This window comes from Azolla caroliniana, unplaced genomic scaffold (assembly GCF_043228905.1).
Source record: "Azolla caroliniana isolate FFs.n. ecotype wild unplaced genomic scaffold, voAzoCaro1.0.p SCAF_13, whole genome shotgun sequence".
Classification (NCBI taxonomy): Eukaryota; Viridiplantae; Streptophyta; class Polypodiopsida; order Salviniales; family Salviniaceae; genus Azolla; species Azolla caroliniana.
In genome coordinates this window covers 15,791,425-15,935,603 of record NW_028230448.1, presented here as the reverse complement: position 1 = coordinate 15,935,603, position 144,179 = coordinate 15,791,425, and the positions used below count along the sequence as shown (strand labels likewise).

The window sequence follows — 144,179 nt, the reverse complement described above, 5'->3', positions numbered from 1 at the left end:
GCCTTGTCTCTTCCCAACATTTGGTATCAGAGCAGAGGTTCCTCAACCCGCTGTCGGCCGTCGTCTCAGCCTGCACAGCATTCGGTTTCCTGCGTCATTCGAAGAAGAGAGAAGAAGAAGAAAAAACGAGGCTCGCACCTCATCGCGTTAGATCATCTTCGCCTGGAGTAAGCCAGCCGGTTGTACTCTGTTTCTTGTGATCGTAACCGCTCGAGGTGAAATCCCCTTGTGCAACATTGACACGATCGTGCTCCACTCGGTTAAACGGCATCCGAAGAGGTCATCAAACGCTGCTCGCAGCTCATTGTAACCACTCGGTGCAGATCGGTCTCAAGACAACAACCCCAATTCGTGCTTCATCCGGCTGATCGACATTCGGGAGGATCAGTTGAATCCGTCTCTCTCGTCGCTGCAGTCACCCGAAGCAGAATCGGTCCTGACAATCGGTTTCAATAATCGGTATTTGGCATATATATTCGGAAGCGAACCGGGCTCACTCCGACTCGACAACATTCGGGAAGACCAGTCGGTTCTGTCCCTCAAGTTACCGGAGTCAATTCGAGCAAGTTCAACAATACATATATCCGAAGCCGAACCGACTCGGGTTCAAATCCGACTAGAACGATATCGGGTGAGCCAACCGGCTGCACTCCAACAAGGTTCGTAGTCAACTCCGAACCGAGCTTCGTCAACCGAAACCAAACTTGATGGCATCAACATCCGGCTCGTCAGAAATGAGTCTACGAAAGTTCGATGGATCGAACTTCAACTTCTGGAAGGAGCAGATGCAGGACTATCTCATAGTCAAGGGGCAAATCGATCCCATCGAAAATGAAGAACCTCCAGAAGGATACAAACCAATTGAGTGGCAGAAGCTGGACAGAATCGTCCGCGCCACGATTCGGATGCACCTATCGGAATCGGTATACTTTACGGTGCAATCGTGTACGACAGCATTCGAACTGTGGAAAACACTGTCGGGCACCTACGAGAAGAAGGTCGCCGCAACGAAGATGTTTCTGATCCGGCGCCTCTACAACTTGCGGATGAAAGAATCCGATTCGGTTCAAGCACATCTCAATGAGTACGAAAGCATAAGCTCCCAAATCTCATCTCAGGGGACGGCAATCGAGGATGAACTCAGAGCAATGATACTCATGAGCAGCCTTCCCTCATCATGGGAAACTTTCGTCACAACCATGTGCAACGCGTCAACCACGGCTGTTAAATACTCCGAAGTCACGAGCGCAATCCTAACCAAAGCAGCTCGGAGAAAGTCTTTCGCCAAAGACTCAACAGACGACGCTTATGTAGTACAAGGTTCGACAGACCGATCGAACATACGAGGAAGAGATTCCTCACGGCAGCCGAACAATCAGCGAAGACGGAGCCAGTCACGGGATAATCGAATCTGCAACTATTGCAAGAAACCCGGACACATCAAAGCCGACTGCCGCGCACTCAAGAACAAGAACGACAAGTCTCAGAAATCAGACAAGAAGAGTGGCCGGCATGAGGAGATCAATTACGTCAGCTTCTCAGCTGATGTGCTACCAAACGACCCGAATATACTATCAATCGAAAATCCAGTCGGATCAGAAGTTCTGCTCACGACTGAAGAATCGAGCACATGGCTCTTAGATTCGGGTGCGTCATTTCACGTGACTCCTCATCGATCCCAATTTCGGCAATATACGACCCGTCACTCCGACTCAGTTCGAGTCGGCAACTCGCAACACTGCGACATCATTGGAATCGGCACAGTAGAGCTCAACCTTGCAGGTGGCTCTACACTTGTACTTCACAATGTCCGACATGTACCCGAGCTCTCAAGGCCATTGATCTCAGTCGGACAACTAGATGAAGACGGCATTCGTGCCGGTTTTTCTTCGGGAGGGTGGACACTCCACAGGGGGAACCTCCTGCTTGCTAGAGGACCCAAGATACACTCATTGTATCCGTTACATGTTACGCTCAGAGAGGGTAACCTGTTTTTGGTGGATATTCCTGTGTCATCACTATGGCACAGAAGATTAGGACACCTCAGCAAGGCCGGCATTACGCACCTATCTAGAGCCGGATACATCCCTAAACTCTCCTTCTCGGACCATCAATTCTGCGAACATTGCCAGTATGGCAAACAAGCAGCCGCATCACACCCGACATCAGCACCAAGAGAAACGAGACCTCTCGATTTAGTCCACTCGGACGTCTGTGGCCCAATGCCGCATCAGTCTCTCAGCGGTGCCTCTTACTTCGTCAGTTTTATTGACGATTCGACTCGAAAGGTGTGGGCTTATCCAATTCGCACCAAAGATCGTGTCTTCTCGATCTTCTCCGATTGGCTCGCTATGGTGGAAAATCAAACTGACCGAAAACTGAAATGCTTTCGGACCGACAATGGGGGAGAGTTCAAATCAGAAGAATTCGTCAAATTTTGCCGACAACGCGGCATCCGACGTGAATTTACGGCACCACACAGTCCGGAGCAAAACGGGATTGCAGAACGCATGAATCGGACAATCCAAGAACGGATAGTTTCCATGCTCCAACACTCCGGACTGTCGGATGGCTTCTGGGCAGAGGCTCTACTCACGGCAGTACACATAATCAATATGTCGCCAAGTAGACCTCTAGGACTTCAAATTCCTCAGGAACTATGGATCGGCAGTAAGCCGAATTACGACAAGCTGAGGATCTTCGGATGCGAGGCGTACGCCCTTATTCCGAAAGATGATCGCCGAAAACTTGCACCTCGGTCCAGGAAATGCATTTTCCTTGGATATGGATCAGACGGCGAAATGGGATACCGACTCTGGGACCCCGAACGCAGACAAATCGTTCGAAGTTCGGACGTTGTGTTCAACGAGTCGGCTATGACTCCATCAGTCAAAACACCGATCGAAGTCCGAAGGGTAACATTTTCCGATGTGCCGACCCTTCAAGAAGGCCCCGCTCTTAACACACGGTCAGCTTCACGGGTAGCTGAACCTTACACTACCGACTCGGACAACTCCGACTCGGCACAGCAGAATAATTCGCTTTCGGACCATCCGACCTCGATACCCGATACGACCAGTCCAGTCATACCTCGACGATCCGAGAGACTGTCGCAACCTCCGGAGAGGTATTCTCCTGGAATTTTCTTCACCGACGCCGGCGAACCGACGTCTTACGAAGAAGCATCGACATCTGTCGATTCAGCCACCTGGCATCTGGCGATGGAGTCGGAAATGCACTCCATTCGGGCAAACAAGACTTGGGATCTGGTCGAATTACCTAAGAATCGACGTGCTCTTCCTTGCAAGTGGGTTTATCGACTAAAAGAGACGTCTGATTCGACCACCCCAAAGTACAAGGCCAGATTAGTTGCAAAGGGCTTCCGACAAGAATATGGCGTCGACTTCGACGAGATTTTTTCACCAGTGGTGAAAATGACAACCCTTCGTTTTCTACTCGGCGTAGTGGCAGCCGACAACTTGGAGCTGATTCAGCTAGATGTCAAAACAGCCTTCCTCCATGGTGATCTTGAAGAGGAAATTTATATGGAGCAGCCAAAAGGCTTCGTGGCAACTGGCCAAGAACATCTAGTATGCCGACTCAGGAAGAGTCTATACGGCCTCAAACAGGCACCGCGACAATGGTACAAGAAGTTCGACGACTTCATCCAATCGATCGGCTTCTCAAAAAGCGATGAGGACCATTGTCTTTTTACCAACACAGCTCAAGATGGATCACCCATCTTCCTCATCATTTACGTGGACGACATGCTAATTTCTGGACGCCACGCGGGCGAACTTGCCGATCTCGTTCGGCAATTGCGGTTGAAGTTTGCCATGAAGGACCTCGGTCCGGCACGACACATACTTGGCATGAAGATTAGTCGGCATCGCGATAAACGACATCTTTTTTTGTCTCAGACCGACTATATCGGACGTGTCTTGGAACGCTTCAACATGCAATCAGCCAAATCTGCTTCAACCCCGCTCCCCATCAATCTTCGGCTCTCTCAGCGAGACTGCCCGACATCCGGTCCGGAGGGGGAAGATATGAAGTCGGTACCGTATGCACCGGCAGTCGGCTCCCTTATGTACCTGATGGTCGCGACACGGCCTGATATCTCTCATGCCGTAGGAGTCGTTAGCAGATTTATGCACAATCCTGGCCGATCGCATTGGAACGCAGTCAAGCATGTGTTCAGATATCTGGCTGGCACAAAAGACCACGGCATTCTTTTCGGTCCGAACCGAACCTCAGGCGTAGTCGGTTACACCGACTCGGATTTCGCCGGCTGTATAGACAGTCGGAAATCAACAATCGGATACTGCTTCAAATTCGGCAATGGAGCAATTTCGTGGAAGTCGAAACTTCAGGAGTGCACAGCGACCTCAACGACCGAAGCAGAATATGTAGCTGCGTCCGACGCTGCAAAAGAAGCTCTGTGGCTCGGCCGGCTGGCGCACACGTTTCGGCAAGTCGACCATGACTCGGCCCCAGTCGTCTATAGCGACAGTCAAGGTGTTGTTGCCTTGTCGAAAAATCCGGTTCACCACAACGCCTCCAAACATATCGACGTTCGATATCACTTCGTTCGGGACTGCGTCATTTCAGGGAAAATCGGTCTAGAGAAAATATCCACAACCGACAATGTCGCAGATGGAATGACCAAGTGTCTTTCGGCAGACCGCTTTCGGTCCCTTCGGCATCAGATGGGCGTAACGACGAACCAGTCCGGTTAGAGCCGGACACAGCGCAGGATGGTTTCAGACAACCGACATCAGTTCCTTAATGATCGGCTTCAACTCTTCCGACCCGACCAGTTCGGTCTTCTGCCTTCGGACCCTGCCGACTCAAACAAAAACTGATATGTCCGAGAACCTAGATTTATACCTGTAATCTTAGATAACCCATGTATACGCCCATTACGGGGGAGTGTCGAATACAAGTGTATAATGGACATATTCACACTATCCTTTTGTATAGCTCAAGTCTGGGCCATTTGTGTAATTAGCATAAAGGGTAGTTGCCCTAAGTCGGTCACTATATAAAGTGACCTTGTAACCTTTTTGTAAGGTTGGTTGTATTATTGTTTTCTATGGAATAGAAAGACTCTTTTGTGCCTCTCTCTCTCTCTCTCTCTCTCTCTCTCTCTCTCTCTCTCTCTGTGCACGATCTCAGAAACTGTCATACGCAGGTACTCAACCCTAATCGAATGCTTCTTGATCTTCCGCATCGACACGGCCTTGTCTCTTCCCAACATCAACCTCGACTATTTACCCTCTCATAATAGAAGAAGTCGAGTTGACTGCTTCACTCGCACTCCTTCGCTCGTTGTTGTTCCAGTTCTCGGTGAGGGCAGCATGGTCGCTCACGCCCGTTTGTGTTTTCGATGAGGACCGCACATGGTCACTCACATTCCAGTTCCCAATGAGGGGCACACATGGTCGCTCACATCCAGTTCTCGGTGAGGGCCACACATGGTCGCTCACGCCCGTTCGTGTTCAGTTCTTGGTGAGGGACACATGGTCTCTCACGTTTGTTTGTGTTCTTGTTCTCGGTGAGGGCTACAAGGTTGCTCACACCTTTTCGTGTTTTCGGTGAGGACCACACATGGTCGCTCACTCCAACTATTATTCGTATTCCAGATCCCGGCGAGGACTAACATGGTCGCTCATGCATGTTGTTGTTCATGTTCCAGTTCTCGGTGAGGACCACACATAGTCGCTCACGCCCGTTAGTATTTGTGTTCCAACACTCGGCGAGGACCAACATGGTCTCTCATGCCCGTTGGTGTTCATGTTCCCTGTGAGGACCGCATGTATGGTCACTCAATCCAGCTATTGTTCGTGTTCCAGATGCCGGCGAGGACCAACATGGTCGCTCATGCCTACTATTGTTCATGTTTCAGTTCCCGGTGAGGACCACACATGGTCGCTCACACTTGTTAGTGTTCGTGTTCCATCTCTTGGTGAGGACCGACATGGTCTCTCATGCCCGTTGGTGTTCGTGTTCCTCGTGAGGACCGCACATGGTCACTCACGCTTGTTGGTATTCGTGTTCCAGTTCCCAACGAGGTCTACAGATGGTCGCTCATGCCTATTCGTGTTTTCGATGAGGACCGCACATGGTTGCTCACATTCCAGTTCCCGATTAGGGCCACATATGTTTGCTCATTCCCATTCGTGTTCCAGTCTCCGGTGAGGACCGCACATGGTCGCTCACTCCAGCTATTGTTCATGTTCCAGTTCCTGGTGAGGACCAGACATGGTCGCTCACGCCCGTTGGTGTTTGTGTTCCAACTCTCGGCGAGGACCGACATGGTCTCTCATGCCCATTGGTGTTCTTGTTCCCTGTGAGGACCGCACATGGTCGCTCATGTTCCAGTTCCCGATGGGGGCCACTCCTGTTCGTGTTCCAGTCTCCGATGAGGACCGCACATGGTCATTCACTCCAGCTATTGTTCGTGTTCTAGGTTCCGGTGAGGACCAACATGGTCCCTCATGCCCGTTGTTCTTCATGTTCCCAGTGAGGACCACACATGGTAGCTCACGCCCGCTGGTATTCATGTTCTCGTGAGGACCACACATAATCACTCACACCCTTTGGTATTCATGTTCTAGTGCCCGACGAGGACCGCACATGGTCGCTCATGCCCGTTGGTGTTGAATACCTCGTTTTCTGGAAGGGTTACTCCTTGTCTATGATTTACAAAATACTTTGGAGGTGGTCTAAGATTTTCATCAACAGTATCCCCTTAAGCTAAGGACCGGTTTGGGAAGGCGGCGTAAAAAGGGGGATAATGTCACATTCTAAACTCGAACCTCTGACTTTTAACACATGTCACAATACATTGTGTTGTGTTAACCATATGGAAACTCTTGTGAAGTGTCCACATTTGATTGTGAACTTGTATATATTGTAGAGTCTAGTGTATAGTACATTCGAGAATATTCTAGTCATTAGTATATTCTAGAATTTTCTGTGGTATATTCTAAACGGGTATATTCTTGAGATATTTCTCGAGTATATTCTAGAGATATTCAATCTCGGAAATTGTATAAATACTTGTAACATCCTTGGTCCCTTTCAATGGATTCAACACTAGTCATTGACACATCAATCTAGTATTCTCGTTTCGCCTCATCTTTGTCTCCTTGATCTTTATTTTTGTCTTCATGCCCTCATGTCGCTCACAACATCAAGAGTTCCTAGCCTCGTCACATCTAGCTTCAAGTTCATCCGTCGCTCGTAGCCCCATCATCTCTTTCTTCATCTTTGTCCTCATTCTCTTATGTCGTTCCTAGCTTCTTAAGTTCCTCGTAGCCTTGTCATCCATGTTCTGTCCAAGTTCGCGGTTGGTGTGTCTGTGACACTCTCTATCTCCTTAAGAGCAGTGGACAACACTGTCAACTCGTTTGGTCGATCCGACCGACCATCCAATGTTCGGCTTGTCTCTATTCGACTACCGATTTCTCTCATAGACAACACCGACTGTCGACTTCTCCCAAAGGCGGGACATTTTCCTAACATGTAGTAGCTCTTAGAGAATGTAGGGACATATAGTGCAAAGAAAGTGTTAGATCTTCCCAATTTAATTTTCCACCTTTACTAGGTCATGGTGGTTGAGTGGTTTTTAGGATCAATCACTCTTTGTGGGGGAGTGAAATGATCACACTAGTTGGTTGGGAAGGTGGTGAGGTAGATGTGCACCACTCATAAATCAGGGCACCAAATGTTAGCAACAATCATGATTGTGGGGCGTAGGTAAGGATAGAATTCCCTACTTCTTTGCACTTGTTTAACAAGGATATCTTGTTAAGAGGTATACAAGAGCCAAACGATCATCAAGGTTTAGAGAGTGTTTGTGGCAATAGACGGCAATGAGGATTAGCAAGCGATAAGGAATACAAGTGGGTGGCATTTTTATTCGTATGTGGTGGGCATGTGGCCGAACATATCGATTCTATTGGCTTGATTGTGGAAAGATAATTGTGAGCTATTGGGTGTGGACAAAGCAAGGGCTTTCTTTTCATGTTTGTCTTGAAGCTCGGGGGAAATGACCTTGGTTGTAAATCTACAATCCATTGCTTGAACTTCATACGTGATGATGATTGAGCTATGCAATCTTGGGAATATGCAAGATCTTGTAATTGACGGGAACCCAACGTTCCTTATGCGCAACGCTTGGCCACAACCGAGTTTAGAATGATACACAGAAAAATGGGAAATGAAACGCGACACAAAGAAGGAGAGAATACACAGGAGGTTTACGTGGAAAACCCCAAACTAGGGGAAAAACCACGGCAGCCCACAGGCTGCAAACTGTCACTATGTAGGAATATACAACAGTGAGTTCACCGAGGCAACGACCTCGTGCTCACAGATCTTCGCCACAGGCGGCGGTTACAACAGAGGCAACGACCTCGTCTCTCTCTCTCTCTGTACAATTACGCACTCTCCCTTCTTCTTGCACCAACAAGAAAAAAGAATAAACCACACATTAGTTTGCCCTAAGTCATATTTATACTAATATGACTTTTCGGCTATTTACAAATATAGCCACAATGGGCTCTCAGAAACATATTTACGAATATGTCTCTTCCTCCGGTTCATACCGGGCCTGCACCATCCAGCTCTCCGTAGCCGGGTACTCCTCATCCGGTTCATACTAGGCCTGCACCATCCGGCTCTCCGTAGCCAGGTACTCCTCATCCGGTTCATACCGGGCCTGCACCATCCGGCTCTCCGTAGCCGGGTACTCCTCGTACCGTTTCGGCCTCGGCCGAGTTTGTTCGTCGGCACTGTTCTTATCCCTTCCCATCCGGAGGGACCTGTCTCCCAACAAACTCCCCCTTCACTCCGGCATGGGGTGTCTTACCAATCCGATTCTCTTCCGGCATGCGTCCAGCTTGTCGGGTGTCAGCACTTTGGTCGGCATATCTGACCCGTTCTCGGCCGTGTGAATCTTCGTCAGTGCGAACTCCTAGTCATCTACTCTTTCCCGGATCCAGTGATACCTCCGTTGGATATGCTTCGTCCGTGAATGGTAGGCTGCATTCTTAGCAAGGTGTATGGCACTTTGACTGTCGCAGTAGAGTCGGTATTCCTCTTGCCGGATACCGAGCTCTCCAATGAAGTCCTTCATCCATAATATTTCCTTGCCAGCTTCCACAGCCGCCATGTACTCCGCCTCTGTGGTTGACAATGCAACCGTCTTCTGCAGCCTCGACTGCCACGAAACAGCTCTCCCTGCATATGTCATTAAATACCCGGATGTAGACCGGCTGGTATCCACATCAGCCGACATGTCCGAATCGGTGAAACCGTCCAGTTGAGGTTTTCTGGAGCCGAATCGGAGAGACATATTTGAAGTGCCCTTCAAATACCGGAGTATCCATTTGACCGCGTTCCAGTGCTCCTTGCCGGGATTGCTCATAAACCGGCTCACCACTCCGACTGCATATCCAATGTCCGGTCGAGTACAAACCATTGCGTACATCAAGCTCCTGACGGCAGAGGCATATGGGATCTTCATCATATCCGCCTTCTCTGCTTTCATCTTCGGGCTTTGCTTGCCGGATAGCCTGCAGTTCGCCGGAAGTGTCGATCCGACCGGTTTCGCTTCTGACATGTTGAACCGGTGAAGCACCTTTGTCACATACTTCTCCTGTGACAACCATAATTGCTTCACTGACCGGTCCCGAATGATGTGCATCCCCAACATCTGTCTTGCCGGACCCAAGTCTTTCATTGAGAAGGTCCGGTTGAGAGCCTTCTTCAGCATCCGTATTTTGACTTGGTCCCGTCCGACGATCAACATGTCATCCACGTACAGGAGGAGTATCAGGAAGTCCCCTCCTTCGAACTTCTTCACAAACACGCAATGATCGGCCTGCGTCTTGTGGTACCCTTGATCGGTCATGAAGGAGTCGAACTTCCGGTACCATTGCCGGGGAGCCTGCTTCAGTCTGTACATGCTCTTCTTCAACCGGCATACCAGGTGCTCCTTCCCTTTCTCCACGAATCCTTCCGGTTGCTGCATGTACATCTCCTCTTCGAGGTCGCCGTGAAGGAATGTTGTCTTCACGTCCAGCTGCTCTACCTCAAGGTCCATGCTTGCTGCTATACTCAGCACCGTCCGGATGGAGGTCATCTTTACTACCGGGGCAAATATCTCGTTGAAGTCCACGCCCTTCTTCTGCTGGAACCCCTTCACCACGATCCTAGCTTTGTATCTCCGGGGGTTGCCGGCATCTCCCGGTTTCAACTTGTACACCCACTTGTTTCGGAGTGCCCGCTTTCCTTTCGGTAGCTCCACCAATTCGTACGTATGGTTCTCATGCAGGGAATCCATCTCGTCCTGCATGGCACTTAACCATTTTCGGTTGTGGGTGTCTTCCTTCACTTCTTCGAAGCTTTCCGGCTCCCCCTCATCGGTCAACAGAACATGCTCTGCATCCGGAAATCTCCGGGGCGCCCTTCTCTCTCTGAGAGGATATCTCTGTCTTCGGGCTTTGGTAACCGGCTCCTCCATTTGCTCTTCATCCGAATCCGATTCGGGGTCTTGACCGGTTCCGGTCTCAGCTTCCTCTACTTCTTCTTCTGCCGGTTCGGTATCCTCACCGTAACCGGCTGGTTCCTCGAGTGCTAACCGGTCTCTTGCCAGTTGGGTCTGCTCATCGTAGAGTCTATCCTTACCGGTCGACTCGGAGTTCATTATCTTCTTCTCCGACTCCCAGTCGGCGAGCGTCTTGTCCTCCATGAAGATAATATCTCGACTCCGGAATACCTTCTTGTCGACCGGGTCCCACACTCGGTAGCCGAACTCATCGTCACCGTAACCGAGGAATATGCATGGCCGGGTCTTTGGATCTAACTTTCCTCTCCGGTCCTTTGCTACATGCACGTACGCGAGACACCCGAACACCTTCAGATGCCGGTAGGACACTTCCTTACCGCTCCATACTCTCTGTGGCGTGTCTCCGTCCAAGGGTACTAAGGGCGATCTGTTTATCACGTATGTCGCCATCGACAATGCCTCAGCCCAAAACTTCTTGGGTAGTTTTGCATGCGCTAGCATACTCCGGACCCTCTCCATTATGGTCCGGTTCATCCTCTCGGCCAGTCCGTTTAGTTCTGGCGTCTTCGGCACGGTAAATTCGAGCCGGATTCCCTTCGAGCGGCAGTACTCCTCGAACTGCCCCCGGTATTCTCCTCCGTTGTCTGCTCGAACCGCCTTCAGCTTCCGGCCGGTTTCTCTTTCCACTCTTGCGTGGAGCTCTTTGAAGACGGATAACACCTGATCCTTCGTCTTCAGCGGTGTAGCCCACAGCTTCCGGCTATGGTCATCTATGAACGTCACGAAGTACTGCGCTCCGGCATGTGACTTCGTGTCTACTTGACAAACATCCGTATGCACCAACTCCAGTGGTGCATTACATCTCATCGGTGGCCTTGGTCGGAAGGAGGTCCGGTTCTGCTTACCGGCCAGACAATTAGTGGACTTCTCTAGGTGCACGTTCTTCACTGGAATGAGGTTGTCGTCTGCAAGCCTCTTCATCCCCTTCTCACTCATATGACACAGCCTCTTGTGCCATAGCTCACCGGCAGTGTCGGATGCCACGTTCACTTCTTCCGGACACAGTCGGGCATTCATCAGGTACAATGTGTTTACCTTCCGGGCCCGAGCCACAATCAAGTTCCCTTTGCTGAACTTCATGACACCGTTCCAGATGCTACCCATGTAGCCCTCATCATCTAGCCGACCGGCTAATATTAGGTTCAGTCGAACCTCCGGAACGTGTCGGACATCCCTCAGCAGCAACTTGCATCCTGTTGGTGTCGACAGCCACACGTCTCCTATGCCGACAATTCGGCATGTTCCTTCATTCCCCATCCGGACACAGCCGTGATCACCAGCTGAGTAGGATGAGAAGCATTTCCGGTCCGGGGTAAGGTGGAACGACGCTCCGGAGTCTACCACCCAGGTCATCTCGTCGCCGGCAAGGTTTATCTCACTCTCCTCGGTGATGAGCATCAACTCTTCTTCACTTGCCGCGATTGCCGTCGTTCCCTTCTGGTCCGGCCCCCTCCGTTCTTTACCGTTCCGGTCTGTACCGTTCCGGTTCGGGGTTTGCTTCAAATCAGTACCGTCGGTTTCCTTGTCTTTACGGAAGTGCCGACAGTTCTTCTGGAAGTGTCCCGGCTTGCCGCAATAGAAGCAAGTAGGCCTCCCCCTTGACTTTGACCGTGTCCCCGACTTCTCCCGGTTCTGGGGACTACGGTTTCTATGTCTTCCGCGTTCCGATTCGGTAAGGAGCACTTTGGAGTCGGAGCTTGTATCTTCATCCTTCCGACGCGCCTCCTCATCTAGCAAGCTCGACTTTACTCTTGCTAGGGATAACTGTTTTCCTTCCGGCCCGGCGTTGCCCAAAGTGACAACCAACGTCTCCCAGCTATCTGGGAGGGAACCGAGTAGGAGTAGCGCTAGTACCTCGTCGGCAAGAGGTACTTCCAATGACGTTGCCTGGTGTATCAGCCCCTGAAAGGCATTCATATGCTCTGCCATGCTGGAGCCATCTTGGTACCGGAGTCTTACTAGCTTCCGGAATACCGACACATGATTGACAGCATTTTTGTTCCGAAACATTATGCCGATCTTCTCCCATAGCTCATGAGTCTTGCTCTCTTCATTGAAGTTGTTGTATAGACTCATGTCGATGAAGCACCGTATGTACGCCGTTGTCTTCATGTGCATCACCTCCCATATCGCGGCGTCGATTTTGTCCGGTCTCTTGTCCCCGAACTGAACCGGCAGCCAGAGGTCTTTAACAACGAGCATGTCCCTCATCTTCGACTTCCACACTGAATAGTTGGAGCCGGTGAGCTTGAACATGCCGCCAAACGATTCGTCCATTTTCTGTGTCGATTTCGCTCTGATACCACTTGACGGGAACCCAACGTTCCTTATGCGCAACGCTCGGCCACAACCGAGTTTAGAATGATACACAGAAAAACGGGAAATGAAACGCGACACAAAGAAGGAGAGAATACACAGGAGGTTTACGTGAAAAACCCCAAACTAGGGGAAAAACCACGGCAGCCCACAGGCTGCAAACTGTCACTATGTAGGAATATACAACAGTGAGTTCACCGAGGCAACGACCTCGTGCTCACAGATCTTCGCCACAGGCGGCGGTTACAACAGAGGCAACGACCTCATCTCTCTCTCTCTGTACAGTTACGCACTCTCCCTTCTTCTTGCACCAACAAGAAAAAAGAATAAACCACACATTAGTTTGCCCTAAGTCATATTTATACTAATATGACTTTTCGGCTATTTACAAATATAGCCACAATGGGCTCTCAGAAACATATTTACGAATATGTCTCTTCCTCCGGTTCATACCAGGCCTGCACCATCCGGCTCTCCGTAGCCGGGTACTCCTCATCCGGTTCATACCGGACCTGCACCATCCGGCTCTCCGTAGCCGGGTACTCCTCATCCGGTTCATACCGGGCCTCCACCATCCGGCTCTCCGTAGCCAGGTACTCCTCATCCGGTTCATACCGGGCCTGCACCATCCGGCTCTCCGTAGCCGGGTACTCCTCATACCGTTTCGGCCTCGGCCGAGTTTGTTCGTCAGCACTGTTCTTATCCCTTCCCATCCGGAGGGACCTGTCTCCCAACAGTAATGAACAAGAATCACTTTTACCACAAATGAGGTGATTTGTCAAAAGAGAGGACCAACGCCACCTTGCATGTGGTAACCCTTCAATCCTTCCCAAATATGGATTGAAGTATACATCCATGGGGACATTGTCTGGTGTCTCGTAGGTAAAGTTGCCGATTGGAAGTTGTAAAGAATCGGATATGATTCTTTGCGACGAAAGGTGTGTGTATATGTTGTGTAAGAGAGATAGAGAACACATGTTATACAAAAAAATAGAAAATTGTATTATAAGAACAAGAATTAACCAACAATAAAACCAACAGTTACAAGAAGAAGGAGAAAAGTGCTTATGTTTCCACCTTCACTCTATATTCTCTTTCTAAAACCAACACTTACTATAGAGAGGTGGAGACTTAACTACACCAAATATGTGTCATAGAACCTTAAAGTTCTATGACATACTAGTTACTATGCTAGGAGGTGGGGTGTTCACACACTTGGGTATACTAAGGTGTGTTCCCACACTAGGGAAGTTGAGTTTGATTCTCAACACGCCCCTTCAAACGCAACTTCCGGTCGCCGGATGGTTCGTTCCGACTGGTCTTCAGGTCGGCTTCGAGTCAATACCAACTTCGGCTTCGGATGGTCAGCTTTGGATTGGTCATTGGTCTTCGGCTTCGGCTTCGAATGGCTGGCTTTGGATTGTTCACTAGTCTTCGGTCGAGATCGTGTTAGACGGCTCCATACTCCCCCTCAAGCTTGGCTGGTCGGCAATCAAGAGACCTAGGTTCGTCGTGAACTGTCACAACTTGTCGGTCCCTACGGCCTTTATGAAGATGTCAGTCGTCTGCAAGTTCGTGCTAATGTGTTGCAGGTCAACATCTCTGACAAGAACACGTTGTCGTGAAGATTCCGGGCCATAGGTAGAAACAAGGTGAAACGCGCAGGAACACCAGTTTACGCGAATGCACGCCTCGAGAGAATTAAATAGGGAAAGTACTAGGCATGAGTATACGGAGGGGTACTAGGTAGTTAGGGCATTAAAGAAGAAATAGACATTGCATATGTAGGGAGAGTTAGGAGGGGAGAGAATCTAGGAAGGGAAAGCGACGGGTCATGAATGCTTGTAACGGTCGTTCCTTGTGCTATAAAGGAGGCAACCTTCAACTATCTTCGGGATGCCATTTTTTTTGAGGAGAGGAGATAAAGAGAGGAGTGTAAGGATTGATCATCGGAAGGCGCTTCCCCCTGCACGCGTCAGACGCCCGAGTACTCCCAACCCAGGGGATCGACCTTCAGCGTGCCCACGTACCTTCGTGTCCGGCTATTGCCAAGCTCTACACTCCATCACCGGCTCTGATCCGGTTGTAATCACCCACAACACCGTGCACCTGTGTTGTTTAATAGAAACCTTCTCTACCAAACAAACGTTGTTCTCAATGTCTTGCTCGTGTTTGCGTCTTCGCACGACTCTCTTACCCTCTCTCGTTCGCTAGCCTTACTTGTTTTCCCGTGGTCTCAAGACCTACGCAATCCTCAAATTCCTCCCTCCTCGTTTTCTCGATTCCTTGGTTTGAGACCCCCGTGGTCCTGCCCGACTTCTATGCATCCGCTGTCGAGGTATTCCTCGCGGATGCATGGAATGAGGCGGGACCTCGGGGGTCTTGTACCGAATAGCAAGAGAGGAAGAGACCCACTAGGTGCGAGCGTAGATCCACAGGGACACGACCCTTCGACACGAAGACGCGAGCGGGAAACCAACACAGAGAGACACTAAGGTATGTATCTATATATTAACGGAGACAAACAACAACAAGCACGAAGTCGGTTACAACCGAACAGGCCGGCGAACATATGCTGATGCTTGTTCATAAACGCACAGAAAGAAAGGAGTAGGTTGGTGGTGCTGCCGGAAGCACTCGGGCATTCCTCAGAGCAGCTCGAGCCTCCCGAAACCTGCACAGAAAGAAGCTATGGAGTTTGGAAGAGAGAGAAGCCTTCGGCCGACAACCCGACAACACTTCTTCCTCTCTCACCACGATCCCCCACTCCTCCTCGTCTCCCTCCTTTTATAGGCAAGAAAGGAGCCGTTTCCCATTAACTTCCTACCTACCGAATCTACCTACCTAGGATCTTCTATGTACCTAATTCTCTCTTATGCACTACATAAGACGCACGTTGTCGTGAAGAAAACCATCCACAAGCGGAATCGGTGCACCGGAGCGTAGGAACCGACTCTTCTCGAATGTTGTCCATAGAAGATCCTAGGCGGGTAGATTTAGTGGGTAGGAAGTAAAGGGGAAACGGCTCCTTCCTTGCCTATAAAAAGGAGGGAGACGAGAAGGGGGGGGATCGCGGAGAGTCGAGGACGAAGTGCTGTCGGTTTGCGTGCGAAGGGTCTCTCTCTCTCTCTGGTTCGCAAAATCCATAGCTTCATTCTGTGCAGGTTTCGGGAGGCTCGCGCTGCTCTGAGGAATGCCCGAGTGCTTCCGGCAGCACCTCCAACCTGCTCCTGTCTTTCTGTGCATTTACGAACAGGCATCGGCATCTGTTCGCCGGCCTGTTCGGTTGTAACCGACTTCGTGGTTTTGTTGTCTTCGTGTTCTTGTTGTTTGTCTTTGTTAATACATACATACATTCGTGTCTTTCTGTGTCCCTGTCCCACTTGCATCTTTGCGTCGAAGGGCCGTGTCCCTGTGGATCTACGCTCGCACGTAGAGGGTCTCTTCTCCTTCCTCTCTTGCTCTTTGGTACAGGACCCCCGAGGTTCCGCCTCATTCCACGCATCCGCGAGGAAAACCTCGACATCTTTGGTGAACCCGACGTGAAAGAGGCGGCAGAAGAGCAGAAGATGAAAGGGTCGGATCTTGCGGAGGCCATGGCTTCGGCCGTGGATCGGATACTGAGCGTACGCGAGGGCTCCGGCGCCCTCGACAGAGCCATTGAGACGGTCGTCGGTACGATCGGCCGGTTCAGCGGAAAGGCTGCCACGAAGTATTTGGCGTCCTACGGGGCAGAAATGCTGATGCGGGACATTCCGGAAGAGAGGCGTCTTGCCGGGTTCCCTCGAGTGGCGATGCTGAGCATCCATGCGGAGGTGGTCGAGGTGCGGGCGGAGAGCCGTACCTGGGAGGAGTTCGAAGGTCGACTCCTAGAAAAATACGGGCTGGACGACGCGCTCCGACTTTCGAAACGAGACTTCATGGAATGGGTGGAGTCCCCCGGCAAGGGAAGAAATGCGTCGGCACTCCTCTGGGAGTTCGAAGAACGCTTTGCGCGCCTTTCGGCGCTTGACCGAACCATTCTAGATACGAGTTGGGTCCTACTGTTCGTCAAGTCGGTGGACGAGCGGGACTGGGATCAAGGTGGCTCCTTGCTGGAAACCGAAGACGGGCTGACGACCGACTGGGCAGCGGTTAAGAGAGTCTGTGGCCGTTTCGACAAACGGCGAGAATGGGCTGATAACGGAGCGGCCGGTGCGGGGTCTATCACAGCAAGGAGGCTTGAACCGGCACCGCAAGGGCGAAGGGAAGAAACCCAGGAATGGCTCGAAACCGGCCCAGCTTCGACCGGCATGGTCAGTGGCTCGTCCGGAGGAGCAGCGCTGGAGGAGTTGACGCGAGCGATAAAGGATCTCCAGATCGCCCAGACTCGAAGGGAAGGCGGCGAACCGGCTCGTGACCGACGGCCGGCAGTAGGGAATAGGTGCATGTGGTGCGACGAGGTCGGTCACATCCGGAAGGACTGCGGCGATTTCGAAGAAGCGTTGAGGAACCGGGTGGTGTACCTGTGGGAAGGCCGGGTGCACGCCGGCGACACCAGAAGGGCCCTAAACCGAAACGACGGACGAGGAGGTATGAAGAGACTGATGGAAGAGGCAGCGGCCCGACACGTGGAGGCCATCCACCACTCGGCGTCGGCCGGCATTCGGGTCGGGGGCAGCGAGGCCCGAAAGGAGGGCAAAGACGGATTCTGGTCGGCAATGTTGGGAGGTCTTGCCGGCGCACGGTTGAAGAAGGATGAAACGGACCGCGCTGAGAGACGGGTCCGGGAAATAACCGGGTGGAGCGATCCGGTCAAGGAGAAGACGGGCTTCGTAGAAGCCGCCTGCCAGAACTACGAGGCTCTGGTAGAAGACAAACGAGTGGGGAAAGCTGGAGCGGCCGGGCCTTCACAACGGTACGAGACCTGATTCGGGCAACGACGGAACGATGCCGGCGGGCCCAGCTCGCAAGATAACCCCAGGAAGGGCGGATATCGACTGGGGACGGAAATAGAAAGGACTACGGACCTACGGAAGGTCCTAGAGGAACGGATCCTCGACAGCAAAGTGGAGTTGTCATTACGGGATTGCCAAGAAGGAGTTCCACGACTCCATTGTGGACCTAGTGAAACGGAAGAGGCTGTCGACGGAGACGGAACCGGAAAGACCGGTGGAGGTGCAGACGACGCACATCGACAACATGGCGATGGAAGACAAGTGGGCGGAGAGCCACTATTCGAGGCCACACTGGGCCCGAGCGACCACGGAGACCCCGGTGAAGATCGGATATGTTCAGGAACCGGTGGTGGCATTGGTGGACCACGGTTCGGAAATAAACCTGATGTCAATGGACTTCTATAAGAAGGGAAAGTGGCCGATCAACACCAAGCACGGGTGGAAGATACGGGCGGCGACGCGCGCCACCGAGGAACTGCACGGGGCCTGCCCGAACGTGCGAGTCAAGATCGGCGACGTCAAGATTGACCAGCACTTCTTCGTACAGGAGACATCCTCGCACCCGGTCATATTAGGGGAACCATACATCACGGCGGCGCGAATGGAGACCAAGGTGCTGGACAACGGTTCGGCCTACGCAAGGGTCAAAAGCCAGGACGGGCGCCATTCGGTCCAATTTCTGACGGTGCGGCCGAACCACGAGCGAAACCGCGAATCCCTCGGTGGCGAGAACCGGGAGGATTTTTAGAGAGGGCTGCCAAGGCGTGGGGCCGAGACAGCCCGGACACTTGGAAAGGACCCCACGACTGTACGATAGGTAGGAAGTTTTGCTTCTCCAACAACGGAGGGTGTATGATGGTCGGCATCGTCGACCGAGACAAGACAAGGGCGGAAGAGCGACTTCGAGCGTGCGGAGTTCTCGGCCCGGACGAGGAAATCAGTGGAGCCGTGGAGGCGGTCTCCTTCGACGACACCTTGGGAATGCTGAGGAAGGTAGCCGGAGAAGACCTTAACGAAGACCGGACGATACCGGTATGTTCCGAAGAGATGTACGAAGTCATCGCGAACTTCAGTCGGGGGCTCGGGTCGGATCGGACGGCCCGAGTTAGCACGAAGTACAAGACTGTGGACCGGAAGGTAAGGCCGGTCGCGGCACCCTTGCCGGAGGGCAACGAGTCCCGAATCAGAGGGGTGGCGTCGGACCCCAGTTTACGAGATCCGGCCTGCATAGGACACACCTTCACCAACGGGACGCTCCGGGAGCTCAAGATCGGTGGGGGCGGGTTCCTACTGCCGGCGGAGGAAGACCGGTTTCGGAGAATGCTTGGAAGGCATGGGAAAGCCTTCGCATTCTCGCCGGAAGAGATCGGGTGCGTAGACCTGACAATCGTGGAGCCGATGGTGATATTCACGGTACTGCATGTGCCGTGGAATCTCAAGCCGATTCTGGTACCAAGAGCTCACATCCCGGAGTTGATGGAGCTACTGAGGCAGAAAGTCGATATGGGTATTCTCGAACCGTCGAGCGCGCCATACTCAAACCGATGGTTTACCGTACCAAAGAAAAACGGAACATTGCGCTTCATTCAGGACCTGCAGCCGGTCAACAGAGTGACCATTCGGAATGCAGGAATCGGACCGACCATAGACGAGTTCGTGGAGGCCTTCGCCGGAAGGTCGATTTACTCGGTCGGTGATCTATACTCGGGGTACGACCAGTTCCAGCTAGCCGTGGAGAGTAGAGACATTACGACGATGCGAACTCCCCTCGGCCTAGTGCGAATGTGTACCCTGCCACAAGGAGGGACCAACTTGGTGGCCCACATGGTGAATGCAATGAACAAGGTACTGAGGGATTGTATCCCGGACATCACCATGCCGTTTCTAGACGACATCCCGATAAAGGGGTGCCCGGTGGAAGAGAAGGACGAGACACTCGGGCCGGACGGATGCGGCGATTCGTGGCAGCACACATCGGCGACTGCGAGAAGGTGCTACAAAGGCTAGAGGATGCGAGGCTCACCTTCTCCGGGGAGAAATCGGCCTTCGGGCAATCGGAAATCCTGGTGGTCAGACACCTATGTGGACCATATGGCCGGAAGCCGTCTCCGGCAAAGGTAGAAGCCATTTCCGCGATGAAGACCGACTGTAGCTCGGTTACGGAAGTTCGGAGGTTCTTGGGGGCATGCGCGTTCTACCACATATGGATCCCGCATTACGCCCACGTTGCGGAGCCGCTATACGGGCTGCTGAAGAAAGGGCAAAGATTCGAGTGGAGGGACGAGCACACGGAGTCGGTCCGGAAGCTAAAGGAAGCTCTTGTGGCGGCACCGGCGCTCTGGAAGGCTGTCTACGAGAAGGGTACCCCGGTATACATAACGGTGGATACGAGTCCGATCGGATGGGTCGTCAACCAAGAAGACGGGGACGGCATTCGGTTCCCGATCCGATTCGGCGCGAAGGTTCTCAGTGAACGATAGCGAGGGTACGTCCAGGTTAAACGCGAACTCTGGGGTATCGTTTCGGCAGTAAAGGCTGACAAAGACTACTTGATCGGGACAGAAGTGGTTATCGAGACGGATTGCCTGCCGATTCTCGGCATGGTTTCCGGATGCGCGACGCCGGACCTGGTGATGCTCAGGTGGATAGCGTACATAAAGTCCCTGGACCCGGAAATACGACACATTTCCGGAAAAGACAACGCCATGGCCGACATGCTTTCGAGGGCGAGGTTTGATGACGAGGGCGGCATGGTTTCGGAGGACGAAGAAGTCGGCGTGGACTTCTTCGAGGCAACGTACGTAATGGCCGATGGGACGAGCACTCCGGCACTTAACGACTTCGACGAGAGCAAGTACGACGGCTCCAGATCAGTGGGTTTTTGAGGACGATGACGCCGGATGCGTCATGGACGAGGGACGAGGCAAACCGGATCCGGAAGAAAGCATACCGATTCTTTCTCCGGGACGGATACTTATGGAAGCACCCGAAGAAGAGGAACGGCGTCCCGCTCTGAATGGTGGCGATGAAGGAAGAACAGGAGGAGCTGCTGACGGGCTACCACGACAGCCCTTAGGCCGGACACCGTGGAACGTGGGCCACGTTCGAGAAGATAAAGGGGAAGTACTGGTGGTCGGGACTGTACCGGGACGTGCATCGGTTCGTGACAACTTGCGAGAGCTGTCAGATGCACTCCATAGTCCGGCATTGGGACGAGCTTTACCCTACATACCCTCCGACCATCCACTTCAAATGGATGGTAGATCTGGTGCCGATGCCGATGGGCGTCAGACAGATGCGGTATCTAGTCCTGGCTCGGGAAGATCTGACAAACCAGGTGGAAGGCCGAGCCCTTCAGAACAAAACGACCGCGGCCGTATGTCGGTTCCTGATCGAGGACGTGATATGCCGATACGGGTGCGTCGGGAAGATCGTGGCCGATCGCGGGGAGTTGGATGCCGAAGAGGCCGAGGAGTTGTTCGACCGGCTAGGAGTCAAGCTCTCGCTTACCACTACGTACAATCCGGAGGCGAATGGGAAGGTGGAGCGCGGACACGGACCGATCGTCAAGGCGTTAGTTCGGCCATGCGGAGGTCAAGTCGGGAACTGGCCGCAGCTGTTGCCTTACGCGTTGTGGGCGGACCGAACTACGCACAGTTCGGTAACCGGATTCATACCGGCAGAACTCATGTTTGGGCAGAAGCCGGTCATGCCGATGGAACGTACGATCTCCTCGTGGGCAACCGTGGACTGGAGAGACGAGATGAGCTGGGAGGAGCTGCTGGCGGTGCGTATACGACAGCTCGAGCGAAGACCGGAGGACGTGGAGCAGGCTGTAGAAAAGCTTCGGGAAGCAAGGATGAGGAACAAAGCCCGGTTCGACCGAACGCACCGGCTCCGACCGAAGAAGATCGAGGAAGGCGACTGGGTGCTAGTCTACGACAGCAGCCTTGACAACCAGCACCGAGCGACACGGAAGTTCGCAAGAAGGTGGTTCGGGCCTTACGTGGTACAAAGCGCCAACGACAACGGGACGTACCATCTGGCGGAGCTCGACGGCACGAGAATGGCGATACCGGTAGCTGGGAAGCGGATCAAAGCGTTCAAGAAGCGTCACGACGACGAGCCGGATCCGGTTGGCCTGGACCGCGACGACGAACGATCCGAAACCGAGGAAGAACCGACGGGCGGGGAATGAAGGTTGTACCAGTTTTCTCCGTCCCGACTCAATTTGGCGCATGCCGGTGGATGCGCGGTTAGGTGGGGGCAGATGTTGTGAAGAAAACCGTCCACAAGCGGAATCGGTGCACCGGAGCGTAGGAACCGACTCTTCTCGAATGTTGTCCATAGAAGATCCTAGGCGGGTAGATTTAGTGGGTAGGAAGTAAAGGGGAAACGGCTCCTTCCTTGCCTATAAAAAGGAGGGAGACGAGAAGGGGGGGGGATCGCGGAGAGTCGAGGACGAAGTGCTATCGGTTTGCGTGCGAAGGGTCTCTCTCTCTCTCTGGTTCGCAAAATCCATAGCTTCATTCTGTGCAGGTTTCGAGAGGTTCGCGCTGCTCTGAGGAATGCCCGAGAGCTTCCGGCAGCACCTCCAACCTGCTCCTGTCTTTCTGTGCGTTTACGAACAGGCATCGGCATCTGTTCGCCGGCCTGTTCGGTTGTAACCGACTTCGTGGTTTTGTTGTCTTCGTGTTCTTGTTGTTTGTCTTTGTTAATACATACATACATTCGTGTCTTTCTATGTCGCTGTCCCACTTGCGTCTTTGCGTCGAAGGGCCGTGTCCCTGTGGATCTACGCTCGCACGTAGAGGGTCTCTTCTCCTTCCTCTCTTGCTCTTTGGTACAGGACCCCCGAGGTTCCGCCTCATTCCACGCATCCACGAGGAAAACCTCGACAACGTGCATGAAGAGCCGGTTCCTACGCTCCGGTGCACCGATTCCGCTTGTGGACGGTTTTCTTCACGACACCGCGAGGATAACCTTGACATAATTGGTGAACCCGACGTGAAAAAGGGCGGCAAAGAAATCTGGAGATGAGAGGAAGCGAACTTCCAGAAGTAATGGCGGTGGCCGTAGACCGCCTGGTTAGTGCTCGTGAGGGCGCGAGTGTCCTCGACCGGGCCATAGAAGCAACGATCGGTAGGATAGGCCGGTTCGGCGGAAAGGACGCCACAAGTTACTTGGAGGCTTACCAATCGGAAATGCAGATGAGGAACATACCCGAAGATAGACGGCTAGTGGGGTTTCCTCGGGTCGTAATACCACACATCCATACGGAGATGGTCGAGATAAAAGCAGTTTGTCGCGATTGGGTGGAATTCGTAGAGGAAGTTCTCGAGAGGTACAACTATGATGACTCACTCCGGCTATCAAGAAAGGATTTTATGGACTAGGTCAACAACCTAGATAAGGGTCAGAACGCTTCAGCGCTCCTCCAAGAGTTCGAGTCATGGTTCGCGCGACTCTCTAGATTGGACCGAACCGTGCTCGAAATAAGCAAAGTCTTATTTTTCGTAACATCTTTCGATTCGCGCATCCGGGAAAGCATGGGTCTTCTTCTGGAAACCAACTAAGGTCTCACGACTGACTGGGCGACCGTCAAAGAAGTATGCAACAGGATTGACAAACGCCGAGACTGGAGAGAAAAGGGATCCTCGTCGGTCAGACCGGCTGTCGAAATCAGGGCCAAACCGATGCCGACCCGAATGGAAGAAACAAGGAGGTGGCTCGAGCTAGGCCCAACCCAGACGAACATAGTCATGGGACCTGTGAGTGGCGCAGGGCTAGAAGAACTAACAAGGATGGTACGCGACCTCCAGATTGCCCAAGCCCGCTGAAGCGATGAGGTCCAGTCGTACGACTGGCGACCGCCGGCCAATCAGAGGTGCGTATGGTGCGATGCCACCGGACATGCCCGGAGAGAATGCGCTGACTTCGAAGAAGCACTCAGGAGTAATGTAGTCTACCTTTCGAATGGTTGGGTACATGCGAGCGACACGCGAAGACTGCTCGACACGAATTTCGGACGAGGTGGCATGAAGAGGCTAATGGAAGAGGCTGCGGCCTGGCACGTCGAAGCCATCCACTATTCGACTTCAGCCGGCATCCGAGTAGGGGAAAAGGCGGCCAAACCTGATTCAAACCCTGGGTTTTAGCCGGCTATTCTTGAGACCTTGGCTAGAGGAAGGTTTGCAGAATGGAGAAGCGGAGCGCGCAGAAGAACGTGTGCGTGAAGTTATCGGGTGGAGCGACCCCGTTGAAGAAAGCATCGGCTTTGTGGAAGCCACGTGTAGGAACTACGAGGCCTTGATCGACGAAAGACGAGCGGGGAAAACCGGGGGAGCGGGCCCTTCGAGGAGGTATAACACCCGAAGCACGCCCAAAAAGAATGATGCCGCTCCGACCGGGTCCCAAGAGAAGGAAAAGGGTAGGATTCCGAGCTTCCGCATAAGCTCGGAAATCGAGAAAACAACGAACCTACAAAAGGTTCTAGAGGAGCGAGTTCTCGACAGTCGCATAGAACTCACGCTTAGGGAAGTGCTTGGTATAGTAAGAAGGGAGTTCCACGATAGCACTCACGCTTAGGGAAGTGCTCGGTATAGCAAGAAGGGAGTTCCACAACAGCATCGTGGACCTCGTGAAGAGAAAGCGTCTCACAAAGGAACTGGAGCCCGAGAAGCCGATTGAGGTGAGGGCGGCACTCCTCGACGAGATTGCCACGAAAGACGAGCTCGCAGAAAGCCATTACACCAAGCCGCACTGGGCAAGAGCTACTACAAAGACCCCAGTTCGAATCGGGAATGTCAAGGAACCAGTGGTGGCATTAATCGACCACGGGTCAGAAATTAACCTAATGTCCATGGACTTCTACAAAAAGGGAATTTGGCCGATCAACACCAAACACGGGTGGAAGATACGCGCAGCAACAAGAGTCACGGAAGAGTTGCACGGGGCCTGCCCGAACGTCAGGGTGAGTGTCGGAGACGTCGACATAAACCAACACTTTTTTTTGAAAGAAACGTCCTCCCACTCGCTCAACCTCGGGGAACCATACATTACGGTGGCTAGAATGGAGACGAAAGTGTTGGACAATGGTTCAGCCTATGTGAGGATAAAAAGTTAGGACGTCCATCACTCCGTCCAATGTTTTACCGTTCGGAAGAACCACGAACGAAACCGGGACACCCTCGGAAATGATGATAAGCCGGATTTTTAGATAGGGCTATCAAGGTGTGGGGCCACGATAGTCCGGACCGCCAGGAAACTCCCCACACCTGTAAAATAGGTAGGAAGGTTTTGTTCTCCAACAACGGAGGGTGTACCATAGCCGGCATCAGCGGCAGAGAAAGAAAACATGGCGAGATACGCTTGAAGGCGTACTGAGCCTTAAGCCATGACGAAGGAATTGGGGAAGTCGTGGAGGCGGTCTCGTTCGATGACACCTTGGGGGAAATCGGGAAGGTAGTCAAAGGAGGTCTAAGCGAAGACAGAGTCATACCGGTCAACTCGATCGCCATGTATGAAGTCATTGCGGACTTCGAAAGAGGAACCAGGGCGCATCGGATCGCCCGAATAGACACAAAATACAAGATTGTGGGCCGGAAGGTGAAGCCCGTCGCAGCTCCCTTACCAGAGGGCAGCTGGGAACGAATAAAGGGGGTCGCTACCGACCCGAGCTTGCGAGATCCGGTCGGCATAGGACACCGTTTCACCGACAAAACGCTACGAGAGCTGAAGATCAGTGGGGGTGGCTTCCTACTGCCGACGGAAGAGGACCGGTTCAGAAGAATGCTCCAGAGGCATGGGAAGGCCTTCGCATTCTCACCAAGAGAGATCGGGTGCATCGAACCGACCATCGTCGTGCCAATGGTGATCTTTACAGTACCGCACATACCCATGGAGTCTCAAGCCAATCCCAGTATCGAGAGCTCACATGCCGATGTTGATGGAGCTTCTTAAGCAGAAAGTGGAGCTGGGCATCCTCGAACCGTCGAGTGCCTCTTATTCTAACCGGTGGTTTACGGTACCAAAGAAGAACGGCATGCTACAGTTCATCCATGACTTGCAACCGGTCAACAAAGTGACCATCCGCAATACGGGAGTCGGGCCGTTGATCGATGACTTTGCTGAAGCCTTTGCCGGAAGGTCCATATACTCGGTCAAAGATCTTTACTCGGGGTACAACCAGTTCCAGCTCGTCATGGAAAGTAGGGACATCACGACGATGCGGACCCCTCTCAGCCTAGTTCGAATGTGTACCCTACCACAGGGCGGAACCAATTCGGTGGCACACATGGTGAACGCAATGAATAAAGTTCTGAGGGACTGCATCTCGGATATCACCATGCCTTTCCTAGACGACATCCCTATCAAGGGGTGTCCGGAAGACGCTAAGGATGAGTCGATCGGCGCGGACAGGTGCCGAAGGTTTGTCACGGACCACATCTCCGACTGCGAGAAGATACTACAGAGGCTCGAGGGCGCACGGCTTACCTTCTTGGGAGAAAAGTCGGCTTTCGGACAACCAGAGATATTAGTGGTTGGCCACCTATGTGGGTCGTACGGCCGGAAGCCATCGCCAACCAAGGTAGAGGCCATCTCGGCAATGAAGGAGGAGTGCAGATCCATCATAGAGGTCCGAGGATTCTTGGGAGCATGCGCCTTCTACCACATATGGGTCCCTAATTATGCGCACGTCGCCGAACCACTCTACGGCCTGCTAAAGAAGAACAGGAAATTCGAGTGGACGAAGGAACATACGGAGGCGGTCCAGAAACTAAAACGAACGCTTACCGCGGCACCGGCTTTGTGCAAGCGGAATACGCACCGGGAACTCTGGTCTACATCACTGTGGACACCAGCCCGACCGGGATCAGGTGGGTCGTAAATCAAGAGGATGAAGATGGCACGCGCTTCCCTATCCGGTTCGGTGAGAAGGTACTGAGTGAGCGACAGCGAGGGTACGCCCAAGTGAAGCGCGAGTTGTGGGGTATCGTTTTGGCGGTTAAGGTCGACAAAGATTACCTAATCGAGACAGAAGTAATTATCGAAACGGACTGCTTGCCGATTCTTGGTATGGTCTCCGGATGCGCAACTCCCGACCTCGCCATGCTCAGGTGGATTGCGTACATCAAGTCCCTGATCCCGTAGATATGACACATTTCGGGTAAAGACAACGCCATGGCCGATATGCTTTCTAGAGCAAGATTTGAGGATGAGAACGGCATGGTATCAGAGAGCGAAGAAGTCGGCGCAGACTTCTTCAAATCGGCAAGGATGAGGATAAAAGGGTGAAGCGCTCCACCCGTGAATGAGTTCGACGAAGACGGTTATGACGGGGAGTGGCTTCTAATCGGGAGATTTCTGGAGACAATGACGACAGACGCCACGATGACTAAGGAAGAGGCCGGACAGCTCCGAAAGAAGGCATACCGATATTTCCTGCGGAACGGAAAAATCTGGAGGGTCCCAAAAAAGCGAAACGACACGCCGCTCCGGGTAACAGTGCGGGCGGATGACCAACAAAAGCTGATGTCGGAGTTCCACGAGAGCCCTTGGTCTGGACACCGGGGTACATGGGCTACATTCGAGAATTTAAAGGGAAAATTTTGGTGGCCATCCATGTACAAGAGCGTGCACGACTTCGTGTCCACATGGAAAGCTGCCAAATGCACTCGGTGGTTCGACATCGCAACGGACTACACCCAACTTATCCTCCGATCGTGCACTTCAAATGGATGGTTGACTTAGTTACGATGCCGATGGGCGAAAGTCAAAAGCAATACCTAGTGTTGGCTAGAGAGGACCTAACCAACCAGGTAGAGGGACGAGCACTAACGAACAAGACGACCGCGGTTGTGTGCAAGTTTCTGATCGAGGATGTCATATGCCGATACGGGTGCGTGGGGAAAATCGTGGTTGACCGAGGAGAGCTAGACGCGGAAGAGGCCGAGGAACTGTTCGATCGGTTAGGCGTAAAACTGTCCCTCACAACGGCGTACAACCCGGAGGCAAACGGAAAGATTGAACGGGGCCATGGTCTGATCGTAAAGGCCAGTGTACGCGCGTGCAAGGGTCAAGTCGGCGACTGGCCGAGGTTGCTCCCGTACGCTGTCGCGTTGTTATGAGTGTGCGTGTAGAAGGGGCAGGACCACGGGGGTCTCGGACTAGGGAGTAGAGGAGAAAGAATAAGATATGATATGGAAGCTTAGCTCAAGAGGAGAAGAGGAAAGAATAAGTCCATGACATAGAAGGAGAGATCGGCGGAGGCAAGATACTCAACAAGTTATATTAAAACAAACGAATGATTACAACAATGGTGGCCGCATGGGCCGCACCAAACGACTATGAGAAAACCCTAACTGAGGATGAATAAGGAAACCCTAAACGAAACCCTAACCCTAAAACGGTAAGAACTCTAGACTAAGTGGTATACCTCTCATACGCAAAATAGGCAATCCCTTCATAAGTGACCCCTCCCTTCCTTTTATAGCCCAAGGAGGGAGGAACCTTACAATGTGGGATAAAATTTCCCCTCTTATTTCTATACACCATTTCCTAGTATACATGTGCACATGTTGCACACCACCGACTTGCCCATTCCACCCCGATTTCACACCGTAGCCGGAAATCTTCACGACAACGCGTTATGGGCAGACAGGACTACCCATAGTTCAGTGACAGGGTACATGCCGGCGGAACTAATGTACGGACAGAAACCCATCATGCTAGTAGAGTGAACGATCGCCTCGTGGGCAGCGATCGATTGGGCTAGCAAAATCAGCAGAGAAGAGTTGCTAGCAGCACGAATCCGGCAACTCGAGCGAAAACCGGAAGTCGTGGAACGAGCCACGACGAGGGTGAGAGAAGCAAGGATCCGAAACAAAGCCCGGTTCAATCGAACGCACAAGCTCCGGCCAAGGAAGATCGAGGAAGGCGACTGGGTGTTAGTTTACAACAGCAGCCTCAACAACCAGCATAGGTCTACGCGCAAGTTCGCGAAGCGATGGTTCGGGTTGTACGTGGTAAATAGTGTCAACGAAAACTCTACGTATCATCTCGCGGAGCTCGACGGATGCGAATAACAACTCCGGTGGCCAGGAAGTGGATAAAAGCCTTCAAGAGACAAAACGAGGAGGAACCGGAACCGGGAGCCGAAAGAACCAGACCAAGAGAGGAGGGTGAGTAACCGATGGCCCGGAATCCTCCACTAAATTCACCATCCGGCACATACCGGAGGATGTGCAGTTTAGTGGGGGTGGATGTTGTGAAGATTCCGGGCCATAGGTAGAAACAAGGTGAAACGCGCAGGAACACCAGTTTACGCGAATGCACGCCTCAAGAGAATTAAATAGGAAAGTACTACGCATGAGTATACGGAGGGGTACTAGGTAGTTAGGGCATTAAAGAAGAAATAGACATCGCATATGTAGGGAGAGTTACGAGGGGAGAGAATCTAGGAAGGGAAAGCGACGGGTCATGAATGCTTGTAACGGTCGCTCCTTGTGCTATAAAGGGGGCGACCTTCGACTGTCTTCGGGATGCCATTTTTTTTGAGGAGAGGAGATACAGAGAGGAGTGTAAGGACTGATCATCGGAAGGCGCTTCCCCCTGCACGCGTCAGATGCCCGAGTACTCCCGACCAGGGGATCGACCTTCAGCGTGCCCACGTACCTTCATGTTCGGCTATTGCCAAGCTCTACGCTCCATCGTCGGCTCTGATCCGGTTGTAATCACCCACAGCACCATGCACCTGTGTTGTTTAATAGAAACCTTCTCTACCTAACAAACGTTGTTCTCAGTGTCTTGCCCGTGTTTACGTCTTCGCACGACTCTTTTACCCTCTCTCGTTCGCTAGCCTTACCTGTTTTCCCGTGGTCTCAAGACCTACGCGGTCCTCAAACTCCTCCCACCTCATTTTCTCGATTCCTTGGTTCGAGACCCCCGTGGTCCTGCCCGACTTCTACGCATCCGCGAGGATAACCTCGACAACGTTCTCAGATAAAACGATAGTGCACCTCAATGTGCTTAGTCTGAGCGTGGAATATTAGGTTGCAGGCCAGGTGGATGTTGTTCATGTTGTCGCAATACAGGAGAATCGAATCCTTGATGGGAATGCCTAGATCCTTCAATATTCTCTTGAGCCAAACAGCCACGCCCCTATATTCGGCTTCTGTCCTCGATAGTGTGACTATTATCTGCTTCTTACTCCTCCAGAATATGGCTCCACTGCCGAGGGAGAAGAAGAATCTCGATGTTGATCTTCTATAGGCTTTATAGCCAGCCCAGCCGACATCTATGTACCCTTTGAGTCGAATCAGTGTGACCGATTTGTAGAGGATGCCAAAGTCCATCGTCCCACTTACTGTCAGGAACAGTACTAAGACAGAGAAGGAATTAGTACTAAAAGATGAGGATTAGTACTACGAGAGGTGTAGAACTCTCGAGAGAAGGAAAGAGTGAGTGAGTGAGTGAGAGAATGATGATAACAAAAGATATATATTATGTTAAGAGATATACAATAGTAGCTAGGAGGCTTAAGACTAGTGTTGAACCGATTTGGTTTGAAATAATGCCTTGTGCCTCCTTTTATAGTGTTCTCAAGAGTACTCCTGAAGTTTCTAGAATGTTCCAGAGAAATCTGGAATATACATCAATTTAACTTAAATGAAAATAATATCTTTTACATTAGAACATATAGTCTAATGGTCAAGAGCTCGACCCATGTAACATAAGGTTATGGGTTGAAGTCTTGCCATATCATGACACTATCCCCCCTTTAAAACAACGAGTGTCACGAGTCGTTTTGGATTGAGAACCCGGTTTGTCTGGATATTGACGATGAAAGTCTTCAAGAAGAGCACGAGCATTGGTCACATTCTCTATTGGTTCCCAAGTACGCTCGCTGGGAATATATCCTAGCCGATCGACTAAATAGTAGAGCTTGTTACGAACAATCTTGGAATCGAGGATGGAGGCAACCTCGTACTCAGGTCCATCTTCAAGTTCAATCGGGGGTGGAGGTTGTTTAAGACGACCTAGGATGATGTTGTCTTGATAGGTTTCGAGGAGAGAACTATGAAACACCGGATGTATCCGAAGTTGTGGAGGTAGATCGAGACGAAAAGCGACATCATTAATTTTTCCGATAATACGGAAAGGACCTAATCGCCGATAATCCAACTTCTCGCATGGGTGAGTAGTCTTGATGTGTCGTCGTAGTAGCCATACCCGATCTCCAATGTTAAAACTAGATGGAAGCTGATGAAGATCCACGTAAACCTTGTGTGTTTGTTCAGCTTGATGTAGATGAGTAGATAAATCCTCTTGTATCTTGTGTAACCGTTCCAAATGATCCTCTGCACAAGGATTTGTGGGTAACTCTAGGGTTTCAAATACACACCACCGAGGGTGACAACTCGTATAAGCAAAAAATGGTGCAACTTTTGTCAATGAGTGGACAAAGTTATTATACGCAAATTCGGCAAAGTGGAGAATATCCGCCCAATCATCCTGATGATAGCTTAGAAAGCACCGAAGATACTGCTCTAGCGTTTTATTTGTTCGTTCTGCTTGACCTTGAGCATTTTAAAGAGGTGCTTCCAGAATTTCGAGATGAGCTAGGGTCCACGGTCGCTGATGATACTATCGGGAAGGCCATGATGCTGACATACTTCACACATGACAGTTTCAGCGGTTTCCTCACTAGAGATTTCCTTAGTACGTGGTAGGAAATGGGCCATCTTCGTATATCGATCTACTACTGTTAAGATTGCATCAAATCCCTTAGAGACCGGAATATCTATGATGAAATCTAGAGCAATGGATTGCCACGGCTTTCTTGGAATTGGTAATGGTTCTAATAAACCATATGGATGATGCCTTGGCATTTTTGCTCTGCAACATGTATCACAAGACCGAACAAAATCTTCGACAAATTGTCGCATATGGGGCCACCAGAATGATCGTTGTACTAAATCTAATGTTTTAGTACTACCAAAATGCCCAATTGTATATGTGTCATGACAGTTTTGGACTACTTGAAGGTGACAAGAACCATTAGGAACATACAAGAGTTTTTTAAAGAATAGTAATCCATCATGACATTCGAATTGTCGATAGTTTGTATCTGGTTGTTGCGATTGTGAACAAGATGCTCCAGAGGGATCAATTTGTGCTAGAATGGCTTGGGTGAAAGCATTTTTCTTCAAGTCCTCATGTATAGTATCGATAACGTGGGAATCCAAGGGCATACCGAATACCTGCGTTGCTTGCAGTCGTGTTGGTCCCAAGATTACTTGCTTTTGGTTATCGAAAGTTGGCTTTTGATTACGTGTCGGTGCTAGATACGAGCGTCATGATAATGCATCTATCTCCCATTGTTGCTTCCCGGGATGATATGTAATTTTCAAGTCGAAATGAGTGAGGAATTGGGCCCACCGAGCTTGACGTCGATTTAACACACGAGCATTCTAAAAGTAGGCAAGGTTTTTGTGATCACTGAATACGGTGACTTGATGAGAAGATCCCTCTAGAAAATGCCTCCATTGCGTAAAAGAGTCCACTATTGCTAATAGCTCCTTATCATGAATTTCATAGTTGATTTCGGCGGCATCAAACTTGCGTGAGTGGAAAGCCACAGGATGAAGCTTTTCATCATCGCCTTGTTGTGACAGAATGCTACCCAAGGCAAAATCTGACATGTGTGCTTCGATGATGAATGGTTTTTCCGGATCAACATGAGCTAGAATAGGAGTTGATGTAAATACCTTTTGAAGACTCTCAAAAGCCATGTCTACTTCTCCAAACCAAACGAATGATTGTCCCTTCCTGGTAAGCTATGTGAGAGGCAGAACAAGCTTTGAGTAATCCTGTATAAACTTGCGGTAGAAATTGGCAAAGCCTAAAAAGCATTGCACATCTCACAAAGAACGCAAAGTCTGCCACTCTACCATTGTTTTGACCTTATTTGGATCCATGGAGATGCCTTCAGAGGAAATGACATAGGCCAGAAATTCTACCTAGTTGCACTCAAAACTACATTTTTCCAACTTTGCATAAAGACCATGTTCTCGAAGTTGTTTTAGTACTAACAGTACATGAGAATCATGATCTCTTGGGTCTTCGAATAAATAGATGATCAAAAAAACATCCAAGAGATCTCAGAATATATCATTTGCCATGTGTTGGAAGACTGTTGGCACATTAGTGATGCCGAGTGGCATGACCGTATACTCGAAGTACCCATATCTTGTGCGAAACGCGGTCTTCCATTCATCTCCTGGTCGAATCCATACGAGTTTATATGTTCCTCGTAAGTCAATCTTTGTGAAGAACCTTGCACCATTGATCCGTTCTAAAAGACTCGAGATAAGGGGAAGTGCATACCTATTCCTGATGGTGACAATATTCAAGCCACGGTAATCTACGACAAGACGAAGTGATCCATCCTTTTTCTTGACGAAGAAAATGGGTGCGCCGGCTAGAGATTTCAAATGTCGAATGAAACCATTTGCCAAATTCTCCTCTATATAGGCTCGAAGGACTTCTAGCACGGTTGGTGAGAAATTGTAGATTGGTTCCCATGGTGGCTCTTTTCCCGGTTGGAAATCGATGGGGCAATCATACGGTCAATTGTGAGGAAGTGTATTGGCTTGTACTTTATCTAACACATCGGCATAATGATGATGTAAAGAATCGGGTATGATTCTTGTGTAGTGGAAGAGATGTGTGTTATGTGTATGTGTGAGAGGAATTAGAGGAGAGAAGAGAGAACATAAGATAGATAGATAAGAACAAAATGAAGTACTCAAGAAGAAGATGTATATTCACAAGTAGAATAAGAGATACAAAAATGTAGCATTACAAGGAGTCACAACCGACTTGTATGAAGTGTGAGGAGGGTGCTTTATATATAGTCACCCTCTCTCTTCATTAACTAACTACAACAACCACTCTCTCTCTCGAGGAATGTGAAGACTCATAGTCATGGGGAATATGTAACTCATTAGTTATGTGTCATAGAATATGATTCTATGACACATAGTTAATGTGTAGAGAGTAGTGGTGTGACTCTTGACCTTGAGGGAGCTTGATTCTCAACACGCCCCCTCAAGCTCAACTCGGGTTGGTTCCTTTTGATTGATGTCTGCTTCGGCTAGTATCTGGTTCGGACGATCTCCGATGTCCACTTCGGCTCGTACCCGATTCGGATGGTATCTGATTCTCTCTTGTACTCCCCTCAATCTTGGCAAGTCAGGGATCGTCAATCTGAGGTCTGACATGAATTGCCGAAGTTTTTCGGCTCCTAGGGCCTTGGTGAAGATGTCGGTTATCTGAAGATTTGTGTTGATGTGTAGAAGATCGACATCTCCGGCCTGAACACGCTCTCGAATGAAGTGATAGTGCACTTCGATATGCTTTGGGTGTGCGTGGAACACCGAGTTCCGAGCTAGATATATACTACTCATGTTGTCGCAGTAAATGGGAGTCGGATCCTTGATCGGAACGCCCAGATCCTTCAAAATCCTCTTGAGCCATACGACTTCACATGCAGCCCCTGTATTCGGCCTCCATACTCGAAAGTGTGACAGTAGGTTGCTTCTTACTACTCCAAGATATTGCTCCGCTACCAAGCGAGAAGACAAATCCGGAGGCCGATCGTCGATCAACTCTATAGTCGGCCCAGTTGGCATCCGTGTACCCTTCGAGTTGAATTGGTGTGGCCGATGCGTAGAGGATGTCATAATCCATTGTACCACTCACGTATCGTAATACTCGCTTATCGCAATCAAAATGGATATTTCGCGGAGTTTGCATGAATTGGCTAAGGAGGCAAACCAGATAGTTGAGATCGGGTCGCGTGATCGTGAGATAGATGAGGCTCGCACTCATATGTGCCGGAGTCGGCATCTAGTTTGAGGTTTCGATTGAGAGGGGTTGCCACAAATTTGCACTCAGCCATCCCGAACTTGTATAACAAGTTGAGGATGTAGTGTCGTTGAGAGATCATAATGACGGTCGGAATCCAAATTACTTCGATTCCAAGGAAGTAATGAAGTTCCTTCATGTCCGTCATCTCGAATTTGTTGGAGAGGAGGGATTTCACCTTGTTGATGTCAACTAAACTTTCTCCTCCAATGACTAGATCATCCACGTATAAGATGATGACAATCGAGCTTTTAGAGTCGTTTCGTACGTAGAGGGAGTTGTCATATTTTGACATTCGAAAGCCGATTTGATGAAGATATTGCGTAATCTTCGAAAGCCAAGCACACGGTGCTTGCCTGAGGCCGTAGAGAGGCTTCTTGAGTTGGCATACAGCTTTCAAATGAATGTTGGATTCGAAGTCGGGTGGTTGTTGTGAAGAATAGCGCGGTGTCGTGAAGAAAACCGGCCAGAAGCGGAATCGGCGAAGCAGGGCGCATGAACCAGTCCTACACTTTTCCACGCCAATTAATACCTTGTACATAACTAGGAGTAGGACGATGGGTGTAAATAGACTAGATGTGACGCATCGAATGTCTAGGAAATCAAAGAGTATCTCTATCCGAAAGGACAAAGAATAAATTGATGAAAAGGAGGGTGCAACGGCCTGCCTCGACACCCTATAAAAGGGAAGGAAGAAGGTGGATGAAGATATAGCGTTTTAGGGAGCGAGGACAAAATGTTGTCGGACTGGGACCGAGCTCTCTCCTCCATCGTTTGTCGTTCTCTACAGGATTTCAGGTTGAGTTGCCTCTACTTCGTGGACAGCCCGTGTGCTTCCGGTAGAGGCTCCATAGTGCAGTTGGGTTGTGTGCGTGCGTGAGCATCATGTGTGTGTGTGTGTTCGCCTAAGTTGGGTCCGTTGCCGGCTTGCCGGTTTGTAATCGATATTGATTTTGTAATTAAGACTTGTTCTCTCTCTTTCTCCCTCTGTGTTTCTGCAAGCTGAGCTCTCTCTCTCTCTTCTTTCTCACACTCCTTGGTTCAAGGCCCCTGCAGTCCCACCTCTTTCCACACGCAAAGAGCGTAACAACTCGACATATTTGGTGAAACCGACGTGAAACAAGTGGCAAAGGAGTGAAGGATGAGGGGATCCGAGCTTGTTGAAGCTATGGTCGTAACCGTCGACCGGCTAGTGAGCGCTCGCAAGGGAATGGGTGCCCTCGACAGGGCCATTGAGTCGATCGTCGGCACCATAGATCGATTCAGTGGGAAGAATGCCACGAGCTACTTGGAGGCCTACCAAGCCAAAATGATCATGAGGGATATCTCGGCGGACAGGCGGCTATCCGGATTCCCTCGGGTGGTGACGCAGAGCATCCACGCAGAGGTGCTCGAGGTGCTAGCTGGATGCCAGACTTGGGAGGAGTTCGAGCTACGGCTCCTCGAGATGTATGGGTTCGATGACTCGCTTCGGTTGTCGAAGCGAGACTTCATGGCATGGGTTGAGAACCCTGGGAAGGGGAGGAACGCGTCAGCGCTCCTCCAGGAGTTCGAGAAACGGTTCGCACGGCTATCAATGTTGGACCGGACCATGCTCGACACAAGCCGGGTACTACTATTCGTCAAGTCGGTGGACGCCATGAACCGGGAGAAGGTGGGTCTCCTATTGGAAACAAATGAGAGGCTCACGGCAGACTGGGCCATGGTAAGGAGGGTCTGCGGTCGTTTCGACAAGCTGCGCGAGTGGAGCGATGAGGGCTCGTGGGCGGCAAGGCCGGTCCCGACGTGGGAGCTCGAGGAGTCGGTGTCGGTACCGGCTAGGAAGGAAGAAACTCGGATTTGGCTTGAGACGGGCTCAGCCCCGAGCAGAGTGGTCAAAGATCCCTCCGGAGGCGCGGCTCTAGAAGAGTTGTCGCAAATGGTGCGAGATCTCCAAATTGCACAAACCCGGAGGGACAGCGGCGAATAGCCTCGTGACCGAAGGCCGCCAGCAGGGTAGCGGTGCATGTGGTGTGACGCGGTCTGCCACATCCAGAAAGAATGCGCAGATTTCGCCGAGGCACTCAGGACCAATGTGGTGTACCTCTAGAACGGGCAGGTGCACGCGAGCGAGACCCAGAAAGCCCTAGAATTGAATACGGGGCCCGGCGGAATGAAGCGGTTGATGGAAGAGGCCGCGACACGACATGCAGAGGCCGTTAACTACTCGGCGTCGGCGGGAATCCGGGTCGGGGGTGATGAGGCCCGGAAAGCGACGGACTCCGGATTCTGGCCACTGGTGCTAGAGGGTCTCTCTGGAGTACGGCTGAAGAAGGAAGAGGCAGACCGCGTGGAACAGCGGATCCAGGAGGTCACCAGATGGGACGACCTGGTGGAAGAAAAGACTGGCTACGTGGCAGCCGCATGCCAAAACTACGAGGTTCTGGTAGAAGACAAGTGCACGGGAAAGACTGAATGAGGCCATCAATGCCAACGCACCGGAGAAGAAGAAGGAGGCCGGTTTCCGGCTGAGCACCGAAATCGAACGAACAACGGACCTACAGAAGGTCCTGGAAGAGAGAATTCTCGATAGCAAGGTCGAGTTGTCGTTACGGGAGGTGTTGGGAATCGCCAACAAGGAGTTCCATGACTCCATCGTGGACTTAGTGAAGCGGAAGAGGCTCTCGACGGAGCCAGAACTGGAGAGGCATGTGGAAGTGCGGACGATGCACTTAGAAGACGCGGCCCTAGAGGATGAGTTGGCGGAAAGCCACTACGCAAAGCCGCATTGGGCTAGGGCCACTACGGAAACCCCTATTCGGATCCACAACGTCCAAGAGCCGGTGGTGGCATTGGTAGACCACGATTCGGAGATCAACTTGATGAGTTGGCCCTAGAGGATGAGTTGGCGGAAAGCCACTACGCGAAGCCGCATTGGGCTAGGGCCACTACGGAAACCCCTATTCGTATTCAGATCCGCAACGTCCAAGAGCTGGTGGTGGCATTGGTAGACCACGATTCGGAGATCAACTTGATGTCCATGGACTTCTATAAAAAGGGGAAATGGCCGATCAACACCAAGCACGGGTGGAAGATACGCGCGGCGACGATCGCGATAGAGGAGTTGCATGGTGCGTGCCCGAACGTACGCGTGAAGATCGGCGACGTTGTCGTGAAGAAAACCATCCCTTAGTGCAATCGATGCATAGAGCGCGTGAACCGGCTCTTCACGCGTGCGCGCCCTTTAATGTATATAATAAAGAATTAGGTACAAAGGTATATCCTAGGTAGTTAGATTCAGTAGGTAGGAAGTTAATGAGGGAAACGGCTCCCTTCTCGAAGCTATAAAAGAGAGGGAGACGCGGGGAGAGAGTGATTGCGCATTGAGGAGGACGAAGTGTTGTCGAACCATAACCGAACGCTTCTCCTCTATTTGTTCTCTATTGCTCTTCTCTACAGGTTTTCAGGAGGCTCGCGCTGCTTCGAGGAACGCCCGTGTGCTTCCGGCAGCACCTCCATCCTATCCCCTTTTCGTGCGCAGACGAACAGGCATCGGCATCTGTTCGCCGGCCTGTTCGGTTGTAACCGCTCGCGTGCTCTGTTGTTTATTTGTCATTCGTTAATATACACATTTCTTACTCTCTGTCTCTGTGTCCATTCGCATCTTCTGCGTTGACGGGCCGTGCCCCTGTGTTTCTTTGCTCATACGTAACCGGGCGTCTCTCTCTTTCTCTTTCCCCTTCTATCACCTGCTCCTCGGTTCAAGACCCCGGTGGTCCCGCCTCGTTTCTCCACGCACGCGCGTAGTAACGCGACAACGTCGAGATAGATCAGCATTTCTTCATGCAAGAGACTTCCTCGCACCCGATAATTCTCGGCGAACCATACATTATGGCAGCACGCATGGAGACGAAAGTACTGGACAACGGTTCGGCGTATGCGCGCGTCAAGAGCCAAGACGGTCGGCATTCCGTCCAATTCATGACAGTGCGACCCAACCACGAGCGGAACCGCGAGACCCTCGGCAGCGACAGCCGAGGGGATTTTTAGAGAGGACTATCAAGGCGTGCGGTCGAGATAGTCCGAACACCCCGGAAGAACCCCACACATGTATTATAGGTAGGAAATTTTGGCTCTCTGAAAACGGAGGTTGTACGTTAACTGGCATCAGTAGCCAGGAGAGGAAGCGGGCGGAGAGACGGCTTAGGGCGTGTGGAGTCCTCTCCCTCGACGAAGAGATTAGCGGCGTCGTGGAGGCGGTCTCTTTTAAATGATTTGGGTGTGCTCAAATTATTCTTGGTGTTTCTTTTCATTTTATCCCCTCTTGCACTTAATCATAAACCCTTTTACCCTCTAAACCCTAAGCCAAAAACAAACACTAAACCCTAACCCTAAACCTAAACCTAAACCAAAACTCAAACCCTAATTCCTAAACCCTAAACCTTTTCTCTATAACTCTACATCTTACATATTGCACCCACCGATTGCCTACCGTCCGCACTCCTTGTTTCGACTTCACAGTCCAATTGAGAATTACCATAGGTAGTCGATGAAGGCCTTAGCAAAGACCGGACCGTTCCGGTTAGCTCGATGGGAATGTACGAAGTCATCGCGAACTTCGGGGAGAGGATCGGGTCGGATCGAATGGCCTGCGTGGACATGAAGTATAAGACTGTGGACTGGAAGGTGAGGCCAGTTGCGGCACCCTTGCCGGAGGGCAGCGGAGAGCGGATAAAAGGGGTCACGTCGGACCCAAGTTTACGGAGTCTAGCCGGCATAGGGCACCGGTTCACCAACATAATGCCACGGGAGCTCAAGGTTGGTGGGGGTGGCTTTCTACTGCCGGAGGAGGAGGACCAGTTTCGAAGGATGCTCGGAAGGCATGAGAAGGCCTTCACATTCTCGCCGGAGGAGATCGGGTGTGTAGACCCGACAATCGTCGAGCCAATGGTGATCTATACGGTACTGCATGTGCCATGGAATCTCAAACCGATTCCGGTACCCAGAGCTCACATCCTGAAGCTGATGGAGCTACTGAAACAGAAGGTGGAGATGGGCATCCTCGAACCGTCGAGTGCCCCATATTCGAATAGGTGGTTTACAATGCCAAAGAAGAACGGCACATTGCGCTTCATACAAGACCTGCAGCCGGTCAACAAGGTGACCATTCGAAACGCAGGTATCGAACTGACCATTGATGAGTTCGCGGAGGCCTTCGTAGGGAGGTCGATCTACTCGGTCGGGGATCTGTACTCAGGGTATGATCAGTTCCAACTAGCCGTAGAGAGCAAGGACATCACAACAATGCCGACTCCTCTCGGCTTGGTGCGTATGTGTACCCTACCGCAAGGAGGAACGAATTTGGTGGCACACATGGTGAACGCAATGAACAAGGTGTTGAGGGACTACATCCCGGACATCACTATGTCGTTCCTAGACGACGTACTGATAAAAGGGTGTCCGATGGAGGATACAGACGAAACGGTCGGGCTGGACGGATGACAAAGGTTCGTCGTGAACCACATCAACGACTGCGATAAGGTGTTGCAGAGGCTCGAGAGCGCGCAGCTCACCTTCTCCGGAGAGAAATCAGCATTCGGGCAGACGGAGATCCTGGTAGTCGGACACCTATGCGGGGCCCTATGGCCGGAAATCGTCCCCGGCGAAGGTAGAAGCCATCTCTGTGATGAAGGACGACTGTGGGTCGGTTACGGAGGTCCGCAGATTCTTGGGTGCGTGCGTGTTCTACCACATCTGGATTCTGCACTACGCGCATGTCGCAGAACCGCTCTACGGGCTATTGAAGAAAGGGCGTAAATTTGAGTGGAGAGACGAGCACACGAAGTCGGTCCAAAGACTGAAGGAGGCGCTCACCGCGGCACTGCCTCTCCGAAAAGCGGTTTATCGCAAGGAAGTCCCCATTTACATGATGGTGGACACGAGCCCTACCGGGATCGGGTGGGTGATCAATCAGGAGGACAACAATGGCATACGGTTCCCGATCCGGTTCGGGGCGAAGGTATTGAGTGAGCGGCAGCAAGGATACGCCCAAGTTAAGCGCGAGCTATGGGGTATCATTTCGGTAGTTAAGGCCAACAAAAACTATCTGATCAGGACGAAAGTAATCATTAAGACAAATTGCCTGCCGATTCTTGGTATGGTTTCCGGATGCACGACGCCGGACCTGGCAATGCTCTGATGGATAGCGTACGTCAAGTCCCTGAATCCGGAAATGCGACACATTTTCGGAAAGGACAACGCCATGGCCGACATGCTTTCGAGGGCGAGGTTCAGCGACGAGGACGGCATGGTTTCGGAAGACGAAGAAGTCGGCGAGGACTTCTTCGAATCAGCTGGCGTAACAACTGGGACGAGGAGCACTCCGGCGCTTAACGAGTTCGACGAGAGCGAATACGATGGAGAGTGGCTTCGAATCGGGAGGTACCTAGGACGATGACGCCAGACATGGCGTGGACGAGAGAAGAGGCCTGTCAAGTGCGGAAGAAGGCGTACCGGTTCTTCCTACGGGAAGGGCGCATATAGAAGCACCCGAAGAAGCGAAGCGGCACCCCACTCCGCGTAGTTGCGAGGGAGGACGAGCAAAAAGTGCTACTTATGGCGTACCACAAGAGTCCTTGGGCCAGACACCGTGGGACATGGGCCACATTCGAGAAGCTGAAGGGGAAGTACTAGTGGTCGGGACTATACCGGGACGTGCATCGGTTCGTAACGACTTGCGAAAGCTATTAGATGCACTCCATAGTCCGACATCGAGACGAGCTTCACCCGACCTACCCTCCGACCGTCCACTTCAAGTGGATGGTGGATCTGGTGACGATGCCGATGGGGGTAGGGCAGACGCGATATCTGGTGCTGGCTCAAGAGGACCTGACGAACCAAGTGGAAGGCCGAGCATTGCAGAACAAAACGATTGCGGCCGTGTGTTGGTTTAATCGAAGATGTGGTACGTCGGTACGGGTGCGTCGGCAAGATCGTGGCCGACCGCGGAGAACTAGATGCGCAAGAGGCTGAAGAGTTATTTGACCGACTAGGGTTAAACTCTCGCTCACCATGGCGTACAATCCGGAGGCTAACGGGAAGGTGGAACGCAAACACAGACCGATCGTCAAACCGTTAGTACGGGCGTGTGGAGGCCAAGTCGGGAACTGGTCGTGGCTCCTACCCTATGCGGTGTGGGCGGACTGGACTACGCACAGTTCGGTAACGGGGTTCATGCCGGCAGAACTAATGTATGGGCAGAAGCCGATCATGCCGGTGGAACGGACGGTTTCTTCGTGGGCCGCAGTGGGCTGGAAGGACAAAATGAGCCAGGAAGAGTTGTTGGCAGCGCGGACCCGGCAACTTGAGTGGAGGCCGGAGACGTGGAACGGGCGCAGGAGAAGCTGCGCGGAAAGAGAACGAAACAAAACTCGGTTCGACCGGACACACCGGCAACATCCGAAGAAGATCGAGGAAGGTGATTGGGTGCTGGTTTACGACAGCAGCCTCGACAACCAGCACAAGGCGACCCGCAAATTTGCGAGGAGATGGTTAGGGCACTACGCGGTGACGAGCACGAACGACAACGGCATGTACCATCTTGCGGAGCTCGACGGGACACGATTGGTGGTGCCGGTAGCCGAGAAGTGGATTAAAGCATTCAAGAAGCGGTACGAAGACGAGCCGGAGCGGGGGAGCGATAACGACGACGATCGGTTCGGGGACGCCGATAATTCGGAGAGCGACGAGTGAACGCGAGCCGGTTTTCTCCGGTGTTTGTCCCTCTCCAGCGCATACCGATGGATGCGCAGTTTGGTGGGGGAGGATGTCATGGAGAAAACCGGCCAGAAGCGGAATCGGCGAAGCAAGGCGCATGAACCGGTCCTACACTTTTCCACGCCAATTAATACCTTGTACATAACTAGGAGTAGGACGATGGGTGTAAATAGACTAGATGTGACGCATTGAATGTCTAGGAAATCAAAGAGTATCTCTGTCTGAAAGGATAGAGAATAAATTGATGAAAACGAGGGTGCAACGGCCTGCCTCGACGGCCTATAAAAGGGAAGGAAGAAGGCGGATGAAGATATCGCGTTTTAAGGAGCAAGGACGAAGTGTTGTCGGACTAGGACCGAGCTCTCTCCTCCATCGTTCGTCGTTCTCTGCAGGATTTCGAGCTGAGTTGCCTCTGCTTTGTGGACAGCCCGTGTGCTTCCACCAGAGGCTCCACAGTGCAATCGGGTTGTGTGCGTGCGTGAGCATCTGTGTGTGTGTGTGTGTGTGTGTGTGTGTGTGTGTGTGTGTTCGCCTGAGTTGGGTTCATTGCCGACTTGCCGGTTGTAATCGATATTGATTTTGTAATTAAGACTTGTTCTCTCTCTTTCTCCCTCTGTGTTTCTGCAAGTTGCGCTCTCTCTCTCTCTTCTTTCTCACTCTCCTTGGTTCAAGGCCCCTATGGTCCCGCCTCTTTCCACACACGAAGAGCGTAACAACTTGACAGCGGAATATTGCTCGGCCACAACTGAGTCTTGAGTCACAGAAATGGAAATGAACCAGAGAAACGGGAAGTAGAGAGTACACAAAATATTCACGTGAAAAACCCTAATAGGGAAAAAACACGGGAGCCCACAAACTCCAAACTATCACTATATAGGAAAAGGTACAAACAGAGACTCAGAGGTAATGACGTCGAGCTCTGTATCTTCGTCAGCTGGCGGTTACAACCGAGTATAGCTCTGTATCTCACTCTCTCTCTATACAACAATTATCACTACAACAATATGACAACCTTCTCACATAACTACAAAGTGATTGCCCTAAGTCATATTTATACTTAGGGCTATTTACAAATATAGCCTCAATAGGCTTACTCAAAACATATTTACAAATATGTCTTCACTTCCAGTTCACACCGGGTCCATCTAATTCGGTTTCCGGATCTCCTCATTCATAACCGGATCCCATCCGGAGGGACCGATTTCCCAACAATTGTACCATGTACACCTCCTCTTCTAATTCGCCTTGAAGAAAGGCGTTCTTGACGTCCATTTGGTGGAGGTGCAACCCTTTCGCCGTTACAAGTGCGATCACGGTTTGCACAGTCATCATCTTTGCCACCGAGGCAAATGTCTCTTCGTAGTCGACTCCATGTGTTTGTGTGTATCCTTTCGCTACGAGTCGAGCTTTGTAGCAATTTATGGAGCCATCGGCGTTATACTTCACCTTGCAGATCCATCTGTAGCCGATCGCCTTCTTCTTGTCCCACCCCTAGATTGGGATTTCGACTATGTCTGGTTGTCCTCCCCTGTGGTTGTCGTCAACTCTTTTCTGACTTGTCTCTTGGTGACTTTGCCTTTATCGATCCTTGTCGATTCGGCTGTGTCTTTGATGACTTTTTCTTTGAGTTCGACGATAGGACTTGTTGCCGATTCTATGTCGGTAGGGAAGTTGGCAGCTTGTTGGAGTTTGACTGTTTGTAGAGTCTCCGATTCGGCCCGGTGGGTCATTCCTTCTACGACAATGTTGTCATCTTCGAAGGATACCTTCTTACCAACTATTTTCTGTTGGTTCCGCCGAGAGAAGATAGAGTCTTCATTGAAGACTACGTCACTACTCCGAATCAATTTCCGGTTCTCAGGGTCCCATAGTCGGTAGTCGAAGTCCCCATCGGTTCCATAACCAAGAAATATGCACATTGTTGCATGGGGTGTCAACTTCGTCCTTTTGTCCCTGGGGATGAACGCGTAGGCTTCGCATCCGAATATATAGAGCCTCTTGTAGGTCGGTTGTTTGCCTGACCATAGTGCCTGTGGCACTTCGAGCCTGATTGCTCTTGACGGTGCCAGATTTATCAGGTACACTATCGTCTGCAATGCCTCGGCCCAGAATTCCAGCTTCAATCCGGCTTGTTGGAGCATTGCCATCACCCTCTCCTGGATCGTCCTAGGGAACGGTCTTTTGGTGTCAGATCCCTTTTCCGGACAGGTACTATTTGATGGCTCTGGAGGTGTACTCACCTCCGTTGTCGGATCGGAGTGTCTTCACTGTGTATCCTAACTGGTTCTCCACTCCAGATATCCATCGAGTGAAGACCTCGAGCGCTTCATCTTTGGATTTGATGGAGTATGCCCAAACTTTCTGTGTACAGTCATCTACGAATGTGATGAAGTACTGGGAGCCTCCTAGTGATCACTCTGGCATGGGTCCACATGTCTGTGTGCACGAGCTCTAGGGGTTGTCGTACCATCTCGTAGTGGAGAGAGTGTGGACTTCGGGTCTATTTCCCATATCGACAATGCTCGCAGAAGTCCGTCTTTGCCTGGAGTTTCAGGATGTAGCCGAACGACATTAGCCGATCAAGTCTCGCTTGAGACATGTGGCCAAGTCGGCCATGCCACAAGTTCGGGTCGGTTTTCTCAGCTACGTTCACGGCCCCTTCAAGGTTGATCACCATCAATAGGTATAGATTATTATACTTGTGCCCACTACCGATTTTGAGGTTTCCTCGGCTGATCACCCATGTCGACTCGTGTAGAGTCGTTTGATACCCGTCTTCGGCTAACATGTCTATGGAGACCAGACTCCTCTTTAGATCGGGTACGTGCCGAACTCAATGCATGGTTATTGTGTTGCCATTTGGCAATCTGATGGGAACATCCCCAGTTCCGACTATCTTGCACTCTTGCCCATTTCCTAGTCAGACTATGTCGTTGGCGTAGGCTGAATAGTTCGAGAACCATTCAATGTTGGGGGTCACGTGAAATGTGGCGCTAGAGTCTAGTAACCACGTGCGTGCAACTTGTGCACTGTAGAGGACTTCTCCGATCATTGAGTTCTCTAAGGAGAGGATTTCTCTGGATCGGGTGTCGGCAATGTTGATCTGGTTGCTAACTAGAGAGTGGTCTGAGTCAGAACATCCCTGATTCCGCTAAGATCGCCGACCACTTTCTTTTCTTTTTAATGACCAACAGTCAGAAACATTGTGGCCAGCTTTCCTACAGTGTGTGCAGTACTCCCTTGATGGGCCCATTTTCGACTTCGACCATTGTCGGTCTCCCCTTGTTTTCGATCGGCTGTAGCGTCAACCGGTTCTATCAGCTTGTTCTTTTGTTCGACTCTGTCAATCAAGTGATGGGATTTTGCCAACTCCTCAATGGTTAGTCCCATCGATTTTCGCCTGATGTCCTCTGTGAGGACTTGGCCGGTTGTTTCGTCCAAGTTTAGGATCGGTCGGCTATTGGCGTATTTCGTGCAGAATACCTCCCAACTCGCTGGCAAGCTCGATAGGAGGGCAAGGGCTTTCACTTCTTCTTCGAAGTTGATCCCTTGTTACGAGAGCTTAGACAACACCCGGCTAAAGGTGTTGATGTGGGAGGTTGCCAGATCAGTCTCTCTCATCTTCATGTTGAACAGTTGTTTGATCAAAATAAGTTACGAAGATGAGGACTTCTTTTCATAAACGGCCTGTAGCTTCTCCCACAATGAGAATATTGCCGTCTCTTTCGCCATGTTGAAATAGACGTTTTCGGCCAGATGCATTCGGATGGTGGAGCGTGCGATTTCGTCCGTTGATCTCCACTCCTCAGCTGTCATTGAAGCAAGTTTTTCACTGTGCCGAATAACTTCGACCTATCTTCGAATTATCAACACATTCTATATCATCTCCTTCCACAAGGCAAAGTTTTTGCCGTCGAATTTTTTGATTTCAACTCCTGTTCCGGATGTTGAAGCCATATTCTGTTTGTGAACTTGAGATTTCTAACCTGGTCTTTTCTTTCAACTTCTTCTGTTGTCTGTTGCCGCCGAACAGCAAAGATTCGCTCTGATACCAGTTGTCGGTAACGACATGGACTTACACAGTACAAGCTCTAATGGAAAGCTTTATTGCTTCGTTCTCACTCTCTCTCTGAGATACAATGCACAGACGCTTCGTCTCTCTGTCACCCGTCACTCTATACAATGTTAGGTATTCACTTATATACAAAGCCCTAACTTATTGACGAGTTCACACTCGGACGGATACAACTTGGAAGGAGTCGGCCTTTTATGCCAACAACTCATCCATTTGGTTATCTTCTTTCTTGTCTCTTGAGCTTATGATCTATCCATGACAACAAGTGGGTATCAATCCATCATCGACCATACTTAATAACTACTTAATGTTTGCTAGTGAATCCTATTTAATAGTTCTCTTAAGCTTAACTTACAATGAAAATGTTAATGATGTGTTTAGGATCGTGGATGGACGAGAAAGAAATGTTGAAATAAGTACAAAGTAGAAAAACAGCAAAACATACAGTACACACAATTTAGGTGGAAACCTTAGAACAAGGGAAAACCACGGGGCAACAGATCTTCACTATATAATAGAAGTACAAGAACAAAACAAATTACAAAGCTCTCAAGCTTTCTACAAAAACCAGATCTCAGTGAATCCCTCTCTAGGGTTTAGGCAAGTTACACTAAAACTATGTCGTCACTCACTCACACTCATGTTTCTCTACTTCTGCACAGAACTACCCTAACTTATGCTCTCTACTACAGAAGCTCTATACACATAAGTTTGCCCTAGCTATTCCTATTTATAGGATGGATATGTTATTATTATATATGTATATTATAATAATAATTAATCAGTCAGACTTGTCGGCCTTGTCTTCGACCATCCGGTCAGCCCAACTAGTCGGCCTTGTCTTCGACTTGGAGCATCCATCCAATGTGGTCGACTATCATAGTCAACTCTCTATCTCCTTCAAACCAGTCGACCACCCTATCGACTCGATGGATGATCCAATCGACCATCCTGTATTCGGCTTGTCGATTTGACTGCCAACTTCTTCCTTGACTTCAACTGTCAACTTCTCCCATAGGAGAGACAAATTCCTAACAGTTAAGAAATTACACAAGAATATTACCAACCAAATCTCGCATTCCATTAATAGTTTGCATATATGTATCCACTTAAGCTTATAGAGATGCACGAAGATCTAACGAGAAGTAAGGAAGGATACAATCAGCCAATGGGAGAGATTAAGGAAATATGAGGTTAGAGAGCTCTAACTCAAGGAAGAGAAAATATACACTCTTAACTTTGGTCCGAAGAATAAGTATAAACTTTGTCACATTACCTTTATACTTCTCCTTTTACATATTTTTGCAATTTATAATTCTAGTCTCTCTTAAAGCTATACTCTCCCGTTCTTTATAAAATGTCTTTTCGTCTCATCATTTATGTTACTCTTCCGTTCTATGGTACCTTCCAATCGCACAAACTTGTAGACAAATGTATTGGTGAATGGTGATAAGAAAAGGGACAAAGAGTACTAAAGGAAAATATGGTGAGGCAATGAAGATGGACAAGGAGGCAAAGAACACATAAAAAACATCAAAGAAAATGTTTAGTCATAAAGGCCTAATTATACAAGAATATTGAAGACATGATCTACCATCAATCACTGCAATTAGAACCCAAGAAAACTTGCTTATAATGGTCAAAAGTTGGCATTTGTGGACAAGATGTCATAAAGGAGCATTGAGATCCTTAGCATTGAGATGTCATAAAGGAGCATTGAGATCCTTATGTTTTATATCCTTAGCATAGGTGATAAGGAAATTGAAACGTGTTTCTTTGCAACAAGCGTGCCACCAATTTCTTTGATGGGGAGAACCCTCCAAGAAATGATATCATTAATCAAAAGAATGACTCATGAGCTCATTGTCGTGGATTTCATAATCGATTTATGCAAATGATAACTTTTAAACAATAAAAGAAAATGATCATAAGCTCGTTGTCCTGGATTTCATAATTGATTTATGCAATGATGAATTTTAAAGAATGAAAGAAGATTGGATGCAATTGTCAATTGTTCCTAACATATGACAAGATGCTACCAAGCACAAAATCAGATGCATCAACTTCCATGCAAAGAAGGGTTTAGCTAGATCAACATAGAGTAAAAGAGGGGTGATCTAAAGTCTCTCTTTAAACTCTCAAAACCTTCACCTAATTCACGTGTTTATGAAACCAATTGAATTGTTTGTGTGAGTTGCATGATATGTAACACAATCTTTGAGTAATTCATGATTGATTATGCAATGGTAAGTTTTAAAGAACGAATGACAAGCAATTAGATGCAATAGCCTATTGCTCCCAATCTATGACAAGTTATTTCCAAGTGCCAAATCATATTGCCTAAACTTCTATAAAAAATGTCATGACTAGATTAACATAGAGCAAGTGTGAAGGTTGTCTTGAATTTGTAAAATACCTTTGATGCTATGTTCAAGTGACCTTGAAAATGATTGATTATTTTCTACTATTACATAAGATGTAATAATGCTCTATACTTTTCCAGAACCATTTGAATATTTGTCTAATCGATAGAGATTTCCCTTGATGAGATTAGAAACGCTAAACTTTTTACTTGAATTATGGTTGCCAATGTATCCTAAGGTTCAGTTGATTTAGAGCACAACAAGGACAAGCATAAGTTAGAAGAGTTTACAAAGGTGCTAGATCAAATCAACTCCCATATGGGATGCAAGAATTTCTTAGGCAAAACTTAGAAAGAGTTAGTAGAACTACAAAGTATAGTTAACCCGGGGCAAAACTTAAGAAAGGGTTAGCAGAAATACAACGTATAGTTTAACCGTTGCTCTTGGTATCGGTTGTAGTAGTTGGGGGAAGGAATGTTGGATAAATACAACGTATAGCTTAACGTTGCTCTTGGTATCGGTTGTAGTAGTTGGGGGGAAGGAATGTTAGATAAATATGTTGAAAGACCCGATGTAATCCATGGAGAAACCCCCCATTGGGTCTATTGGAGATCATGATGTAATAATCCAAGGGACACCATAGAGAGTTGGGGTCTGTTCCACACCCCGACGTAATCAATGGAACACGATAGGGAGCATCTACGAGACGCATTCGAGCCCTGATGAGATGAATGGGACAAACCATAGAGGGCCTTTCATTGGGCCCATGTGAGCGCCCCCCCCCCCCCCCCCCCCCCCGATGCATACATACAAGGACCTTAGGTCGTGCCGTTGCAAATGGGCAGGGGGGAACACATACATAGAAAGCCTTCAGTCTTGCCGATGCAAATGGACAGGGGGACACCGTGAGGCAGCCGCTTTCGAGGGGTCAAGCGATGTACGGACGGAGGCGACGCACGTGGCGGCAGCTGCTCATGTCCCGTCACGTGAGCGCGACAGTACGTTGGTACGGATGAGGCGGAGCATGCGGAGGGCGTGTGCGGCGGAGGGCCGCTTCTCAGGGCGCTGCGCCCAGCAGTTGCGGATGAGGCAGGCCAGCGGCGCCGGGCAGCGCCCCCTCCCTCCGCCGCCGCCGCCGCTCGTGGGGGGGAAGCTGGGCCTCAGCCCGCGAAGCAGCACCGCCGTCGCCGCCTGCAGCGGCTCCATGTCCTGGAACGGCACGTGCCCGCTCACCAGCTCCCACAGCACCATCCCCAGGCTGTACATGTCCATGGCCGCCTCCGCCCTAGCCACCGCCCCTGCCTGCCCATCCGCCATCATCATGCTGCAGCAGCTCTCCAACACCTCCGGCGCCATCCAACGGTAGGTTCCTGGCACCACCGCAGCGCTCCGGCTCCTTCTGCACATCCACGAATCATCATCGTCTTCCTCATCGCTCATGCTGCTGCTGTTCGATCCATATAAATCCCCCGACAGCTCCTCATTCTGAGCTCGCGCGCTACCCAGATCCCCAATCACCGGCTTCCCATCCTTGTCCAGGAATATGTTGGGGGATTTCAGATCCCTGCAACATGACGGAAATCCCCATTATTCACTATCCATTTCCAGCCTAAAATCTACATTTTCTATGGTGTAACATTAAAAGACAAGAAGAAGAAGAAGACGATGGTTGCTTACATGTGGACTAGGCCTCTCGAATGCAGGAACGCGACGCCTTCCGTGATCCCGATCGCCAGGTCCATTACCCGGCCGATGTCGAGACGCGTCTCCCTCCGTAGGTAATCGTGCAACGACCCTCCTTCCATGTATTTGGTGATCACCGCATACTTGTAGTTAGAAGACGGGCACCCCCCATCTTCCCCGGGCCGCCGCCCGTCTAGATTTAGCCCAGCTCCGCCACTGCCACACGTGACCGCCCCAACAAGTGGCACCAATAGTAGCGAATTCTTCTCGATCCTCGCCTCCGTGGCCGCCAAAGCCGACACCTCCCTCCGGAATTGCAGCCGATGAGTGCTCTTGATGAGCTTCACTGCCACTCTCGTCTGTGATTCCGACACGATCTCGGCCCCGGCCATGCCCGTATTCCTCAAGAATCCTTCGTACACAACCCCTGATGACCCTTCCCCTATCTGCTTCCCTAGCACTATTTCTTTCTTCACATCTACCCTCCATTTCTTGAGCAACCCTTCGAATATGAGTATGGAGCTCTCCGCCCCAGCCGCGAGCTCCGATCGAGTGACTTGCACCCCTAGTTTCCGCCCAATGTTCTGCTGCATCCCTTTGAATATGCGCGCGTGATGCAACATTTCCTCCACACTGTATCCGGCCTCTGCGTAGCTGCATCATTCATCCTTCATTTTTTAATCTCTGTTTTAACATTCTGATTTTTTAAAAAGAACTGCTGGAAGCTATGGCTATTGACATGGTCAATTTTTTTCTTATATAGATTTCTTTTTAGTATATAAATTATCTTTATAAGCAAATAATTTACCTGGCTGGCATCGATTTCAGATGCTCTTGAAGAATACCGAAGACAAGCTCATCAGAGGGGAATTTAGTAAGCTTCTCATGAATGTTATGGTGGTGAGAAGAATAATAGCAATGTATATTAGCCACGAAATCATGCAGAGTAGAGGATGATGGAGCTACTGTGGCGGTAGGGATCGAAGACAGCCGTGGACGATCTCTCATATAATGGTTTTTTGCACTAATTGCAGATTGCGGCAGGCCTAAATGATCTGCTAGATTATGTTCATCATTCATATGATTAAAGCTGTTGTGAATCAAACTCTGTTTTAGGGGTGCTGCGAGAATACTGCCATTCTCGGCAGAACTTACTAGGCAGGAGAAGGAATAGAACCTGCGCATCATGGGCGGATTGATTAACTAGGCCCGTACAAGACCGGAAACGGTAATTAGCGAATGATTAAGAGTAAGTGATTAGAGGAGGAGGAGAAGGATTTAACAAAATTAAGACAAAGGATTGATGTGTTTGGGTTGGGGTTCTCCTTCTTTCTCTTTTTCCCCCCCTGAGTTTCGATCATATATACATATATACACAGATAGACGACGACGCACCCAAACACAGACGGTGTATATAAATAAACACAGGGACTTTTTGTTTAATTTATAGGTTTCTTTTGCGACATAATTATGTAGGGCATTTTCGGTTCAGGCTTTGAAATCCTTTAATTACAGCATATGATTACTACCCCCCCATTGATTGCTTGCTTGTATCAGTATGTATGTATGTATGTATGTATGTATGTATGTATGTATGTATGTATGCTTTGAATTATTTGAGTTGGTTTCCTCCCATCACCGCATATGTCATGGATGTGAGCTCGTGCTCAACTTTAATCATCAAACCTTACCCATCCATTCACAGCGACACAATTGTGGAGTCCAAAAAACACTAGAAAGAAAAACATAATAGAAATTTGGGTACATAAAGACACATCATACATGGGCATAATCAGGGATGATGTAGGTATTTTTGTTATGAATTTCATTTGTACAAATTTCTTCATCATGTGTGAAATTTCTTCAACAACAAAAAGAAACAAACAAACACACATGTGTGCTGAACTAGACATATATGTCCAACTCAAATCTAATCAAAGCACTACCCAAAAGAAAAAGGGAGCTACTCAAACTTTTGCTAAATCTTTTTTCGCCTTTCTCTTTTTCGCTCTTTTCCAAGGGCCCTCGAAGTCTTGGCTTTTGGGTGTTACCCATGGCCACCTGAATTTCGGCTTCGATCGACACTTTCCCATAGTGGCCCCACTTCAAGGCTTAATCTTGTCATCATTATCATCAAGAGAAGGTTTGGCTTCAATTGACACTTTGCCATCATGGCCACACTTCAAGGCTTCCGCTTAACCTTGTCGTCATTGTTATCGAGAGAGGCACAGGCGATAAAAGCTTACGTATTTGCTGAGAAAGATTGAATGGGCACCCCCACCCCCCAACGAGATATATGATGAGTTCAATATATGTATACAGGACCACAAACCTTTTGCTTTGGTACTGTACAACCATTTGGACAAAATGTACCTTGCTCGGAATATAGACATGCCAGCTATGTGGGAGGGAAATAAAGTGAGAGGAACATTATATCCAAAGAGATGTACTCTATACTATAATAGTGGGGGCATATACATTTCGAGAGAGGTTTGAACCATTGCATTGCATCCAACCATATTTGTACTCATTGGAACAAAGCAGATTTTAACATAACTCCACCACATTAAGCCCAAAGACCATCTCCAAAAGCAAATAAACTCACCTTAAGGGTTCGCATGGGAGAGAGTTCAAGAGCTTAGGATTAGGTGATGCCCACACAAACACCTATGAGAAGAGCGGGACATAACTCCATAAAATATATAACATCAAAAGTTAAGTCGAGACTCTTTCTGTGATAATAATATTAGAGAAGTGAGATGTCCAACTAGTTTTTGGAGTTATCAACACGACCAAACTTGTTATATGTATCTCTTTTTCATTTTCGATTTGGTCATGTTAATTTTCATTCCTTGAATAAGCTATAAACACATGTTTTGAATATTGATCTTTGTGGCCACAAGATTCTCTTCTTACATTCATCTTTTTATTACTCCTTGTAGAAAGTTCTTATTTTACATTCAAATTTCTAACCAACCTTTCTACCATTCTCATGAATAATGCCGTTCTTGAAGTTATCTAACTTTCAACCTTGTACCATTTTCTTGATTGATGCCTTGGTTAATGTCACCTCCTTTTATGTGTTCCAGAAGTTTAATGCTTGCCAGGTGTCTAACATAATCCTTGTCTAAGTTCTACCATCAAATGATAGACAAAGACATGAGAATACTGGCGAAAATAGATTCAAACGTTCGACTTTTGATGATTGTCAGATTGTCAATCTTAAGTCTTGTCGCACTTTAAATAGAGAGACAAATGAGGGGAGTAGAAAAGAGCATTAGAGAAAGGACATTAACATGTGTGTATTTTTTATTAGCATTATGTTTAAGGCAAATGAATTGCCTTTGCAAAGGTTGTTGAAAGTAATTGGTCCCCATCATCCAAAACTAACATCATCCTTACCTTTCTGTGAAGTGCAAGTTTTACTACTTGTAATATACATAGATATAAGAAATTTGATGAGGTTTAAATCGTGAATCTAAACATCGCAAATTGCTAGCTCGAAAATAAAACTTAGGCTCCTAATCACATGGAATTTCACGTGAAGCACATAGGTTATGAATCTTAAATATGTGTCGGTGCGCACGCATGGGTGCACATGTATGTAAACAAGATTCTCGAACTTAATTAACAATGATTAAGAAGAAATGAGGACCCCACATGCTCACACATAGAGAGAGTAATGTATTGCCCCACATGCTCGTGTATTCACACACTCACGTACGCACATGCACATAAGTGATAGTCTCGTGAAGAGGTTCTCAAGTAAGACAAAAAAAAGGATCGAGAAACGTGAGCAACATTCAGAAAAACGTGATCAAATATTTACAGATGGGGGAGACCATAACAAAATGTAGGGTCAGTCGAGAGTCAAAACCAAGCAAAACACAAAAAACACCAGGACAAAAGCGCTAGAAGCGACAAAGTGCCATCAAATAAATTGATGAAATAACATAGAAGGGGGAAATGAATGGCGATGGCGATGGCTAATGGGCTAATGGGCTATGGGCGATGGATAATGGGCTAATGGGCTATGGCTAATGGCTAATGGGCTATGGGAGCCCTTCTTCTTCAGGAAGGACACGCAGGGCGCCAGGGCCGTCTTCACGCCGGCGCACGACACGTCGTCCGTGGCGGAAGAAGGAGCCATGATCGCCACGATGCACATCGCAAAGATCAGCAGGCGCGCCGCGGCGTCCCTTCTGGTGGCGGCGCGAGAGACGGCCAAAAAAATGAGCCGGCGAGAGAGACGGAGAAGACGGACGGACGGACGTTTCGTCGGCGTAGGAATGTCTTATATATTTCATATATATATATATATATATGCTTTGGGAAGGGGAGGTCGTGGGCTCGAAATCGAGCGGGAGCGTTATGTCAATATTCTTCTTCTTTTTTATTAACGCTCTTTTTTTTTTTGGGTATATCATCCTTATTTATACACATTGAAACAGCGGATTAAGAGGGAATTGTGAGAGAAGTAGATGATGCAACATGCTCAACAAACACAACACTTCACACACACATAAATAAGGGCCCAAACCTTACCTTACTTTTCCCATATACAACTAATATATTGTGGTGTGCATGTGTTCCTTTGTGCCACCCTTTTAGCAATACCCTTTTTAGGGTGCATGTACCTAAGCCAACCCAAATGGGTACCTTTGTATGAACTATAAATTGAGTAAGAAGTAAGAAGTAAGAAGTTAACTAGGTTGGTTTTGATCTCTTATGTACATTTCACAATATATTTCATTTGTTATACTATTAGTTAAGTTAGCATAGTTCCATATTGTCTCCCCCCCCCCCCCCCAAACAAAAAAACAACAACACTATGCTAAAGTATGAGATCGCGTCACTATTTCGTACATCATTCCGCCTTCCGCTTACTCCTCTCCGCTTACCTCTCTCCCAACCCAACTACGCTAAAGCATGAGATTGCTTCACAACTTTGTACATTATTCCGCCTACTCCTTGTTGATTACCTCTCTCCCAACCCAACTAGTATGTTATTAAAGTATGAGATTGTATCACTTCTTTGTACATCATTCCATCTACTCCTCTCTGGTTACCTCTCTTCCAACCCAACTACACGTTGCCCAAATCCTCGGTGCATTTGATGTGTAACCTCATTGCCCCTCTCCACACTACCTTCCAAGAAATCAAATGTGTGTCAACCATCTCGAAGCCACACATGAAAGGTGAAACTTGCTCCATCATGTCCGCTCCACTAGACGAGAATCTTTACATGTTACCCAACTACGTGTTGCCCCAATCCTCAATGCGTTGATGTGTAACCTTGTTGCCCCTCTCCTCATTGGCTTACAAGAAATCAAATGTGTGTCAACCATCTCCAAGCCACACATGAAAGTGAAATTTGCACCATCATGTTCACTCCACTAGACGAGAATCTTTGCATGCCTTCAATGAGGTGTACCTTCGCTGACTTTTCACATTGGGTCTTAGAAGACGTTAATATTTCTTTCTTCTTTTGGCTTTTAAGTAGAGTCTTTCTATCTCATGTATGAATGAGATATGACCAAACTCTTCTGAGAGCACAATAAAAAGCTAATCTACTTCATCCCCAACTTCAAAATGCACAAAAAATCTTCTATGTTTTGGCACTACAAACCTATCACAAATGTGTAAAAATCTTCAATGTATCTATGGCATTTCAAACCTATCACAAAAGTATTTCCGTACCCAAGTAATCTTCAACACAAATAGATTTTCCGACCTAAGAAAATTGGTACACAAACCGGATTTGTCAAGAAACTATCTAGGAATTAAGGGGGTTGATACTTTAAGGGAACTAATTAAAGTTTTCAATTTTCATAACATGTAATTTATAAACAAAAATTTGGAGTCAAACAAGTTTGAAACATACTATATAGTGGTTTGCAATCTTGATATTCAAGTTTGAAACATCAAGTTTTCAATCTTCATAACATGTAATTTATAAACAAAAATTTGTTGTCAAGTTAATTCACTACATACTATATAGTGGTTTGCAATCTTGATATTCAAGTTTGAAACATCAATATCATTTGATCAAAAGCTTTTTCTATTCTTAATTAGTGTGCACATTTAGCATACATTTGGACACATGTATTGGTTCCATATTTGTTTATGACTAAATAATAATATCCACTTAGCTTCCTTCTAGATTATGACAAGATATATCATCATGACTAGGAATTCGATCAAAAGCTTCTTTTGCTTTCTCAAAGTGTCCACATTATGTGTGTGTGTGTGTACAAACGATGAAACCTCCCGTGTCATGCAAATAAATCCTACGTTTGTAGCTAATTGTTAGCATTATTTAATAGCAACTACAATCACTATGATCCTGGTGAGTTATTAACAACATGTCAATTCTTTGCTCCTAGTTGTCAAGATTAGTCCGAATCTTACAAATGACACTATGAATCATAAATTCAATAAGTATAAAGCCAACATCACTTCCCCATGATGTATTTGCCTTGTAATACATAAATAAATAGGTTACACTTCATCTTTTATTTATTTGCTTATGACTAAAAGTAATAATCCAAAAGTCCTTGAGCTCTCCAGGTGTTCTATGACATGACAATCTACATTTCTGTATATTCAATTCTTAATTTGTAACTAATTGTTCTCAACATGTAATGGTAGCAAACCCTATGATCTTGACTAATAAATTGCTTACAAGATGTTTGTATTAATATATTTCAATCCTCGTTGTCAAATACAATCCACATCTAACGAATAACACTCCATTGACCATCAACATGGAGAGGATAGCTTGGATTTATAGCTGAATAAATACAAAGTAAGCATCACTTCAAAATGTGATGCATCATTTGTACATATGTCACATAAAAAATAGTCTTTCACATACTATATATTTGAATGTTGTTTGTCGAGAATAAATTTTAGATAGGTTTGCCACGTGTTTAGCACGAACATTTCAAAATGAAAGATTTAGTTCTTCTTTACTTAAATGATAATATATGTACATATATCTTGTTTATTTCTTTATTAATTTTTTAAAATCAATCATTTTAAATTTTATTTCTAATTCTTCTTTTATGCTCAATAAATAAATTCACCTGAATCACTCCATACTCTTCCCAATGGAGGATTCTAAGCCTTATTCACACTTTTAGCATTACTCTAAGGCCGATATGAACTTAAAGTTTGTCTATTTGTTTTTGAGTCTTTGAAAAAAACAAGTTTAAACGTTAGCAAGGAATTTTAGACAACTAGGATTGGCAAGGTTTCCATGATAGTTCACATTTACAGTATCATATAGTGAGTGGGATAGTTTACCTGTAATACACTTCACTTCCCATGCCTTCCTAGAGAAATACGAGCTTTGGGTAAAACCGGTGAACTGGCAGAAGAAGCGTTGATGAAAACCAACCGGCTCTTCTTTTCTTTGGCACTCTATATCCACTTGCTAAACAAGCCGTGATCCAGAAACCAACAAATTGCCTACAAAAGATAGACTAACCATGTTGACATATGAAGTGGCACCTAGGGGACAATTTTAGTGGCAAGAGACAAAGAGTCTATGACCTAAATCATGTAAAAGACCATAGAGGTCATTGTTGGTCTAAATATCTCTCTCTCCCACTTTCATTAAGCTTTGACCCTAACCTAAGTTAAGAGCTCGAACCCTAGGTTTTTATTATGGGTATCTAAGGTTCATCTTTTATTGGTCATTGTCTTTCATTAGAGAATATGATTATGTTGTGGTTATATATATTTGTTGTGTTTTTTATTATTAAGGAATTGAGTTATTAGTTTTGAGAACGTACATTTTTCCGTTAATATGATTAATTAATGATTTAATGTGCTAGAGTGAGTGTAAGAGGACAGTTCATCACGCGAACTAGTTCACTCCATCAACACCGTCAAGAGTGGTTGTCATCCTCTCTCACTCATCTCACCAACTACAAGCTACTTGCCAACCTAATCTCCATTGCAACAAGTTGATGGGGCATATTTTGATTGTACATTACGTATGTAGGACTGACATTTTCACTTGACAATGATGCCATGTGTAACAAATCACTAGATTATAAATACATTCTATCCACTAAAAGTACATATTAGCACATGCCTTAATCACTAATGTAAACAAGTAACCTTTGAAGTGAATACCATGTATCCTTAGGATAACATGTACAATGATTAGTAAGGGCCGTGAAACTCCTCAATGGTATAAAGGTTTGAGGCCAATTGTTTTGACGTTGAATGCCTTCCACTTTGCATTAGGATATTGACATTCCACACATACATCTTTCACATAATTAGAAAAATATAATGATGACATCATGGATATAGTGACCCTATATTGTACATATCATGTGAAGCATCATTAGGCAACTCAAGGTCTCAACCCATCAACTTGAGATTAAAACTAAGTTGACAATACATTCACTCATGGGGTAAGAGAGTGAAGATCACTATCTATGTAGACATGCGGCTCTTAATACATTATACATTGTGCATACAACTCGCTCAAAGAAATAAAGTTTGTTAACCAACTCTCACTGAAGCAGTTTCTCTTAGAGATACAAAGACATGGAATGACACCTCTACATACATAAAGGGGATGGATATTAAATCCCAACTTATAAATTTCTTAGAAAGATCAACTACACTCCTAGCTTGTAGACACTTCTCTTTTCTCTTCTTGTGTTGATTCATCGACATCCCTTACACTGTTTGCATAAATTTATTGCATGTTGCTCTCCTAATAATTTCCTTCCCCAAATGAAGAAAAATGTATTTCCTCTTGCTTGAGTGAATTTCTTGGAGGTGTTTCCACCCTAGATGGGGTTTGTGAAAGAAAGAGGAACCAACGAGAAAGAGATATGACAAGAGACCACTTTGATTAACAAGTGACAATTTCATGATACAATATGGTGTTGCTTTTATTTGCTTTGGTTGTGGAATTTTGAACTAACAAGGAGTGGCACTTTCTTGTTTATCTTTGGTTCATTCTTCTTGATTGTTTGATTGAATGATTCACTATCACCATTGATGTAGGAATCACCATTATCATTAGGTCATCATCATTATCTTCATTTCATTGGTCGTCATCTCAATTGTCCCCACATTATCATCATTTTCCCCATTTATGTAGTGGTCCAAATCATCACATACCACCTTTCTATCACCATCACTTTGATGCCATCATTGTCATATCAAGGTCCAAGCCGTATTGCAACAAGATCACCAAGTGTTAGATTTGGAGGAGCTATCAAGATGAATGAGAGTTCAAGAAGAGGGAGAATAACCAAACGCAACTCCTTGATTAATTCATGTGTCGGTTAATTGTATAATATGAGATTACTTTTATAGCCTCCTTTGGCCAAATGCCACAAAAGCCTCAATCTAGTGTTATGTTTGTAACCATATTGTACCAAGCTTTCCTATTTTTTGCTAATATCATATTTATTACCTTTCCTACTTTATGTAGATATCATCCTTAACAAAATCTACATTGTTGTCTTACATACCATATTATATTTTTGTCTCCATTTCCATGAATCACAATACATCAATGTTTATTGTTTTGAACCTTTCGGTTGAGGATAGTTATCCAATAAAGCCATTATTTTAGGAGCAAACTATATTGCACATTATTGTGAACTAAATGTTTATCACGAACATAACATTAAACCCTTAATTGAGAAGTACACGTTCATCATAATTATAACATTAAACCCAAATGCAACCATCATAGTTACATGTAATTGAATAAGGAACGGTTATTTGAACATAACATATAACCCAAAATTCGACACATGACCTCGCACTAACATGAATTTAATAAGCTACGACCATGGTTATTTAAACAATTTGTGATGAAATTGGTGAGCATGTCTTGTGTAATGCATAAAGGAACCATCCTTTCCCATTGTGCATTAGCATGAATGGCAACCAAAAGAGACTCCATACCAACAATATTTAAGCCATATTTCATGCATGGAATAAGAAAGACAGTTTGTAACTCCCACTACTAGTTGTCCCAAATAGATCCTAAATAACTGAAGCATTCAAAAGTATATTGTATCAATTTTCCATTGCCATTCTGTTTTCATACTTCTTTCCTCTCTACTCTCCCCTTAAGTTACCTACAACACCATCCGATTCTCCTTTTACATACATAATTTATCTCTCTCTCTCTCTCTCTCTCTCTCTCTCTCTCTCTCTCTCTCTCTCTCTCTCTCTCTCTCTCTCTCCAGATTCCTCTATAAATGAGGCCTTTTTGCAACGCCAATGTATCATGACATGGGATAAATGTGGAGGCTCACACTTCACACATTATACTACACATGTTGCAACTAGCTACAAAACCATATTCTTCGTGGAACGGGGAAACCGTACACATCGATACATGTTAGAGCCCATCCTGTTATCTACCATTCGAACCATTGCTTCCATGCGACTTAGCTCACGTGCATTGCAATGTGCGACGGGGCAGTGGGGCATAAGTGATGAGAGTGGCCGGCTATGCACACTTTGCCCTAAACAATTTCGAGAGTCTGAGTATCACACTTTGCTACAATCCTCTGCCTTTGATCATATTCGACTATGCTTTCCACATCTCTTCGACCGATCCCAATCCTTGCACGAATTTCTCTCACAACCACAATGTGCACTCTCGATTGCAACATTCATTATTAGTAAAGTTCTTGAACATCGAGAGTCGCTACTCATTTTCACGCATATCATGTGAAATGTAATATTTTTGGTCTCATAGGTCATATTTGACCTCCGAAGACGATAATATAATCTCTCTCTCTCATGAAAACACATAATTATATTAATAAATGTGTGTGAAAGACACAACTTACAATGGACGTCACAATGGAGTATGGTCACCCACTAACCATATGGGTAATGGAACATGTTGAATTCCCAACATGCAAGACAAACACCATTAAGGAAAGAATTTCCACTTGCGCTCTCTCTCTCTCTCTCTCTCTCTCTCTCTCTCTCTCTCTCAATTACCTTACCTTGTGGTAAGTTATTACACTAGTCACACAATGTCTTGGATTCAAATCAATCAATCAATCAATCTCTCTCTCTCTCTCATAATTAGCTTACCTTAATGGTAAGTCATTTACACTACTAGCATTACATCTTGGGTTCGAAACCCAATTTTCTCACCTCTATTACTCTATAGATATATCTTATTTCACTCGATGCCAATGTGGAATGTAGGGGTTGAACCCATGACCACTTGGTCTCCCTTGGGCAACCTTACCAACTAAGCTATACTCCTTCCACTTTGTATCCTAGTGTGAACACGTCCAAAGATTTAGGGCTTAATATATAAGCAATAACCTAACGTTGTAAAGTGAGTCTCTTGATCATTCTTGTACATTGAGTCTCTAAGAGAGAGAGAGAGAGAGAGAGCAGAAATAACGAAACCTTCCATTTGAGCTTGAATTGTGTCTACGCTTCAGTCATATCTTCTGCCATACTCTCTGTGTTGTTTGTTGTGCACATTCACCGACAGGTCCTCACTTTCTTCCGCACATTCATTCCACAAGTGGTATCACAACGACCGGCTACTCGGCGGCAACAAAAGAAGTAGAGACGATCGACCAATCCTCACCGAGGATATTCGACGAAAATCAATGGGACTCACCATCGATGAATCGGCAAAAGCCCACCACTCGACCGAGTTGATCGAAAGAACAGGCCGACAGAACCTGTCGACACCATAGTCAATCGACAATGAGGGGAGACCGATGTTGGGAAACAGGTCCCTCCGGATGGGAAGGGAGAAGAACAGTGCCGACGAACAAACTCGGCTACGGAGAGCCGGATGATACAGGCCCGGTATGAACCGGATGAGGAGTACCCAGCTACGGAGAGCCGGAAGGTGCAAGCCCGGTATGAACCGGATGAGGAGTACCCGGGTACGGAGAGCCGGATGCTGGATGAGGAGTACCTGGCTACGGAGAGCCGGATGGTGCAGACCCGGTATGAACCGGAGGAAGAGACATATTCGTAAATATGTTTCTGAGAGCCCATTGTGGCTATATTTGTAAATAGCCGGAAAGTCATATTAGTATAAATATGACTTAGGGCAAAACTAATTGTGTTGTTATTCCTCCTTGTTGGTGCAAGAAGAAGAGAGAGCGCACAACTGTACAGAGAGAGAGAGAGAGAGAAAGAGGTCGTTGTCTCTGTTGTAACCGCCGCCTGTGGCGAAGATCGTGAGTCCGAGGTCGTTGCCTCCGTGAACTCATTGTTTTGTACATTCATACATAGTGACAGTTTGCAGCCTGTGGGCTGCCGTGGTTTTTCCCCTAGTTTGGGGTTTTCCACGTTAACCTCCTGTGTATTTGTCTTCCTCTTTGTGTCATGTTCTATTTCCTATTTTCTGTGTATGAAAATAATCTTGGTTGTGGCCGAGCGTTGCGCATAAGGAACGTTGGGTTCCCGTCAACCGACAACGGTCAAAGTCATGAACGGGCTGATCAGGCAATTTCTGCACCCATTGCAAAAAAGCCGATCACAATGTTTCCAACTGCTAGTCGATCAAGAGAAAAGAGAGTGGTCGACGATCCGAGCATAATCGAGGAAGATCTGACTCAAATCACTCTCCAGTTGGCAACCAAGTCAATGTTGTCGACACCCGATTGGGAGAAATCCTCTCCTTCGAGGGGTTGATGATCGGAGAAGTCCTCTACAATACACAAGACGCGTACATGTGGTTGTTGGATTGCGGTGCCACATTTCATGTAACCCCGAACATCAAATGGTTTTTGAATTATTTGGCTGACGCCAGCGACACAATCCGACTCAGAAATAGGTAGGAGTGTGTAATCACAGGGATCAGAGAGGTTCCCATCTGACTGCCGAATGGCAACATGATAACCCTACACCAAGTTCGGCACATACCCAATCTGAAGAGGAGTATGGTCTCCATCGGCATGTTAGCCGAAGACAAGTACCGAATGACTGTCAAAGACTCGGCACGGATGATCACCCATGGAAACCTAAAAATAGGAAGCGGACTCAAGTACAACAACTTGTATCCGGTCGACTACATTCCGAAACTCCAAGCAAAGACGGACTTCTACGAGTATTGTCGATACGGGAAACAAACCCCAAGTCCACACTCTCTATACTTTGAGACGGTACGACAACCCCTAGAGCTCATCCACACAGATATATGTGGACCTATGCCTGAACGATCATTAGGAGGTTCTCGGTACTTCATCACTTTTGTAGATGATTGTACACGGAAAGTTTGAGCCTATTCGATTAGGTCCAAAGATGAAGCGCTCGATATCTTCGCTCGATGGTTAGTCGAAGTGGAGAATCAGTCAGGACACAGAGTGAAGACACTCTGATACGACAACAGAGGAGAATACACCTCCCGAGCCTTCAAACAATACTTGTCCAACAAAGGGATCCAGCATCAACAAACCGTTCCATACACACCCATGCATAATGGAGTGGCAGAAAGGATCAACTGAACTATGGTCAAGCACTATGGTCAGTCAAACAATCGACCTACGAAAGGCTTCGAATTTTTGAATGTGAAGCTTACGCATTCATCCCCAAGGAGAATAGGACTAAGTTGGCACCCCATGCAATGAAATGCATATTCCTCGATTATAGAACCAATGGGGAATTTGGCTACAGGCTATAGGACCCATAGAACTGGAAGTCAATCCAGAGTAGTGATGTAGTCTTCAATGAAGACTCTATCCTCTCTAAACAGAACCAGCAAAAAATAGTGGGCAAAAATGTCTCTTTCAAAATCGATAGAGAAGTCGTAGAAAGACCGTCTCACCAAGCTGAATCGGAGATTCGACACAAAGTCAAACTCGACCAAGTCGAGAATACACCTGCCGCCTTTGAATCAGTAGGAGGTTTACTAGTCAAACTCGAAGACAAAGCCATAAAAAAAAAGCCAAATCGACAAGAGTCGAAAAAGGCAAAGTCGACAAGATACAAGTCAAAAACAGAGTTGACCCAACCGAGACACCCCAGGCCAAAGGGAAACACAAATTCGAGTCAGCTAAGTCTCTCGATCCCGAAGCAAGGGAGGGTGTGATGACATCGCTGAAATCCTATCACAAGGGCAAGTCCGAAAGGACTCCTGACATAACTGGTTCAACAAATGTCGGTCGGTCGATAGTGACGATCGAAGGATCCGAACGGATCATTACGACAGTCAAGAGATCTAGACGAAATCGAAGGCCAACAAAGTTCTATCAACCGGGTCTCGACTACATCAACTACACGGATGCATGTGAACCAAGCACATACGAAGAAGCTTTAGCCGCATCGGACGTTGATACCTGGCTACAACCCATGCAATCCAAGATGGACTCGATTTGACAGAATCAAACATGGGAGTTGGTTGAACTACCAGCTAGAAGAAAGTTGTTGTCTTGCAAATGGGTCTTCCGATACAAATATGTATCCGACTCAGAAAATCCCAAATACAAAGCTCGGTCGTTGCAAAGGGATTCAAACAAGAACATGGGGTCGACTACGACGAGATATTCTCACCAGTAGTCAAGATGACCACCCTTCAACTCCTACTTCGGTTCGTGGCAACCGAAGACCTAAAGCTTGAGCAATTGGACGTCAAGACGGCTTTCCTACACGGAGACCTAGAAGAGGACATTTACATGTCCCAACCGGCAGGCTTCACGGTGACGAGGGAGGAAGGTCACCTCGTATGTCAATTGAAGAAAAGCCTTTACGACTTAAAACAAGCGTTGAGGATGTGGTACCAGAAGTTTGACTCCTACATCCGGCAACTCGGATACAACTGGTCTGACTCCGACCCATGTATACACTAGGCAACTAGCCGACGAGTTGCGGATCTATCTGGTCCTATATGTCGACGACATTCTGATTGCAGGAAGCAATCAACCCGAAATAGGAAAGCTAAAGCGGAGCCTTCACAACAAGTTCACGATGAAGGAACTTGGACAAGCCCAACACATACTAGGCATGAGGATCGAGTGAAATTGGATGACGAAAACTCTGACTCTCCCAATCTGAGTACATCCGCAAAGTGTTGAAGCGCTTCAACATGGAGAACTCAAAGCCAGCACCAACACTATTTTCGACATCGATCTAACTATCGGACAAAGACTCTTCTTCGACGAATAAGGAGAAAGAGCTTACTGGAAAGATACCCTACGCAACAACATTAGGAAGTATCATGTCTTGTGGAATGAATGCACTGAAGCAAATGAGGACCTGTTACTGAATGTGCACAACAAACAACAAAAGATATGATTATCGAACAGAGACTCTCCTTCGACGGATAAGGAGAAAGAGCTTAATGGAAAGATACCCTATGCATCAGTAGTAGGAAGTGTACCCTACGCATCATGTACGCGATGGTGGTGACTTGACCCAATCTTACATACATCGTAGGGGTCGTCAACCGGTACATGTCAAACCCAGGACAGAAGCATTGGGAGGCCTTCAAGCACATCTTCAAGTATCTAAGAGGGACCAAAGATGCATCGCTGACTTTCGGATTGGCAATTCTGACCGAAGTCGAAAGCTACACTGACTCTAACTACGTCGGGAATTCGGATAATCAGAAGTCGACATCAGGCTACATCTTCACCTATGGTGGCGGTGCTATATCATGGAGGTCGAAGCTGCAAGAGTGCATGACCCTGTCAACCACAGAGGTTGAGTACATAGCAACGTCGGAGGTAACGAAGGAAGCGATCTGGCTGCAGTAACTAACTGCTGATTTTTCGGCTAAAAACTGAATCGATGAATAAGCACCAACCATCTATTGCGACTAACAGAGCGCAATACATCATCACATCCCAGAGCTGATAACCGAAAAGACACGCGAAGTTCGAAAGATCGACATTGAGGTGAACATCGCCAATTGCCTGATGAAGCCACTCCCAGATCAACGCTTCGGAACACTGAGGACAACAATGGGACTACGACAAGCGACCGAGCAAAAGAAAGTCGAACGAGAAGCAAAAGGGAAGTTGAAACCGACCCGAACAGACTCACGAGAAGAGCGAAATTGACACGTTTGGAAACACAAGGGGTTGAAGAAATAGCCCTGAGCAAAGATACTAATTGGAAAGGAAATGATTGAGAAGCGAACGAACTCGGATATAGATGAAGGATCCAGCAAGGAGCACAAGAGTAGAAATAAGCGAGCTACGAACAATCAACACAAGGCCGAAGTCGAGAATCGAACACAAGCCGACTTCGATATTCAAAGCAATTCGAATGAAAAACGATTCGAACAAGTTGATTCGACCGACTCGAACCAACCTAACCTTAAGGCTAGATGAACGAGGCTAAACATTGACTTCACCTTTACCAACTCCGCTTTGTGCTGACTTGTAATATAAATTTAGATTAATTTTGTAATCTAGGTTTACGGGGGAGATAACCCCAACCACTTGTACATGTAGAAAAGAATAGTCCTTTTACGGGGGAGTTTGTTGGGATAAAAGGCCGACTCCTTCCACTTTGTATCCTAGTGTGAACACGTCCATAGAGTTCAGGCTTAATATATAAGCAATAACCTAATGTTGTAAGGTGAGTCTTTTGATCATTCTTGTACATTGAGTCTCTGAGAGAGAGAGAGAGAGAGAGCAAAAATAACGAAAGCTTCCATTTGAGCTCGAACTGTGTCTATGCTTCAATCATATCTTCTGTCATACTCTCTGTGTTGTTTGATGTGCACATTCACCGATGGGTCCTCACTTGCTTCCACGCATTCATTCCACATCTACATCCATCTGGGCAATCTCTCTCTCTCTCTCTCTCTCTCTCTCTCTCTCTCAAACACACACAAACACACACATACATACACACACACAACCACATAGGGAGAAGTTTCAGCATGTAGTAAATACTTATCACACCATATCAAAATTGGAATATGCTTGAAGTGATGGAGTAAATCAAATGGTGACACAGTACATAAAAGTTGTAAACTATTCCAAGAGTACACCTTTTAATTTGTGAATCTAATTCATTATCCTCATTCAATTAATGGAAATAGATGCATTTTTAGTACCCCAACAACTTATGAAATTGAAAACAATATAGTGATACCCACCAATCATAGCAGATCTCTATATCAATCTATCTATTTCATATCCTTGTACATCCAAGGTACACATTTCCCTACATCTACAAGCATACTGGATTTGGTTTTCAACCTTTGGTACAAGGATGCATGACCTCAACAATCTATTAGCAAAAGTCAAGCTACAAGCAACACAAATGATGCAATTTGTTCAATTGCTCTAGCACAACATGCTAAAGACTATGTACTCACAAATCTAATCTTTATGAGAAACAAGGAAGATTTCTTGAATTTGTCTCTATGGATCATTCTGCCCTCACATTCATAAAGTTCACACCATTTAACAAAAAGTCTTGATCCCTACAGGTCATATTTTGCCTATCAAGGGTTATAATTTTCTCATGCTCTATCCTTTGTGTTTGATTTCACCCTCTCTACATCCTTTTGTCTTCTTGAGACAATTGCCTTCAACACTAGTTGTTGTCTATCCACAAATAGATTGGTCAATTCCTCGTTGGGCTTGCACTCCATTATATTGCCTTTACAACATCTGATTGCTTCATTAATAGTGTCACTAGTGCTTGGTGCAAACCCCACCACAAATAATAGGCAATATAAAAACTGGATTGAGAGGAATATATCTATTCTAAGACATCCATTCCTATACTTTAGTTTGGACATATTCTAGAATGTTCGCATGCTTCTAAGTACTAAGTGCCTCAATATTTCACTAGTTCTATATAAGATTGAATGCATTAAAGAAATTATATTACACACCGTACCAATTGTTCTACCTTGGTATTGAACACATATACTACTGTTGTGTAATACGTATTTGTGAGAGACATACCATTCACCTCACCACAGCTTTTGTTAGAAATGATAATTCTTCAGGCATGGGCTGTGTGCTTATGAGGACAAGGGATACTTCTTTGCCAATGCTGCTGCATCGACAGAACCATTTTTGGTTCCAAAATTTAACGTTACAGAATCTAATTATGTTAACCAGCATCCTCCCAAAGTTGGGAACGGATATATTATAGAAGTCCACATATGCGATGATCAATCAGGACATCTCATTCGCAAGGCTATGATAAAACCCCAAGTTAACTTCAGCAAGACACATCATAGAGGACCATTGGGATTGTGAGTTTCAATATCAACATGGCGAATTCCTGGAACAAGTCTTTGAATCTCTTTTTCTAGTCTGTCTACTTCGCTACCAAGGGCTAAGACCACCTCCTCCCCTGAGAGATTTCCATGTGCACATCATACCAACAAGGAAGAGTTAGATCATTATTATCTCACATTTTATAGTAATGTAAATAAAGGAGACACTTTACCATAGAGAGACATGACATTGTCCAAAGCACGGTCATCTGGATCATTTACTGCAGCTTTGAACTGTTACAGGAATCCAAACATTGAATAGCGAAAAAGTTTACAACTTAAGAAAAATAAGCTCTAAACTGCTTCATCTTTTTTGATATATAGTGCTGCATAATAAATAACTACAAACCTGATCGGACCATGCCTCTCGATCAATCTTTTTGAGGTAATTCTGAACAATTACAACTCCATTGAAGTCTGCCAACACAAAGTTATAGATATAAAATGATCCCAATCAAAGGACATGTGCAAATCAGGATGTGAATCCCTATCCTAAAAGTAGTATTGTTAAGATCTGTTCCACCTAGTGGAAATAAATCTTGAAAAAATAAGTATTCCTAACCACGTAATATTAGAAAAAAGTATACATTGGATCCATTCAATACATGAAAACAAGCATGAGGCATAAGTCCACATAAAATACTACTATCTCTTTTTTTTTAGTATTACAACGTTAAATAGACAAGCAAGCACATGCAGCCTCCAAAAAATATCCATGCAGAAACAATGCCATGGAGGATTGCATACGCAATCTGCATGGGTATATGCAACTCACTTGGAGTCTCATTGCAGGACTCCTCTGGCATTTGAAGTTGGATCTCAGTCAATCTACGTAACTTTCTGAAGATATGTATAGGTGACGGTGTTATCCATGGTTACCAGTACCACAAGAAAAGGTCGATTTACAGGATGGCCTTTAAGCAAATAATACAAATGTTCTCATTCCCAGACTGCATTCTCTGCAGTTGAACTCAATAGAAAAAGGCAACACAACATTAAGTGTCAAAGTGATAGGATTCCAGCACATTGACACCTTTTAACACACTTGTTGACAGCATCATTGAGACCATTAGCTCAGAATGTCAACTACAGTTACAGCTATTAATCTATGGCATTTGCACCATTCTACCAAAATTTCCTCCAGGATATATCCATGATGTCCTACATACCAAAAGTAACTCTTTCCAAGTTCAGCATCATCACCACCTTGTATCACTCTATGACAAAGATCTTAACAAGCAGCAGTTTCATTGATTGAATTCATACATTCAATAGAATCTTCTCAGTCCACATTAGAAACCTCTGGAAACACCAACTGCTGCAACCATACTGAAATAAGAGCTGTATTAACGCTTACCTATTTCTGCTTTAAATCTGTAGGATCTTGGTCCAATGACCTCACTTTTGCAGTCATAGACAGCATCCACAGCCTAGGAAAACATGACCAAGATCAATGGTGTCATGTTTTGGCAAAAGTACATATGAAACATCGCCTTCCAATAATATAGAAGTTACCGGATCAACAGAAAGAAAATCAAGCACACGTTTCATATCTTGTTGATCCATTGCCCTCCCTAGTAATGCATGCCGGTTTCGTTGGATCAGAAACACAGCAACCTATAGCAAACAAAAGATGGATAACCATGAGAAGGTCAATGTTTCAGCATCACCAAATATTTGGTATGTTTACATCAACTTCACATTCAAACTGTCTCAAAAACTGAACAGAATGATATTCATCACTATTGACATTATACATCTTTCTTAACTTTATTAAGCTAAATCTTCTAATGCTTCAGGAAATCCCATTGCCGTAATTAACATTCCACATCATGCATAAATATTCACATTGCAGCTCTATCCCATGTTATGAAGACTTTCATCACATAAGAAAATTCATCTAGAACAAATATAACAAAGATGCATGCACAGGCAAGGATAGAAAGTCCATTAAAGAGACCGTTGGAGGCCTGTTGACAATATTAGCATGTTATGAAAACTTTCATCACATATGTTCATCACTTATATTCTCCAAAAATATGTATGCCCATGTTATGAAGACTTTCATCACATAAGAAAGTCCATCTAGAACAAATATAATGAAGATGTATGCACATGCAATGATAGAAAGTACAGACCACTGGAGGCCTGGTGACAATATTAGCATCACTTGCTATCTCATCTGCAGATTGTATTGTCCATGCTTTTGATGTTCTCAGCCCTAAGTGATCATGCTGTCAAGCTTTGATGCAGTTTAATCATCAAGAATTATAGTGTCTTCTGACTGTTTGTGTCTTGTTTATTTATGTTTAGACGGGGGTGGGGACAAGAGTATGGCATTTTGCATTACTTGAGACACAGACTACCTATATTTCATTACATGTGCTTGGTTTCTTGGTTGACTGCTTGTCAAAACAAACTGACAGGAGAGCACTTTGCATAAGCACTTTCCTTGAGTGTTTAGCATTCTTTCACATACCCTGATTTAATCCTGCAATACTGGAATTTAAGACCCTTCCCAATTATCCCAACTTGTCTAATAATATGCGCACATTTTCTATGCTCTCCTTTCCCAATGATTTCTGACTTGTCTAGCAAATTCAAGCATTCTTGATGTGATCAAGACAGACATAAATACTTACCATTCCCAGCAGGCTGCCCACAAACATTGAGCCAATTGGATCATAAATTGGATTTCCTGTAATAGAAACTGCAATAAGAGAGATCCCAGCAATCACCAGGCCAGTCACTGCCGCCCCATCCTTCATGTGACAGGTAGTGACGTTACTCTAAATGTGCAGATGGGTGGGGTATTTTTGTAAAACACTTTAGGGAAAAACTCCAAAATAATCCTGAATTTTTCTTTACCATCCCAAATCCCCTTGATCAACCCTTGAAAGAGTGATTATATCTGCTCTTTGAGCACTGACATTATAAATTTATACCTCTTCTGGTGATTGGCTGAGCCTGTTTGGTGAAATAACCAAAACTTGGGGCATTTGTGGAAATAAAAGAAAAACCAGGGTATTTCAGAGGTTTTACCATAGAAACTTATTCATAGCTCCATAGAAATTACGGCCAAGTATCTCCACTTTCCCCCTCCTACCTCCATCATAACAGCAACAGCAGTTGGATCATGACCACGCCAGCAGTAATCCCACATGGTCATACCTTCCGCAGCTGCACCTTTACGCACAGCATTTAGGGCAACAAGTAAAGAAACACCTGAAATCGTGCATTCATGAGCATCAATGGTCAAACACAATGTACAAATTTTTAACTTGATTTTCCATAAAAAAATATGTCTACCTTCCATTATCATGGAACCAGCAAGAACCATAGCTGCGATAGATACATTATCTGGAGCCTGCCAAAGCAATATATTACAGAAACCATATGGGAACACGTTAAAGCTAAAATTCGTCATCAAAAACCTAGAACAGAATCAAAACCTCTGCTTTCCATAGGTTTGAAACTCCATCAACAATTGTTGCCCCAGAACCTAAACAAAATATACCAACAGCTGATATAAGTGACCAAACAAACCTCTCCTTTGAATAGCCATACCTGAAAAGAAGCAGCCAATTCAGCAGAAGTTCTTTTCAGACAAACAATTTTCACAAATCATAATACCTTATTACAAAACGCCATAGGAATAAAAATGTAACATATAGCATTTCCTACTTTTATAATTATAAATATTTTAAAACAGACTATTTACACACGGATGCAAATCATCAGGTGCTCTCCTGGAACTGATAAGACCATATGCCAGTAAGGCCTGCATGGCGAAATCAAATTGTGAACTTGAATTCATTCTGAATAGGTTAGTTATGTAAGATGTAAAATGATTGCCTAGTTTCTATTTATTAACTTGTCATAAGTACTTCAACAAATATCGAAATTTTATGACATTTTATGAAATTTTAAACAAATTCTAGTGTGTCATTTTATATTTCTGAGACCTCTTGTGCAGTTTGCTTACCTGATTGGCAAGATCAGCTAGAGAGTGGACAGCTTCCGCAAGCATTACATGGCTTGTGGTCATTACCCACACACCACACTTCAAGGAGAAGACAACAAAGTTGCAACACAGTGCAATAATGACAGCTTTTTGACTGGATAACAACATTTTTACATCAGACAAAATCAAATGAAGCTTCAAATATATATAATTAAAACAACAGGTTAAATTATACTGTTCTGCCTATAATGCACTAAATTAAAAGCATGGTATGTGTGCTGCTATTGCCACAACTTCAACTCGATCAGAATGTATCATGATTCAAGTTATAGGGAAGTAAAATAACATTCATCGACAAGCAACAGCAAGATAAATCAAATAATGGCTTATCACAATTACTGGTGTGCAAATTCAAGATAGTGATAATTGGTGGAATATATTACAACTATGTAGAGGGGAACGAAATCTCTGACATTCTGATTGCAAACTACCTGTGGTCTTGTATTTCAGGAGCAGTAAAATTATCTTGACCTCCATTTATAGCATCTGAACTGTAGGCTACAAAAGATCAAACCTCCAGGAATTAGACAGTCTAATATTAGGAATGCATGCAAGAATAATAGCAAAGAAACCGGGAAAGATGATTAAGAAACCGTGCAGATGATTGCTTTATGGGCCTGACAGAAGATAAATCTATTGTTTTTATTGCTTGAGCCAACCATTTTGAGAACATCAACCAAACCCATTCGGACAATAATCAAAGAAAGGTGACTTGCCATGGAGCTAAAAGTCGTGTCAATAACGAACTGCATGTATGAAGTTCTCCTTTGGGCACGCAAAGAACAGATAGCATATCATTTAAAAGCACTCTCTAACCTATTGACTATTTTATTTTCATAAAGCTGGAATTGAAACAGCTTGGTAAATATCAACATGCCAATCCTATTACGTAAAGTTATCGATGATGCATAAAATACTGAACTCAAATATGACAGATGTTTGGCCTCCACTTTTATGATACATATTGGCAGATATCTTGTTAACGTGATTTAATGAAAGTTCCAACTTTCTTCATCATTCACAATGACATGAACGTTTATACTTACAGCTTTGAAATTTAATTAGAATAGTCAAATAATGAACCTTTTTCTGATCTCTTCCATTGAACTCAACTTTTAATGAAAAATTGACAGAAAAGCGCAAGGCACACCCTCAAAACTAGAAGATGGGCCCTGCTGATGGTCCAGTTCATTAGGTTTGATGAAATGGCTTCTGGATTCAAGTAGAATCAGTTACTATTGTCAAACAAGCAGCTTATGGGACAAATAATCAATGATCACTAGCCTGAAATGGCTTTCACTTTCAGGATTCTGTTCTAAGCATCATTAAAAGAAGAAGTAGAGAAGAAAATTAAAACAAATCCTTTTAGTTATTTGGGAAAGCCAAGTACCTCTGCTATGAGAGAAGACGTCTCCTGCTGTAACTGCTGAGCTTTTTGGCAAGAAATTAAATTTCTGTGACCTGAAATGGCCATTAACCTTCTCTACAATTTGGACTCTACCTGTTTATGTATTGACAAAGAGAAACAGAAAAGAAAAAGCTATCTAACTGAGAGATAATTATGATCACTGAGAATATTAGCATACTACGTATGTATGTAATGAGAAAGATGGGATCATTATATCCATTGATAACCTTCATTATATCCATTGATAACCTTCATTATAGCAATTGATAACCTTCATTATGTCCATTGGTAACCTTCGGTATATCCTCACCTTGTGATCTCTTATGGTCTATGAACTGCTCTGAAGAAGGAGATGAAAAAGCATCGTCTGTAAACAATGTTGGTCCGGGTTCTTGTTGAGAATGTGCGAAAGTCTGAGAATTACAGAACTTAAGCTTTGTGGAGAAGAAAGCCTTGTGAAGTGAAAATGAACCACATTCTAATGTCAAGATGTCCACAGGGAAACGGGAAGAAGAAGATGAAGAAGAAATCTCTCTGAGTATTGAGGGAGAAGATCGACGAAGCATGCTTCTCACTCGCATCACAGCAACAACAATTGCAGCGTCGGAGGCGATTGCTCCTTCTAACTGAATTGTGGCAGTTACAGGAAACAAGAACGCTCAATTGTGCTGCTAATGTCGAAGAAGAAGAAAGAAAAGAAAGGAAAAAGAAAAAGAGGAGGAGGAAGGAGAGAGAGGAAGACGTCAGAACATCATTTTCTTCTGTCTGTCTTCTCTGGCTCGCTCGCTCACAGATGCACAGACGTATACACAGACGATCAGGGTCCTCCTGTTGGGAGTTGTGGATTGGTCTGCCATAGCTATAACTCACTCACTCACTCACTCTCGCAAGGGGAGCTATGGCTCTCCTATCTGTCTGTCTTGTCTGTCTGTATGTGTGTCTGTCTGTGTGTGTGTTTATGTGTGGGCTTAATCCTTGGACCATATAGGAAGTAGGATATTTTGGTGGTACTATGTGTACATACATACATTATACATACATACATACATATGTACGTATGTACATACTTTGGTCTTGCCAGGTGTCCCCACAGCAAACATGAACCACATATACATATTGGGCCAGGGTCTTGATTAGAGCCAAGAAATTGATGTTATGGAAACCTAATAGAAATCCGGAAAATCCATGATGGTGAGCGGGACCATTTTATAATCAGAAGAACTAACCACCCAATCCCATCATTAATCACAATGCTAGATTCTCTCTCCCCCCCCCCCTCTCTCTCTCTTTGTTTCGATCGTCCATGGTCATTACTTGTTGCTCCTTCTGAAGATAATATCAATCAATGTTAATGTTGCTCAAACAGGAATTACCTGCTAGGGGTGTTAATTGTGATGCTCGATCCTCTCTCTCTCTATATATAGCTCTATTTCGATCATCCATGGACATTTTATTACCTGTTGCTCCTTCTGAAGATAATATCAATGTATCTAATTGGAATATGCTGAAATTTGTCCATGGTTTCCACTCCTTTTTTCATTGCACTCTAACTATTAATGCCATTATTGTAAACAATTTGTAGCAATGATCCCAAGCGAGACTTATGAAGCTCTTGTTTATAGTGAACATACCATTTTATTATTTCTTAGGAGTTGGAACCGGGACCTTGTTAAATGCTAGAAACCATAGTCATTATACACCTAGAAGTTTAAAATTTCAATAAGTTAACCAATGGCCTGAACCTACACGCAATACAACATGCAACCATTTCCAATGTCACTTACACGATGTATTAAACCAAAACTCTTCAAATCATGCTTTTAGAAAGTGTCCTCGTTCATGTCTAAACACACATCATGACTCATTAAAACCCATAAGTGTTGACTTAGGAAACCATTAAAATTCTAAGTCATGAAGTTTATGTACATGGTTTAAACTCCAACCACTTATCTATGCTTTTTTGTCCATGCTTCCACTCATGATTTAGGGGATAGGTTTAATGTTTGAATGACAACAATTTAAAGCATGCCATTTTCAACTCCCATGCTTTACAAAGTCATGTTGTAGGCTAAACCTATTGGGAATAATAATGATATCTGTCATCCTTGAAAAAGGTCTCGTGTGGAAACCAAATCTCCGATGGAGTCGAAAGCCAGATGACGATAGGTTGATTGCATGGTAAAAGCCCGACCGTTTAGACAGTGCAATGAAAAGTTGTCACGCTATCGAATGCTAATTTTGAAGGTCTAGAAGTATATGCATGGGCTCTTATCCCATAAGAGGGGAGGGCCCCGAAGGCCAAGCACTTGCGACACATGTGGAAACCAAATCTCCGATGGAGTCGAAAGCCAGATGACGATAGGTTGATTGCATGGTAAAAGCCCGACCGTTTAGACAGTGCAATGAAAAGTTGTCACGCTATCGAATGCTAATTTTGAAGGTCTAGAAGTATATGCATGGGCTCTTATCCCATAAGAGGGGAGGGCCCCGAAGGCCAAGCACTTGCGACACATGTGCATACCAAGTCTTCTCTAACAAGTGGAACACTCTTACCTCTATTGAACATCTTCCCCCCCCTCGGTTGTAACAATGTAACATGAGGTCAATACCATGTAACATGAGGTCAATACCATGCCGATGGGGAATGATTGAACCAAAGGAAGCCATGGAATAATGGAAAGTCTTAAACTATGGACAAATGAAGCCAGGCAATAGGCAGATGCCTTCAACTTAAGTCAGAAGTTATGATAATAATAATAATATACTCACTATTTATGTTAATAATAAACAGTATTATGTACTCAGCAGACACTAGTAATGATAAACAATAATGAGATAAAAAGAGGAGGAGTGTTTTTAGAGAAGAAGAAGAAGAAGAAGAAGAATCTGAATGAATTGAATTGTAAACAAAAAAACAATGAAATCCATCCATCATCGTTCTCCAAATGAACGACGGAGATAATAAACAAACAAACAAATAGCTGAGCTTGAGCTCCCCCTTGCGATAAGCTTCTCTCTGTCTCTGTCTCTGTCTCTGTGCGTGTCTCTCTCTGTGTATGCCTAGGCCGCCCGATGCCATGGCTTCTCTGTCTTCCCCTCCTCCTTCGGCTTTCCTCACCATCCCACCCCCCCAGCAGCAATCCTCTTCCCCCCTCCCCAAACCTGCTGAACTGGAGATAGCTGCAAGAAGCAGCAGGAGGAGACATGCCGCAAGAGGACATGGAAGAGCGAGAGCCGCCATGGGAGGAGGAGGAGGAGGAGGAGGATCCCTTTGTTGTTTCTCCTACAAATCTCATCCACTCCAGCCCTACTTCAGAGGAAATATGCAGTACTGTGGAAGTGTGGTTTCATCCAGAAACCTGCGCGGAAGAAGGTTTAGGTGTTATGTCTCTGGACCATCAGGTGGTGATCGTGACGAAGAAGAAGACGAGAATGATAGAAAGACGACCACAGTCGCGACCAATGAACCAGAGCCTACATCCCCGTCACAGCCCAATGAGGTATGGTACGACTCTTTATGTATCCTTCTCCTCGAAGATTGTGCTGGCTTATATGACCGAATTGTGTCTCATAGAAACAAGTGCCTTCATTTTTCTATTGAATAGATTGACCAGTGAAAATTTGTGTTCTTTTTAAAACCAAGACTAATTAAAATGCTCTCAAAACCTCTGATGAATAGAGTTGATTCTGAAAGTTTACTTTCTTTTACTTTAGAATGACCAAAATGGCCTCAAAAACCTTTGAATACATCATCAGAAGAAAAGCTTCATTTACGTAGTGAATGGACTTGATGCCGAAAATTGGCAAAAACAATAATATACTTCAAAGCGAGACATAAAATGTCCTATGCTGTATGAAGAGCATCCAGCGAAGCATAAGGAATCCGGAAATTTGGACCTTGAACATATATTACAAAAAACTTCAGGCATATTATTAAACAGCCACCAATCTTTCCAGGGAATTAAATAGCATGATAAACATCATAGAAATTTTGTAATAGGAAAGGAGGTGGACAAGAATATCCTGCAAATCTAATACTAACTTTGTGCAATTTTCTTGTGATGAGGAATAAAGTTGGGCATTTGAATGCATCATGTTATAGGACCTTCTATTTTGCATCCAGGAAGGTTGATCATTGTGGATTATTGATGTCATATCATGAATAGTGCACTTTTTTTTTCATTCCTTTCTAAAACTCAGCTTTGAGGAATGTTTATTTTGTTACGGGAGACACTTGTTAAAGTCTCCCTTGTTAAAACCGATTACATCCTCTGAGATCACTGGGTTCTATGCAGATCAACGCTCTAATGTCAATTCTATTTTTGGAGTTCCATCCTAGATTGGCTGGATACGAGAAAGATACTGTCTACCATATCAAAATGAGGATATGTTGAGATTCCTTATCAAACCCTAGAACTATTGCATTGCTTATGTTTTGCAAATTGTTCAATGTTGGATTTTGTAAGATATTCTATAAGGCTCCTATATTTGATGAATTCATTGATGCCTAATGTCTCAAAATATTTATCAAAACGTTCTTTGCATGCTTATGATAACATCTACAATTGAGACCCAGGTATTCCGAAAAGTATTCTGGAATATGTTAGTTTCTGAATATCCTCAACTATTCTATTAGAGAAATTGAGACAATAGGTATAGCCAATATGTTGTAACTGCAAGATTAGATACTTTGAATTTACGGTTACATATTACCATGTATTTGGATGTTTCAGGAATCTACCGATAGTGCAAACGCATGTCTTAATATTTTCGCTGTGAGATATAGACTGAGAAATAATGACTTACTCCTCTTTTCCCAACGTGGAACTCTTGTTGTTCAGACAGGTCATAAACCAGTTCCAGAATCTATCACGCTGCAGATGGACGCCTTTAAACTTTTGGATCTGCTTGGTCCAGAGAAAGTTGATCCAGATGATGTCAAAATCTTAAGGGAAAAAGTTTTTGGTTACAGTACTTTCTGGGTAACTGGCCAGGAACCTTTTGGGGATCTAGGTGCAGGAGTTCTTTTTATAGGTAATCTAAGAGGCAAAAGGGAGGAAGTATTCACAAAGCTTCAGCGTCAGTTAAGAGAGGTTACAGGATCCAAATATAACCTCTTCATGGTGGAAGAACCAAATTCAGAAGAATTAGATCCACGAGGTGGCCCTCGGGTCAGTTTTGTCCTCTTACGGAAAGAAGTTTCTGAGCCAAAGTCAACAACTTTATGGCAGTTTGTAATTGCTTTTGTACTATTTTTCATTACTGCAGGATCCTGTCTAGAGCTGGGAATTGCATCACAGGTACGAATATTTCAGTACTAGTTCAAACTTGATATTCTTTCTCCCATTAATGATGAATCTGTTCTGCAGCTTTCGAAACTGCCACCGGAGGTAGTCAGATATTTTACAAATCCAGATGCTGTGGAGCCACCAGACTTGAACACATTGGTTCCATATGTGGAGTCTGCAATGCCCCTAACTTATGGAGTCCTAGGAGTGCAAATTTTCCACGTGGGGCATTCACATAACTTTTCTTAGAAACAGTAGACGAATTTAACTACCACAATCACATCTAATTATTATGCAATTAGGAGTGCTTTAGAGTTTTTTGGAATTCTTGTTTCAATATTCAACCTGTCTATAAGCAGAAGTAGTAATTGCTAGTATTACTCGTTTGTCTATCATATGCATCTTTTTCTTTTTAATCTTCATTATAATCTTCTTTTCCCCCAAGTTCTATTTTTTCTGAAAATATATAGCTCCTCGTTGTGATACTTTATTATTTCTAGTTTTCATACCTCTTATCTCTTTCTCCTGTCTTTCTCTCTTCTTCTTTTTTTCCTTTCTTATTTATTCTCCCGATGGGCCATATGCAATTTGCACTTTTTTACTGCACAGGAATCTAATTCTCACATTTTCTAAGCTCTGTCGGATCACTTCAATCAGGAAGTGGGACATTTTCTTGCTGCTGCTCGAAGGAAAGTAAAACTGGGAATTCCATACTTCATTCCTAACATTACACTTGGCAGCTTTGGAGCCATTACACAGGTACTTTTTGGTATTTATATGTGACAAACTGGTAGCAAGTGGATAATGTTAATGAGCTACACAACTACTAACGTTAATTTGCAATATATGTATATTAATATAGACTCATGCATGCATGCGTGTTCCAGTAAAGAGGTTAGCCAAAACATTTTTAGAAGCAGTGCGTGCTGATTAGTTAATGGAGGATTCAGATTTTTATTTGCCATCTATTGTGGGCCTTGAGCACTAATGCTTATAATAGTCGTTTGGTTTTTCTTAAACATTTGCTCTTAGTCTCTTTCATTCGTAGCATGGTTCTTCTGCCTATCCATACCTCACTCTCCATTATATTTGAACTTATTAAGCATGAGCATTATTGCTCTGGTACAAAGCACAGTGTTGAAAGCAAAAGTCACAGAAATCTAAACTTACAAACACCAGATACATAGGCTCACTGTCAGAAATCAAGCTGAGTAGCAGAGCCAAGACATGAACAATCTCCGATAAGGGGGATATGACAGTATGAGAGATTGATCAAAGCACCAATTCATCAGATATGTCAACTAGAACAGATTCACTAGGGGGTTTCTCCTAGTCATTATCCATATGAGACCAACTTTTGTAACACTTATTATAGCAATCTTTCTTCCTTTAGTGAAGCTCAGTTCACAGTAGATTTAGCCCCTATTATAGCCTATCTTGTTGGAACCTTTCAGAGGTGAGCAGTTTCTGCAGCTGATTGGCGGAAGGCCTCTCAAGGCGTAAATCAGGAAAGCAATATTTCTCTCTGTTGCTGGAATGAATGGCTCACAGGCATAAGGTTTAGTAGATAGCATACTTATCACAAAGCTGGGTGCAGAAACGAGAAAAATGGTTCCAAAGTTTCAAAAGTCTTCTTCTGCCTACCATCTCCTTGGTGTGACTTTAGTGGAAGCTGAACAAGATTTTGGGAAGAAAAGCTGCACAGGAGAAAATGACATGTCAAATTGCAAAAGCAATCCATTAAGAGTACGGCCAGTAATCTTTGACCTCAAATAAGCTAAAACAGAATGTGTATTTTGAGAATAAAACAGAGGTTATCCTTTTGATGAAGGATCAATCATGTCTTGAGTGAGGGGTGATTAACCAATTGCTGCTCACCTATTGATCCTGAAGCAAGTGAAGATACTGATTATTCTTTTCATTGTTCTAGTGACAAAACCATATTTATACAATGCTTCTAAGATAATTCTGAAGATTAAAAGCTAATCTAAAATACAAATATACTAAAAATAGGGAGATTTTAGAAAATGAAAGGGACCTTCCAAAATTATTTGAATAGTGTCTGTTGGAAATGGAGGAAAAAGAGCAAGTAGGAGGTGAGAAGGGCCATTGGAAGCGAGAAATGTAGTGATTAGAGGGCATTTTTGCTAATGCAAGTTTTTTTCGCAAGCACATTTCTTGTAGAAAACATCATGCTAGAAAAGCCTAATGTTAAAGTTATTAAGTAATAAAAATAATTTGCTTTATAAAGTATAAATTAACTTGGAAAAGTGTGTTAGAATAACATGTTCGAATAGCTGTTTCACACATAAATACATCCAATTGCCTTCAATCCTTGGGATAATCATATAAAAAACCTCTTGCAAGAAATAACAGCCGTGTGACAATGACCAATACCATGAATCTGCTACTTGTTACTTCTACTCAACTGCTGACTAGTGCACAGGGCTTGAAATGAAAATAGACATGAGAGGGATGAATCGATGGCTGATGAATCTATGTATCAAAGTTGGGACAGTAAATAGATGATAGAGATGACTGGCAAAGGCTTAAAACATGACTATTTGCTCATTTTAGCACCCCCTAAAAAGAAAGAATTCGGCGTTAACTACAATTTTCTGGGAATTTTTAAAATACAGCAGCAGTATGCACACAATAATTTATTGGGTAATGAGAAGATAAAACTCTACCAAGATGAGGAGGCAGTGATATACATGTGACACCTGGAAAGTTCTGCATGAGATGGAAAACTCCATAGATGCTCTAGCTAGGTAGTAGTCATTACTGAATGAGGAAGGCAAAAATGTTTCAGCATATATATGGAAAATACTGCCCATACATACAGCTGATCAATGGAAAATGACATACTCTAGATACAAAAATATTTTGCTGCCTAATGGGGCAAGGATGCCAACCACCAACCAAGGGCTTGTTAGGGTGGAAATCAATGTGTAAGGCACCGTGGACTAAATAGAGATGGTAATTTACGTAGATGGTTTTAAATCTATGTAGGAAAAATGCACTTTTATATCCTCATTGGATGTATTGTCCATGCAAACATGCATACTTGGATCTCTATTAAATTCTTTAAACACATATAAGACCATGTTGCTTTTTTGAAGAATAAGTCCAAAATCTATAGTGACATCTCAACCATTGGGATGTAATGGAGGGTTGGACGAGAAGGGAGCAGCCAGACAGGCCGCCCTTCCCCACCCCTTCCCTGCCCATCTTTCCAGTTTTTTTAATTGAAAGAGGAAGGGAAACAACAGTTTGCATTGTTGTATTATCATACTACAGAAACGGTTTTTACAACCACAGTGATCCAATGGATGATTATTGCCTAAAGATCAATACCACAGTATCAATAAAGTTGTGGAATTGGTCAATTCCATATCATCTAATGAGGACCCTCCATCAACTCCCCTATATAATCTGCGGCCAGAGTAGCAAGAACTAAAGCCTGTATAGCGCTTGGAAATAGCCCTAAGATGTCATAGGTACAGGAACGAAATGGAATCGGAAGTATGGCTATGTGTTGGAATGATTATGAAATAAGTGGTTACCTAACTATGAGAAGTAATCAACTAGATCTGAAAGAATATTGCAAGATCTTTGATGCTGTTCCCATTGAACACGTGAATCTAGAATAAGAAATTAAAATAGCTCTCTTAGTATCAGATTGTAGCATGTATAAGATGCCAATTACTATATTTTTTGTATATGTATGCAGTTCAGATCCATCCTGCCCGACCGCACAGCAAAATTTGATATTTCATTGGCAGGCCCCTTGGCAGGTGGCTTTTTGTCTCTTGCAATGCTCGGTGTTGGTCTATCACTTTCCACCAATCCTGTAGCAGCTAGTGATCTGGTGCAAGTTCCAAGCATGCTTTTCCAAGGATCATTACTTCTTGGGGTTTTAAGCAGAAATGCACTAGGATATGAGTATGTCCTTTTACATTCTGACATTCTGATCATTCATAATTCAGGAATCCTTTCTTACAAAAAAAAAGCTCTCTAAAAGCTTTACATCGGTAAAGTTGGAACCTATATATTTTAACACTTTTGCTGGAGTTGTTTGCATATTCTGTCCATCCCCTTTTTCTCTGTGATACAACTTACGCACGAAGTCATGCAATCAACCATGATCCATATAATAACTAGTTCCATCAGTAATCAGTAATGGTTTTCTGTGTGTTGCTTGGGTTGAACTGTAGCTTACTGATATTTTTCGATATAATGCCATTCTTTACACCTTTACGTCTCTTGTTAAAGACATAAGAAAATCTAAATAAGCCATGATCCATATAAAAACTAGCTCCTTCAGTAACCTGTCATGGTTTTCTGCGCGTTTCTTGGGTTGAACTATTGACATCAGATCACTTTCTGACCTTTTCTAGCTTACTGATATTTATCAATTTAATTGCATGCTGAATGTCTCTAAAGTAAGGAGACCCTTTTATTTCAGAGCAATGCATGCTGCCACTATCTCCATTCATCCTCTTGTACTTGCAGGCTGGTAAGCTTCTCTTATTGTGAAGGAATTGCTCATAGAAAAGCATTTATTTGGTTATGGTTATTCAAATGCTCAAACTGTTAAATGATTTCATTTGTACACTCAAGTGCTTATTCTCTTTAATAATATTATAGGTGTGGATTAACCACAACTGCATTTAACCTTCTTCCTGTGGGTTGCTTGGATGGAGGCAGAGCCATGCAGGTAAATTTTGAAAGATTGAACTTTAATGTCTATTTATCAAACTGGTCTCTTGTACATAATACAATAGTAGCAGTGGTAGAAATGTAGCCAGGCTGATCTGGAACTATGATTACTTCCATTGGATAGCCACATACGGACACCTTGTAAATGCTCCATTTGATCTGTGTAGACCCACACGTATATCTTCTCAACTATGTTACAGCCGTCTGTCCATTTCCCTATAATTGGCTAGGGTAGGACCCAAGTCTTACTAATGGAACTATTTATTCTTGCATCCACCCTTTCATCCTACGGAGTTGTTGTGTTACCCCATGAAGGTCATCAAACAAGAACCCATTTCTCATGGTCCAATTAAACCACATCCCCCAATACCTAAGGTAGTCAAACACGACCTTATATGATGGTGCGGGCATGCCTTTATCGTCATTAATAAAAACCCAGTTAAAAAGTGATAGAATATTGCCTGTTATCGATGCCCAAATTTGTGATATAACAACCCAAATGGCTTTAGCAACCGGACATGTAATGAACCTATGTTTGGCATCTTCCTCAACCACCGTGCAAAAAAACCATGTCCCATTTAAAATATTTCTACGTTTTAAAGCCATCGCCAACAATCACATGCCAAAGAAAGACCTTAGCACTGAACGGAAGATGAGACTGCCATCCTGCATCCAAAACTCAACGCCACCACTTTACATGTCGAGTAATGTACCATGTGTCTAAAACCTTAGTTGCTAACCAAGCTCTATCTTCAACCAACTTATGGTATACATCAGTAGTGTTCAACACAAAAATTGATTGTCCAATACCAAGTTGGTGTTAATTGATTAGGTTCTTCCATATTGTTTGGCAAGAAAAGAACAAAGTTCCTGATTGGGTCATATCATAAGGTCATTTTTTGATGAAAACTGTCAGCCAATAACAAGACACAATGTGGGGAAAACACATTTCGTATTTGCCATTGATCTAGAAGTTAAGTTTTACAACCACTTGGGTTGGATGTAATCCACTGGAGTTAGGATGTGTGGAAAGGTACTTAGAATGCTTCCATCATTTCCAATTGGAAACATCTACCTCTTTTATAGACTTCAGTTTTCTTGCTTGTGGACATATTGTGTGTATGGTTTACTTTTGACTTCCGTTTCCCCCGCTCGCTTCGAATTTCTTGCAACCACAACCTACATGTTTAGTTCTATATTTGGAAAGTCTATCAGAGAGTCACTTGGAGGAGAGAATCCATACATGCTCTTTTTAATGTATTGAAAACCTTATGTTTGCTATGTTTGGAATGTTTTCCTGAACCTTAATGGAGTAACTAAAAGAGTTGGGAAAACATTCTGTTTTGTATGTTTTGAATTACCTTGCAGAATTGGAGAACACCATTCTCTCCTTAGATTACTCTTGGAATCTAGCAGTGTCATGGAATTGGTCATTATCCCTCATTTGGGCCATCATTGGATAATATCTCTATCTCAACTATTAGGTCTTTGGATTATCACTGTTTGAGTGATTCAAGTATATTTTCCTATTGCAAGAATCCCATTGCACTCTCTAAGACATGTTTGAGGGTTATCAACACTGAAGTTGATCCTCATAGTAATATGTTGATCACATATCCGTTCCATTAGCAAGGGAACATGCTCCAAAGATAACCATATCTTGTAAAATAATTATGCCAATATTTGAGAGTAAAACAGATAGTTGGAATATCTTCTAGCAAGCATGTTCTTGGCTGCTAATAGCATGGTTAAAACTTACAGGCAGCATTTGGGAAGGCTGCCCTGACAGGATTTGCATTGGGTACATATCTATTGCTTGGACTTGGTGTGGTATGTCTTTTGCCATTCTTTTGCAAGTGCTTCGTAATTGCAAAACAGAAAATTAATGTGATTGTGTCAATTTAAACTGCAGCTAGGAGGACCACTATCTCTTCCATGGGGGCTTTATATATTGATTTGCCAAGTAAATCTCTCTTGTGTCATAATAATAGAATCAGTAATGCTGTCTTGCTTCATGCGATGGAATCAGTCTTGGTCTAATCTTCTTTTATATGTTTCCAACAGAGAGAACCTGAAAAGCCATGCCTAAATGATGTGACCGAGGTAGGAACTGGTAGACAGATTGCCTTTACACTAGCCTTAGTACTGGTTATCCTTTTGTTACTACCACTTTGGGATGGCCTTGCTGATGAGCTAGGCATTGGGTTGGGTTCGCCTTTGATATAAGATGATTATTTATGCATTATTTCATCAAATTGGGCTGACTTCTGGCACACACTGACTTCATTCATAGCTCATGTTATTAAAGAATATTGGTTTCAGTAACTCTGCTCCTTGTTTATAGAATTAGGTCCATATTTATGATTATTTAATACCACTAAAATAAAATCAATTTATGTTGCAAAAACATTTTATACGCCAAATGTGGTAGTGCCATTATGATTAAAGCAATACTTCAAGTAAATTTTTATCTAGTGTGCATAGTCAATTTATTATGTTTTATTTAATTTTTGTGTCTGCATGGAGCGTGGTCTTTGTCACATGAATGGTTAACGCTCAAACTGCATAGTGGGGGTGGTTTATTGGAGTACATTCTCGAAGTTAAAACCTTCTTTATTGTCTTGCTCTATTTCTAGGCATGCTACGTTATGCTAGAACTTGAACAAAGTGCTTGATGGCACATCATGCTACAGCTTTGAAAACCCGGCTATATGCCCATTGTAGGATATTGAATTTCAGGTTGCTTTTGCTAGGGAATAGGAGAGTTACTACTAGCTTCTGTATTTCTTTATGTCAAAAGGTAGGCTGTCTAGGTTTCTTTACATTACGGGTCAAGCTATCTATATGCATTAATCAATGTCAAATGGCTTGAGAGTTCTGACTCCCTTTTTGAGAAGAAAGTTTGTTGTTCAGTTCAGTATGTTCATTTTTTAGTGTTCAATCAGCCTCAAATGACTTGAAATTAGTACACGTTTGCATCAAGCTTGTCAACCCAAAAGTTGCCATCAGGAGCATTTGATATGGTTTAACTATCCACATGCTAGCCATTGTGCTTATAAATGGAAAATCAAGATGTGCCATCATTTCAGTGCTATACATCTACTTCATTAAGTTAGCATTATGTTATCTTCTATTTGCATTGTTGGGAAATTTATTGCTTCTAAAGCTGTACTTAATAAAGTATTGCGTGCTACTTTAATTTTAGGTAGTCTTTCCTACTATTAAGCTTTCTCCCTCTAGTGTTATAAAGTTCATGTGTTATTCTTAATTTCCCCGCCGTTCCTTTGTTGAAATCTGAAGGACCACAAATTTCCCCGCTATTACTTTCTCAAGGTTATATCATACAAGTAAAAATTGTCCACTATCCCATTCCATCAATGGAAAATATCCTTCAGAACTATAGATGCCTTGAATGGTGCTTGTTCTTACATGCAAAGCTTGCGTTGTGCTTTGTATTCTATGTTGGTATCTTATGTCAACTTTATATCAACGTTGCACTCTTGCCTCTTCGTTTTGTCATACACAAAATAGAGTAGTGATGCTTTCTATGGGTGGTTTAGTAGCTATGAAGCATTTTGTACTTGCCAAACATTCTATTTGGGCTTTTTGTTTTGCTTGTTAAAATAATATGTTAGCTTTATATCAACATTGCCCTCTTGTGACTTTGTTTCATCATACACAAAACATAATGGTGATGCTTTCTATTGGTGGGGCTATGGGGCATTTTGTGCTTGCCAAACATTGTTTTTGGGCTTTTAGTTTTGATTGTTAAGATAATAATGTGTGAGCCTTGGCATAAAGTAATCTTATGTTATTCACTATTCTACATCCAAATGGTGTGGGAAATCATCACCTATCTATCATGTTAAAAATTAGTTGAGTTAACCTTCAACTATAATAATGGATTGGATCAACTCGATTGTTTGTACAACATGCAAAGAGTAAAATAGGCAATGTTAGGATAAGGTGTATTATGTGGATTCCTATACTTGTACTTTTCACATGACATAAACCCTAAATCCTTAGAGTGAATACTAGATTGATGAAAGCATAAGCAACTTTATGATGTTTCAAGAGAAATGTGTCATGAAATATGATACATTTTTAGCTTTATAAGGAGTCTGTTTTGAACCAGGCTTGGCCACCATCATAGATTTGGTCGCAATTATGATAGGTATGAGTACTCTGCGTTGATACCACATCCATTCAATGCTTCAACTAAATGGCTCACTTATCCATGAGGTCATCAAAGATGAGATGGGTGCATTCTTTAGGGACTCCTTTTCAATGGAATCATCCTTCATACATACATTATTTGGTCATCATTAAGGCTTTCACAAGGGACACAAAATTGGTAGGCCTAGGTGAAATATTGGTTCAAGTCGCATGATCTCATCAACTAGAACATCTTGGTGAACTTTTGAAGGTGATTGTTTTTTTAGTTGGATACATTCTCTTGTGAATTAGTGGGATGAGCTAGGATCTCCATTTGTTACTTGCCACATATGCTTTTTGTAGATGTTTATATATATATATATATATTTATTTATTTATTTATTTATTTATTTATTTATTTATTTGAGTACTGGAATGGAGTTTCTTATTTTTTTACTAGCACTAATGGTATTAAGCATGAGTGCCCAGTCTCACCAACTATATTTTGGTTTATGTATTAATGAATTGAAACAAATGGTAGACGACTTTGTTAAGCAACAATCCATTGAAGAAGTTACCATTACGATGTGGTGTTTTTTACAAATACTTGGAAAACTTTTGCATGCATAGTACGTTTTGCTTGTGGAGACTAAAAATAAGGATAAACAATGAATTGTATATAATAATTAGCAAAGAAAAACATAGAAAGCTTCCAACGTCTTCGGCTTGAGGTTCCACCTATCATAGATGTAAGGAATGTGTTGCCCACCTCTAAGAAGTAAGAAAAGCGAGCTTATTATGCATTTGAGAACATACACAAAATGGCAAGGAAATTAAGTGTTGGGTTCTCAAGAATGAACTCTTTGACACTTTTCCTGGCTTAACACATTGACAACCATGATTTTTTTATAATAGTTCAAGTGCTTGTTGTGAGAGAAGGTGCTTGGGTGAGTATAGCATCCATGCTTCTCAATGGGTGGAAATATGGGGTAGTCACATACCTAAGCCACTTGGAAATAGTTTGGAAATGCCCAAATGAGCTTGAGTTGATTGACAAATGTCGTATGTGCTCCTAGTTCTTGAGACTGAAGCACCTCCCATTCAAATCATGGCCTTGGAAAGGGTTGTTGAGAAATTCCTTAAGGTTTAAAAAAATCCTTGCATAAAAAAATAATTAGAATTGCATGGGAAACAATTAAATGGATTCAAATGACACATAAAAAGAAAATTTGGGTTCTATATGGATGTAAGGTATGAAGAAATGGTTTGGAAAATATGATGCATTACATTTATTTCATGATGTGTCATTATATATTTTTGTGAATAATGGTTTTTTCGTAATGCCAATGTATCACAACCAGGGAACATATGAAGACTCAAAATTTACATAGAATATTATATATGTTGTGCCAAACTACAAAATTAACTTCTTCTCTTGCACTAGCTTGATTGGCACCTCTAGTACGACACATCTTTCAGAATACAGGCATGCTGATCAACAAAAAAAAACATGTACAAACTGATGTTTCCTATTTTCATTCTAGTAGTTCTTCAAAGTGCACTCACTGATAACCCCTTTGTTTGGCATCCATGCCTTTGCTTCCATATGACTTAACTCAAATTCTCTTCAATGTGAAAGAGGGCATTGGGATAAAAGAGAGATGACTTATTGATTATGCAAATTTTGCCTTGAAGAAGTCTGAGAGTCTTCTACACTTGATACGATGCTTTATCTTTGACCACACTCAAGTTTGATGTCCAGACACTGTCAATATGGTTCACTCCCTACACACATTCCTCTCAAAGTCAAAATGTGCACTCTTGATTGCAATGCTCATAGTCATATTCTCGAACATCAATTCCACACATTATGTGAAAATGTTTCACATTTGATCCCATAAGTCATAGTTGACCTTCAAGGAATATAATAAAATCAATCCTTTTTTTCTGTAACTAGTAATGTGTTAATTACAAAAGTCAAATTACAATAATATATGAACTATGATATAAGCTCTCAACAAAATCAATGAGGTTCTCATGACATCCCTCATCTCTATCTAAATGCATTCGTCGTTGTGGGGCTATCAAGTACCATGAGATAAAAGCCAATGCAAATGAAGGACATGATGCCTTGCTAGCCTACAAATCCCTAATTCCTCCTTTGCCAACCTCCTAGAAGTTTCCAGTAAGGAAAATTGCCATACCAATCAATGCCTTTTAATTGTCCAATGTATATTTCAAACCCATAGCTAACATAAAAACTAAGGCCTTCTGCATCCACCAATTATGTCATAATCCCTAATACCTTAAATATTGAAAGACTGTCTCAAAATGTGGAGAAGGCATTCTCAACTATACACAACCAAATATTGATTGAAACAAAGATTTTGACAGTCCACTTATAGAAACTCGATTTGTATATATAAATTCCAAATAGCCCTCGCCATTGGACAACTACTAAATCGATGTCGACTATGTTCCTTTGAATCTAGGCAAAATAAACACATTCCATTAAGTAATACTTCAATGCTTCATCTTGGCAAAACAACTCGTACACATAATTCACTAATTGTGATCATCCAAATAAATACCTTGACTTTGAAAGGAATATAAATTTGCCGCTGCCAATTTGATATTGTTATTCCCTAATCTATATTAACGCATTCTACCATCCATGCATGCCTATCATTTAGGTTATGATATACCTATCAATTAACAAAATCTCTCTCTCTCTACACACACAACACGCACATATTAAGCTCATGGCCATGGAAAGGGTTGTGGTATCCATGCTTGTGGTTCAAAAAAGTTCCTTACATCGACTTTTTAGAATCGCATGGGAAGTAAGAAAAAAGACACAAAAAGGCAAAATTGCAATTGTATTTATCATTGATGTCATATGTACAAAACTAACTTTGGGATGCAATACATGGAACTATGGTTTTGGAAATTTCCAACACACTTGCTTCATGATACATCAATAGATTCTTTTGTGAAATGAGATGGTTAAAATGTGAAGGCTCATGCTTCATATATTATATTGCATATGTTGCTCCTAACTACAAACCGAATGAGGAAATTGTACACATTGATACATGTTAGAGCCCATCTCATCATTTGCAATCTAATCCATTGGTTCCATATGACTTAATTCACATTCACTTCAACGTTGAGCCAAGATGTTGGAGCACATAGGATGAAAACCATGAGACTAGTCGACTCTGCACATTTTTGCCCTAAATAAGTTCAGGAGTTTAAGTATCACATTTGATACAATATTTTTTGTTTATCACATTTGACTATGTTTTCCACACATCTTTGACCAAATCAATCCTTGAACAAATTTCTTTCACAGTCATAGTGAGCGCTCTCGATTGTCACATTTATTAGTAAAGTTCTTGAACATCGAGAGTTGCCACTCATTTTCACTTGTATTACATGAAAATGTTATATTTTTGGTCTCGTAGCTCAAATTTGGCATCTAAAATTGATAATAAAATCTCTCTCTCTCTCTCTCTCTCTCTCTCTCATGCATACACAAAACTATACATCATGCTCAAATCCTAAGATTCCCTATGTCATTTAGTGAAATTGGTTAGACGTTGAGCTCTATAAAGGCTAGAGGAAATAGTGCGACATTAAATTTATTCAAAGTGGATAGGAACGAAATCATGGTTGTTTGAAGACTACAACAACTATAAAAGAAAATCTAGCAATATAATCACAATTTTGGGAAAGTGGGTATGGTTTAGTAGTGAACTCTTTTTAGGATTACTAGTGTAACACCTTACAAATATGGGAAAATGTGAGCAAATCTAAGTGAATACAAAGATTTACATGTTAATCTCTTCGGGGATTTCCGGTTCCTGTTTTTTATGTGTGGGAATGTGTGAGCACATTTTAATCATTTTTGGGGCGTCTCAACTCATTTTGAATAGATGGAAAGCAATATAATAGTTTTTTCCTCTTTTTGGTTGCTGATTTTTACACTCTTCCTCCCCATTTCCTTTGTTGCTAATGTTGGCTTTTGATGTATAAGAGCTCTCATCCTAATGTGGTTAGGAAGGAATAGTGAAAACAATTGAAATTGTTTGAGGAGAATATAGAAACTCGATATAAGTATTTCGTCAAGCGCAACGTTTTAGATATTGATTAAGTGGAGACTTCCTAAGTCCCATCATTAACACCCTTAATTTCAAGAATCTCATAGGAAAAGGTTTCTCCATTACTCAAATATTGCTAGCATATTAATTTTTTTTTTTTTTTTTTTTTTTTTTTCCAAAAAAAGATACTACATTAGTATTAGAAAACCGCCATAAGGCTAAACATACAAGCTATACCGATCCCCTATATTTTTCTAAAGTCTAACCATTGGCTTGAATAAACACTTTGGTGTTGAGTAGAACCACTCCACCTTACCAAAATACCGTCTATAAAATATACCATTTGCTAGCATATTAATAGTTGGGAAGCTTGAGGTTAAATCATGGATTGATAACATCAATATGATTTCATGTGGTATAATAATGATACCTTCTTCACTTTTATAACAATTCAACTTATAAGGGAAACTTAGGAAAGTTGTTAGTAAATATGTTTATGTTAAAGATATAGTTGAAATAATAAGTTACATTGAAAGCTTCTTCTAGTCCATGTGATGGGAGGGTGGGAATTGGCTCTCTAATTTTTTCATTAAACAATTTCCTCGATCATTTCCTTCTTATTTTTATGTGCCAATGTTTTGGGAAGGATCCCCAACTAGGAGAATGTGTAATATTCATTTGTTTGGGGGACATCTCAAGGTAGGTAATGAGTGCAAGCTGGCAAGTTGTAGTCGTGTCACACGTGATCCACTGATGGCATTGCAAGAATCATAACTACAAAGTGAGAGCACACTAATTGGGAAATGACTTTGTACTCATCGTGAAAACCGGCCTTGGGAAGCATCTAATTTGGAAGTTGGCTTGTACTAATTGTTACAACTTGGAATGACTTTGATTAATTTGGCCCTTAACTAGAAGTTTATGATATTCCTTATTTATGTTTCGAATCTTGACTTTGTTTTGATTACAACCCCCCAATTTGATCCAAGCATATCACAAGAGATTTTACAACATTCTTTTTTCTTTCAATATCTAATACGCACAAGCATATTATGTAGTTTTACTGAATATAAATATTCTCTTCTCATTTGCAAGCTCATGTTCACCATTAAGAAAATGACACTTAAAAAGACTAATTAATTAATTAGCAGCCATCAAATATGGATAAACCTCAATCCAATTAAATTTAATCTTGACCATTGCATCAAATAGGAAGTCCGATTCAACGGGAACAAGGGTACTCTTTTATACACTTATCACTATGCCAAGCACCTCCCCTCTTGCTATTAATGCCATCTAGTTTATTTTAGACATGTATATGAGTTGCACTTGTTCCATTTGAATTTTGTCGAAGATAATTGACTATACATGTGACTTCTCATTTAGGACACTAAAGTCCATGCCACAAGGAGCTTTTGATCATAATGGATGCCTTCAAACCATTTGCTTGATGGTTCACTCCTTAGATGATAAGAAATCACATGAATAGACAAGTTTAATTTGATCCACTTTTTTGAGTTGAGCACAATTTGCGGGATCATTCTAAAGAGATGAGGATAGAGTCACCATGGTAGGAAATTTCCCTTTGATGACTTGAACAACGCATGTGATAATATAGGCATATACATACCCCTTACACAACCAAAGGGGATTAAAACCATAGACGACGGTTATGAGGCACAAGATTTAACATTATATAATATTGTTGATATAGGAAGAAACTATAATATGGTAATTGGTTATATCTATGATCAAGGGAAATTGGAGCCGAGCATGATGCAATATAAACATTGCCCATTAGAAATTATGTAAAAAAACCTCTATCTAGTAGGCTCTACAACCATTCCTTTGCACATGTAACAATCATGAATGGTGATAACTTGTCTATTTCTCTAGCAAAAGTACAAATAATGGGTATGTCCCCATCTTTGTGCTTAGAAATTGTTCCCTAGATGTATCCCACGTACTTTTGAGCTCAATCTCACCAGTTACTTGTTTACTTGATGCCAATATGATATCATCTCTCTTTGGCCATGGTTTAGGCCACCTCAAGGCATTACAAAATCATCATCGTCATCATTTGTCTAATGTGGAACATGCTTATACGTCTTTATAATCTATCCACATTGTATTGAATTATATGCCCCTCTTTATCATGAGTCATGACCATGCACACACACACCCTCTCTATCCCTAGTCTTTACTACTTTCCTAACACATATGTATTTTTTATGCACATTAATGAATCGGTAATGGTGCAACACTTTTTCCATTTTTTATTCGTGAATGGTATGTCATGACTCATAACCTACTCAAATGTGTATATTATTTCACATTTGTACTGTGTTGTTGTCTTCAAGAAAAAGAAGCAATGTGATAGAAGCTGTTGGACACACTATGACACTTCGTGTTCATATTTGAAGGCACCAAAAGTGAATCTAGCTATGATTTCATGATAGGAGAGAAAGAGAAAAATAATGTACAACAATGTAGAAAGATTTGGAATAAAAATTTAATGTATGGAGAATGATAGCAATGAGTGAATGTCTTATCTAATGCAAAGATCTTGATTCTTCACCTAGCGTTGTTCGGGCAATAATCTGAAGTACACAGTTTCTATAAATGTGAATATAGAGGCTAGGTCTACATTCTTTTGTAATTTGTACTTGACACAAACCATATGGAGAACATAAGGCGAAAAAACAATGTAGTATTTAATTAGTGAATCAAGTACACATAAGTAATAGATCAATCCTAGAACTACACTGGTTTGTACCATTGAGCTCAATATGAAATGTACATATGTTAAACTTAATCATAGGGACACAACAATTGACAGTTTATAGGAAGGACATGTTTTTGTTATTGTCTTCCATATCGAAATATCATAAGCTTCATTCTTATTCAATATCAACTTGTGATGAATGATAGCATTCTCTTATATGTGCATGTTATATTTGGCCATTTTGCTTCTCACAGGAAGCAACTTGTAAATGACCTCATGAATGTGCAACCTTTGTTCTGGTGTATGATTTGTGCCCTTCCCATTATGTTTATATTACATGATAAATTGTTGAATCTTAGTAATTTTGTGGGATTACAAAGCCTCGTGGAGACCAAACTAGTAAAAATTTGAATTTGTGGTTCAATCTCTTTGTTCCAACTTGTGCATCATGAAAAAAGAAAAATCACATTTCTAGGCCTATAGAGAATTTTCTCAAAACACTAAAAGTTATGGAGAATATGTTGAATATAATGCTAAGTGATGGGCTGTGGATATTTAAAATTGTTGTGATCCAAAACTTAGTGTCAAGTATTTGTATAAGATGGCATAAAATATATCCTTGAAAAATGATTCAAAATATAATATTCATTGGTTTTCACAAGACTTTGTGTTTTAAATTCAGATACTGTTGATTGTCTTCATGCACGCTCGACAACTTGTCTTGGTCCATCTACAAACTCTACATACATTCGAGTTAGACATACTTATAATTAAGTATATCTCATCTCTCACGTAGGGAGATATTATCTAGGAAAATGTCTTGTTACATTTCCTAGGCAAGACTACAACATTTTGTAGAACTTGAACAATTTCATCCTATTTTGTATTATCATGGATTGATAGTATAGTGGCATTGAAGTACGTGTTTTGAGATTAGTGGTGAAAGACATGATAATATAAATGCTACTCATGGAGCACAACACAAATATACAAGAATTACAAAACAACCACGGAGTTATAGAATGCGTGCAAATATGAATTATCCTAGTGTTTTAGGAGGGTGACCAAGTTCTATCGCTCAAGACAAGAATGTATTGTTTAACTTTCAAATTTAGCCTATACTTAAAGTAAAGCATTCAGATGATCCAAAAGATCTTGACATCATTGATTGCCCGAAGTCCTTTCTACATTTAATTCTTAATTGCACACCTTCATTACTATTCCATACAAAGGTGTTTGACAATACTTACTGCTTCTAAATAAGATGAATGGATTAGAGATTTACCAATTGTGCATCTTAGTTTGGAAACACAAATGTGGTTGTATTTCAATGCAATAATCTTGAATATACTCACGCATTTATGGAAATATCTAGGACGTCTTTCTAAATTTCATATAGCTTAGGACACATTAGTTCAACAAAGGATTTAGTCTCTTCCTTTTGTTTTGTCTAGACCTTTGTCATTTGACTTGTTCCCCAGAGTCCATTGACAAGAAAGAGAGATATCAATATTGATTTGCATCCAGCAAGTTTAATGTGTACAATGCTCTTGAATATGTGAAAGATTGATTGCCAGATTTTAAAAATAGATTTGAATGAAATAATTCGCTCTTACAATGAATCAATTAGAGGCCAACTTCCTTTCAACGGAATCAATTAAGGAGATTAGAGACAATGTTCCAAAGATTTGCCAGATTGTTCTCATAATTTAACAATCATAATTTATAAATATATGGTGGTGACAACATCCAAAAGAATCCACTAGATACTAGTCATTATAAGGGCTACCCAACTTTGTTGGCATAGACAGAGGTAGAAAGGGAATGCATGTTGGTCATTGCCGTATCTTATTTTTTGTTCAGGTGGAGAATGTTTACCTTTTTATGGTCAATAGTGAAAATATACATGTCAATGAGTTCCGAATCTTTGAAAAATTTGGTTGGTCATTTTATAACTCATAGCAAGTTCTCTTATGCACTTTATTCGTGAATTGACTACATAAGGTCTAAATGAGCTTATTTACAATATTTCTTATTGGGATAAGCTAGCTACTATTGTTACAAAAGGATCATCATTATGTTGGACAGAAAAAGGCTACAAAGGCTTGAACAATAAGAGAACATTATAATACCAAACAAGTTGAAAGTTGTGAGTTATCCTTTACAATAATCACACTCAATGACATGCATATATTGTAGTGTTTATATACTTCTTTAGTTGGAATCAAACATCCAAAATAGAGGTACGAGGTGGGTTTTAATCATTAATTTCCTAGGTACATGCCTAGTGAGCTCAAGTCTTGTATTCGAAGAGCTACAAAACAAAACAACTATCAATGGCATTGTCTTGTAGTCCTAGCTCCATATGTCTATATAGTGTTGTCTAAAAGTAAGGCTTGAAATATGAGTCATATGCTAGAATGGCTATGGATGCACTGGCAACAAAAACATCAATCATGAAGAAAACTTAGGCACACCATAAAGTTAGTTGTTAGTTTGATCCCATTGTGCAGGACTCAATTTTCTTACTTAGAAACACGGTCATAAAAAAAAAGCAACACCTCAAGCTTGGAATAAAAGTGCACCAACTCCATACTCTACTTTTTGTAATAAACACTTGGTGCTCAACTTGAAGGCACATGTGTGTGTGTCAATGTGTTAGTAGTGACATTATATAACCAATGGGGAATTGAAGGGGAGTATCACGAGAACAGGTGATAAGGGGAATTCGTAAGCCACGTTAGTCATCGGCAACAATTCGAGATTGGTTGGGCAACAAGACGGGTGTCAGGGTTCGTGTGATCAAAGAGTGAAATGGAATGAAATGCATCGTCACAACCATGAGAGTACTTTGAGGAGGAAGAAGAAGAAGAACACTTTGGTACCCACATTGGGGAAGTCATGGGTACCCACGTTTTGTCACTATGTAAATAAATAAATAACACACACAAAAAACTGAATAAATAAATGAATGAAATGAGAAATAGATAAATTTAGCGAGGGCCCAACAATAGCAGTACCATTAGTCGGACGACGGATGTACGCGAAGGTCGAGGGAGAGTACACGTGTCCGATTCCCATTAGTCAGGCCTTTCCCTTTTTGGTATTTCTTTTTCCTCCTTTCAGGATCGTATTTTCCAAATCCAAAGTTTGACCATCTTCTCTCTCTTTTTTTTTATTTACAAAAAAAGAAAAAAAAAGGGGAAAAAGAAGAAGCAGAATGACGTGGACATGACGTGGCACAAGCGTGGACAGGACACGGACGGATCAAAAGCCCCCCCGGCTTTCTTTTTAAAATTATTATTATTTATTTATTTATTTATTACTATTATTCTACGCAAACGTGCATAATTATATTCTGTTCGCCCAATTTCTTCTTCTTCCAATCCTCATATTCCTCCCCCCCCCCCTCCTGCAATCTTCATTCCACATTAATCACACTAATTATGCTCCCTAATCACCCCTCCTTTTCGCCTAATCCTCCCCTCCCGGCCTAATTAGACCCCTCCTAATCCCCGCTTATGGGCCTCTTAATTGCCCTCCTCCTCCTCCTAATCACCCTCACTCTCTGTACCTCCTCCTCCTCCCCCTCCTCTGCTGTCTCCATCGCCTCCTTCGATGATGCTACTCCCCCCACCGCCCTCACCACTGAAGCAGAAGCCCTGCTTCGCTTCAAGGAGCAGATCCTCGATGATCCTCAGCAGGTCTTGAAAGGCTGGAGCAGCTCCGATGCCTCCTCTGTCTGCCTGTGGTCGGGTGTTAGCTGCAATGGCGATGGCCGAGTGCAGAGCTTATCTCTCTCAGGCTCTGGCCTCTCTGGACCTCTGCAGCTCGACTTTCCGTGGATCCCTTCCCTACCTTTCCTGCATTCCCTCGACCTCTCAGCGAATCGATTCACAACCAACTTCACAGACCCATCATCATCATCTTCTTCTTCTTCTACTGCTACTTCTTCAGACTCTACAGTTAATGCTGCTTTTCATAAGATTAATCTTAGCTACCTCAACCTCTCCCATAACCTCCTCTCTGGCTCCTTCCTCTTTAATCTCTTCGCCAATTGTAGCTCCGATTTACCTAATCTGCAGAAAATCGACCTCTCTTACAATGCCATCTCGGATTCTATCCTCGGAAGAGAAAACACGGATGCCGCGGCGGGGATATTCTCGTGCCCGTCCCTGCTCTATCTCGATCTCTCTAACAACAACATTTCCGGAACCTTGCCGGATAGTGTCTTCTCCATGAATTGCCGCAACCTCACTTCCCTCGACCTCTCCTCTAATCGCCTCGCTGGATCTATCCCATCTTCCTTGCAGAATTGCATTAACCTGATCTCCCTCAACCTCACCTCCAACCTCTTCGTGTCCGCCTTACCCGACCTGCTGGCCGATTTCCCGAGCCTCCAGAAACTCTACCTCTCCAACAATCAATTTACGGGGGAGATCCCGCCCAACCTCTTCGCGGGCAACCTCTGCACGTCCCTGCAAGAGCTCGACCTGTCCAGGAACAATTTGTCAGGCTCCCTGCCGCCCACGCTGAGCCGCTGCAATAACCTGCGGAAACTGAAAATTCATAACAACAAATTGGGCGGCAATTTCAGTGCCATTATTAGCGCCGATTCGGATCTTCCATCTCTGGAGATCATCCAGGCAGCTTTTAATGAATTTAGCGGACCCCTTCCTATTAATTTGATCGATTCATGTCCTAAGCTGAGGATTCTTGATCTCGGTGGTAATTCTCTGTCCGGCTCCATCTCCGCCATGAATTTCTGCTCACCCAACTACAATGGATTAATATATCCTCTGGAAGAGCTGCTTCTACCCAACAATCAGCTATCCGGCTCCATTCCCCAATCTATTGGTAACTGTTCTAGGCTCATCGTTCTGAACCTGAGCTTCAACAATCTGACGGGAAGCATCCCAGCAGAGCTTAGCCATCTTCTCAATCTTGAGACTCTCTCCCTGTGGCAGAACAAACTCACGGGCACCATACCTGCAGAGCTCGGAAACATACCTCGCCTTAAGAGCCTCGTTCTCAACAACAATCTTCTCTCCGGTAGAATTCCTGCCCAAATCTCCCAATGCAGCGACATGGAATGGCTCAACCTCAACAACAACCAATTGAGCGGAGAGATCCCGGCGGCATTAGGGCAAATGCAGAGGCTAACCTTACTTCTTCTCGGCAATAACTCGCTGAGTGGCGAGATTCCGGCGGAGCTCGGGAACTGCTCGCAGCTGCTGTGGGTGGATCTGAATTCGAATCAACTGACGGGTTCCATCCCGGGGGAGGTGGGCCGCCATTCGGCGAGCTCTCTGCAGAGGCCAGTTTTGTCTGGCTATCAACTAGCTTATGTTAGGAATCCGGGCAGTGCCTGCAGAGGGCTAGGGTTAGGGATCATGGTGGACTTCACAGGTCTCACGCCTGAAGCGCTGCTGTCCGGATGGTCGCCATTGGGAGATGCTTGTGGGAATGGCGTCCATCCTTTGGTCTATGTAGGGGGCAGCCTCTACGATAACCCAGAGAACAGGACATTGCAGTACCTTGACCTATCATATAACCAGCTGTCGGGAAAACTGCCGGAGCAGATGGGCTCCTGGGTGTCTCTCATCAGCCTGGCTCTCTCTCACAACCAACTGACGGGTCCATTGCCGGAGAGCTTCCGGTATCTTCGCACGCTAGGGGTCCTGGACATCTCCTACAATCATCTGGAAGGGAGCTTGTCGGCTCTGGCCGCCTGTACGCTGCTGGTGGCTGTGGACGTCTCCAACAATTACTTCAGCGGCGAGATCCCCTCAGGTGGCCAGCTCTCCACGAATCCGGCTTGGGTCTTCGCCAACAATTCGGGTCTCTGTGGCCTGCCGCTGCCGCCTTGCAGTGGCGGCGGCGGCGATGATCTGGCCCAGGCTTGCAGAAATAGCGGCGATCCTAGATGTGCTTCCAGCGCCGCCGCCGCCGCCGCCTCCAGGAATCGTCTGCGCGTGATATCGATGATGACCAACAGCATCGTGGTCTCCGTCTTGGTGGCTCTGCTCTGCAGCTCCGCCCTACTGGGCTGGCTGATTCTCCACAAGAAGATGAAGAAGGACCGGAAGAAGGCTATGGAGAGCGCTCTGCTGAGCAGCCTGCAGCAGGCGTCGTCGAGCAGGAGCCGGAGCAGCAGCAGCGGAGGCGGAGGCGGAGGCGGAGGCTGGAATCTGAGCGGCGAGAAGGAGCCGCTGAGCATAAACGTGGCGACGTTCGAGCGGGCGCTGAAGAAGCTGACGTTCTCGCAGCTGATGGAAGCGACGAACGGGTTCAGCAGGGAGAGCCTGGTGGGGTCGGGGGGGTTCGGGGAGGTGTACAGGGCGGGGCTCAAGGACGGCACGGTGGTGGCCATAAAGAAGCTGGTGCAGTTCAGCTGCCAGGGGGAGCGGGAGTTTGTGGCGGAGATGGAGACGCTAGGGAAGATCAAGCACAGGAACCTGGTGCCGTTGCTGGGCTACTGCAAGGTAGGGGAAGAGAGGCTCCTGGTCTACGAGTTCATGGAAGGAGGCAGCTTGGAGGAGGCGCTGCATGGCGGCGGTGGCGTAGGAGGCGGCGTAGGAGAAGGGGCGGAGGAGAGGGTGGCGATGAGCTGGGATCGGCGGAAGCAGGCGGCCAGAGGGGCGGCCAGGGGGCTGGCGTTCCTGCACCACAACTGCATACCGCACATCATACACCGGGACATGAAGTCCAGCAACGTGCTGCTGGGCGCGGACATGGAGGCGCGGGTGTCGGACTTTGGGATGGCCAGGCTCATCAGCGCCTTGGACACCCACCTCAGCGTGAGCACGCTGGCGGGCACGCCGGGCTACGTGCCGCCGGAGTACTACCAGAGCTTCCGCTGCACCAGCAAAGGGGACGTCTACTCGTTCGGGGTGGTGCTGCTGGAGCTGCTCACGGGGCGGAGGGCCACGGACTGCGCCGCCGCGCCGGCGGCGGAAAACGGCGGCGGCGGAGGAACAGGGCAGAACCTGGTGGGGTGGGTGAAGCTGAAGGTGGCGCAGGGCCGGCGGATGGAGGTGATCGATCCGGCGCTACTGAGGGAAGGCGGCGTCGGCGGCGGGAGCGAGGAAGAGATGATGCTGTACCTGGAGCTGAGCTGCCAGTGCTTGGACGACGTGCCGGCGCGCCGCCCATCCATGCTTCGCGTCGTCGCCCTCCTCAACGACACCGACCGATTCAACCCCCCCTCCCCTCCCCCCCTTCACTAACCTAAATCAATCGCCTAACTAACTAACTACTTAGCTAACTAATCAACTAACCAAGTGCCTAACTACACATCATTAGCTACCTAATCAGTTAACTATTTAGCGAAATCCCACTTCAAACCTTTGTAAAAAAGAAAGGACTACAAGTAAAACAAAAAAAGAAACCTAAAAAATTTAATTACTCCCCCCCCAACACCCCACACACAAGGCACACATTTTTGTATCAAATTCTATATTCAATTGTTTATTTTCCATTACCTCCTCTAAGAGATACCTCCACCCAATTGTTCCTAGACCCCCCCCCCCCTCCCAAAAAAATAATAATAAGAATCTTAAGAGAATTTTTGAAATGGTGCCCTTCCTTCCGGATCTCCCTCGACACTCTTGCCCATTATCCGTCGTACATATCTCGCTCGCTCTCATCATTGATCTCCCCTCTATATCTCAATGCCATGCTTGACTCATGGTTACGATCATGTTTCCCCCATATCTCAAATGGCTCATTTTGCCCATATCTTTCCTATACTAGAGTTTGCTCGTGAAATCAATTTCATAATCTCGCAGAGTTATTAGAATGTCTTCCCTACTGATCATTTGTGTTGTGGGTAATAGGGGAACCGATTGAAACTAGGGATGGTATTTATTCCGTTTATGATGTATATTTCCCTTACGAAATCAACGAGGGTGTGGTTATAGACTCTTGGAGGAATATAAAAAAATTCAGCTTCCCATTCTAGTGGCCTAGTTCTTCTTCTTTACATTCATCTTGGACCTTTTTTGAACTCCCCATTTACCTTCAAGGAAGACGGAAATTCGTGATCAAATAGAGCCCATGTAATGAATGAAACTCTTCAAGCTTAGCACTTTTCTCACCGCAATAAGAAGGACCAACGGAACTCCTCGTGGATGTTGAGTGCTTGGGAAATGCATGAGACATAACAAACGTTGGAACCGAAACCAAATCTTATGCGGGTCCAACTAATAACCTTCATAATTTGATAAGTTAGCAGTGCTTAGCCAAATCATTATTGAATAAAAAGGCCTCAACTACCAATGAAATTAGTTCCCACACTAAAACTTACATCAAGATATCCCATCATAATGACCTCTTTCATTGCTGATCAAGAAAATAACATTTTAATAATGTATAACATCCATCTTCTTGAGTCTTAGGCAACAACATTTAAGAAAACATATGTGCGGAGCTATCCAAATCAAGTGCCTTATGAAATGGAGTTGAATTCAACGATTCGTGGGCTATGAATCTCACATGTGCATATGAATCTTTTGACAGATTTGATTTATTACATTGTATCTATTTCATCACCTAACTAACAATGGTATCCCTCCTTACACCATATGGGATCCCCTTATCTTGGCTAATGGTGCTAAGACTCCAAAAATCCCCTCATAAGGTTCCAATAAAGTCACTTTAAATAGATAACACATCCAGAATATGTAGTTAAGGAATGAAGCAAACACGAACAAACAACAATGCTTGGAAAAAGAGAAATGTATATGGGAGGTAGAAGCCATATAAGTTGATAACCAATGTCCCAAAAGAAACATATATGAAGTACATTTTTCTCACCATGGTGAAGCATTAATTTGATCTAGAAACTCCATTTATGACGGATGTGTAAATTCTCTTTGTGTTTGTATGATACTTTCTTGGCTTGAGCACGCTCCTAAGAGTGGAAGTTTGTACATATTGATATGGTAATGACTTGATTATTGTGACAAAAGGAAGCTGGTAAATTAAAGAAAAATGGAGCACACTCTAAAATCCAAATATGTAAATTAAGAAAACCTCAGAGGAGTCAACGAAAATATCAATGAGGAAAGAGCTCAACATTTATAGGCGATTGCGTTGAAACTTGTGTCCTTCCACATGATATGACTTTTGTTAGTTTTAGGATTTATTGCAAACTCCCAAACATGGTGACGTAAGTGCGATGAATTTTGATCGTGATGCTTTCCAATATGCAACCATCGAGAGAGCCTCCAAACGATTCTGTAGCAGTGTGATAAGAGCCGTAAAAAAGACAAATTTACAACAGTATTATTAAATGCCCCCCTTGAAATGAAGACATCACCAACAGAACATGTTGAGAACCACATCGTTGATAGAAGTGTCACATTTGTGAGCATGATGATAGAGATGTTTATGACATCCAAGAAGTCACTAAGGGAGATTCGCCTTACTATTTTTAAGTATTCCATTCATGGTGGAGTTCATAAGAGTCCAATGATCAAACTAAGTCTTTGTACAACATTTCAACAATACGCTATTAACATGGATGTGATTACTAATGGTTGTTGGTATCAACAAAAACAATTAATGAGTTGCACCAAGGCATTGTGTGCTAAAGCATGACATGCAAGCAATTGGTTTTCTACATTGTGTAAAAGGAACTTTTAGATATCCCCACAAAATATTCTTTATAAATTAATTACCAAGGTTAGATAAATTCCAAATTCAAATAATGAAATGTTGTCATGAAGATTTCCGGCTTTGGTGTGAAACCGAGATGGAATGGGCAAGTCGGCAAGGTGCAACATGTGCACATGTATAGTAGGAAAATAGTGTATAGAATAAGGGGGAGAATTTATCCCACATTGTAACGTCTCTCCCTCCTTGGGCTATAAAAGGAAGGGAGGGGTCTCTTATGAAGGGTTTGCCGATTTGGAGGGGGGAGAGGCATACCACTTGGGTGGCGGGTTTCCTATTCGGTTTTAGGGTTTCTTCTTGGGTTTCCTTTAGGGTTTTTATTATACTTCTTTACTTGCTCATCCGGTGAGGGTTTTCTTGTAGTCGTTTTTGGTGCGGCCTATGTGGCCTTGGTTGTGTAATCTTTTGTGAACTCTTAATATAACATGTTGATTTTCTTGTCTTTGTGGGTGTATCTTGCCTTCATCTATTCTATTCTATGTTTATGTGCTATTCTTCCTCTTCTCCTCTTAAGCTAAGCTTCCATTTTATGTCTTATTCCTTCTCCTCTACTCCCTTGTCCAAGACCCCCGTGGTCCCGCCTCAGATCCTACACGTACTCACGGAATACCGCGACAACGTTATGTTGTGTAAATACTTTGCAACATTAAGGATATGATTTTGAATCTTGAGCAATTGGTTTGATGTTGCATTCATTATAAAAATTATTCAATTCAATATCGTGCACCCCAACAAATTACTCCCTAGAAATGGCTTAACAATGTTGACATCGTCATTTTTCCACAATACAAGAAGAAAAAATGATGCCATTATCCTTTGAAAGCCAATGCTAACAAATTGGCTTAAGAAAAATGCTTAAGTTATACCCAATGAGAAGAAATGGAGTTTTACCAAATTCGGTCACCTTTCTTGTTGTGCGATTACTCTTAAGGAATGGAAATGTTGTTAGAATAGATTCAATAGCTTCCCTATCCCCAATATGTTGTGAAGCATAACGGAAATGTTGGAAATGCTTGTAGTCATATAGCCATGGTAGATCAAGCATGCAATCATACAACCTGTATGTGTTCATTGTTCTTTGTAGTTTTCCACTCTGAGTCTTTGAGCTTTCTTATTGGCCTATCATGGCATCAACCTTTATAATGTTGTTAGAATAATCAATTTATAAAGTATGTAGAATTTCTACTAAGGAAGAATATTTTTTTGGGAAAAAAAAAGCTTAAGTTATAACAAAGCATGATAAAATTGTCTCTAGAGTAAAAGGCCATAACATTCTCTTTAACATTGTCTCTACGGTAAGAGGCCATAATATTCTCTTTAAAATTGTCTCTAGAGTAAAAGGCAATAACATTCTCTTTAAAAAGCGAGGCTACCGAAAGGTTTTAGTTCTTGAAGAGTGATGGATTACGATTACCAAAGCATAATAGAGCTAATAAATGTATGGTAAAATGCAAAAGTTGTTCAACCAAAGTATACATATGTGTAAAAGCTCATGTCTAGCGCTTGATGAGGGTGACATTAACTTGAAAAAAAGTCTTCTATGTCAATGACGTGATATTGTCCTTGATAAGTTGTTTGATGTGGTGAAATGCCCCTAATTGAGATTGATAAACCCCTCAAGTAAGACACCCTTGATGAGATTGATCAAGCTCATTGAATACAATGTGAAAAGGTTGACATTTGGTGGTAAAAGCTTGTTTTCCACTCAACGTCATGGAATGCCCTCGATGAGGAGGTTACTACTGAAAGGAGTGATGGAATGTCCATTGAATCTTCTTACGTGTAAGAAGAAAGAAATTTCTTTTGGTGAATTTGGTCAAGATCGAGACCAATCATGGAAAATGGTTCTCATTGATAAAGTGTGATGTTGGGATTGAGACTTTATTTAGCTTTAGCTATGGATAATGGGGCAATGCTTGCAATGGATCCAATGCCACTAAACTTAACCCTCATGAATGGAATGCACCCGATGCTAAATTTAAGTGGGCTTGATGCATGCAACTGATCCCAGGCTACTAATCTTAACTATCATGAATCGGGTGCACCCCATGCTATATTTAAGTGGGCTTGATAAATTAAGAGACAAACGAGTTTTTTTAGAATGAGAAAGACAAACAAAAAAAAAAGCCCACCCTTCGCATATTTAAGTGGGCTTGATAAATTAAGAGACACATGGAGTTTTTTTAGAATGAGGAAGACAAACAAAAAAAAAGCCCACCCTTTGCTATATTTTTATCTGGCTAAATCTAGAGGTCTATATCTATCTAGCTGCTATGTATGTATATAAACAGACATACAAAACAGATCACTGCATTAAAATCCGCCAAACTAAGAAGAAATATATCGTGAGGTTTTTTCCAAGGTGTGGAAACATCTACACTGCTTCTCTGTGTTTTTTCTTTGATCCATGCTACCATGTGTGCATATATATATATATATATATATATGTATATGTATATGTTGCATATGGCTTCTTCCTTGTACTGATTTCTAATTAGAAAACAGATAGTTCCCCTGCAGCCAAGTATTCATATTGAGCTGAAAAACGCTTGGAGCTATGAAACGCCTCCATGGGAAACATTCCCTGGCTGAGCAGAGATGCGTGCGGAGGAGATCAGGGTGTTTTCTTGCTTCCTACAACCTTCGATTACAGATATTTCCTGACCTTGTAAGTTTGTGGTAGTACATTGTCGTCTAAAAAAACTCTTTTGTGCCTAGGATGAATGTCAGTTTAGGGTTTTGGTGTTTAGGCATTGCCCTAAACCCTTCGATCATAAGCCATGGTTCTACATGATTTTAGAGGGTCATGCCTCTAAATGTGGTCATGATTTGCCCTAAACCCTCGTTCATTTAGCCATGGTTCTACATGATTTTAGAGGTCATGCTTTCTAAATGTGGTCATGATTCTACTGAAAACTACTGGTGTGATGTGATATATATCAGGAATGATGATGGAAGCCCCCGAGAGCGGAGATCGACCACTTGTGGAGGAGATCTTATGTACAGGGAGACTACCCGATGTGTTGCCGCGGCTTCCTAGACACATACAAGGAGAAATTCGAGAGACTTTCAAGAGGTTACAACCATTATGCCCATCGTGTTTAAATTCCGACCACGTGCAGTTCCGATACTTCAACAACAAAGAGAAATCGCGCACATTGCAAGCACGCTACATATGCAAGAATGTTGTGTGCTCGCCCCGGCACGCGAACGATGAGAAGGCGTCTAAAACTTCGGCTATCGGAGGTAGTGGCAAGAAGAGAGCTTATCACTTCACTTACAAGGGATACCAAAGTATAAAACAAAAGAAACCGCCCTCGAAAAGCAAGGCTAATAATAATAAGACTAAAAGAAAAGTCGGGATTCGCGTCGACCAACTTAATACTAGCACTAACAAGACCATATTTGTATGTACCACTGCCAAAGACCAACAATGCATGTTGGATCAACCATCGTCGACCACGACACCTGATCTTATGCTAACCTTTGATGAGGATGTTAGTCGACATTACTACCAACCTTTGCATCCATTTGTTTTGGATGGGGAAGACAAGGCTCCTAACACGAAACATGAGACTGGATGTGTGGAGCATGCAAGTGGATCCAATTGGAATTTACTCCCTTCAGTTGAGGAGGAAGACTATGTATCCTCTCTCCAGATGTCAAGTGTCACAAACAAAGACAATCCTTTTGGTAACTTGGAATGGGATCTAAACCTATCAAATGAAACGGCCCATTTTTTGCCTTTCCCTGAATTAGACCTAACTCACCTAAATTTGCTCATCCAAGAGGATGACATTCTCAACTTCTACCAAAGTATATACTAAACATTTGTACACAAATGCCGGAATATAACAAACTTGCGAATATTTAATGCCTCGGATGGAAGATTAGTATATGACATTCTCACCTAGTTGTATATAAAGCCTCGCGAATATGCAATGCATCAAAAGTAAGATTCGTACATGGTATTCCTACCTAGATGTACATAACCTTAGTGTTAACTTTTATCTCACAAACTCTTAGGCGAAGCCATCAGTATATGCTATTTTTACCTAGTTGTACATAACCTTCTTGATGATGTTATATTACAAATTCTTGGAAAGCCCTCTTGACCTTATATGCTAGTACTAGGACATATGATAGACTAATTGTTGAATCTCATGGGATATTTTGGTCGCAATTTGAACCTCTTGGGGTGAACCTAATCTAAACTTTCATCTAATTCATATGGTTATCATGCTTACTTTCCCCTTACCATGTTTGTTTCGTAAATACACTCATCCAATGTCAAGGCTTAGAATCATATAAAAGGATAATTGAAGGTGTTCGAATCACAATGCTCCAAAAGCTACCTCCAAGCATATATTGAATAGAAATCGGAAGTATGGTTTATAAAGACTAATTGGTGCGTCATTTAAAGGTCAACTAACATTTTATATATCTCGTAGGAAGATTGCATTGTTATTGTTTTGCATGCCTTGTAAGAATGCTAAGTTTAGATTAAAACGTAGGGGAGTTGATTTTATTTCTAACAACTCTTTATTTGATTCAACATTTGGAAACTCACTCTATATATTTAAGAAACTTGAGTAAATTATTCTTTGATTGTTATTTGTGTTATAAAGCTAATAGGATTTGGAAATAAACAAATTATATTAAATGTGATGATTATGCATTTTGGTTTGATGCTACCATGTTTATGTATGTACTCATAAAGATAATTGTTTTAGGGTTGAATGGTTTTATGATTTGATTTAAGTGTAAAAGTTTTGGAAGAGTGGGAGTTAGCTATTTGGGTCCAATCGGAGCTCAGGGTTTACCAATATATGCTTCGAGTTTCAAGCTCAAAAAATAGAGTTTTGGTGTAATCTCCTTTCATGCAATTCATGAATTTTAGATTTCATGTTCACGAATGGAATGCATGGGTAAATGCTTATTTGGCTCATGTGTAAGCTATTTGTAAAGCCATGCATGGTTTTAGTAAATGGTGTCACACATGTATCATGAATACATACACATTGGCATAGGTGATGTCATGCACACCATCACATGAAAAGATTAAAGATTACCAAATTATCGGAAAAGATCACAAAGTAATCCCTTGTAGTGCATCTCTCCTCACAATGGAATAACTCTTGATGAGCGCAACATTGTTTGCAATTGCCTTCATGGCATTGTCATATTTGGTTGATATATATTTGATTGCCCCACCATCTACCATAAAGGTTGTTTGAAAGACACAAAGAAAGTCGATGGCATACTTGTCTCTTTCTTGGAAACTTAAGGACAAGTGAGGATGACACTCAATGTGATGTGATGAGGACATTGAACTAGAACTTGTGTGATGCCAATTGAAGGTTATCGTTTAACCTATCTTAGAAAAGACAACCAACAAGTTGGAAAGCTATTACCTTAATAAAAATAGATATATCATGTATCAAGTCAGGACAATATGATAAGGTAGAGGCACTAGTAATGATGTGAAGGAGTCTTAGACAAAGACGTAGGAGAAATTAACATGGAACAAATTAACAAATAACAATATTTTGTTACATGGAATAGGAGGGAGAAGAGAAGCAATAAAGGAATAAATGATTGATCATCATATAAATACTCTAACCAAAATGAGAAGGAAATTAAAGATTCCACAACTTCATTGTCTAGTGACTTTAGTAGGCACAGAAAATCCATAGTGTCTTGGTTTGGAGTTGATAAAAGTATGTGATGCATGCACTTCACGTAGAAAAAGACACTCTTGATTGATTGATCATCTTGAAAAAACATGAGATGGTGATCCATCCTTCTTCTGACTAATATGGGAGTTCTAAAAGTTTACGATGACATAACCATGCAATCTCAAAATCATACGATGCATTTAGATTGGCACTTTGTACCCTCTTGCCTCATGCAAGGATGATAGATGACATTACTATGTGATCCAAAAACAGACAGTGTCACATCCTCATCCCCATATGTTTCCCTAAAGTAATAAACATCATAATGTACACCATTTTTATGTTCGAGGGTTGAGCTATGCCATCGTGTCCAACTTAGGAGGGGCGTTCCGTACATAGCGAGCAATGGTCTCAGATGCATGTACCTTCCTACCTCATGCAAGGATGGGTGGTTAATGCCATTGTTATGCCATGCCAATTCAAGGTTAGCATGTTAACCTACCTTAGGGGAGACAACTAGCAATAAACTGCGAATGGTGTCGCGTTCCTCGTTCCCTTATGTTTCCCCTAACCATGTTTGATGTCCGATGCACAAACATTTCTACATCTGAGGCACAACTTATGAAATCATGCCTAGCTGCTCGGATGGGAGTATTCTGCGGATCGAAACGACAATCAATTGGGAGAAGCCGAAACACATGATTGTAAAAAAAAAAAAGTTTGTAGGATTGTTCGGTAGAGGGACCCAGGGAAAAAGAAGGAAGACCTTTGACATGTTACCAATGCCATGACCCACGAACAAATCAATAAGAAGAAAAACAAAGAAAAACAAGAAGAAGAAGGAGGAGATGATGATGATGATGATGATGAAGAAGGGGAAATTAAGTCCTCTGAGTTTTTCTCAGGCTGCAAATAAAAGGGAATGCTTATTTTTAGATGTCTGTGATCCCCACTTTTGAATATTCGCATTTCCTTCATTTTGGATTCTTGCTTTCTCTATTCTCCTCATCTTCTCCTTTCTCTTAATCTTAACAACATACATAGACAGAGAGAGAGAGAGAGAGAGAGAGAGAGAGAGAGAGAGAGAGAGAGGCACTCACAGAAGCCCCTGCTTCCCACATAGCTTAATTCAGTCTCCTCTTTCTTTTATAACCATTCTCGATCTCTATTATACTTATCCATCCATACCTACATTCATCCATTCATAAGTATATTCCTCCATTCATCCACGCATGCATACACCCACCCACCCACCCATCCATCCATCAATAAATCTGCGAAAACCCTAAATTTGTCTCAGCAGGAATCCAAGTGCACCAATCGTTCAATCGATCTCTGCTCTGCATGATCGCTGATATCCTAAGGTCTGTGTTCTGATCGTTGTTCTTTGGATATTTCACTCGATTTTGATATCAGTGTGTCTATTGCGTAATTTGGCTTGTTCATATATAGTGGTCCGTCTTCTCGGGTTATTTTATTCAATAAGTACATGTATGCATATTGACCAATGTTCTTGTTGAGGAATTTGATTCAAAATATATGACTATCAGTCTTAACAGCAAATTAGGCTCGATTTATTAATATCCATCTTCCTGGCAAAATTTAGTGCCTTCTGTCAGGAAATTTGGTTTCAAATATATTGGCCCTCTTTCTTGGGAAATTTGGTTCTATATTTCAACCTCCACCTTCTCCTCAAATTTCATTTGATAACTCTTCATCTTCTCAGCGAATTTTGTTCGATTGTCTATTTCGATATATCATTTCATTCCATAGCTGCTTGCCTTCTCGGAAAATCTTGCTCAAGCATATATCGATTCGTCATCTCGGGAATTTCATTCCTTTTATATACCAAGCCAAATATTCAGCTTAAGGCAACTCACAACTTGGAAAAAATTCATCCCTGTTCTGGTTGGGAGGAGTGGGGGTTTGATGTTGTGCAGTGAAACAACATGTTCGCAGTCGGAATGCTCAGAAGTTACCTCACACAAGGAGTATATGCAGTGGGTGGACCTTTCCAACCCTTTGGTGGCGCCGTTGACATCATCGTTGTTGAGCAAAATGATGGATCCTTCAAAAGCTCTCCCTGGTATGTAAAATTTGGTGATTTCCAAGGTGCTTTTAAGAGTCGAGAAAAAGTCGTCAATATCTCTGTCAATGACGTTCCCACAAATTTCCACATGTCTCTTGACTTCAATGGTGAAGCTTACTTTGAAAAAGAGGTCGAGACACCAGAAATCAATAGCCATATTGAAGAAGATTCATTAAGACCTTCATCCTCATCGGATGTGATTGCTTCCAAAGAGGCTGTCTATGTGGAGGGAAATATAATCAGTAAAAAATCTAGCTTTGAAGTTTCGAATGTGTTTACTTATGATGAAAGGATGAACGTAGATTCTGAAGAAACTCAGAAAAAAGTTGATGACGTAGCCTATCATGATGGTTCAGAAAATTCAATTCCAAATGTGTTTACTTATGATGAAAGGATGAACGTAGATTCTGAAGAAACTCAGAAAAAAGCTGATGACATAGCATATCATGATGGTTCAGAAAATTCAATTCCAAATGGTCACACTGACTATTCAAATAGGCTTGAATATAGCCTCTCATACAATGCAAGCATAATTACAGAAAACAAAGAAGTCCATAATAGCTCCAATGTTGCTGATATTTCCTTCAGTGGCAATTCTCTATCACTCTTAGAATGTCAGAAAACTGAGGATGCAACAGACTTGGGAATAGAAACTATATGCACGCACAATGATGGAAATATTAATATAGATTTGGTATGCAGTACGTGTTACATAAACACGGTGGATATTCAAGCGGATATGTCAAATTTAAAGTATGCAACACATTCAGAATTAAAGATAGAAGCAACAGATAATGATGGAGGAGATTCCGTGGAACTGGCTAATGATAACATGATCATAGATAGGGGACATGATACAGTCTTTGTAGAGCTGGGGAGACAAACGCTTGAGTTAAAAATCAAGCTTGAATCAGCACAAGCAGAGACAGATATGGGTGATAGAATTGCATATGGTTTTGACCAGATAAAGCTTGATGAAAGAGAAATATGTAATGTTGAGAATCTACGAACAGATGAGTTTATAAACCATAAAAAGCTGAAAAATGGCTATGCTACAGAAGCTGATGGAAGTCAAGTCACAGACAATTATGCTAAAAATTCAGAGAGTGGGTCCTCGTGGAAAGTGAATGAATCTGTGGTCGAAATCAATGACTTTGAAAAAGAAGAAACAGAAGAGAGAGAAGAAAAAGAAGAGAAGTTTGTTTCTCGTGTACCTTCTTTGTCTAAGTGGAACTTGTGGCCACTTTCATTCAGGGGATCAAGGACAGAGAAGAGCTCTTCCAACGTTTCAAATCATGCATTATTAGCTACTACAAGCATGAGAGCTCCCACAGAAGATTCATTGCAAAAGAATGGCTACTATAAATGGTCTAAAAAAACCAAAATTCGTACATATGTTCCGACATCCTCACAGCTTGCATCACTGAAACTTAATGATGGTCCCAATAAGGTTACTTTTGTATTCTCTAGTGTTCTGGGTAAAACAGAGGTTGGTGTTTTCCTGTAAGATTTTCTTATTTACTGCATGAATTCATTGCTTTAATCTTATCATATGTGATTAAAATTGCAGGTGGAGTCAAGAATATACCTATGGAAATGGAACACTCGCATTGTGATTTCTGATGTTGATGGTACAATTACAAAGTAAGTTATTTATGTGCTCTAGCACAAATATCTAATCTGTTTATTAAATATTGTAAGGTCTTTCAACTTCAGTGAAGTAAATATGATTTATTTTCAGATCAGATGTTTTAGGGCAAGTGATGCCCCTTATTGGAAGAGATTGGAGCCAATGTGGGGTAACTCGTCTCTTTTCTGCAATCAAGGCAAGTAGTTTGATATGTAGTTGTGATAAAACCTCTACATTCAGAAATGCATTGTGAAAGATTCTTGTAGTACTTTTCTTTGTATAAATCTCTTGAAATTATTAGGTTATTCCAAAAAGGCTTCGTCGTCTACATGGAATAAACTGTTGTGTAACTTGCTTAAAGAGATCATTGCAGCAATTTCAAAGAATTTCTATGCCTCTCTTTTATTGGTGGAAAAGATTAATCCCTTTATAACTTAAAACATTCAGTATCACTACTGTTTATACTAAGGCGAACCTTAAGGGCGTGAGATCCAGGTTCTCTGAATGTTAATTAGAAACTCTACTGATGTGATAAAAGATTGAAATGGAATTAATATAAGTTTCTATTTTGGTTGACCCCATGCTGCCAAGTAGTAGCTTTTCTGCTGGAAACCATTTGTCTAACACGAAAGCTACCTTTATAGGATAATGGATTTGAAGTGCTCTTTTTGAGTGCCCGTGCTATAACACAAGCTTATCTTACCCGGAAGTTTCTCCTGAATTTGAAACAGGTTAGATATTGTCTTGATTATTAATTCTTTAATTGTTTTTGTAAAGATAAATTTTATGAGCATGACTTGCTTGAACTTTGTTTGAAGGATGGGGAAGCACTTCCTGAAGGTCCTGTTTTTATTTCTCCTGATGGACTCCTCCCTTCTCTTTACCGAGAAGGTAAGTTCATTAAATAATTAGTGAACATGAATTGAAACTAAAGTAACTGACTCTGCAAAAACTAAATTTCCAAAAAAGGAATACAAATTATTCATTGTTACAATTTCAAGAGTTAATCTGTTGAGACATAAATTCAAGTTGATGTCAATGTATGTGAGAAAATAAACATGAAGATTGTCAAATATTATCTTAGTTTTCTATGTTTGTATTTCTTCATCATAGTTTTAAATGTCCATCGAAATGGTGCTTTCTTTGGGAAGTGCTGATCCACGTATCTCTGATCTAGTCTATCCACTTCAGTTTAGTTGCGACATAAATTAGTAAATAAAGAATACCCAAAACAGAAATATGCAAAATAGGTAGAAGAACAGCATGCATCCACATGCATAGTCAATTTTTAAACCAGAGAAACTGTAAGATCTTCAACTTTAGATTAGCTTAAAAGATTTTTGATGCTACAAGAATAGATGTAAGCTTTTAGTAAAACCAATAAACTGGGTTTTCTTCACTGTCATATTATTCAAGCTTATGGCTAACCTTTTACTTGCATATTAGGGTTCATTATTCCTGGCTTCAACGTTTGTAATCAATAAATCAAATTTTCGACTTTATAGAGCTTAGTTATGACCCAGGGTATACAGTTTTACTTCATGCACATTGAACAGTTATGGCTCTTTACGCTAGATATGTGTCTATATACCTCAGTATTGTTTAGTGGGTTTGCCTGCTAATTGGATAATTCCATTGCAGAAACTTCTTATTAACTCTTTTATTTTTTGACATTTCAGTTATCAGGAGGGCTCCTCATGAGTTCAAAATATCATGTTTAGAGGTACTACAAATGTTGTATATCTTGCATTTTCTTAATATGCTCTCATTGCCTAGTGGAGTTAACAATTTACTTTTTCTTCTCCTATGCCTATCAGGCAATCCGAGATTTATTCCCCAGAGATGTAAATCCATTCTATGCAGGATTTGGTAACAGAATAACAGATGAGATAAGCTATCTGAAAGTAGGAATTCCTAAGGGCAAGATTTTCATCATCAATCCAAAGGTTCTGCATTTGTTTTTGACAACAGAATTACTCTTGGAAATAATAATTAATTTCCAAAACTTAAAGCATTTTTGCAATTCAGGGCGAAGTGGTGGTTAACAATCGTGTTGATTGCAAGTCGTATACCTCTCTTCATGCATTAGTCGATGATATGTTTCCTCCTTTTTCCTCACATGAACAGGTATATTTATGTGAAGAGTTGGGATATCCAAATTTACGATTTAGTGTTGAAGATATTGATGACTTTCTTTTCATGTGTTCGAATCTGAAGGAGGAGTTCAATTCATGGAACTATTGGAAGGTTCCATTTCCAGATATTGATGATGAGATTAGTGAGGAAAAGTAAGTCATCATTTTTCATGTAACATTCTAATCTAAAATATTCCAACTCAATGATAGAATCAAGTAACATCTAGATGTTAATGTCAATGTGTGCAGCTCAAAAACAAGTGAGAGAAATAGCTTAAATTTTCTTTTACTGATTTATGCAGATCAAAAAATTTAAAGAAAGCAAGGAAATAGAGAAAATTATTTTCATGGTGTGGCAGTGTGAAAGTGAAGTTATCTTATTCAAGATTGAATTGCTGGATTTAAAATATACAATTTTTGCCACCCCCTAAAAGGGATTGGTACGGCATTTGTAGAGGAAGAGGTGTTTGTACAATGTTTGCAAATAACCACCTACAGAGATGTAATATCAAGAGTGTTATGAAATTGATTTAGCATTGTAAGCAACACTATTGCTCGACTCCATCAAAGATGCCGAGGTTTGACTGTTTATTAGGCATAAAAATGTACAAATGATATTATACTTTTTAATATATACGACAGGTTTTCCATCTAGACAAGCAATTGAGTATTTATCTTTGTTGACTTATCTATCACAAACACAATATTTGTAATGAAATTATACTAGTTGTGGCGCATGAGGCTTGCCAAATTTATGAGGTGCTCAATTTCATCAGCCTTTAGCTTACTTTCATGTATTAAGTTTGAGAAAGAGAAGTAAAGTTAACCATTAGATCCCTGACTCTTTGGATATGTTTTGTCTATTTGCCACCATTATCCTTTAGGTTATTCGCTCATGGGTTTTCTACATTAATTTCTATTTGAAACCTAGAATATCCCAGTTTTCCATCATTTTTGTTGTTGCTGTAACCTTTGCTCCATGCCTTTTGCTGGCATGAAATAACTTACTGTTTCTCGTATGGATGTTTTAGGTTTGGTTTTCATTATTTTAAACTCAAAACATTAATATTATGTTTAAATGTAGATGGAAAATAGTATCAATTCATGGGATATTTATCATCATGCTAACAAACTTGATATACAACTTCTAGGATATCTAATTCTTTTCACGCACATGAACACATGACGAGCAGCATATTCACTCGCTCTACATGTTGATCTGCTCTTTACATAAGAATCCACAATGCACAATGTGAACATTTAAACCTACACAAATGGAAAATACTAAGAGTCAAGTGGCTACAACTAGTAGTGTCAATCATGGTTTGGCATCTATTTTAGGTAGGTTTCAAGAAATTGCCCATTGCAAGTAGCCAGAGAAAATGACATCAACATAAAGTCACATTGTTATTTAGACTATAATATTTTTATTTGTTCCATCTAGAAACTAGAAAATTTACCTCAATATATTATCAAAATACTTGGGCTTATCATCTTTTCCCTTGTGGTGAAATGACTTGATGACCTCAAGCCTAGATGGAGAGTCATGCCTTTGAGCAAACTAATATAAGAGAAATCACGTTAGTCTAGTTGAAGAAAATTTCAAGAATTGCCTCAAAATTTTATTTACGTAGTGATTCAAGTGCTTCATAGTGTGAAGTCAGTTTTTGTTTCATAAGAAAAGACTGTTGCAAATATGTTGGATGCTAAGATGTCTAGGAATAAAGCTCGATATGAAAGGTTCAAGTATCAAAGAAGGAAGGAACTTGAAGGGATATGAAGTTATAGGCGTTTTTCAAAAGTAAAAAAGCAAAAAAAAAAGCAAGACGTGGATATGAAGATTTAGGTAAAGAAAAAAAGTTAATAACTTTTTCATTGATATCCAAATTTCAAAAGAAAAGATTTATAAAAAAGTTGATTGCGAGATCTTTCCAAAAATATCTTATATATGACAAATTTGGGAGTATAAAGGAGAAATAGTGATAAAAATAAAAACGCCTCATATAGACTCGAGTATATTTTTAAAAAACATGAGTAATGCAACTAAAACCTATACATAGGAGGATATTCTTAGCCAAGGGGAGCAAGAAGGATAGAAGTTCCACAATAAGTTAGAAGAGTCTTAATAGGAGGGAAGAAGGAAAGTCTATTTATTTTTTGTTTATAATCATAAAAATAAAAAAGGTCTACATAGTTGAGTTTTTTGTTTGAGTCTAAGAAGCTTGTATTGTTCTCTTAATGGTCTAATATAACATTCCTTCATCTTCCTCTTCTCTTCTCTATCTCTCTTCATCACATAGCAAGCAAACTCAAGAACATCTTTCGCATACAGTTTCCCCAATTAAACAAGCTTTTGTAATGTATGTTTGTATACTTTTAACCTTTTAGCAAGAGTTGTTGATCCATAATTTGCACTTTGTAGACATAACAACTTCTATGATTATTTAAGCATAGATCTGGATGTATAAATGCTTTTATAGAACCAGCCATTCTGGTATAGCATTATTTCTCTTAATGATTGATAGCTATAAATCTCTAAATGATACAGATATCATAACCTATGGATGGCATCCTCCAGATAGTTTCCAATTCCCGCTGACGCACCAGACATTAAATGAACATACTGGTTCCGAAACTCAGGCTGGACCCCAAAAGAGGTTTCCAAATACTCACAAAAACGCATTCAGTTATTTGTAAACTTCATAGTTCCACTTGTTTAAGCTTCAATGAGCCTTATGTCAAGCTGAATCTATGCAAAATGTTTGAATGAAGCTTCAATGATAATCCATTAGGCTGGTTTAATGTAATATCTCATCTATTGATTGGACAAATTGGAACCAGGTAATAAGAGAGGCATGCTTCAATAATAGAAGGATCATAATATATTTACAAAGCTATATGCATCTTAAATCATCTCACATTTTTTGCAAAGACCATGAGCAGTCTTTGCGAACAAATATACAGTTAATCAGTAAAATAAATTGCTTCAGGAGCAAAAGAATAAGGATGCCGAAAGATCTTTAGATTTGGAGAAACATCACAACCAGAGACTCATACACCCTCTTGAGGAGCAAAAAACTTCTCGAGCATATTTGAAATCACCAACAGTGATTGGTAGTCACCTTTTGAGCCTTCAATGATCACATTTTCCATTCGAGCCTGGATCCCTTGTGAATATACATCATCTGGCAGCACCTTCTGCTGAACTAGTTCTTGAAATACCTCATATCTCCCCTCTGTAGTCAATAATCTAGCCACAGAAGATACCGCTGTCACACCGCTTCTTAAAACATCTTGGAACGAGACCGGCCGTCTTGATAGCTCGACCATTGATACCTGCTCCATTTCTATGCAATGTAAGCAAGGAGTAAACATCTTAGCACAGGAAGTATCATTTGAAAACAAATTACTTGTGTATCCTGAGGTATGCCAGCTTTCTGTTTGGCTATTGCCACTGCTTTGGAAATCCCACCAAGCGTATCAACTAAGCCTCTTTCTTTTGCAGCTTTCCCCGTCCATACTCGCCCTTGGGCCACCTCTTCCATTTTCTCAATCTATGTTTGTGACCAAACATATAAAAAAGCCTTTAGTGCTCAATCGCATAAGTTTCTTTACTTCTTAAATCCGTCAAATACAGATGAGATTCCAATTGCCCTTAACCTTGGCATAGACGTTAATCCTAATCCTAAATCTGAATTTCTACATTAATCTCAACTAAAGATAGCCAAGTTGGCACATATCCTCACACCTTGCCACATATAATATTACAAATACAAATTCAGTCCACCAGAACTGCAAGAGCTACAAACCTCCATTGACCGTGAAAGGGCAGCTTTATCTCTGAACCTCTTGTAGGCACCCTGTGCGGATTTGGCAAAAAAATCCTTTTCATCAGGCCTGCACAAATGTTCCTTGTTTTCTCAATTCCTTTTAGTTACATATTTTTACAATTGTCGGCTGAGAAAAAGTTTCCCTGTGCATCACATTTATAAACATGGCTTTATGATTGAAAGACAATGCTAACACAATAGACAAAAGTAACAATGGCATCACATTTAGAAGAATGGCTTTATGATGGACAGACAATGCTAGCACAATAGACAAAAGTAACAATGGCAATATATATTTCGTGCACCAAAGATCATCATACAACCTCAGCGGACGCTGTTCTGAATCGAGTTCTGAATATTTCCCTCTGGAAATAACTTCCTTCGTGTAGCCTACTTTCTCATACAGTTTCTCAAGGCTAAATCTTCCTGTCAAATGAGGTACACTATTCAGGTTCGAAATATCGTTGGAGACATAAATTTAAGAGTTATATGTAATGTTGAGGATGCATTGCAACCTGTCACTACGCCAATTGATCCTGTAAGGGTAAGTTCCTCTGCAACAATTGCACCAGCTGCCATAGCCATATAGTATCCACCACTTGCAGCAACATCAACCATCGATGCAATTAGAGGTTTCTTTTCAGCTAGCAGTCTTAATTCTCTCCACATCCTGCAGCAAAAATTCAGTCACGTAATCAATGAAGAAGGCGAAAGTTGATCTCGCAAATGAAACTCTTTTACGACTATATTTAAAACATGTATTTGTTGGTCAGCTTATTATCTTTCCTTTTACTGAGCTAAGTTGTTAGGCTTTTTGGTGAGATCATGACCTTTGGCTGCCACCAAGTGTAAGTCTTTACTTCTAAATATGTTGGCCAAACTCTTGAACTAGTTTCAAATGATTGACCGTTTCTAGTTATGCATGCAGTGTTTGTTTGATTTTAATACTACTCTCTTATGCATCATCTATGATCTGATTATGGTGATTGTCCTGGGCTAAGATGGGTACATAATTCTGTGCGCGTGGTAGAATTCAATGATTAGACTTAACTTTCTAGAAAAATATATCTACATCCAATTAAGAATGATTTTCAAGCTTCCTGGGTAAGAAGGCGCATTCTTATGCAAAAACTATTTATATGGATATTCTCACAAAATACAACATCATTTCATTTCAAAAAACTAATCTGCATTGTACTACTGTCTCAGTCAATGCTGAAGAACATCCAGGAAAGAATTCTAATCTAATGACTCTGATTCTTGCCTTCCAAATAGGCCATACAGAAGAATGTGCAACATATAGGTATGCTGTTCCATGAGTGATTGTGCCTAAACAATTCAATTTTACTGAGATTGAAGTTAAGCCTCGAAAAATGGATTTTCCCACTGTCTATAAAGAAAATAGTAGAGTTTACTGATGAGAGGGGGGATTGTATAGACAAAGAAGACATATTATAGTTGCAGAATGAATGAATCTCACATAGATTCTTAATATTCGTTTCTGTCCCATAACATTAACTTAATACATGACTAATAATAATGCATTTACATAGAAAATGGCTTGTTCCAGCCTTAGAGGTGCTACAAAGGAATAGATACATACAGATCTGAAGCTAAGGCATCCCCTCCTGGGCTATCAATGCGTAAAATGACAGCTTTGAAGTTCTTCGCATCTGGAAAAGATCAAAACTCTAGTAGATTTAGACTCACATACAAACTAAGCTGCAACTAAGGAAAACACAGGCTATACATATCCTAATGTCACCCCATCTTCATGTGGATGTACTAGAAGAGAGTTTTCTCCAGAAACTGAAATATTTTCATGGTATTTTCCAGCATCAAATTTTACTGATTTGAAAGGCATGCTAGGAAGGTGTGTGAGTTGAAATCTTGCCCGAACCTTTTACATGTATGTACACTTCACTGACATTCTGGTAGAGCCATTCCTGTTCCCATCACTGGGATTTGTCACAACTGATTTTTTTTAGCAGTGCATGTCACCTCTCAGTAGGCAAATGTGTGGATTTTTTAGCACAGAAACATTGGGGAAGACTATTGAATGTGCAATAAATAAACAAGGTATTGAAATTTGGAGAACATAAGATTATGCTGTAAAGGGAAGTTTCTTTTTTTACTACTACACATATTAACTAAAGCCTGAGGTAAGAGATAGTCAAGGAAAACCCATGATGTAACTATAAGGAATTTATTGAAGCATTGGAGCAAGTTTTGAATGACTATCTAAATAAAGCTTCAATAACATCAGGAAAAGTACCCAAACTTCCAATATAGCATGTGTTTTACTTCAATCAATAAGTCACACATTAATCATTTTCACCTTTTCTTTCCCAGCATCACTGCATGAAAGGCATGACATTTACTTGCTGCTGCCTAGAGTACACAAATGACATAAGATATAAAGCCAAAGAAAAGAGACCTCGTACTCGCCGAATTTGTTCGATGAATTGATCACTAACTATCCCATCTCCACCAACATTAATCCCTCCGCGTGTACGACTTATGCTTCCAACTGCTCTCAAGATTGCAATTTGATTTTTGCTTCCAGAAAGATTTAACGTCCAAAACTTTACCCTTGAGTATTTTCTAAATCAAATGAAAAAGAAAATCAAATGAAGCATATGAGATTCTAATTGAGGCTGAGAGATAATCTAATCTCGAAAATTACTTTTTTCTGAATTTTATCAGCATGACTGTAAAACAATCATTTTTTAATTATTACAACTGTGTACCTGTTATCTATAAAAGAAATTTTCTTATCATCCTTCAATTTTAATCTATCTTTGAGCAATGTTTCCACCTGTAAACAGAGAAGAAAACTTGAAAAAGAAGGTATATAGAAGGAAGTCCATGAGATGCACAAGAGTCTACACTTCTTAATAATTTTGAATACACATTTATCACTCTCCATTTATGCTACTGAAAGGAAACAGGATATACAATGTAGAACCAAAGAGTCTCAAAATCCTAAGTATCACCATTACATGGAACCAAAAAAAGACCAAGGACCACTTGTTACATGATGTAACTTGAAAAATATTGACCTCATCGTTATATTTGATGTCAGTGATCCAGCCTCCTTCTTTCAATCTTTCTATCTCAAAAATGCCTTCATTGAGAAGGTTCTCCACATCTTCCTTGCATTTGCCTAGTTGAAAAGCTCAAACTATGATACAGATACAGATACTAGTATAATATAGATCTACTATTGGATTTAAGATTGGAAGTAAAATTGAGTAAACAAAATACCATTGAGTTGAGCAATTTCTTCAAGCCAGTTGTGGTATATGTCATCCAGCAATGCAGTGAGCATTTCCCGATTGGCCTCTGACATATCCTTTCTAGAAATCAAATCACCTGCACTTTTGTACTTTCCGATGCGTTCTACCTCTGGTTGCACACCCACCTTCTCGAGGACACCTATATAAATAGAATTTGAGTCGATTGGAAGATTGGCAGGATTCATCACATTTACATTCAAATGCCATCACCAGATTTAAGCTTCATCCTACAACCATTAGATATGTTATTTTTCCCTTCCATAAGAGTAGATATAGCTAGGAATCGGCAACGGTTCAGTTTCGGCTTAACCGGTTTGGCCTTTTCCAAACCAAACCGGTTAAAACTTAACCCGTTTGGAAGTTTTCAAACCTGAACCAAACGGGTTCCTAAACCATCTAGGAACTGGTTTGGCTAAACAAATTAAGCCTTAACCTGTTTGGGAACCCATTTAGCCCAAAATGGTTTGGTTCGGCTTGAGCCTTGCCAAACCAAGCTCAAACCGGTTTGGGAAGCTGTTGCTGCCTCCTAGATATAGTTGAAGTTATTACCATCACGACCCTAACATTAACCACTTGCAGGGAAAGAAACATTTTCGTCGCAATTTTCAATCTAAGGAAAAGATCCACAGAACAAAATATATGGAAACATCATACACAACATACATAGAGGGTGTTAGGCAAAATCCATAGAAAAAAGGCAGCTTCCTCCTCGCATTTCATGAAAAAGACAGGGAACACATGTATTTACAGTTTCTAACAGAATCTAACCTCCAAGAAAGGTAGCTTGAACTTTTAAACCATAAAGAGTTATGTACGCTCCAGGTGGCACGTACAATTCTTCACATGTACGTGCCAGGTAATATTCTTTCTCACCGCCAACGCTCAGATAGCTGATGATGAACTTTCCTGCATATAATCAAATGTTAAGATACTAATTTATTGATGCTCTCACCAATGGTGACTCCAAATACTGTATATGAAGATAATTCTAGCTCTCTGGATGCTCAGTTATAAACAATATCACAAAGGTCTTGTTAAGCAAGTTTTCAGTTGAGTTTGGACATACAAATATATACACTGACCAGATTTTTTGAAGAAAAGAATATGCCGACGGAGTTCCTCTATCTTGCCCCAGCCACAATCAAGCGGTTCAATCTGCAAAAACACACCTGAAACTCTGGGATCATATGCTGCTTTATACAGATTCTGGCATACTTGTGGTAGCGACAATCCAGATGAGAACCGTCCCTGGAACTGCTCTGTAATCTGATATAAATTTCATTTTCATTCTTAGTACACTATTAGTCATGATCTGGCTCTCCATTCTTCTACATTGCAGTAAGAATTTAAACTTGCCTTTCCTGAAAGCTTTAATTTTAAGACACTGCCCTTTTTGACCCTTTGCCATGGCACAGTAATTAGTAACTTCAACCGCATTACAAACATATCCCAGCCATCTTTCAGCTTATACTGCAAAACTCCAGATGGATATTCTTCTTCAGTTGGAGCTCCATTTTCAATTCCAGAGTCTTCTGCATTCTTTGGAACAGCACCATTTTTCTCTGAGGTAGGATTCAGAATTTGAGTAGAATCCTTACCTTCAGCACCAGAGGATCTAATCTGATATCTTCGCCTATGTACATAATGAGCTCCTATTGAATTCAGTCTTGATGAATTTGGTATAAGTGAAAATTGGAGTCTCTGTGCTGTGTGAAGTAATGACGACTGGCTGTAGAAGCTCAAAAAACATAGATGACATAGATCAGTCCGTCTGCTCCCAAAGGTTGTACATATTGATGCCTGCAATGACAGTGCCACATTTTACAGACATATATTGAACACTCATTACTTATATTCATGTTCATCATGAAAAAAAAATCTCTATTACATGATTTCAACATGAAATATGTACTTCTATCACAAGAAAGTATTCTTTTTAAATCTTTTCTGTACATTTTCTTTTGCATGCAAAAGAGTGGCATATAAAGGAGAAATTTCCAGATTGAATTAAAAATGGGTATTGATTGAATAACAAAAATGTAATAGGGTTTTAAATGCATGTGACATAGAAGGTTAGCATATATTGATATATCATTTTTTCTAGTTTAACCTATTGTCTGCATTCTGTATTTGGGTGTTGATCCTGTGATCAGTAATAAAAATGTTCTTAATATCTTATGAATCTTCATAGTTTTGGACCTTCATCCAGAGAGTTTAGATACAGTGAACCCCCCTAGAGTTACATCATTAGATGAAAATCCACCTAACAGCCGTGGGGTTGGCTGATATTTTTACAGGTTAATGGGCCTCTTGATACCCATATTAATTAAGGCTATCTGCTTAATATTGGTTGTAAGTATAATAATAACGAAAAGTTTTGGTCCCAAGATATCAGTGATTTATCAAAATTGGGATCCAAGACATATTCAAACGACTTGGTGCATGATTTTTTAAAAATTCCAAGCTTACATTAAAGTAAGAACCAAAACTTAGCTAAAAGATATGGATGTTCATCCATAACTCAGAAAATTCTTTGAATTGAATCCACAGATCACACTTGTTATTCTGAGTTCCTGCTGTACAATGCAGTCCCCCTCTGTGACTTGATGTTTAAACAGATCAAAAGCCTCATTTACATAGCTTACACATAGATACAGAGGGAGAGAAGAAGAATACCGTCTTGGACAAAGCTCCCAATCCTGCGTTCATTGTTGGTCGACAGCCCTATCAGAGGGAGATACGAAGGAGAAGAGATGGATGGACGCGTGGTCATCTACTGGTTCACACAAAACAACAGACTTTCGCAGACTCTTGCCTATCATCAATCAAGTGTATGCCTCCACCAGACAAAGATGAATGTTACATACATACATACATACATACATACATACATACATACATACATACATACATCATAATATCTATGAATGTTACATAAACATTCATAATACATATATACATACATACATACATAGCTATTATTCTCTCCATCAGTTTTTTGTTATATCTCCTATTGACACTTAGCATCACTCCCTCGTATTGGGGCCCTTATCACATTGTCCGTGTGCTCTTCCTATACATTCTTGTTCGTTTCGATCTATAACGACACTTGTTGCATGGCTTAGCTACTGCTTCAAATTACCCCAGCATATGTTCCCTATCCCTAAAACCTTGATTTGATTGTACTTTTGGTGGAACAGATTAGATGCGTTACTTTTGATTTTATTTTTCGAAGCATCAACCAATTTGTTACATTTGTTTGCATGCGGCACTGAGCAACAGAGAACGAAATTGGATTCTACGTAAATGCTCCCCATGACTTGGTTTATGATCATTTCTATGGGATCTCTCACAAAATCTCAATAGTAGCAAAAGCTAGTGGAAAGAGAGGTTGACTTCGAAAACTAATACAATTTGGATAGATCAAGGTAGAGACTTCCCTTCGGTGAATCATAGTTAACAACATGAAGGTGCCAACTATATACTAGTCATGCCCTCAATGTAACAAAGCGATAAACTAGACAATCATTGACATGGCACGATGCAATGTTGCAAAGGGAGTGAAATAATATATTCTCTATAGCGAAACAACATCAATACAACAATCAATCTAACCTATGGAGTCCTTCCAAGAGTAAGACTAAACATGCTTCAAGCATAAACGTATCACTAGATAAATGATTATATCAAGATGTATTTGCGCATACACTCACATTCACTCAAGTTGTTTATCACTTCCTCTCTTCTCTTTAAGCAAACATAGTTGTGAGTGCTAAGTATCATTGGACAAATGGTTTCTTTATTTATGTTAAAAAGACTCAACCCACATATGCCTACAAGCTAATTATCTATGGGGGAACTTGCCCTTAAAAGTACATGAACAATTATATGAGGCAATTCTTCAAATTCTCCTCGAATTCCCTGTGCCCATCTACCCTATGTTGCAAACACTAAAGTCTAGTTCTTAAGGGCTAGATGTTGCCATGGATATAAGCCTCCTTGGTATGCCTATGAGAAGCTAGTTGTGTTTAGGTAAAGGGAGACAATAGTATAATATCGTCTAAAAGAGTAACAACTATATGGAGTCTTCTATTTGTTTCCAAAAATGTGTAAGTTGAGGTCTCCTACAAATAGACTCAATACAACCAAGTATCAAGGAACTCGTCCAATTGGCAGTGGATGAATGTCATTGTGACCCATGAGACTTCCTTGTCTTTTCCAACCCAAGGAATCAACAACCATCAAGATATTGCATGCTAAACCAAAATGTGAAAGCCATACTTTTGTCCATGTTATAAGACACTTCAAGCTTCATTTTAATTTATTGTGATCATCTCTACTTTTAAATGACATAATATTAAAATTTCCAAAAGAAGATACTTATTCATTTTCTTCAAATGTATTTATTGTATTCTTAGTGTTTGGTCTTTAATGGGTGTTTTGCAAAATATCATATTTCCATTGGAAGAGAAATCACCACGTTGCATACATTAAACATAACGTATATTGAATTATGCTTATTTTTAAGAGGGCTCAAACTTGTGCTTGGATTTTGCTTTCTCAAGTCCACTTCGATTGACCAAAATACACTTCTGCTATATATCTACACTTTAAAATAATTTGTATGCTCAGCATAGTAAAAATCATTTCTATGATGCCCTTGCTATGGAGCTCCAAATCAGATATTTAATGACTCCCCCTCAATAGGAACAATTCCTCTACGATTTGATTTGATCAAAAGCCTATGAAAAATACCTGTGCAATATCACCAAAACTCGCATGCTAAGATAAGGGATTGGATGTTAATATCCTCATATTGGTAATTTATACAAAGTATCTAAATGTAGGAAGTGGAATGGGTCTCTTCATATTTGAGACGTGCAAGAAATAACTAAAATAAGTTTGTTATTAGCAAAATTTTGTAGGATAATGCATTGTTGGTATGGACGTGTGTGATAATGATGTAAGTATAGACTATAGACATGTTAACAATCTTCATTCCATAGGAATCGAAAACAGAAAACACCAAGCAATTCCTGTTGTTGATATTTTGTTGCTTTCTAATTACAACTAAATCTAGCCAAGAACAATATAACTAGGAATATGAAGCAATTGGGACTTGCTTACATTACATATTCAGCTTCTCAGTGACTACAAATGACATCAAGAGTCAATTTCTGGGGAATAAGTAAAAAATATTGAATAGAAACCAAAGAGTGCCAACTACCTATTATGAGTACATGTTAAAGGCATGCAATGAAACCCAAAATTTTGCATGATTAGATGGATAACCTTGCTCTGTAAGCTCAAAGAGTTCAGAAAGAACCCCCAACATAAAGAAGGTAATGGGTGCTCTAACTCAAGTCCCAACTCAACACTGATCCAAAATAACACCAGCTAAGCTTCCTGAATTGATGTAAGCCATTCAGTAAATAGACAATATACATCTGTTACCTGTTGCCTTGAATTAGAAACAATGCATTACATGATATTTTTTCGATCAATAAAAACTAAGCTTCACTGTCTTGCTTTTCGTTCGCCTCTTTCAAGCTACCTGTTACGGTCTCTGTTTGTTATTCTTCTTCTTCATCTTCTCCTCTTTCTACTTTGTCTTTTGGAGCATCTAAACTCTCGATACTACCAACTACACTCTCCTTCGGTTTCAGACTAGAATCAGTTACATCCTCCGATACCACTGTGACTAGTGTTTCATCTACCTTTTCAACATCCACTTGAACCATGTCATTACCGAGAGACAAAACATTTTTCTGCATTGAAATATCTTCTTCATTATTTGCAACCTCTGGTTCCATCACCTTCTTCTCTCTCTCAGCCAACAAGCTTGCGATTGAACCATTCCCACGAAAAGCTATTTCAAATGGATTAGTTGCTCTTTGTGCTACATCCTTGTTCAAATCCTCATTGATCTTATCAAAGTTCACTTCTTGACGAGTAGTTAGAGTGACACGACCTTTATCAACTCTAAGAACCCTTACTGGAACCTCTTGACCCACTTGGAATTGTGTTTCGAGGTTTGTGTTAGCTCCCCGGAAGATAACTTCTGAGGCTGGAAGGTACCCATCAGTACCATCAGGAAGGCTAAGGAACACACCTGATCTTATCATATTTTTTACTGAACCGGTCATTATTTCACCAATCTTGAGTTTCGATAATTGTTGGGATCGCCCCCGGCGAGGAGCTCTCTTTGATGCTTTCTCTCCTTCCCCCTCTTCTCCGCCTCCTTGCAGAAGAACATTTCCTCCTCCTTTCTCTTCTTCAATGAGCTCGAGAGATATTCTCTTAGCTTTCAAATCCACGTCTACAATCTGTACATTCACATCTTGCCCTATTTGAACCACATCTTCCACCTTCTTCACATAGCTTTTACTAAGCCTAGAGATGTGAACAAGACCATTTGTGAAAGCTCCCATGTCTACAAAAGCACCAAAGGTCTGAATTGCAGAGACCTTACCAGGAAAAGTAGCTCCAGGAACGAGCTCCGCGTTGGAAACAATGAGAGCCTTATTACTGTTGTTGTTGTTGTTGTTGGATCTTCTTCTTTCTCGAGTCTGGGCCTGTTCTTTTTCTGGTGAAGAAGAAGGAGAAGGATCTGTGGCTAAGGAAGCTTTCGGTTCTACCGCTTCTTCTTCAGTTTCTGAGACTGTGAGGTCTGGTACGGCAATGGCGACCTCTCCCACTATTGCAAAGGCTCGTCTGCTGCACACATTCTTTCGCCATCGACGATCAGGCGCAGATTTAACGAGGTGGAGGGACGGTGTCTTCTTCGTAATGGAGTTTGAGCGTCGGACATTGCAGTCATGGCAGATGTATTGTGCAGGTAGTTGGACTGTGGTGGAAGGAGGGCAGAGAAGAACAGCTGGCCCAATCATTTCTGTGTCCGTCTCTGTCTGCCAGGAAGAAGAAGGGTAATTCTTAAAACCCTAAAACCGCCATTGAATGGGAGAACGAACACAGCCCACTACGAGAGAGAGAGAGAGAGAGAGAGAGAAGAAGAAGAAGAAGAAGAAGAAGGGGAACAGGGGAACAGAGGAAGACAAGCGTTCTCTTGGATAAGATAATTTTGAAAACCACCAAAAATACCCCTAGAGTTTTCTAAAATTACCATAATGCCCCCCTCCTAAAACATTCACCTTACGCATTAAACACGCGACACATTCGGGTCATTCTTTAGCTACGATTGTAGAATAGATCGTTTGATTCTTCGTGATGAGTTGGTACAATGGTAAGGTTTGGGTTTGTTAACATGGAGGTACAAGGTTTGAATCTTGCCTTTTGCATGTAATGTATATTTTGAAGACGTTAATATATCTTTCTTTCTTTCTCTCTCTTTTTATTATAATTACCTTACCCTACTAGTAAGTTGTTTACACTATTAGTACTACTTCCAATTTTCTCATGTAAATGTAATCGTGAGGAAGCGTTAGACAGAACCGGCTCATCTGGATAACAACAGAGAATAAGATGAAGGTTTAATGGAGTAGCTTAACACACAGAGAATACGTGTGGGAGAGACACAGAGAGAGAGAGACACATAGAGAGAGAGAGAGAGAGAGAGAGAGAGAGAGCAGAACATAAACTCAATTCAAAAAACTCTAAAAAACTCTGTGTTCATACAACGTGCTAAACAACACTATTTATACAGGTCCATAAGGACTGACAGAAGTACTGATAGGTACTTCAATATTCCTACGTGCGATTGACAATAACTACGAGACAATGATTACCTAGTAGTCTAGGCTACTATTAGGCTTTCGGTTACCGCTTTGATCCGGCTACCCGGCTCAGGCTTATTCAGCCGATCTGGATCTGGTTGAGCTTGTCACTCAACACTCCCCCTCAAGCTCAACTTGAGGTCGGATCGTGGTGTCAGTGTTCATGGTAGCCGGTCCTTCTACCCAACTCCTTCTGGCGTCACTCTAGCTTGCTTGCGCTCCTCGTCAGGTTCGGTCCCTTTTGTTGCGACCCTTCTGGTTTTGCACACCTTGACCTCCTCGGTTGGCTTGTCTGCTCAATAGGCCCATTTCAGCTCCCTCGTTGTTGCAACTCCAACGCTTGTCGACCCATCGGTTCCTTCGTGTTGGTGTCGACTTCCGCTGCGTCCGTGTCTGTTTGGCCTTTAGTTTATCTGGCTTCTCCGAATCGGTTTCCTTCAATTCGTTCCAGCTCTTGTCTGAATCAGTCGCTCCCGATTCGTTCAGGCTATTGTCCGAGTCTGTGTTCTCCAACTCATTTTCCGGTTTTACGCCCTTCACCATATCAGACCATGTCCGGGTCTCAGCCTTCTCCTTCCGATCGACTCTGTCCTTCTTGACTCTATCGCCGCTGCCGCTCGTTCCGACTTGTTCGGATGTGCCAACTTCCTTTGTCGACTCGACTTCCTTTTTCCCTTTGTCTCCCCCTTTGTTGGTTCTTTCTTCCTCTCCGGCTCCTTGTCCGGTGCCATCCGATCCGTCTCATTTTCTCCCCCTCAAGTGCAACACATCGAGATGTTGAATATCGAGCATCTCCGAAAAATGTTGCAACTTGTCCGATCCTAGCGGCTTGGTGAAGATGTCGGCAACCTGCCGATTTGTCTGAATATACCAAAGTTCAACTTCACCGCTCAGGACCCGCTCGCAAACAAAGTGATAATGCACTTCTATGTGCTTTGTCTGAGCATGGAATACAAGGTTCTTGGCGAGCTAAATGTTGTTCATGTTGTCACAATAGATCAGGATCGGGGTCGATACCTCGATCCGGAGGTCACGCAGCAGTCGCCGAAGCCATATGACTTCACAAGTGACATTGGTAACACCCTGGTACTTAGCCTTAGTGCTCGATAGAGCCACTGTTGGCAACTTTTTGTTGCTCCACGCAACAGTTGCGCTGCCTAGAGAAAACATGTAGCCGAAGGTGGATCGGCGATCCGATGCATCACCAGCCCAGTCGGCATCTGTGTATCCGACCAGCTCTTCAGTTATACCATGCCGGTATAACAATCCCTGGTCCTTCGTGCCGCTCAAATACTGAAGAATCCGGTGTGCGCACTGAAGGTGCTCAACAGTCGGCTTCTGCATGAACTAGTTGATCACTCTGACCGGGTAACTGAGGTCGGGTCGAGTGATTGTCAGGTATATGCGGCTTCTGACAATTTGTCGGAACCGTTTCTCATCGCAGGCCGGTCCGGAGTTGGGACGGGGCTTTTGGTTCCGGTCCAGGGGTGTGGACACAGGTCGGCATTCTGTCATGCCGAACTTGTACAACATATTCAACACATAATGTCGTTGTGAGAGCAATATGCCGTCGGGGGTTCGGATCACCTCGATCCCAAGAAAATAATGAAGGTCCCCCAAGTCCTTCATTTCAAATGCGTCCGACAACTGGGACTTTACTCGGCCGATTTCATTGAGTCCGGGTCCGGTGATGACTAAATCATCAACATAAAGTAGGATGCAAACCGGACCGTCCGAACCTTGCCGGATGAACAACGATGAGTCGGATTTAGAGGTCACAAACCCCATCTTATGCAACCGGTGCGTAATCTTCACATTCCAAGCTCGGGGGGCTTGTTTCAGACCGTAAAGCGACTTCTTAAGCCGACACACCGCCGACTTGTTCATCTCCGACTGAAAACCGGGAGGTTGGATCATATAGACCCGTTCTTCAAGGTCACCTTGAAGAAACACATTCTTCACGTCCACCTGGTGAAGATGCCAGCCCCTTGCTGCAACAACCGCTAGTACCACATGAACCGTTGTCATCTTCGCTACCGGAGCAAAGGTCTCGTCGTAGTCGATTTCATGGGTCTGTGTGTATCCCTTCGCCACTAACCGGGCCTTGTACCAGTTAACCGAACTGTCGACACTATACTTTACCTTGTACACCCATTTGCAACCGATTGGTTTACAGTGTCGGGGAGGGTTAACGAGATCCCATGTGTCGTTGGCATCGAGTGCCCGCATTTCTTCTTCCATAGCGGCACACCAATTTGCGTCCTTTGCAGCTTCTACGTAGCTCTCCAGCTCACGCACTTCCGCCACTTTGGTCATGTATGCATAGTGATGCGCCATGTACTCATTGTACTCGTAATGCGTAACGGTGTTCTTCAGGCGAGAAGACCGATGTAACTTGTCATCACCCGATTTGGGGCCCTTCTTGGCCAGTTCGGACTTCGTTCCCGAAGATCCGCCTTCATCCTTTCCGGAGTCAGATTTGCTCCGATCCAACTCAATGTTGCCGGTTTCGTATTCCGGCATCTTCTTCTTCCCCTTCTCTTTGCGTATGAACCGTCTCCTCGGTTCCTTGCACAGGGAGAGTACGGCAGAGTCTCCACTACTCGTCGGTTCATCATCCAACTGGTCATCTCGACTCAACCGCTCATTTGGTCCACTGATCCGAAATGAGATCGGACTCTCTTCTAGAGTGCTGAAGTCTTCATCTTCTACCTACACCTCCTCGGGCTCACTAGCCTCATCTTTCGGAATCGAGTCTTCGTCGAGAGTTGGAGTCAGTAAGGAGTACCATGATGTCGTCTCATCAAACTCGACATCTCGGCTTACTCGGACCTTCTTAATCCGGGGGTTATAGCACTTATACCCCTTTTGCTCATGCGAGTAGCCGACTAGGATGCACTTCTTCGACTTCGGATCTAGTTTCTTCTGCTTCTCATCCGGTACATGCACATATGTTATGCTATTGAATATCCGAAGGTGTCTCAAATTCGGGTTCTGCCCGAAATATAGCTCATGTGCTGACACCTTCTCACCAATCCAGTTTTGGATGTAGACGGCCGTCTGAACCGCCTCAGCCTAGTAGAATTGGGGAATGCTCTTCTCCTCCATCATTGCCCTTGCCGTGTCGACAATCGATCGGTTCTTCCTTTTGGCCACACCGTTTTGCTCCGGTGTGTATCTGCAGCAGAATTCTCTCCGAATTCCGTTTTGCTGCAGATAACTATTGAATTGGCCAGAAAAGTATTCTTTTCCCCCATCCGACTGCAGGCACTTGATTTTTCTCTCTATTTCCCGTTTAACCAAGCTTTGAAGGTTTCGAAAACACTTGAAAACTTCACACTTCCTCTCAATGACATAGATCCATGTGTGTCGGCTGTAGTCATCGATGAAGGAGACGAAGTATTGACTCCCGCCAAGACTAACGTTTTGTGTCGGTCCCCATACATTCGAATGGATTAGATTGAGCTTGTTACGGCTCCGGTTTCGTTCGGTGGGGAATGAAAGCTGGTGTTGCTTCTCGAGTTGGTAGGCTTCACAAATTTTGGACTTCCGACCGCTAAATTTTGGCAAACCAAAGACAACTTGATTTGATTGCAAGTCCTGAAGCCTCTGGTAGTTGACGTGGCCGATCCGCTTGTGCCACAGGTCGATGTCCGACTCGACCTTCTGCCCTTTGGCAAACATGGCGGTGCCAACGTCATTGGTGTTGAGGATGAACATCCTCCCTTCTCTACACCCTTGCGCAATTATCCGGCCTTCTTCCTCGATGAAGCACCCGAGGTGCGTAAACCGCACCTACATTCCCTGGTCGATGATTTGTCCAACTGACACTAGGTTCTTTGTGATTGTCGAAACGTGTAGTACGTTCATCAGCTTCCGCTTTTGTCTGACATGGCTTAAAGGGACTTCTCCGACATGCACAATCGGGTGAGGGGTGTCGTCTCCGGTTTCGACAATCCCCGGTTGTTCCGGCTTCTCCAAAAAAGAGAACCACTCTTCATGGCTCATCATGTGGTTGGACGCTCCGGAATCAACGTACCATATACTTCCTCCGATTTGGAAGTAGTCTTCTTCATCGAGTTAGCCTTGTGCTTCATCACGAAGGTTGGCCCTTTCCCAGTTCCGGATCCTTCTGATCCTTCCACATAGTGCGAGCTTTGTAGGTTCTCCCGACCGGTTTTGCCAGATCGGCGAGCTTCTTCCAGCACTCTCTTTCCTTGTGGCCCTTTTTGCCACAACACCAACATTCCATGTCAGCCTTTCCTTGCCGGTTCCCGGCGCCGCTTTGACTCCCCCTGCTTGTGGAGGGTCCGGAACTGTTGTCGGCACCACCTCTGTGCCTCCGGTCCTACTCTTGCCTTCCGCCTCCATTGCGTGTCAACCCACCTCGTCCACCACGTCCATGGGGCCAATATGTCTCCATGTACAACATCTGGTCGTCTGATTGAGTGGTCCTTGATTCACTCACGTGGTTTTACTCAACCATCAGCATCGATTGCAAGTCGAAGAAAGACGGTGGTTTCTCCCGAGTGCAGATGGTTGTCCGGATTGGCCCGTACCTTTGCGCTAGACCACCAAGGCATATTTGGACCATCTCGTCTTCATCCACCGTCACGTTGATGGACCCAAGTGCGTCGCAAATCTCCTTTATCTTGGTGGTGTAGTCCGTAACCAACATGTCTCTTTGCTGGATGTTGTTCAACTCTTGCCAGAGCTGCAACTTACGGGATGTGGTACTCGCGGCGAAAATCTTCCTTAGTTTTCCCTAGGCCTCCTTCGACATCTTTGCATCCTTGATGTAGCCGAGCATCGGATCGTGCACACAGGACGCGAGGCAGTGTGTAACGGAATGGGAGGCAAGAGTGATTGTAATGCAGCGGAAGAAGATTGAGTGTGTGTGTGTGAGAGAGAGGAACCAGAGAGAGAGAGAGAGAGAGAGAGAGCTCTTAAGGCAGAGATAGAAAAACTGTATATTAACCAAAAATACATCAAACCTAAAACATCCAACAATAACTAAGTTACAATGCATTGGTTTATATACCAACTAAGCTAGGGCAAGTGCCCTTTCTACTATTTATAAAACTAGCCCAACATGTCCATGAGCTAGTGTGAAACCTATCTATGGGAAGTTGAGTTCGACTCTCAACACACCCCTTCGAATAGGGATTGGCAACGGCTCGGCTCAAGCCTAAATCGTTTGGCTTAGCCGGCTTGAAAACGGCTTAGCGGCTTAGCGGCTCGGCTCGGCTCGGTTTAGGCTTGAACTTGCCTTAACGGTTTGAGCTCGGATCGGCTTGGCTTGAGCCTCACCAAACCGGCTCAAGCCAGATAAACCGTTGTCGCGTTGTTACGCGCGTGCGTGGAGAACAAGGCGGAACCACTGGGGTCTTGGACCGAGGAATAGGTGAGGAAAAAAAAAAGGGGGGGGGGGGGAGAGAGAGAGAGAGAGAGAGAGAGAGAGAGGGAGAGAGAGAGAGAGAGAGAGAGAGAGAGAGAGAGGAGAGAGAGAGAGAGAGAGAGAGAGAGAGAGAGAGAGAGAGAGAGAGAGAGGGAGAGAGAGAGAGAGAGAGAGAGAGAGATCACACGTATAGACAGAGAAGTGCACGGGGACGCGGCCCAACAACATAGGAGACATGAGTTGAGAACACTAGCGCATGAATATAAATATGTGTATGTATTTGTATGCATGCAGACGACTTGAACGGTTACAGCCGATTAGGTCGGCGAGATGGATGCCGGCGCCTGATCACCCACGCACACAGGAGAGCAAAAATGGAGATTCTGCCAGAAGCACACGGGCGTTCCACGGAGTAGGAACAACCTCCTGAGAACATGCGCAAAGGAAAGCTATGGAGAACGACAGAGAAGAAGAGCTCGGTCACAGTCCGACAGCACTTCGTTCCCTCTAGCGCGTGATATATTCTCTACCCCGTCTCCCTCTCTTTTATAGCTCAAGGAGAGAGGTCGTTTCACCCGTTTACATCACATTAATTCTCTGTCCTTTAGGACAGAGATACTCCTCGATTTCCCCTATAGAATATTGCTACCTGGGATTTAACCTTTGTGCCTACCTATCTACTATACGACAAGGGGCGTGCCCACGCGTAAGGGCCGGTTCACACACACTATACACGGTTTGTGCCTAGGGACGGTTTTCTTCACGACATCCGCCCCCACCTAACCGCGCATCCACCGGTATGCGCCAAAATTGGGTTCCTACGGGAGAAAACCGATCCTTGCTTTTATTCCTCGTTTACCGGTTCATCCTCCGCGTCGGGCTGCTCGTCGTTGTTGTCCATGCCCCCTAGCTCCGGCTCCCCATCGTGTCGTTTCTTGAACGCTTTGATCCTCTTCCCTGCTACCGCTATCGCCATTCTTGTACTGTCGAGCTCCGCGAGATGGTACGTCCCATTGCCGTTGGTGCCTGTTACTACATAAGGCCGGAACCACCTCCTCGCAAACTTCCGCGTGGCCCTGTGCTGATTGTCGAGGTTGCTGTCGTAGACTAGCACCCAGTCGCCTTCCTCGATCTTCCTTGGCCTAAGCCGGTGTGTTCGGTCGAACCGGGCTTTGTTCCTTATCCTTGCTACCCGAAGTTTCTTTGTGGCTCGCTCTACGTCCTCCGGCCTCCGCTCGAGCTGTCGAATCCGCGCCGCCAACAGTTCCTCCCGGCTCATCTCATCCCTCTAGTCCACCGTGGCCCACGAGGAGATCGTTCACTCTATTGGCATGATCGGCTTCTGTCTGAACATAAGCTCGGCCGGCATGAACCCGGTCACCGAACTATGCGTAGTCCGGTCCGCCCACAAGGCATAAGGTAACAATCGTGGCCAGTTCCCGACCTGGCCTCCGCACGCCTGTACTAGCGCTTTGACAATCAGCCCGTGTCCGCGCTCTACCTTCCCGTTCGCCTGCGGATTGTACGCTGTAGTGAGCGAAAGTTTGACTCCTAGCCGGTCGAACAACTCTTCGGCCTCTTCTGCGTCCAACTCACCACGGTCAGCCACGATCTTCCCTACGCATCCGTATCGGCATACCACGTCCTCAATCAAAACCGGCATACGGCTACAGTCGTCTTGTTCTGCAGGGCTCGGACTTCAACTTGGTTTGTTAGATCCTCCCGAGCCAGCACTAGATACTGCATCTGTCCTACCCCCATTGGCATTGTCACCAAATCCATTTGAAGTGGACGGTCGGAGGGTAGGTCGGGTGAAGCTCGTCCCGGTGTCGGATCATGGAGTGAACCTGGCAGCTTTCGCAAGTCGTCACGAACCGATGTACGTCCCGGTATAGTCCCGGCCACCAGTACTTCCCTTTTAGCTTTTTGAACGTGGCCCACTTTCCACGGTGTCCAGCCCAAGGACTATCGTGGTACGCTGCCAGCAAATCCTCATGTTCCTCCTTCTTCGCCACCACTCGGAGCGGGATGTCATTCCTCTTCTTCGAGTGCTTCCATATGTATCCGTCCCGGAGAAAGAATCGGTAGGCTTTCTTCCGAATCTGGTTGGCCTCGTCCGTTGTCCATGCCGCGTCCGGTGTCATTGTTTTCAGGAACCCGCCAACCTACAGCTACTCCCCGTCGTACTTGCTCTCGTCGAAATCATTAAACGTTGGAGTGCATTCCCTGCCGGTTGTTACGTGAGCCGCCTTGAAGAAGTCCACGCCGACTTCCTCGTCCTCCGAAACCATGCCGCCCTCGTTTTCGAACCTCGCCCTTGAAAGCATGTCGGCCATGGCATTGTCTTTCCCGAAAATGTGTCGTATTTCTGGATTCAGGGACTTGATATACGCTATCCACCTGAGCATTCCCAGGTCCGGCGTCGCGCATCCGGAAACCATGCCAAGAATTGGCAGGCAGTCCGTCTCGATAATTACCTCTGCCCCGATTAGGTAGTCTTTATCGGCCTTTACCGCGGAAACGATACCCCAGAGCTCGCGTTTAACCTGGGCATACCCTTGTTGTCGCTCGTTGAGGACCTTCGTGCCGAACCGGATCGGGAAACGCATGCCCTTCCTTCTGTGCAGGTTTCGGGAGGCTCGCGCTGCTCTGAGGAATGCCCGAGTGCTTCCGGCAGCACCTCCAACCTGCTCCTGTCTTTCTGTGCGTTTACGAACAGGCATCGACATCTGTTCGCCGGCCTGTTCGGTTGTAACCGACTTCGTGTTTTTGTTGCTTCCGTGTTCTTGTTGTTGTCTTTGATTAATACATACATTCATTCGTGTCTCTCTGTGTCGCTGTCCCACTCGCGTCTTTGTGTCGAAGGGCCGTGTCCCTGTGAAGTCCTTTCTCTCTTGCTCTTCGGTACAGGACCCCTGAGGTCCCACCTCATTCCACGCATCCGCGAGGAAAACCTCGACATCTTTGGTGAACCCGACGTGAAGGAGGCGGCAGAAGAGCAGAAGATGAAAGGGTCGGATCTTGCGGAGGCCATGGCTTCGGCCGTGGATCGGATATTGAGTGCACGCGAGGGCACCGGCGCCCTCGACAGAGCCATTGAGGCGGTCGTCGGTACGATCGGCCGGTTCAACGAAAAGGATGCCACGAAGTATTTGGCGTCCTACGGGGCTGAAATGTTGATGCGGGACATTCCGGAAGAGAGGCGTCTTGCCGGGTTTCCTCGAGTGGCGATGCCGAGCATCCATGCGGAGGTGCTCGAGGTGCGGGCGGAGAGCCGTACCTGGGAGGAGTTCGAAGCCGACTCCTAGAAAAATACGGGCTGGGCGACGCGCTCCGGCTTTCGAAACGGAACTTCATGGAATGGGTGGAGTTCCCTGGCAAGGGAAGAAACGCGTCGGCACTCCTCCAGGAGTTCGAAGAACGCTTTGCGCGCCTTTCGGCGCTTGACCGAACCATTCTGGATACGAGCCGGGTCCTATTGTTCGTCAAGTCGGTGGACGAGCGGGACAGGGATCAAGTCGGCTCCTTGCTGGAAACCGAAGACGGGCTGACAACCGACTGGCTGCGGTTAAGAGAGTCTGTGGCCGTTTTGACAAACGGCGAGAATGGGCTGACAACGGGGCGGCCGGTGCGGGCTCTGTCACAGCAAGGAGGCTTGAACCGGCACCGCAAGTGCGAAGGGAAGAAACCCGGGAATGGCTCGAAACCGGTCCGGCTTCGACCGGCATGGTCAATGGCTCGTCCGGAGGGGCAACGCTGGAGGAGTTGACGCGGGCGATAAAGGATCTCCAGATCGCCCAGATTCGAAGGGAAGGCGGCGAACCGGCTCATGACCGACGACCGGCAGCGGGGAACAGGTGCATGTGGTGCGACAAGGTCGGCCACATTCGGAAGGACTGCGGCGATTTCGCAGAGGCGTTGAGAAACCAGGTGGTGTACCTGTGGGAAGGCCGGGTGCACGCCGGCGACACCAGGAGGGCCCTGAACCGAAACGATGGGCGAGGAGGTATGAAGAGACTGATGGAAGAGGCAGCGACCTGACATGTGGAGGCCATCCACTACTTGGCGTCGGCCGGTATTCGGGTCGGGAGCAACAAGGCCCGAAAGGAGAGCAAAGACGGTTTCTGGTCGGCAATGCTGGAAGGCCTCGCCGGCGCACGACTGAGCAAAGATGAAACGGACCGCGCTGAGAGACGGGTCCGGGAAGTAACCGGGTGGAGCGACCCGGTCGAGGAGAAGACGGGCTTCGTAGAAGCCGCCTGCCGGAACTACGAGGCTCTGGTAGAAGACAAACGAGTGGGGAAAGCCGGAGCGGTCGGGCCCTCACAACGGTACGAGACCTGATTCGGGCAGCGACGAAACGATGCCGGTGGGTCCAGCTCGCAATATAACCCCAGGAAGGGCGGATACCGACTGGGGACGGAAATAGAAAGGACTACGGACCTACGAAAGGTCCTAGAAGAACGGATCCTCGACAGCAAAGTGGAGATGTCATTGCGGGAGGGGCTAGGGATCGCCAAGAAGGAGTTCCACGAATCCATTGTAGACTTGGTGAAACGAAGAGGCTGTCGACGGAGAAGGAACCGGAAAGACCGGTGGAGGTGCGGACGACGCACATCGACGACTCGGCGCTGGCAGATGAGTGGGCGGAGAGCCACTATTCGAGGCCACACTAGGCACGAGTGACCACGGAGACCCTGGTAAAGATCGGAGATGTTCAGGAACCGGTGGTGGCGTTGGTGGACCACGGTTCGGAAATAAACCTAATGTCCATGGACTTCTATAAGAGGGGAAAGTGGCCGATCAACACCAGCACGGGTGGAAGATACGGCGGCGACGCGCGCCACCGAGGAACTGCAGGGGCCTGCCCGAATGTGCGAGTAAAGATCGGCGACGTCGAGATTGACCAACACTTCTTCGTACAGGAGACGTCCTCGCATCCGGTCATATTAGGGGAACCATACATCACGGCGGCGAGAATGGAGACCAAGGTGCTGGACAACGGTCCGGCCTACGCGAGGGTCAAAAGCCAGGACGGGCGCCATTCGGTGCAATTTCTGACGGTGCGGCCGAACCATGAGAGAAACCGCGAATCCCTCGGTGGCGAGAACCGGGAGGATTTTTAGAGAGGGCTGCCAAGGCGTGGGGCCGAGACAGCCCGGACACTCGGGAAGGACCCCACGACTGTACGATAGGTAGGAAATTTTGCTTCTCCAACAACGGAGGGTGTATGATAGTCGGCATCGTCGGCCGAGAAAAGACAAGGGCGGAAGTGCGACTTCGAGCGTGCGAGTTCTCGGCCCGGACGAGGAAATCAGCGGAGCCGTGGAGGCGGTCTCCTTCGACGACACCTTGGGAATGCTGAGGAAGGTAGCCGGAGAAGACCTTAACGAAGACCGGACAATACCAGTATGTCCGAAGAGATGCTACGAAGTCATCGCGAACTTCAGTCGGGGGCTCGGGTTGAATCGGACGGCCCGAGTTAGCACGAAGTACAAGACTGTGGACCGGAAGGTAAGGCCAGTCGTGGCACCCTTGCCGGAGGGCAGCGAGTCCCGAATCAGAGGGGTGGCGTCGGACCCCAGTTTACGAGATCCGGCCTGCATAGGACACACCTTCACCGACGGGACGCTCCGGGAGCTCAAGATCGGTGGGAGCGGGTTCCTACTGCCGGCGGAGGAAGACCGGTTTCGGAGAATGCTCGGAAGGCACGGGAAAGCCTTCGCATTTTCGCCGGAAGAGATCGGGTGCGTAGACCGACAATCGTGGAGCGATGGTGATATTCACGGTACCGCATGTGCCGTGGAATCTCAAGCCGATTCTGGTACCAAGAGCTCACATCCCGGAGTTGATGGAGCTACTGAGGTAGAAAGTCGATATGGGTATTCTCGAACCGTCGAGCGCGCCATACTCGAACCGATGGTTTACCGTACCAAAGAAAAACGGAACATTGCGCTTCATTCAGGACCTGCAGCCGGTCAACAGAGTGACCATTCGGAACGCAGGAATCGGACCGACCATAGACGAGTTCGCGGAGGCCTTCGCCGAAATGTCGATTACTCGGTCGGTGATCTATACTCGGGGTACGACCAGTTCCAGCTAGCCGTGGAGAGCAGAGACATTACGACGATGCGAACTCCCTCGGCCTAGTGCGAATGTGTACCCTGCCACAAGGAGGGACCAACTCGGTGGCCCACATGGTGAATGCAATGAACAAGGTACTGAGGGATTGCATCCTGGACATCACCATGCCATTTCTAGACGACATTCCGATCAAGGGTGCCCGGTAGAAGAGAGGGACGCAACACTCGGACCGGACGAATGCCGACGATTCGTGGCAACACACATCGACGACTGCGAGAAGGTGCTACAAAGGCTAGAGGATGCGAGCTCACCTTCTCCGGGGAGAAATCGGCCTTCGGGCAATCAGAAATCCTGGTGGTCGGACACCTATGTGGACCATATGGCCGGAAGCCGTCTCCAGCAAAGGTAGAAGCCATCTCCGCGATGAAGACTGACTGTAGCTCGGTTACGGAAGTTCAGAGGTTCCTGGGGGCATGCGCATTCTACCACATATGGATCCCACATTACGCCCACGTTGCGGAGCCACTATACGGGTTGCTGAAGAAAGGGCGAAAATTCGAGTGGCGAGACGAGCACACGGAGTCAGTTCGGAAGCTGAAGGAAGCTCTTGCGGCAGCACCGGCGCTCCGGAAGGCTGTCTACGGGAAGGGTACCCCGGTATATATAACAGTGGATACGAGTCCGATCGGGATTGGATGGGTCGTCAACCAAGAGGACAAGAACGGCATTCGGTTCCCGATCCGATTCGGCGCGAAGGTCCTCAGCGAACGATAGCGAGGGTACGCCCAGGTTAAACACGAACTCCGGGGTATCGTTTCGGCAGTAAAGGCGACAAAGACTACCTGATCGGGGCAGAAGTGGTTATCGAGACGGATTGCCTACCGATTCTCGGCATGGTTTCCGGATGCGCGACAGCGGACCTGGCGATGCTCCGGTGGATAGTGTACATCAAGTCCCTGGACCCGGAAATACGGCACATTTTCGGAAAGGACAACGCCATGGCCGACATGCTTCGAGGGCGAGGTTTGATGACGAGGGCGGCATGGTTTCGGAGGACGAAGAAGTCGGCGTGGACTTCTTCGAGGCGGCGTACATGGCGATCGATGGACGAGCACTCCGGCACTTAACGACTTCGACGAGAGCAGGTACGACGGCGAGTGGCTCCAGATCGGTGGATTTTTGAGGACAATGACGCCGGATGCGTCATGGACGAAGGACGAGGCCAACCGGATCCGGAAGAAAGCTTACCGATTCTTTCTCCGGGA

At 44.1% G+C, this 144,179-nt stretch overlaps 7 protein-coding genes across 7 annotated transcripts; 3 read left to right on the top strand and 4 right to left on the bottom strand.

The window, feature by feature from the left end:
- Positions 1 to 49,835: 49,835 nt before the first annotated feature.
- Positions 49,836 to 52,144, bottom strand: LOC147856350 (serine/threonine-protein kinase STY13-like). The gene is made up of 3 exons (XM_087329788.1): positions 51,509 to 52,144; positions 50,695 to 51,354; positions 49,836 to 50,581 (listed from the first exon to the last, which is right to left on the bottom strand). The coding sequence occupies exons 1-3, from the start codon at positions 51,886 to 51,888 to the stop codon at positions 49,990 to 49,992; spliced, it is 1,632 nt and encodes a 543-aa protein (XP_087185914.1). The 5' UTR covers positions 51,889 to 52,144; the 3' UTR covers positions 49,836 to 49,989.
- A 16,634-nt stretch (positions 52,145 to 68,778) lies between these two features.
- On the bottom strand, positions 68,779 to 75,152 carry LOC147856349 (metal tolerance protein C4-like). Its single transcript, XM_087329655.1, has 14 exons — positions 74,678 to 75,152; positions 74,350 to 74,460; positions 73,391 to 73,457; positions 72,921 to 73,053; positions 72,661 to 72,716; positions 72,388 to 72,502; positions 72,245 to 72,302; positions 72,042 to 72,160; positions 71,578 to 71,697; positions 70,451 to 70,552; positions 70,293 to 70,365; positions 69,285 to 69,352; positions 69,109 to 69,169; positions 68,779 to 69,012 (listed from the first exon to the last, which is right to left on the bottom strand). The coding sequence occupies exons 1-14, from the start codon at positions 74,946 to 74,948 to the stop codon at positions 68,891 to 68,893; spliced, it is 1,476 nt and encodes a 491-aa protein (XP_087185781.1). The 5' UTR covers positions 74,949 to 75,152; the 3' UTR covers positions 68,779 to 68,890.
- Positions 75,153 to 77,440: 2,288 nt separating this feature from the next.
- On the top strand, positions 77,441 to 86,702 carry LOC147856348 (putative zinc metalloprotease EGY1, chloroplastic). The gene is made up of 10 exons (XM_087329277.1): positions 77,441 to 77,867; positions 79,209 to 79,667; positions 79,737 to 79,877; positions 80,313 to 80,414; positions 83,389 to 83,600; positions 84,124 to 84,174; positions 84,306 to 84,375; positions 86,139 to 86,207; positions 86,290 to 86,340; positions 86,442 to 86,702. The coding sequence occupies exons 1-10, from the start codon at positions 77,445 to 77,447 to the stop codon at positions 86,601 to 86,603; spliced, it is 1,740 nt and encodes a 579-aa protein (XP_087185403.1). The 5' UTR covers positions 77,441 to 77,444; the 3' UTR covers positions 86,604 to 86,702.
- Positions 86,703 to 98,786: 12,084 nt separating this feature from the next.
- On the top strand, positions 98,787 to 102,604 carry LOC147856347 (receptor-like protein kinase BRI1-like 3). Its single transcript, XM_087329280.1, has one exon. The coding sequence runs from the start codon at positions 98,882 to 98,884 to the stop codon at positions 102,587 to 102,589; it is 3,708 nt and encodes a 1,235-aa protein (XP_087185406.1). The 5' UTR covers positions 98,787 to 98,881; the 3' UTR covers positions 102,590 to 102,604.
- Positions 102,605 to 112,121: 9,517 nt separating this feature from the next.
- LOC147856346 (phosphatidate phosphatase PAH1-like) lies at positions 112,122 to 117,229 on the top strand. Its single transcript, XM_087329343.1, has 10 exons — positions 112,122 to 114,294; positions 114,376 to 114,449; positions 114,547 to 114,631; positions 115,080 to 115,166; positions 115,254 to 115,326; positions 116,115 to 116,158; positions 116,253 to 116,381; positions 116,464 to 116,562; positions 116,653 to 116,723; positions 116,873 to 117,229. Exons 1-10 carry the CDS (start codon positions 112,666 to 112,668, stop codon positions 116,901 to 116,903), a joined length of 2,322 nt encoding a protein of 773 aa, XP_087185469.1. The 5' UTR covers positions 112,122 to 112,665; the 3' UTR covers positions 116,904 to 117,229.
- Positions 117,230 to 119,412: 2,183 nt separating this feature from the next.
- SPPA (signal peptide peptidase) lies at positions 119,413 to 126,552 on the bottom strand. Its single transcript, XM_087329285.1, has 14 exons — positions 126,376 to 126,552; positions 125,056 to 125,499; positions 124,782 to 124,965; positions 124,468 to 124,605; positions 123,668 to 123,838; positions 123,463 to 123,566; positions 123,151 to 123,218; positions 122,838 to 123,004; positions 122,004 to 122,073; positions 120,916 to 121,070; positions 120,724 to 120,826; positions 120,380 to 120,467; positions 119,981 to 120,124; positions 119,413 to 119,906 (listed from the first exon to the last, which is right to left on the bottom strand). The coding sequence occupies exons 1-14, from the start codon at positions 126,406 to 126,408 to the stop codon at positions 119,622 to 119,624; spliced, it is 2,154 nt and encodes a 717-aa protein (XP_087185411.1). The 5' UTR covers positions 126,409 to 126,552; the 3' UTR covers positions 119,413 to 119,621.
- Positions 126,553 to 128,873: 2,321 nt separating this feature from the next.
- LOC147856344 (polyprotein of EF-Ts, chloroplastic-like) lies at positions 128,874 to 130,726 on the bottom strand. Its single transcript, XM_087329449.1, has 2 exons — positions 130,706 to 130,726; positions 128,874 to 130,625 (listed from the first exon to the last, which is right to left on the bottom strand). Exon 2 carries the CDS (start codon positions 130,587 to 130,589, stop codon positions 129,273 to 129,275), a length of 1,317 nt encoding a protein of 438 aa, XP_087185575.1. The 5' UTR covers positions 130,590 to 130,625; positions 130,706 to 130,726; the 3' UTR covers positions 128,874 to 129,272.
- Between the last annotated feature and the right edge of the window lie 13,453 nt (positions 130,727 to 144,179).

Bases quoted from the DNA above. Each gene is read 5' to 3' on its own strand.
- LOC147856344 (XM_087329449.1), bottom strand. From the start codon at position 130,589: ATGATTGGGCCAGCTGTTCTTCTCTGCCCTCCTTCCACCACAGTCCAA.
- SPPA (XM_087329285.1), bottom strand. From the start codon at position 126,408: ATGAACGCAGGATTGGGAGCTTTGTCCAAGACG. The intron at 125,500-126,375 runs GTATTCTTCTTC...CTGTCATTGCAG, and splicing joins TGGGAGCTTTGTCCAAGACG to GCATCAATATGTACAACCTT. The intron at 123,219-123,462 runs GTCAATATTTTT...CTCTGTTTACAG, and splicing joins ACATCAAATATAACGATGAG to GTGGAAACATTGCTCAAAGA.
- LOC147856348 (XM_087329277.1), top strand. From the start codon at position 77,445: ATGGCTTCTCTGTCTTCCCCTCCTCCTTCGGCTTTCCTCACCATCCCA. The intron at 79,878-80,312 runs GTGGGGCATTCA...CACTTCAATCAG, and splicing joins TAGGAGTGCAAATTTTCCAC to GAAGTGGGACATTTTCTTGC. The intron at 80,415-83,388 runs GTACTTTTTGGT...ATATGTATGCAG, and splicing joins GCTTTGGAGCCATTACACAG to TTCAGATCCATCCTGCCCGA.
- LOC147856349 (XM_087329655.1), bottom strand. From the start codon at position 74,948: ATGCGAGTGAGAAGCATGCTTCGTCGATCTTCTCCCTCAATACTCAGA. The intron at 73,054-73,390 runs GTAGTTTGCAAT...GTTGTTATCCAG, and splicing joins CCTGAAATACAAGACCACAG to TCAAAAAGCTGTCATTATTG. The intron at 72,503-72,660 runs GTGTGTAAATAG...GCTTCTTTTCAG, and splicing joins GCACCTGATGATTTGCATCC to GTATGGCTATTCAAAGGAGA.
- LOC147856346 (XM_087329343.1), top strand. From the start codon at position 112,666: ATGTTCGCAGTCGGAATGCTCAGAAGTTACCTCACACAAGGAGTATAT. The intron at 114,295-114,375 runs GTTGGTGTTTTC...TTAAAATTGCAG, and splicing joins GTGTTCTGGGTAAAACAGAG to GTGGAGTCAAGAATATACCT. The intron at 114,632-115,079 runs GCAAGTAGTTTG...CTACCTTTATAG, and splicing joins GTCTCTTTTCTGCAATCAAG to GATAATGGATTTGAAGTGCT.
- LOC147856347 (XM_087329280.1), top strand. From the start codon at position 98,882: ATGGGCCTCTTAATTGCCCTCCTCCTCCTCCTAATCACCCTCACTCTC.
- LOC147856350 (XM_087329788.1), bottom strand. From the start codon at position 51,888: ATGATGCGCAGGTTCTATTCCTTCTCCTGCCTAGTAAGTTCTGCCGAG. The intron at 51,355-51,508 runs GTAAATTATTTG...TGAATGATGCAG, and splicing joins CTGAAATCGATGCCAGCCAG to CTACGCAGAGGCCGGATACA. The intron at 50,582-50,694 runs GTAAGCAACCAT...GTCATGTTGCAG, and splicing joins TCGAGAGGCCTAGTCCACAT to GGATCTGAAATCCCCCAACA.